This window comes from Natator depressus, chromosome 14, assembly GCF_965152275.1.
Source record: "Natator depressus isolate rNatDep1 chromosome 14, rNatDep2.hap1, whole genome shotgun sequence".
Taxonomy (NCBI): Eukaryota; Metazoa; Chordata; order Testudines; family Cheloniidae; genus Natator; species Natator depressus.
The window spans coordinates 23,119,203-23,262,354 of NC_134247.1; the positions used below are offsets into that span (position 1 = coordinate 23,119,203).

At 49.3% G+C, this 143,152-nt stretch overlaps 2 protein-coding genes and 1 long non-coding RNA gene across 5 annotated transcripts; 2 read left to right on the forward strand and 1 right to left on the reverse strand.

Annotated features, from left to right (window-relative positions):
* The first annotated feature begins 1,980 nt into the window (after positions 1–1,980).
* LOC141998955 (bMERB domain-containing protein 1-like) lies at positions 1,981–60,475 on the forward strand. 3 transcript variants are annotated; one of them, XM_074971961.1, is made up of 7 exons: positions 1,984–2,352; positions 19,676–19,793; positions 45,308–45,381; positions 49,463–49,577; positions 54,589–54,662; positions 55,463–55,621; positions 57,158–60,475. In XM_074971961.1, exons 1-6 carry the CDS (start codon positions 2,274–2,276, stop codon positions 55,579–55,581), a joined length of 579 nt encoding a protein of 192 aa, XP_074828062.1. In that variant the 5' UTR covers positions 1,984–2,273; the 3' UTR covers positions 55,582–55,621; positions 57,158–60,475. The 3 variants fall into 3 exon arrangements, with proteins under 3 accessions (XP_074828060.1, XP_074828062.1, XP_074828061.1); XM_074971960.1 differs by having other exon boundaries at positions 1,986–2,352; positions 57,161–60,474; XM_074971959.1 differs by lacking the exons at positions 19,676–19,793; positions 45,308–45,381; positions 49,463–49,577; ... (1 more) ...; positions 55,463–55,621; positions 57,158–60,475 and adding exons at positions 13,617–14,028; positions 14,611–15,105 and having other exon boundaries at positions 1,981–2,352.
* A 15,832-nt stretch (positions 60,476–76,307) lies between these two features.
* LOC141998409 (uncharacterized) lies at positions 76,308–91,689 on the reverse strand. The gene is made up of 3 exons (XR_012641836.1): positions 91,235–91,689; positions 78,644–78,780; positions 76,308–77,510 (listed from the first exon to the last, which is right to left on the reverse strand). It is a non-coding gene; the product is annotated as an uncharacterized LOC141998409 (long non-coding RNA).
* A 17,781-nt stretch (positions 91,690–109,470) lies between these two features.
* CCDC42 (coiled-coil domain containing 42) lies at positions 109,471–115,563 on the forward strand. Its single transcript, XM_074971484.1, has 7 exons — positions 109,471–109,547; positions 110,570–110,675; positions 110,940–111,044; positions 112,290–112,487; positions 113,045–113,266; positions 114,931–115,089; positions 115,465–115,563. The coding sequence occupies exons 1-7, from the start codon at positions 109,471–109,473 to the stop codon at positions 115,561–115,563; spliced, it is 966 nt and encodes a 321-aa protein (XP_074827585.1).
* Positions 115,564–143,152: the final 27,589 nt, after the last annotated feature.

Sequence of the window (143,152 nt, forward strand, 5' to 3'; positions counted from 1 at the left end):
TAATGCCTACCATGTCCCACAGGACCCAGGCACAGTGAGGTTTAAGGACTTAGAGGAGGTTTATAAAGGTGTTGTGTGCTAAAATCCTAACAGGCTCATAGTTCTATCACACAAAACACATGATGGGCTCAGGGGTGGGTCTGTAAGTGGCACGAGCCTTCCTTGCTGTAAAGGCATGGGGAGGAACTGGGCAGCATGCTCAGTACCTAGAGATCCCATTCGGAACCAGCAGGAAGCCTGGGGCCAGAGAACTCAAATGGGAAATCTGTGGGATATGCTGGGAAACTTACAAGTGTAAGAATCTGGCCTGGGAGCAGCAAGTTAAATAGGAATCTGCAGGGAGGCAGCCAATCTTTAAGTTAGCCTGAGTCTTATGCTCTGCAAACCAGAGAGGCATCAGAAGCTGGTCACCTGCTGAAGGCACTGGATCTCCAGGAGAATGAAGGAGAAAGAGAGGCCCCAAGAGGGAGGTCACAGGCCATGCCGCAGTTTCCGGCCAATGTGAAGTTGGCGCTCGGGGAAGGGGCAGCGTGCGGAGACCCCCTGCTCCCCCCCAGGGGCCGCAGGGATGTGCCATCCACTTCTGGCAGCGGCGCGGAGCCAGAGCAGGTAGGAAGCCTGCCTTAGCCCTGCAGTGCCGCTGGACTTGCTAGGAGGAGTTGATCAGCCGGGCCTGTGGACCCCCTGGAGTACCCTCGGGGACCCCCAGAGGTCCTCTGACCCCAGTTTCAGAAACGCTGGATTGGAAGGATTGTGAGCTGCAGATGGAAGGAGTAGTCAACAGGCATGGGTACAGAAGCCAGCACACTTAGGGTATTCGTTACACAAGGCTTTTGGGGAGCGTACATGAGGGGCACTGGGCACTTAACGGATATACAGGAATTTCACAAATAAAGGGCAGGGACTGTTTTGTGTCGGTATAGCGCCTAGTGCAGTGAGGTTGGTCTGTGGCTGAGGCGCTGATTAATTATTAACAATAAATGAAGGTCGCCATAGTGTGAGGAGCAGTTGGGGTGGGAAGTGTCACAGAGAGACCTCGATGCCATAGGGTGATGGGTGGGGCAAATGAACTCGTTGTCTCTGACTGGAGTGTTACTGTACAGTAACAGAGAACAGATGATTTAGTGGTGGGATTTCTCTGGTTTCCTTCTGCCTTTTACAAAAATCCCTGTTTGTTTGTCAGCCTGACTCTCCACACAGTACTGCCTGGCTTTCCTGCACATCAGCACTAGACTAAGAACCAACTGTGTTTTCTATTGCCTCGTGGGTAGAGCTGGTTGGGAATTCTTGGGCAAAACATTTTTTTTTTTTTGGTTGGAAGGTGCTGATTTGTCATACCAGTTTTGATAAAAGTTTCCTCAAGTTGGGATGGAATTTCTGGTCAGAGAGACAGACAGCTTGAATGACTTTCCCATATTTAGTGTGGTCTTGTCCAGGGAGGAGATAACTCTGGAGTTGATAGCAGAATGGTTACTCCTTCAACTCGGCCTCTGTTGGATGTGTCTTGAGGTGAGTGGTAGAAGTGTAGGAGCACAGGCTGACCCAGTGGTTAGGTTAGCTGGCATATTGGGAGACCTGGGTTCAATTCCTTGCTCTTCTCCAGGGTTCCTATGCTACCTTGAGAAAGCCACATGGGGGGAAGATTTTCAAAGTCATTTAAGCACTAAATTCCCATTGACTTTCAATGGACAGCAAGTGCCATTTGTGCCTTAAAAAATCTCCCTCTTTGTCTCTCTGTGCCTCAATTCCCCCTCTTTAAAGTATGGGATAATACCACTGCCCAACTTCTCAGGGATGTTATGAGGACAGGTATGTTAAAGATTGTGAGGCACAGCATCATAGTAACAGGGGTCCGTCCTGTAAGTATAGAAAGGACTAACGGTGTTCAAGAAAGCTTCTTGTCCCTGCTTCCACCAGAGGGCGCCCCTCTGTCCAATAATGAACACTTACATCTCGCCTCCTGCTGCTTCTGGTCTATTTCATATCCGTGCAGCTTTGCAAAAGCATCTCAAGGGCTAATCATCAGATAGCAGCTGCCAGGCAGGTGTCAGGCTTCTCTTTTCTTTTTGGTTTGATCTCTCTCTCTCTTTTAATACATTTCTTTTCAAAGGGTGGGCTCTGGCTTCCCTCTGGAACCGGCTCCTAAGAAGTGCATCTGCCTGAGGAATTCTGGGCTCAGGAGGATTTGCTTTCTTCTTTCTTTCTTTCTTTTCTTTTTTTTTTTTTTACGACACCTTTCTTAGGGTCTTATTAAAAATAAGAAAGGGACTAGGATGGAAAAGGAGAGCAGGACGCCTACCCGCTATGGATCGTTGGAGTCAACCAAGTGGACAGCTGCAGACCCAGCCAAAGGTGAGAGCGCTTTGCATGCATGTGGAGCAGCCAGGCATCCCCTGAGATCCCAGCCTGATGAGAGAGCTCAGCCACCTCTCCAGGCAACGGACTCAAATCCGCACTCAATGCCTGCAGAGCCTGCTGATGAATAACATGCGGTCTGAGCGGGACCTCAGTTGGACTGGTCTCCTAGCTCCCTTCTCTATGCCCATCCCCACTAGTGACTATGATGGGGGTACATAGCAATCAGAGGGGGATGGGCGTTTAGAAATATTCAGTGCCTCTGATGGTTTTTCTCATCACCTTGAAAGTTTCACAAGGGTAAGTCAGGGGCTTTCCCATCCTCCTCCCCTAGAGCTAGGGGGTTGTTGGTGGCACTGGGGGGGGGTGTCTCTGGGTGCCTGCATAGCTCATTGGCAGGGTGAAGGCAATAGGAATTTTCAAAGCAGTCCTTTTCTGCTCAGCAGTAGGGACGTAATAGTGGCAGGCACTGGAGGAAGCAGGTGATCAGGCTCATGAGTAGGAAAACCTGGCTGGGAACCAAGAGTTCTCTGTTCATTCACAAAATCAACTCACACCAGCTCTTCCAGGCGGGAGTTTGTGCTGCGAGAGCACAGAGGTGGCAAAACTCCAGCGCCTTTGGGGATGCAGATGAGGGAAGGGGTGGATGACTGGGTTAGAGTAAATGAGAAATGTCCTAGCTTGTCTCTCTGGGTGGAGAAAGTATTAAAAGATAGCTTTCAGAGTAGCAGCCGTGTTAGTCTGTATTCGCAAAAAGGAAAGGAGGACTTGTGGCACCTTAGAGACTAACCAATTTATTTGAGCATAAGCCATCCGATGAAGTGAGCTGTAGCTCATGAAAGCTTATGCTCAAATAAATTGGTTAGTCTCTAAGGTGCCACAAGTACTCCTTTTCTTTTTATTAAAAGATAACACATCAATCCCCAGAGCCTCCCGAAGCTGTGACTACCTTTGAAAAATGATCCCCTCCTGGCTCCAATGGCCCATTGTTAATTTGATTCTTGAGACCATCATGGTGAATAATGAAGATGAGGGTAAGATTCAGGAATTTACACATTCACCACGCTACTAAATATTATTAGCTTCTGCTTTACGGTTCCCCAAGTGAGCATCGCAGGGCTGGTGGTTCCGGCAACAGCTGTGGTGGGGAGATTGATGGTTATCCATTTATCCAGACTATTTATGCCAAGTATATGGTGTCTTCAGACACACAGCAGCAGCTGTTTTAGCAGCTGCTACGTAACAGCATGGGGAGTGTGGGCTAGTGGTTAGAGCAGTGAGCCAAGGACTTCAAGGTTCTCTTCCAGATGCAGCTGCTCGTTTGCTCTGTTTTCTCGGGCACCTCATTTCCCCGCTCTGTATCTGTTTCTCCCCCTGTGAAATGGGGATGATCACAGAACTGTAGGGCTGGAAGGGACCTCGAGAGGTCATCAAGTCTGGCCTCTTGCACTGAGGCAGGACCAAGTAAACCCAGACCATCCCTGACAGGTTTTTGTCCGATCTGTTCTTAAAAACCTCCGATGACGGGGATTCTACAATCTCCCTTGGGAGCCTGTTCCAGAACTTAGCTACCCTTAGAGTTAGAAAATTTTTCCTAATATCTAACCTAAATCTGTATGCTACAGATTAAGCCCATTACTGCTTGTCCTACCTTCAGCAGATGTGGAGAACAACGGATCACTGTCCTCTTTATAACAGCCCTTAACATATTTGAAGGCTGTTATGAGCTCTTCCCTTCTCATGACTAAACGTGCCGAGTTGTTTTAACCTTTCCTGAAAGGTCATGTTTTCTAAACATTTTACCGTTGTTGCTCTCCTCTGCACGTTCTCCAGTTTGTCCACATCTTTTCTGAAGTGTGGCAGCCGGAACTGAGACACAGTACTTCAGCTGAGGCCTCACCAGTGCTGAGCTGAGTGGCACAATTACCTCCCAGGTCTTGCACACAACACACCTGTTAATACATCCCACAATGACATTAGCCTCTTTTGCAACAGCATCACATTGACTCATATTCAATGTGTGATCCACTTTGACCCCCAGATCCTTTTCAGCAGTTCTACCACTTAGCCAGTTATTCCCCATTTTGTAGTTGTGTATTTGATTTTTCCTTCCTACGTGAAGTACTTTGCACTTCTCTTTATTGAATTTCAGACCAATTCTCTAATTTGTTGAGATCATTTTGAATGCTAATCCTGTCCTCCAGAGTGCTTGCAACCCCTCCCATCTTGGTGTCCTCTGCAGATTTTAAAAGCATACTCTCCACTCCATCATCCAACTCGTTAATGAAAATATTGAATAGTACCGGACCCAGGATCGACCCCTGCAGGACCCCACTAGATACACCCTCCCAGTTTGATGCAAATCGTTAACTACTCTTTAAGTACAGTCTGTCAGCCCGGTTTGCACCCACTTTATAGTAATTTAATCTGGACAACATTTCCCTAGTTTGCCTATGAGAATGTTGTGTGGGACTGTGTCCGCAATCTTACCTCCCCAGGGGCACAGATGGGCTTGTGAGGCTTAATTAATTCATGCTTTCTTTGTATGGAAGGCAGTGAAATCATACAGAGGTAATGCTGTACTGTTCATATTGTGCTTTCTCCATCTCAGCAATGGGCAGGGAGTGGAGCCCAAATCTAGGGCTGACCAGAAAACAAGAATTCTGATTTGCGGAAAATGTGGAGGTTTTGACATTTGTTTCAGGTCCAATTAGAACAATACAGAGACCTTTTGAAATGTTTCATGAGTCAGAGAAACCCACTCAAGAACAGCCAATAGCCCAGTGCAAGAGCTGTCACCTGGGATGTGGGAGAGCCCGGATCAAGTCCGTGATTTGGAGCAGAGACATGAATCTGGGTTTCCCACATCCCAGATGAGTACCCATGCCACCAGGCTCCTCTGGGGCAGGTGTCTGTCTTGTTTGACCGTAAGTTCCACCCTGGTCCTGAGAAACCTTTCCTGACCAAAGTGGCATCGCAACCAATATATTTCCTTGAACAAGTTTTGGTTTGACGAATCAGCATTTTCCAACAAAAAATGTATCATTCCAAAATTCCTGACGGACTCTAGTTTCATCTTAATGTCCCCTCTCACAAGCCTGACATCATACCTGGCTCACACTTTGCTCCTTTCTCCTGAGCCTTCCATCCAGCCATTCTTTGAGCTTCCGCCTTCTGCCAATTACATATCTTCCCTTATTGCACTAATTACCTCCTTAGCCCAGCCATTGTCCCCAAGTGTCAACAATCTCCACCATAAGAGGTTAATTGCTCCCAATTAAGCCAGTGTATCTTCTCTGTGACACAAGTGACCAGGGTTCTACAGCTAGCACTCTGTCGCAGAGACCGTAGGATCCGGCTGTGCTACGAGTACCCGGAGAAGATCACGTGAATCCAGAGGTTGAGCGGCTTCAAAAAACGCTGTGAAACCTTCTTCCTCAACAAAGCCTTTGCACCGGGAGACCAACACTCACATACAGATATCCCCTTCCACCCCCAAACCTTAACACTGACCTTCCCTTCCACCCCCAACCTTCAACACTGACCCCCCTTCCACCCCACACCCCAACACTGACCCTCTTCTACCCAACACTGACCCCCACGCCCCAACACTGACCCCCCTTCCACCTCACACCCCAACACTGACCCCCTGCCACCCAACACTGACCTTCCCTTCCACCCCCAACCTTCAACACTGACCCCCCTTCTACCCCACACCCCAACACTGACCCCCTTCCACCCAACACTGACCTTCCCTTACACCCCAACCTTAAACACTGACCCCCTTATACCCCAAACCCCAACACTGACCCCCCCCTTTGACCCAATACAGCAGAGCTCTTGCCATGAAAGAGAGAAGAGCCAGAGGGGCCATGAAGTCCATTAGGGACTTTGCTATTGATTTTCTATGGAAGGCACCCAGATACTATGGTGATGGGCAGCAGTACTAAACCCTAAGGTAGATAGGTAGGTAGACAGCCCTTTCCCATTCCCTGGGTCAATGGGAGTTTCAAGGTCAGGCTGCTTATGATTTTATTCATATTCCCTTTGCACACCCCTCTATTTCTACCCACAGCACTCACAAGAAATACTTGAGGAAGAGGGGTGGGGTGGGAGGAACAGGCAGTGGAAAAGGAAGGGGGATGGGATGGGGCAGGGTGAAGAGAAGGGGATGGGGAATGGGGCAGGAGAATGGGGATCGGGGCAGGGGACAGTGGGAGTGGAAGGGGGATGGGATGGGGAAGAGAAGGGGACACAAGAATGGGGGAGGGGGAAACAGGAGCCCGGCATGCAGTGTCCCCTTGGCCGCAGAAGCAGCTGTTAAGTCGGCCCATCCCCTCCTCCCACCACTAGCACTGGCAGCTCAGTTACCACTCCAGGCAGGGGGAGTGAACCAGGGAAATGGCTTCAGTGCACATGTGCGTGTGTGCTGCCCCCCCCCCCCCAATATAGCAGTCAAATTATGCCTATGGTGGAGAGAGGTAAATAGTGGGGATCTGTACTGGGACCAGGGATGCTCAACATATTCATAAATGATCTGGAACAAGGGGTAAACAGTGAGGTGGCAAAGTTTGCAGACTATACAAAATTACTCAAGATAAGTCCAAAGCAGACTGGGAAGAGTTACAAAGCGATCTCACAAAACTGGGTGACTGGGCACCAGTGAAATTTAATGTTGATAAATGCAAAGTAATGCACACTGGAAAACATCACCCCACCACACATACAAAATGATGGGGTCTAAATGAGCTGTTACCCCCCAAGAAAGAGATCTCGGAGTCATCGTGGAGCATTCTCTGAAAACATCTGCTCAATATGCTAACAATGTTAGGACCCATTAGCAAAGGCATAGATAATAAGACACTATGTACAGCCATGATGCGCCCACATCTTGAATACTGTGGGCAATTCTGGGGTTCCTCTAGGGCAAGGCTGTGGCACAACACTGTAGGGGAAGGGGAATATATGCCGCTCATGCTACGTGCACCCTGTGGATGTGGCTAAAGGGCTGATTCCACCAGGTCTCCACTCCCACTGATTGCAGTAGGAATTGAAAGCACTCAGCAACTCCCGGCAGCTCACAGTGTGGAGAGAACCTCAGTCCCTGGGACTGCCAATCAATCAGGCGTCTTTCATCATGACCCCAGTAGCAGTAACAGTCAGAATGGATTTGTCAAGAACAAATCATGTCAAACCAACCTAGTAGTTTTCTTTGACAGAGTAACAGGGCTTGTGGAAGCAGTAGACGTGATGTATCATGACTTTAGTAAGGCTTTTGACAATGTCTCACATGACCTTCTCATAAACAAACTAGGGAAACACAACCTAGTATAAGATGAGTGCATAACTGGTGGGAAAACCATTCCCAGAGAGTAGTTATCATTGATTCACAGTCAAGCTGGAAGGGCACAATGAGAGGGGTCCCGCAGGGATCGGTTCTGGGTCTGGTTCTGTTCAATATCTTCATCAGTGATTTAGATAATGGCATAGAGAGTACACTTATAAAGTTTGTGGACGATACCAAGCTGGGAGGTGTTGCAAGTGCTTTGGAGCACAGGATTAAAATTCAAAATGATCTGGACAAGTTGGAGAAACGGTCTCAAGTAAATAGGAAGAAATTCAATAAGGACAAATGCAAGGTACTCAGAATCAGATACACACATACACAATGGGAAATGACTGCCTAGGAAGGAGTACTGTGGAAAGGGATCTGTGGATCACAAGCTAAATATGAGTTAACAGTGTAATGCTGTTGCAAAAAAAGCAAATGTCATTCTGGGATGTATTAACAGGAGTGTTGTAAGCAAGACACGAGAAGTAATTCTTCCACTCTACTCCATGCTGATTAGGCCTCAGCTAGAGTATTGTGTCCAGTTCTGGGTGCCACATTTCAGGGAAGATGTGAAGAAACTGGAGAAAGTCCAGAGAAGAGCAACAAAAATGATTAAAGGTCTAGAAAACATGACCTATGAGGCAAGATTGAAAAACTGGGTTTGTTTAGTCTGGAGAAGAGAAGACTGAGAGGGGACATAACAGTTTTCAAGTACATAAAAGGTTGTTACAAGCAGGAGGGAGACAAGAAGCAGTGGGCTTAAATTGCAGCAAGGGAGGTTTAGGTTGGACATTAGGAAAAACTTCCTAACTGTCAGGGTGGTTAAGCATTGGAATAAATTGTCTAAGGAGGTTACGGAATCTCCATCATTGGAGATTTTTAAGAGCACGTTTGACAAACACCTGCCAGGATGGGCTAGATATTACTTAGTCTTGCCATGAGTGCAGGGGACTGGACTAGATGACCTCTCGAGGTCCCTTCCAGTCCTATGATTCTATGATGTAGCTCACTAGAAACAGATCTGCTCCAAGCGCTGTTGTGAGTCATACCCAGCTGGCTGATGGCTGTCTAAATGTTTCCACCAAAGCTGTATGCAGTGAAAATCTGTAGCTATTACACTCCTCATTAGTGATGCTCTCTTCCCCAGGACAGTGTGTGATGATCAGATTGCCTCTGGGTTTAAATCAACACTCTGCTCTCTTCTTTGGGTTGCATGGTTGAAATGGGGCCTGTGGAGAGGTCATTTTGCTCCAGTAATACATTATTGATCCTGTTGTCTAGCTCAGTTGTCATGTGCAAAATGCCTTGGGATGCCTGGCTGTCTGAGCAGGACAGTGTGATCATAGGCCTACTCATGGGGCCATCTTTTTTCCAATCAGAAATGGAACACAGGAACTTCCAGGTAGGATCAGACCAGGGTCCCTCCAGTCCAGTGTCCTGGCCTAGACCATGGCCAGTACTTTTAAACCTCCATACATATTCACTGGCTTCTCCTGACTGAATCAGAATTAAATGGCACAAGGAGACTTTTGTGGAATAACAGGGGTGTGTGTCCTCTCATCCACAGCTCTATGCTCCACTCCTCTGGGATGGGTCCCCCCTTCCCATCATTCTGAGCCAAAGGAAATTCTTCGCTTGCAATTCCATGTAACAGACAATCTTGCTGGACAATTATTTTCTCTGTGCCCCTTATTGTCCAAAGAGCACTGGCACAACTCAAAGGCAACTTTCAATCCCTTGGTCCTTATCTAATGCTCACAGGAGCCAGGAGTGACAGGTTGGGGGTTGACTGGAATAATTTTCACTGGAACAAGTGTTTTCAAATGAGGTGAGAAATGGGCTATTCTTGTGTCTGGAGCTCCATGAAGCAGCCCTGTTCCTCCGTATGTCATCGCTAGTGAATGTCACCTCTGTATTTTCCAGGTACAGTGAATAACAAAAAGAAAAGGAGTACTTGTGGCACCTTAGAGACTAAGAAATTTATTTGAGCATAAGCTTTCATGCTCAAATAAATTGGTTAGTCTCTAAGGTGCCACAAGTACTCCTTTTCTTTTTGCGAATACAGACTAACACGGCTGTTACTCTGAAACTAAAAAAACCATGCACCTGCCAGCCATGCTACATTGCTGGATGCAAAATCACTGGTACTCTCAGACCAGTACTGCAGTGTATATATTCTTAAATGCAGTGGAGGTTGCTAAAGGCAAATAATGCCCAACTAAACCACAACAACCAGGAAAAAGCCATACAGCTACATGCATCACCCCACCTCCCTCCGCCGCCCATCCATTACCACAACAGTCAGACAACTGTAACTCTGCAACCAAACCAGAGGGCAGTTTGGAAAAATTGTGGCTAAGAGCCAGATCCTCAAAGCTATTTAGGCATCTGTCTCCCATTGAAATCAGTGGGACTTGCTCAAGGTTACAGAGGGAGTTTTCATCACAGCAGGGGATTCTTTTTCCAGGAGTTTCTGCCATCCAGTGCTCTGCTCAGACCAACAGACCATAGGTAAGATTTTCAAAAGCACCTGGGTGACTTAGAAGCCTAGCTCCCATGGACTTTCATGGACGTTGGAGCTTGAAACTTTACACTCTAGAAGTAGCTCCATTTTCTGGCCATGACGCCTGTGTCCTCAGCTAATGAAACCTGCATTAAGTCCCAGTTGTTACTTATCAGAGCAGCTATAAAACCATCAGCCTAGTCCTTTAAGTCTGGTGCCAGAAGTGAGACGTAAATAAATGCACAATTTCATGGCTGTTTCAGGGCTGCATTTAAAATCTATAATATGAGTGAATGAGGCGCTGAAGTGGATAAGCCGTTCAGACCATTATTTTCATTACTCGCCCCGTTATCTGGCAGTGCAGTGAAACACATTTGGTGAAAGCAGAACAAATCAGCAGCAGGCTCGGCCGGAGCGTCATAATAAGAGTAATTACATTTAGATAGCACATGTCCGGCAAAGAACAAGACCCCAGGGTGACTGGGTGTGCAAGTGTACTGCTTTGTAACAAACCGGTAGTCACTTATCACTTTGCGGTGGTCAGTAATCCTAACTCCATGGGCAGAAGGCCCCTAGCAACTGAGCTAAAGGAAGATCTCCTTTAGGAATTAGTGGTAGAGGGCCCGTTGTACACAGTGGAGCATTTCTGATTCCATCCGGTAGAGGACAACGGCTCACAGACACACTAGCCAATTCCTTTACAGCACATTGGCACATTCGTCTCCAAGCGGAAATGTAGCAGTCATTATACACTAACAGCGCTGAGCAGCACGTTAGGGCAGGAAGTGATGAGGAATCCTGTGCCCAGTTGCTGGTGAAATGTAGCAGGATTAAGATAATCTCCTCTTTGCCCCTGATACTTAGGGCTGATGGGTTTGCCCATTGTCAGGAATCATGCCCAGTAGCAGAGCCAGCCTCTAAGCAACCTAATGAGCACAGCTGGCCTGTAGCAGGCTGCCTGATTGGCCACACAGCCTGATTGGTGGGAAGAGTCAGCAGATCGGCTCTTAAACCCAGCAGCGGTTTGGTGAATTCTCAAAGCGTTTGCTCATGTTTGTGATAGCACCTGCCTTGCCTCACTCCAGGTAACCTGGCTCTGATCCTAGGCTCCTATTCCTGACTTCTGTGCTAACCACTGGGCTTGACTCCTGCACTAACCACTAGGGATGAGCACCCAGATCCCAGTGTCTGACACCCATTGCTGTGGTAATGTGCCTTTCAGAGGCATGCCTAGGGCCAGTACCCTTGAAATACAGTGCAGGGAAAAGCTGTTAAGGCTGTAGCTCATTTTACACTATTAGCAAAGCCAAGACACACTAGAGGAACCAGAGAAATCACCCTGGTTGTGCCCCAATCCCAGGACTGAGCAATCAGCTCCTAGGGAGGTGATGTTAGCAGACAGCTGTGTGACAGACCAGAGCCTGAGGGTGACTAAGGAGGAACAGGGGAACTGGAAACGAGGACTCCTGTTGGTACAGGGGGACTTTAGCCCATGATCTGTCTAACAAACCAGCTCCGTTCCACACTGAATGGGGCTCTCCTGCGGCACTTTGTATTTATGAATCAGGAGTGAGATTAAAGGTGAAACCTCAGCAGATTGTACATGTGCTGGAGGTACCCACACCAAACCCTTTGTTAATTTACACTTGAGGCTGCTCAAGTGTACTTCCCCACAGCCACCCAGGCGGTAAAAGGCCAGGAAATCACTCGCAGCCAACACAATGCCAATCTCCAGGTTTTAGCCCACCCTCATCATGACACTCCAGAATAAGGGCATGACCTGGAGCCCATTGGAGTCCATGGAAAGCCTTCCATGGGGTTGAGCAGATTTTGATTCTGGCGAGGCCCATGTCTAGCACACTCACTCGCAATGCAGCCGTGCTATTGCCCTCCGCGCACACATCGCAGAGCTGAAGAATGAGAGTCGTTCTCAATTAAGACCTTATCCAAAGACCACTGAAGCCAGTAGAAAGATTCCCATTAACATGACTAGGCTTTGGAATGGTCCCAGGGAACAGGGACAACAGCATGTGAGCCACGTGTCCATTCAGACCAATCCAGGCTGATCACATTGCAGATATCAATGTCAGGATGGCTGAGTGGTCTAAGGCGCAAAGCTTAAAGTGCCTTCCTCTCTTGAGGACTGGGTGTTCTGGTCTTCGTATGGAGCCATGGGTTCAAATCCCACTTCTGACCGATTGTGGGGGGAGGGATAGCTCAGTGGTTTAAGCATTGGCCTGCTAAACCCAGGGTTGTGAGTTCAATCCTCGAGGGGGCCATTTAGGGATCGGGGCAAAAATTGGGGATTGCCCCTGCTTTGAGCAGGGGGTTGGACTAGATGACCTCCTGAGGTCCCTTCCAACCCTATAATTCTATGATATCCAGCCCTGCCAGCTGCTGGTCCACACCCCAAGAATTATCCTTGTAGGTTATTCACTGAATAATTGTGAATACACAAGGAGGGCTGAGAAAATCTGCAGCCGAATGGCTGAGAAAGGCACTTCACCCTCCGGGAAATGTGAATAATAAAACGCACATATCCCAGAGGAGCATCGTGAGGCTCAATGAATGTTTATAAAGTGCTCTGAGATCCTTGGATGAACCATATGAAGTATCAGATTATAGGCTCTTCAGGGCAGAGATGGCCTTTCTGTTCTGTTTGTACAACACCGAGCACAATGGTGCTCTGAATGGGGCTGCTAGTCGCTCCTGCAATTCAAATAAGGATTCATTTCAATGATCCCCGAGGGAGAGCTAGCATCATGTTGGTGCCCTTTTGTCCTGGGAGACATCTGTTTCCTAGCCACTCACCAGTCTCATTTAGATTTTCTGATAATGAAGGTGAATTATAATGAGGCAGCTGATATATTAGGGCTGTGAGAAAGATTTGAAGAACCAGGGGACTAGCTGATCTCAGTGGGTCTATCTGCACTGCAATAACATCCCACAGCACTGCATCTCAGAGCCCAGCTCAGCTGACTCAGGCTAAAAATGGCAGTGTAGATGTTTGGGCTCCGAGACCACCCCCTTCACAGGGTTTCAGAGTCTGGACTTCAACATCTACACTGCAATTTTTAGCCCTGCAGCCCAAGCCCTAGACAGCTGATCTAGGCCAGCCACAGCTGTGCCATGATTCTTTTATTACAGAGTGTATATGTACCCAGTGTTGCAGGCAACAGATCTATCACCACAGAGCTCACATACGTGGGGATGTGAGACTAGAACCATTGTCCTGAAGGTCTGACAAATCAAGCCTTTACCATGCCAGCCCTCCTTTACCTGGCTCTACAGACAGGTGCTTTAGCCTGTCTGCCTCAGGCACCAGAGGGAAATGTCCCTCATTCTCACTTATGAAGAGAGGAATCCGTGCTATCAGAACTCCGTTCCAGTTTTCGAAATGCCAAAACCTTTGTCAAAATCTCCCAGGGCATGAAGGACAGAGGCCATAACAGGGACCCGAAGCAGTGCCGCGTGAAACTTAAGGAGCTGAGGCAAGCCTACCAGAAAATCAGAGAGGCGAACGGCCACTCCGGGTCCGAGCCCCAAAAATGCCGCTTCTATGATGAGCTGCATGCCATTTTAGGGGGTTCAGCCACCACTACCCCAGCCGTGTTGTTTGACTTCTTCAATGGAGATGGAGGCAACATGGAAGCAGGTTTTGAGGATGAAGATGATGATGATGATGATGATGAGGTTGTAGACAGCTCACAGCAAGCAAGCGGAGAAACCGGTTGTCCCGACAGCCAGGAACTGTTTCTCACCCTGGACCTGGAGCCAGTACCCCCCGAACCCACCCAAGGCTGCCTCCTGGACCTGGCAGGCGGAGAAGGGACCTCCGGTGAGTGTACCTTTTAAAATACTATACATGGTTTAAAAGCAAGCATGTGAAAGGATTAATTTGCCCTGGCATTCGCGGCTCTCCTGGATGTACTCCCAAAGCCTTTGCAAAAGGTTTCTGGGGAGGGCAGCCTTATTGCGTCCTCCATGGTAGGACACTTTACTACTCCAGGCCAGTAGCACGTATTCGGGAATCATTGTACAACAAAGCATTGCAGTGTATGTTTGCTTGCGTTCAAACAACATCCGTTCTTTATCTCTCTGTGTTATCCTCAGGAGAGTGAGATATCACTCATGGTCACCTGGTTGAAATAGGGTGTTTTTCTTCAGGGGACACTCACAGGTGCCCGTTCCTGCTGGGCTGTTTGCCTACAGCTGAACAGAAATGTTCTCCGCTGTTAGCCACGGGGAGGGTTGAGGGGGTAGCCACACGGTGGGGGGAGGCAAAATGCGACCTTGTAATGAAAGCACATATGCTATGTATGTAATGTTAACAGCAAGGTTTACCCTGAAAGAGTGTAGCCATTGTTTTATAAAATGTGTCTTTTTAAATACTGCTGTCCCTTTTTTTTTCCTCCACCAGCTGCATGTGTTTCAATGATCACAGGATCTTCTCCTTCCCAGAGGCTAGTGAAGATTAGAAAGAAAAAAAAACGCACTCGTGATGAAATGTTCTCTGAGCTCATGCTGTCCTCCCACACTGACAGAGCACAGACAAATGCGTGGAGGCAAATAATGTCAGAGTGCAGGAAAGCACAAAATGACCGGGAGGAGAGGTGGCGGGCTGAAGAGAGTAAGTGACGCGCTGAAGACAGGGCTGAAGCTCAAATGTGGCGGCAGCATGATGAGAGGAGGCAGGATTCAATGCTGAGGCTGCTGGAGGATCAGACCAATATGCTCCAGTGTATGGTTGAGCTGCAGCAAAGGCAGCTGGAGCACAGACTGCCACTACAGCCCCTGTGTAACCAACCACCCTCCTCCCCAAGTTCCATAGCCTCCTCACCCAGACGCCCAAGAACGCGGTGGGGGGGCCTCCGGCCAACCAGCCACTCCACCACAGAGGATTGCCCAAAAAACAGAAGGCAGGCATTCAATAAATGTTAAAGTTGTAAACTTTTAAAGTGCTGTGTGATATTTTCCTTCCCTCCTCCACCACCCCTCCTGGGCTACCTTGGTAGTCATCCCCCTATTTGTGTGATGAATGAATAAAGAATGCATGAATGTGAAGCAACAATGACTTTATTGCCTCTGACAGCGGTGATCGAAGGGAGGAGGGGAGGGTGGTTAGCTTACAGGGAAGTAGAGTGAACCAAGGGGCGGGGGGTTTCATCAAGGAGAAACAAATAGAACTTTCACACCGTAGCCTGGCCAGTCATGAAACTGGTTTTCAAAGCTTCTCTGATGCGTACCGCGCCCTCCTGTGCTCTTCTAACCGCCCTGGTGTCTGGCTGCGCGTAACCAGCAGCCAGGCGATTTGCCTCAACCTCCCACCCCGCCATAAACGTCTCCCCCTTACTCTCACAGATATTGTGGAGCGCACAGCAAGCAGTAATAACAGTGGGAATATTCGTTTCGCTGAGGTCTAAGTGAGTCAGTAAACTGCGCCAGCGCGCCTTTAAACGTCCAAATGCACATTCTACCACCATTCTGCACTTGCTCAGCCTGTAGTTGAACAGCTCCTGACTACTGTCCAGGCTGCCTGTGTACGGCTTCATGAGCCATGGCATTAAGGGGCAGGCTGGGTCCCCAAGGATAACTATAGGCATTTCAACATCCCCAACAGTTATTTTCTGGTCTGGGAATAAAGTCCCTTCCTGCAGCTTTTGAAACAGACCAGAGTTCCTGAAGATGCGAGCGTCATGTACCTTTCCCGGCCATCCCACGTTGATGTTGGTGAAACGTCCCTTGTGATCCACCAGAGCTTGCAGCACTATTGAAAAGTACCCCTTGTGGTTTATTTACTCACCGGCTTGGTGCTTCGGTGCCAAGATAGGGATATGGGTTCCGTCTATGGCCCCACCACAGTTAGGGAATCCCATTGCAGCAAAGCCATCCACTATGACCTGCACATTTCCCAGGGTCACTACCCTTGATATCAGCAGATCTTTGATTGCGTTGGCTACTTGCATCACAGCAGCCCCCACAGTAGATTTGCCCACTCCAAATTGATTCCCAACTGACCGGTAGCTGTCTGGCATTGCAAGCTTCCACAGGGCTATTGCCACTCGCTTCTCAACTGTGAGGGCTGCTCTCATCTTGGTATTCATGCGCTTCAGGGCAGGGGAAAGCAAGTCACAAAGTTCCATGAAAGTGCCCTTACGCATGCGAAAGTTTCGCAGCCACTGGGAATTGTCCCAGACCTGCAACACTATGCGGTCCCACCAGTCTGGGCTTGTTTCCTGAGCCCAGAATCGGCGTTCCATCGCATGAACCTGCCCCATTAGCACCATGATGCATGCATTGGCAGGGCCCATGCTTTCAGAGAAATCTGTGTCCATGTCCTGATCACTCACGTGACCGCGCTGAAATTGCCTCCTCGCCCGGTATCGCTCTGCCATGTTCTGGTGCTGCATATACTGCTGGATAATGCGTGTGGTGTTTAATGTGCTCCTAATTGCCAAAGTGAGCTGAGCGGCCTCCATGCTTGCCTTGGTATGGCGTCCGCACAGAAAAAAGGCGCGGAATGATTGTCTGCCGTTGCTCTGATGGAGGGAGGGGCGACTGACGACATGGCTTACAGGGAATTAAAATCAACAAAGGGGGTGGCTTTACATCAAGGAGTATTTCAGGCAGGACTTCACGGAGGGTTCCAATAAGAAATGGTGCACCTAAGTAATTGTTCTTTTGGAACAAGCAGGTTGGTTTGGCCTCTGATTGATATATGGCTAGATTTACCTTGCTGCATCTTCTCTGTGAGTGACTGCAGTGTGATCTAGAGGAATGAGTCCCCTAGACGGGGTGGGGGGGGGGGAACCAAATGAGTACAAAACAAATCTGGTCTATTTCTTGTTTTGATCCACTCCATCTATCTTTTACATCTTTGGCTGGCAGCAGACAGTGCAGAAGGACTGCAAGCCATCCACATCTCGTGGCTGCTCGGCAGAAGATGGTACAATAGGACTGCTAGCCATCCTCATCTCTTGCCTGCCCAGCAGAAGATGGTACAATAGGACTGCTAGCAATCCGTATCACCTGCCTGCTCACCATAAGATGGTTCAATAGGACTGACTGCAGGACTAAAGAGAATGACCTGGTCAAGTCACTCCAAATTTAGTCCCTGCGCCCATGTCTGCCCAGGCGCTCCTGATCCTGGTCGCCTCTGTGAGGTCGAACACCTCAGACATGACGATGACGGCTACGAGTCCTACTGTACCTTCTGCTGCCACAAGGCAATGGGTTGCTGCTGCTGTGTAGCAATGCAGTACCACGTCTGCCAGCACCCAGCAGACATTCGGTGACGATTATCTGAGCGGGCTCCATGCTTGCCGTGGTATGGCATCTGCACAGGTACCTCAAGAAAAAAGGCGCGAAACGATTGTCTGCTGCTGCTTCACAGAGGGAGGGAGGGAACAGGGGCCTGACAATATGTATCCAGAACCACCCGCGACAATGTTTTAGCCCCATCAGGCACTGGGATCTCAACCCAGAATTCCAATGGGCAGCAGAGACTGCGGAAACTGTGGGATAGCTACCCACAGTGCAACACTCCAGAAGTCGACACTTGCCTCGGTACTGTGGAAGCACTCCGCCGAGTTAATGCACTTAATGCACTTAGAGCATTTTCTGTGGACACACACACACTCGAATATATAAAAACGATTTCTAAAAAACCGACTTCTATAAATTCGACCTAATTTCGTAGTGTAGACATACCCTAAGCAGGATAACTGAAGGCCGGGTATGTCCCTGCTCTTACCATGTTTCATGGCAAAAAACATGGTCTATGTGCCTGCCTCATCTCCAGCAGGCAAAACACAAGCACTTTAGGATTATCAGAAGACTCAGAGATGCAGATTCATTTCCCCCCTCCAGCAGTTTTTATCTCATTAATTGTCTTGCTGCTTTATGGAGGATGAGGTCTCTGGTGTTTTTAGTATTTGCCGTCAGAATAAAGTCTGGTGACTCATTGGCTTTGAAAGAATAATTAGCGAATCTAATGAAAGAAGGGAAAATGACAGAGCTTCCTTAATGCTCGGCCTCTCTGGCTTGCCTGCTTCAGAAGCATGCCGTCACAGTGGGCCCTTCATGCATATTGCATACTAGTTAGGAGGAGAGAATAGCTACCTGAGTCAGCCTTGATGGTAATGTGGGTGCTGAGCAGATCTGTTCCAATGAGGGGCACATCAGGCAAAGTCTAGGAAATAGAAATAAAGGAGAAATCCAGCCCCCCAGCAGCTTTCCATGGCTACGTTGGTCCTGAATCTGATCACGATCTAGAGTGGCACCACGGAAGTAGCACCAGATTTAGGGCTCTGGCTTGCAAGCTGCAGAACCCTCTTGCCCAGCAATGAACCTGAAGCCATGAAGAGCTCCACTGAAAGCAATGGGCTTGTCTACACAGGGGGTTTATTGTGCACTGTGATACACCTTCTTTAGTCCACTTTAAAAGTGTAGAAAATTCATTGTGTGCTGAGTTAGTGCGGACTCATGTTTGTGTGCACACACTGTTTGTTCGTGCTCGCTTGGCAGTCCTCCAACAGCTATCCCACTCTGCTTTGCATGAGGCCAGGACTGGCCAGGCTGTTCACATGTGTGCCTTCCACTGCACTGGGGTCAAGTTGACTGTTGTCACCTCCCCATTTAAATGCTGGTGCGAAGCCAGGGTTAGTCTCCTTTGCAACACCGTGCCAGGGCAAAGGGGGCTTCCCATGGCAATATATTCTATTGACATCACTGCAAGGCCCCTTTATGCTTTCAGAATGTTGCAAAGGGGCCTTAGTGTCAATGAGAATTGGGCCCAATGAGCTTGAAGTAAGCATGTGTGTACGTGTGCTGTGCTGGCTTGGGGAATCCTGCACTTTGCAGGATTGAGTCTGGGTGTCCTGGGATCAGTGTCTGACCCAGTCTCTCCATGAGTTGTTTTCATACATCTATAGGTTCATAGACAATATGGCCAGAAGGGACCATTGTGATCATCTAGTCTGACTTCCTGTGTAGCACAGGCCAGAAAACTTCCCCGAATTAATTCCTGTTTGAACTAGAGCAGATCTTTTAGAAACACAGCCAATCTGGATTTAAAACTTGCAGGTGATGGAGACTCTACCACGACCCTCAGTAAGTTGTTAGAAAGGTTAATTACCCTCACTGTAAAAAAAAATGCACCTCATTTCCAGTTTGAATTTGACTCACTTCAACTTCCCGCCACTGGATCTGGTTATACCTTTGTCTGCGAGATTGAAGAGCCCATTTTCAAATATTTCTTCCCCATGCAGGTACTTACAGACTGTGATCAAGTCGCACCTTAACTTTCTCTTTGTTAAGCTAAACAAAGGTACAGGACCATTCCTGGCCTTTGCACGGGCTTCTCTGGGATTTGAACAAGAAACCTGCTTGTGTCCAAAGCAAGAATCAAACCCCTAGATCAACAAGCCACTTTTATCTCTTGTCTCCTGCTTTCTAACCCAATTCATTTCACGTTTCATTTGCAGAAGAAATTGTTTCCATGGCCGATTCGACTACAACCGTGGATGACATAGAAGGGGAGCTCTTTAAAATCGAGAGGATAAGAGAGGTCCTGGTGAGAAGGGAATCAGAGCTGAGATACATGTGAGTAGGTTGCCAGCTTCCTGTCTCCTCCTTTGGATTTTCCTGTGAGTTCTTCTGGCCCCTGGGTGGTGCATCAGCCATTAGAGTGAAAAGCATCCTTAGGGAACTGCAGAATAAGTCTCAGCTCAGGGGGGTTTCCCCATTTGAAAAGGAGCCCACCTGGGAGCGAATCTGGCTCAACATTCAGGACTTGTGCGCAAAACCAGCCATTTTGTCAAAATTAACAAGATTCCTGCATTGTGAAAAACAGCCAGTGGAGTTGGTGAAAAATGTCACTGAGAAATTCTCCCACCAGTGTCTCGTGTGACTGGTTCAGTACCATAGCCAGTGCCTGATGCAGACTGGGGCAGGAGTGAAAGTAAGTTGTCTGGAGCTCAACCCAGATGTGACTGAGATTTCCTCCTGCATAACACAGGCTGTAGAATTTTACCTAGTAATCCAGGCATCAGGGTCACCACTTCAGGTTGAGGTAGAGCACGTCTTTTAGAAAGAGAAACCCAATCTTGTTTTAAAGACGTCAATTGGTGGAGAAAACACCACATCCCTGGTGAGGTGATGGTGGTGGGTTGGGGGAAAGCAGCCAGAGGAGAAGGCCATAGTCATATCAGCCCTTTGATTGAGGGTGTGCATCCACCATAGGCCATCCAAATTGGCAACTTAGGGGTGAATTTTGGCTTCCGGACACAAACTCTAGGATCCCCATGAGACTAGCCGTTTTGTGTTTTGGATGCTTTTGTTTCTGCCACCACTCATACATCACAGTATTGGCGGCTAGAGCCATTCATTCAGAGCAAGGAGTGTAAAGGGGAGTTTCATCTTTCATTTTTAAGTGTAACCCTTCTGCCAGGTGGAGCCAGCAGCAACAAGGGCTGGGTTCAGTATCTAGGGGTTCCTTTTCAATAATACAACACAAAACCAACTCGAGCCCCCACCTAGTGACCTGGGACAATTACACCCCCTGGGTGCCTCTAAGGCGCAATACTTCCCCTCTCATAAGCACAGAGTCTGTGTGAAGCAAAACCTTTTAATAAAAGGAGGGAAGTAAAACAGCATTAATTTGCTCCAACGAGAGACTGCTGAATTGGAATTAATTTGCAAACTGGATACAATTAACTTAGGCTTGAATAAAGACTGGGAGTGGATGGGTCATTACACAAAGTAAAATTATTTCCCCATGTTTATCCCCGCCCCCTGCTGTTCCTCAGACGTTCTTGTCAACTGCTGGAAATGGTCCACCTTGATTATCACTACAAAAGGTTTTTTCCCCCCCGCTCTCCTGCTGGTAATAGCTCACCTTACCTGATCACTCTTGTTACAGTGTGTATGGTAACACCCATTGTTTCATTTTCTCTGTGTATATAAATCTCCCCACTGTATTTTCCACTGAATGCATCCGATGAAGTGAGCTGTAGCTCACGAAAGCTTATGCTCAAATAAATTTTCAAATTTCTCTAAGGTGCCACAAGTCCTCCTTTTCTTTTAGCATTAATTTGGGGAAACAACACAACTAGGATTCCTAAACATAAACCATGAACACAAGACTCACCCCCAAGTAAGTTGGGCAGTGTCCTTTTCCCTTAGGGTCTTAAGTCCAGCAACCCAAAAGTTCCTTTAACATGCCTGTCCCTTCTCTGCACCCCACTCATAGTTGCTGTCCTTGGCCAGGGCAGCCCCAGAGTTCAGAGGTTCATCTGCAGAGTTCACCTCCCACCCTGGATAGAACAGGGGGTAAGGAGGCACAATACATGCTCTGCTGCTCAGGCACTTGCTCATCGCCCCAATGGCCGATTGCCATACCTCTCTGTGGGGCTTTGCTCTGGCCCTCTCCGCCAGCTGCCCTGATGGCCACTTCTTTCCACCAACCGCCTTGCTGGCCGTGCCTCTCCACCAGCTGGCCACTCACCAAGATGTCTTCAGGGCCCCTCCACTTAAAACAGCTCTCAATGATTTCAGCTGTTAGTGGGGGAGCCTCACTGCTGGTGCATACTGGGCAGTTTCTTGCAATAGAGACACAGTCCCAAAGTAGGCCTAATACTTAGACCTAGATATTAGTGATTTCAGCTCTGCAGCATGTAACAAGGCTCTCAACTCAGCCTAAATTAGCTTTTTTATTTTACTGTAGAAAGAGACAAATGGTGCTTACAGCCACTAAACAAAGCCCCCACCCCCTCTCAACTCATTGGGCTTTGGAACCCATGTCCCCTGCCTAATGACAGCACTTACGTTGAGGGTGAGTCCCTCCATCAGGGTCTGCCAGGTAGAGTTCTGCTGCCCTTGGTTCACAAAACAAGGATAACAACACTGTATTACTCCTGCCTCAATAACAAGGAGACTGGGGATCCAACACCAGCCACAACTGATCATTTGGGCAAGCAATCCCATCATACTGAGCATCTAGGCAGGGTGGGTGTGTCCATGCAAATGAGATCAGCTCCTGAAGTCCTTTTCCACAGCTCACCACTAGATGTCAGGGGAGAGCTCATTCAGACTCTGCTTACATAAGTTTGTAGCCCTTCCTCTTGTGAAGATTCTTCAGTGTGTCATTGACACAAAGCAATGTAGACCAGTCACTAGGACTGAAAGGAATAAGCAGCTGGGATCTATTTCTGCAGCAGGAGGCTGGTGGTGGGAATGAAAGATTCACATACACAGTTCATATGTAAATGGAATCAGCTAAATTTGGGGTGACCAGGCCCAGAATCCTGACACCAGGCCTGTGCAGAGCAGTGTGATCAAGGTGGCCAGGAATCGGTTTTGACTGGTGGAGGTGAAGGATGGTAAACAACACAATTTTTCTGGCCACCTCTCAAAATGCTAAGGCTGCTTCTGCTGAGGGCCCCAAGGCCTTGATACTCAAGGATCCAACCTCCCTTACTGAATGAGGGAGGCAACCTAGTGACAGAGGATGTGGAAAAAGCTAATGTACTCAATGCTTTTTTTGCCTCTGTTTTCACTAACAAGGTCAGCTCCCAGACTGCTGCGCTGGGCATCACAGAATGGGGAAGAGATGGCCAGCCCTCTGTGGAGATAGAGGTGATTAGGGACTATTTAGAAAAGCTGGACGTGCACAAGTCCATGGGGCCGGACGAGTTACATCCGAGAGTGCTGAAGGAATTGGCGGCTGTGATTGCAGAGCCCTTGGCCATTATCTTTGAAAACTCGTGGCGAACGGGGGAAGTCCCGGATGACTGGAAAAAGGCTAATGTAGTGCCAATCTTTAAAAAAGGGAAGAAGGAGGATCCTGGGAACTACAGGCCAGTCAGCCTCACCTCAGTCCCTGGAAAAATCATGGAGCAGGTCCTCAAAGAATCAATCCTGAAGCACTTACATGAGAGGAAAGTGATCAGGAACAGTCAGCATGGATTCACCAAGGGAAGGTCATGCCTGACTAATCTAATCGCCTTTTATGATGAGATTACTGGTTCTGTGGATGAAGGGAAAGCAGTGGATGTATTGTTTCTTGACTTTAGCAAAGCTTTTGACACGGTCTCCCACAGTATTCTTGTCAGCAAGTTAAGGAAGTATGGGCTAGATGAATGCACTATAAGGTGGGTAGAAAGCTGGCTAGATTGTCGGGCTCAACGGGTAGTGATCAATGGCTCCATGTCTAGTTGGCAGCCGGTGTCAAGTGGAGTGCCCCAGGGGTCGGTCCTGGGGCCGGTTTTGTTCAATATCTTCATAAATGATCTGGAGGATGGTGTGGATTGCACTCTCAGCAAATTTGCAGATGATACTAAACTGGGAGGAGTGGTAGATACGCTGGAGGGGAGGGATAGGATACAGAAGGACCTAGACAAATTGGAGGATTGGGCCAAAAGAAATCTGATGAGGTTCAATAAGGATAAGTGCAGGGTCCTGCACTTAGGATGGAAGAATCCAATGCACCGCTACAGACTAGGGACCGAATGGCTAGGCAGCAGTTCTGCAGAAAAGGACCTAGGGGTGACAGTGGACGAGAAGCTGGATATGAGTCAACAGTGTGCCCTTGTTGCCAAGAAGGCCAATGGCATTTTGGGATGTATAAGTAGGGGAATAGAGAGCAGATCGAGGGATGTAATCGTTCCCCTCTATTCGACACTGGTGAGGCCTCATCTGGAGTACTGTGTCCAGTTTTGGGCCCCCCACTACAAGAAGGATGTGGATAAATTGGAGAGAGTCCAGCGAAGGGCAACAAAAATGATTAGGGGTCTATAGCACATGACTTATGAAGAGAGGCTGAGGGAGCTGGGATTATTTAGTCTGCAGAAGAGAAGAATGAGGGGGGATTTGATAGCTGCTTTCAACTACCTGAAAGGGGGTTCCAAAGAGGATGGCTCTAGACTGTTCTCAATGGTAGCAGATGACAGAACGAGGAGTAATGGTCTCAAGTTGCAATGGGGGAGGTTTAGATTGGATATTAGGAAAAACTTTTTCACTAAGAGGGTGGTGAAACACTGGAATGCGTTACCTAGGTAGGTGGTAGAATCTCCTTCCTTAGAGGTTTTTAAGGTCAGGCTTGACAAAGCCCTGGCTGGGATGATTTAACTGGGAATTGGTCCTGCTTTGAGCAGGGGGTTGGACTAGATGACCTTCTGGGGTCCCTTCCAACCCTGATATTCTATGATTCTATGATTCTATGAACCCAGCAGGCTGTGACTAGAGCAACGAGAAGTATTTGTTTGAGAACCTGTAATGACAATGAAGCCATTACCCAGCCCAAGGTCATTGGAAGATTTGCTGAGATTCCCCGCAACTTTATTTGTAACTATGACTCATGCAATCGCTTGCTGTCTGGGGGAATTTAAACTGCCAGTATCAGCGATACAACAGCGGGAAGCTGAGATGTGACTTGGCTAACAGCAAGGATGAGCCTTCCCTTCACTTCAGAACCATGACTCACATGACAGGATCTTAACTACCAAGAAAGTTGCATTGCTATAGCGTGAGTTGAGAATTTAAACCAATATAGTTAAAGCTGTGCAAAAGGCTGAGGAGACATGCTTATTTCTCGAGCTTGTCAGAAGGCAGAATTTCCATCGCATGGGAAATTCCGAAATTTAAAAAATATAATTCCAAATTGGAACAAAAAGCCAAAATCTTGAAATTTCCCATGGAATGAAAATAAATCCAAAAATTTCCATTTAGTATCATTGAAATGTTTTGTTTCAGTAATGTCAGAACACTGAATTTAGACTTTTATGTTGTATTGAAACATTAAATCTAATAGATTACGTGGGGTTTGAAATTTAATATTAAACCAAATGTTTTACTGTAATAAATGCTGAAACAAACCGTTTTCACTTTATCAGAATGACATGGTTGACATCACTGAAACAAAACAAGGAAGTCAAAAGTGTTCCCTTTGAAAATTTCAGTGAAATTTGACATGTTCTTGCAAAATGTTTTGATTTTAACAAACTGCATTTTCAGACTGAAAAAGTTTCCACAAACTCTACCTATTTTGCTGTAAGAGGGGATTCTATTTAGCTTAAGTTCATTTGGAACAAGTTTAATTAAACCAATATAAGCCATTCTTACACCAAAATTAGAGTGTGCATGCAGCTTTTGGTTTAACACTATCAGTTTAAAGGCCAATTCATGTTATTTCGGTATAACTTTCTCATGTAGACAGGCCTTAACCCCTTACTGGGGTGCATGGACCTTTACAGCAGCAAAGGGTCATGGGGACATGTACAAGGGTAGGTAAGTATATTTGGTATTTCCCCCTTCTCCCCCCTCCACTCGTCTCCTCAGTGCTTCAGAGTATAATTTCCCCTTTCTTCAAGTCCTTCCCCAGTGGAGGGAGCTTGCCATGAGGCCCCATGGGATGCAGAAAGATATTCTGAACTGGCTGGTGATGAGGGACAAAATGCCCCCATCCTGTTGGCATGTCCACAGTGACCCTGGCTGCTGTCATTTGGGGAGCATGAACTGGGGCTTGGGATGGGAACCTGAATCTAGCGCAGCACATTAGTGGTCCGCCAAGAAAGAGGCACTCCCAGATATCCGTGTCTGTCTACATGTTGCTGTCATATAGCCGCATGTCTTGGACATACCTGTTTCTGCACTGAACTGTAGCATCACTGTAAAGCCTCTTCCTAAAACTCTCCTATGCTTCCCCTTCCCAGGGCCTCCTTGGGGAATCCTCTCTGATCAAATCAAGACAAAGGGGAAACACTGCACATGAAAGGCTTGATTAGCATCAGTGCCTGATCCCCACCTGCGCCATCGCCTTTTCCTCCCTGATTCAGCACAGTGACTGCTGCAGCCTTTGCAGCCAGAAGCCAAGGAAGGGGATTTTCCCTGGGACTGATTTCACTGCTGGACTCAACAGTCTGTGTTAGAACAAAATCCTGAGTCACTCCATGACTGAGACAGCTGAACTGCAATGCACATAGTTCTGGAGCTGCCCACATCTTTAATAGAGAGGTGTGGCCTATACAAACTGCAGGTCCCAGCATGCAATGCTCCATCTTGAGCTGAGCAGTGTACAGGGGCCTTACAGAGGTCAGAGACAGTTCCCTAAGAAAAAGGCTTCCCCAGCTACTCTAGAGCTGGCATATGGGCTCTGTGTCAGCCCTGCTCCCCACCGCTCACACGGAATGGGTATTGGAGGTGGGAAGTGGGAGGCAGTGAGCAGGGTTAGGGAGGGGTTGTAGTTAGTTTGTGCTGCCCTGCATTTATTCCCCACTCATAGAGGACCATGGAAAATAGACTATATGTTAGAGCAGCCTTTAGGGTGTTCTAACTTATACCAAAGGCTGAGCATGGCCCTGCATGGCCCCAGGATATGGGGAGGACAAAAGTGGTTTGAAGCCACCTTAACCCACCCATCTTAACTCCATCTCTGCCCCAAGCACAGGAACTGAGTAAGCACAATTTGGAGTCACGGAAGGATACCAGCCCCTCAGTCTGAACTACTCAGGTTTTGATGGCTTGTGTCAAAGCTGGTTATTTCACTGTAGTTTAGCTTTATGTTCATTTGCTTTGCTTTTCTGCAGCACATTTCATCCAAGGATCTCAAAGCACTCTACAAACTATATCATTACAAATGATCAATCTAGTTATGCCGTCCTACACTCTTGTGTAGGATAGGTATAATTCTCCCTATTTTACAGATGGGGAAATTGAGTCACAGAGAGGTGATGTGACTTACCCCGGTAACCTGCATGTCAATGACAGTCAGAAATAGAACTCAAGTGAGTCCTAGATCCAAGTCCTCTGCTCTAACCAGTAAATATACTCCCTTCCTCGGTGGGTTTTAAAACTTGAATTAACTCCCCAAGAAACAGTGGCATCTCCTGTGTGGTTTCTCTGCTATCTCAGGGATGTAAATAAGTCTGAGAATTACTCACTATCCAAATTCTAACAGACTGGCTCATCCTGCTGGTGGAAGATTGCAGCATTGGGCCCTAGATCCAGTAGAAAATAACCTTATGTTCATTCAGGAATCACTGAAGTAACAGCTATGAATGGTACATGGCTATGAATGGGAGGAAGGTCAATGCATTTCATGGTGACTTTATTTGCTTATGTGCCGGTGTGAGGCAGAGTTCTAGGGGTGCAGACACCACCCATTTAGCCCTGCAATTTGACTGGACTAAGAGGTGAACTCAGAATCCTCATTGCAAACACCTGCGACTCAGCTCACGAGTGCCCCGTTAATGGTGCGATCTATCAGCCATACGAATCATGTTGCCCAGTGCACCCCATAGCCACTTTGCAGCTCACACTAGTCTCTAGTTGAGTGCTTCAGGCAGGATCAGAGGAGCTGCAGTTTCTTTGGCTACCTGAAATCCACTTGACATGGGATTTGTTCTGTGGACAGATCATTAAACAAAGTGCTGAAGGAGCCTGACAAGCACCTGCCACCAGCAGGATGTGCCAAATGAAGGACATAACCATGCTTGTATTGGCAGCGAGGGAAGGGGTCACAGACCCTGACTTGCATTTTTCCAGGTGGGTGCGCCGCGTCTTCTCACCCCTGCTCCTCCCTCGAGGCAGCCCCTGCCCACCTGCCACTCTCTCCTCTCCGCTCCCCGAGCAGCTGATCGGCCGCCAGTCCTGGGGCTGGAACCATGGGTGCTTGAGCCCCAGAGCACCCATGGAGTTGGTTGCACGAGGCTGCCATTGCAGCCTCCCTCATCTCCACCCTAAGCGAAGAGGCAATGAAACATTTCTTCCACTCAGCCCAGGAGGTTTCCTTTGCACGTATGTCTGTGACCCAAAGCAGAGCTGACAGCCCTCGCTTCACAACAGCCAGGGTGAGTGGGAGCTGGTTATTGCTATGCTAATTGGCCTGTGAGCGAGGAAGGAAGGAAAAGGCAGCCAGAGAATGGGCCTTTCTCCTAGTGCCTCTATTTCTGTTGTTAATTTCAGCACAGACGATTGCTCCTAAAATCAGAGATTACCTGGTAAACAGGGCGTGGCATCTCAGCGTCCTTCATTGGCTACACTCTAAAGCAGCTGGGAAAGTGGGGCTCCAGGGCGTGATTCCTGCTGCCCAGTGGAATTCATAGCCCCAAGTTAGGTCCCCAGGCCTGGGGAGTCAGTCACTAGGAATGGGATTCACAGAAGCTGGCAAGTGGAGGGGTGTGTGTGTGGGGGGGTGTGGGCTAAATTAGCCAGGAGTGAAGTGCCAAGGAAAGAAGAGTGGCCTAAACCCTGCCCCTCAGAGGTAGCTGGGTGCCTACATCTGGGCTGAAGGGAGGTGCCTCCCTCCACTCGGGATTCACAGCCAGGAACCCTCTCCTGGAGTTAGACTAAGGCAGGCCAGAGCCAGTAGCCTGGTGGTTTGGGGACTCAGCTGGGAGGTGGAAGACCTGGGTACAAAGCCCTAGTTTGGAGCAAGGACTTGAACCCTGAACCCAGCTCTCCCCTCTTCTAGGGGAGCACTCAAACCACCAGAGTGCTGGGTATTCCGGGCTGGGCTCCCTCAATCTCTCCTATTGGAGCTGTTCCACTTTGCATAAATAACTATTCAGTGGAGCAGGGACTTGAATCTAGTTCTCCCACCTCCCAGGTGAGTGCCCCGGCCACTGGCTATTGTAGGAGACCCACACCCAGCCTGCCCTCCAAATTCCTGACCTGCGCACCCGCAGCTGTCCTGTATGCTCAGAGCACGCTGATCAGAGCAGGCCCTCCAGGCGAGATAGGCAGAGTGCTAGGGTCTGAATCCCACCCGGGTTTGGCATGAATAAGGGCACTGAACAGCTTTCCCAATTCCATTGTTCCATGGGCATCCTACTACATTACCAGCTGCTTTTCAGCTGAAGTGTGTGTGTGTGTGGGGAGAGTGTGTGACGGGGAGTGTGTGTGTGTATGGAGAGGGGGGGAGACAGTGTGTTTTGGGGGACAGAGCGTGTGTCAGCATGCTGTCTTGTAAGTTCAGACGGTGGCAGGAAGCAACCAGTCTTGAGGCAGGGGGAGGGGGAAACCCCGACAGCATCCCCCACCTCCCTCCCTGGGCTCTCTGCCGGCAATCTCTCTCTCGCTTGCTCTCTATCTCTCTCTCTCACACACACCTGCCTCTGTGTTCAACAGCATGAGCATTCCACATTAATAGTTTGTACACAATGGCTGTCAAAATGGTGCTTTGAAAAGGGAGAGGCACATGTCTCCAGGGCAGCCGAGTTCAAAGCAATGAGCAGAGTGGTCACTCGAGCTGTCATTATGGGACAGCTCTGGAGGCCAATTACAGCACAGAACGCAATCAGGTGTCTACACTGGCAATAGAGCATTGGAGTCTCTGTGCAAATAGCCTTACGACTCTCGCCGAGGTGGGTGTTTTGCAGCGCTGCAACTGAGGAGTTTCTGCGCACAAAGTGGCTGGCAGTGTGTACACGTCTGCAGTTTGAGCACAAAAAGCTGCTTTACTGCACAGAAACTTGCCTGTGTAGACAAGCCCTAAGCTTACTGCTTAAGTGCAGTTTAAGCAGAGCACACATTCCTTTGTTTGAGACAGACCTGTTTGCCAGACGCAGTTAGGAACATGTGTTTACAACACCGTACAGGGGGAATCTTAAAACTTCACATACAATGTTGCCGCATGCATTTTATCAGGACAATAATGACCAGCAAATTATGAGTTTTCAAATGATACCTCACCAGGCCTACTTTGTACAAAGATTATTACAATAGTGTGTAGGGTGTGGACACGGGTACATTCAACTGCATGCATTGGATGTGCTCCTTTTATACGGATGACTGGGGCCTGGCTTCCCCCTCAACCCAAATGTCCATCAACTTCCAGGCAGTTATTCCTGATTTGCACAAGTGTGAGTGAGAGACCAGGTCATGCTCATTGGTCCTTGATTGCAAATCACACTAGAAATCATCAGAAGTTTACACATGGACTTCTTAAGGTGACACATTAAATTCCAGTCACGTTTGCTGGGGGTGGGATGGGAGAACGTTTCCTGGCCATGCCCATTTACATCCTGCAGAACTGAAAGGGTTAAATGCATCACTGATCAGAAAAGAAATTGATAGTCCCTAGAATGACAGAAGAACATTTTTCATAGATGTGTTGAAAAGCACCTTGGGGGTCTGATCTTCCTGCACAGTCTCAGAAACGGTGCCTACAATTACACATTATACACTGAGCCATTCTTTTGTTATTTATTGTACATAAAAGATAAAAGCGCTTTTCCCTTCATTGTGCTCCCAGAGTATCATTAGTTCTTTGGCCTTCATGTTCCTATAAGGGGTCAGCCAATGGTACAAAACAACTTTTGTGAGAAAGTAATTGAATCTCCTTAATGCCACATTATGGACAGAAATAATCTCACTGAGCACTTACCTTCCTGATTCTAAAGGACTAAATACAGCGATGCAGAACACAGGAGAATTTCCATCAATAGTCACCCTCTCTTCGACTTAATTTTGCTATAATAAGATTAAGAGCCCAAGGTCACCTCTACCGGTGTGGCACAGAGACTGGGAACAGCATGTGGGCTACAGGGACCCTGCTTAAATGTAACCGGGGGAATAGTCCCGCTCTTGTGGGGAACTTTCCAGGCTTCTGCACTACCCCGGTGAAGTGGGCTAGCAAAAGGATCTGAGTCCTCGCTCCCACTTCCTTTACCCAGTGGCCTCCCTGCCCTTGAGGACTCCTCTTCCACTCTCCTGTCTGGCAGAGTCCTCGTAACCCCAACAAGGCTGGGCCCAGGATTCCTGGGGGGCTTGACCCCCAACCCTGCTGTGGTCACCTAGGACAGGGGCGAGGGTGTCCCCACTCCAGGTACTCTCTCTGCACTGGGCACTTCTCTGACCCACTGACCATTACATACAAGTTAAAGCAAATGCAAGTTATTTAATCAACAATCAATTTTAAAAAGAATAAGGAAAAATCGGAAAGGTTAAAGGAAACACATCATCCCGCTCTGTGGCCGGGAACATCACAAACAGTGTCTCTGGAATGTCAGGGCAGTTCACAGTCTGTTCCTGGTAAGTCCCAGGCCGCCTTCTCAGGCCCTGGCTGTGCTGCAGGGATGCTGTGGGTTGGACACTTGCTCTGGTGGTGGCCACACGCTCTCAGGCTCTAAGTGGCAGGACCCTTCTTCCCAGTGTCGCCCCTGCCCTGTCGGGGTTACGATCCAAGCCTGGCCTGCAGAGCCTCTTGGCTGAGGCGTCTCCCTGTGCTGGGCCCACTGCCCAGGGTCCCCCTCGCTCTCCCCAGCTGCTCACCGCACCCAGCTCCGGACTGCGCCAGCCCCAGCTCCACCACTCTGTCTCTGCACTGCTGCTGCTGCTCTGCCTCCAGCTCCCTGGGCTGCTTCTTTGGCCCCTCTGGCTCTGGTTGCTGCAGCTCTGCTCCCAGGGCAAGTCTGCTCTCTCTGGGCTGTGCCTCTGGCTTTGGGGCCGCAGCTCTGCTCCCAGGACAGGTCTGCTCCGCAGGCTGCTTCTGTGACTCCGCTCCCAGCACTGACCTGCTTCGTGGGCTGCTTTTCTGGCCCCTCTGGCTCTGGTTGCTGCATCTCTGCTCCCAGGGCAAGTCTGCTCTCTCTGGGCTGTGCCTCTGGCTTTGGGGCTGCACCTCTGCTCCCAGGACAGGGTCTGCTCTCTCTGGATCTGGCACAGCTCAGCGTGGGTCCCTGCTTTCTCCTTAGCTCGGCCCCACTCCGTCTGTCCCAGGCAAATCCAGCTCACACGGAGGACGGGACCCCCCTGGCCTCCTGACTCTCTAATTAGCCTGCCCGGCCTGTCATTCAGGCTGACCTGGAGCATTGGCCTCTCCCCATTGTTCCTGGGGACTGTCAGTTCCAGAGTCCTGATTTCCCATAGACGCTTCCCCTTTTAGTACTGGGAGCTAGCCAACTAAAACACCCCTACTGAATGTTAGTAAGGGGGCAACAGTCCCCTTACATAAAGATCATAAAAAAGCCAGTATGAAATTGGGCCACGTATGCTAGACACAGAATCATAGAAGAAGGAGGAAATAGCGCCAATCTGTTTAGCTCTGCTGAGACTGCCCCTGGGAAATTGTCTTCAGCATCGGACAGATCGTCAAAGATATTTCAGTGCCTTGCCCATTCATTTGAGGATCTGGGTCCTCATCACTAGACATAAATAAACTAATGAAAGAGAACCGAGAAAAGAGCAAGGAAAATGTTTAAAGGGCTGGAAGGATTCATTTATGGGGGACGATAAACGTCTATAATTCCCTCCCACTGTAAATACATGATTCTAAAAATTAAAAAGACTGCACTGAGCGTGCTGCAGCCCCAGAGCCTGCCCCACTTCTTCTTCTTCTTCTTCTTCTGGCTGATGGAGATGTAGAGCAAGAACTATAATTTTACATTTAGGTGGGTAAGCCAGATAATTGCGTCAGGAGTAGTGGAGTGAAATGATCCTTCCTATTTGTGAATTGGGCATTGAGTCGTTATATGTTCCATGGTCTGTTCTGGGTGACCACAGTTGCACACTGGAGAGTTTTTAATTTTCCATTGATGCATCAAGTAGCCACATCTGCCATGGTTTGTGCGGATGCCCTTTAGGGTTTCCTATAAGTTTTGAGGAAGATCAAAGACAGGAATCTGAGCCCCCATGGAGACTCACACATGGTAGGCATAGCATGAGAGCCCCGGATGGGAGCATGTACCAGCAGCAGCCACCACTGTACTGGGATTCAGTAGGGAACCGTGATTTCAAATCGCAGCTCCTCAGCTGGCTGGTATTGATAAATGTGTGCCCGTCCCAGCCCTGAAGGTATCAGTCATCCCGTCTACAAATAAGGTAACTGAGAGGTTCGACAAGGTCACTTCTGACAGAGCTGGGCATTGACCTTAGATCTTACGGGCATTTCTATGCAGGGATGCTCGGGAAAGTTCAAATGAAAGTCTGTGCTGGCACACGGGTGTAATTCATAAAGTCATGCAGCCAAAAATGGTGAAGAACTTAAAAAATTGGTCGGTAAGAGAACATGAATCCCCGTGAGGCCTGAATGTGGTGCTATTATGAACCAAAAGAGCTCTCAGCCGGCTTGCAGCTGTTTCCGTTGCTTCACTCTGACTTAGAGGACTAGGATGGCTACCAAGTAATGTCTGGGGTTACTGTGTCTGCTGGTTGTGTTGTGTGGGTGGTTGTGTTGATTTGTGCGTAGGTTGTGTGTTGCTGGGAGAGTTGTCTTGATTTGTGCAGGTGGCGAATGAGGAATGTGTGCTGTGGTGAGGGGCTACTTGTGTTTGTGGTTATTGTCTACTGGTTGTGTTGCTGTGTGGTAGTTGTGTGGATTTGTGTCTAGGGCGGGTTGTGGTGGGAGATTGTTGATGTATGCAGGTGGCAGTTGGGTGTATGGGCGTGGCAGTTGGGCCAAGTAATCCACCATCTGTGCAGTCTCTCTCTTACAACCAATGAAATTGCTGTGTGCAAATTAGGTGTAAGGTAAGGGTCGTGATTGGTTGACTCACCTATGATATCACAATGGTCCAGGAGTCTTGGCATGTCATAGATACATGCCTTACTGTAGCTGGCCACTTCACCGTAATTCGTAAAGGCAAAATGGCTGGGAACTTAAAAATTGGCTGGTAACAGACAGTGAAACCCAGCGATGGTTCAACCTGGTGATATTTAGAGCTCTCAGCCATGCTTGTAGCTGTTTCCAACACTTCACACTGACTCTTCATACCCAATAGGCTTCAGTGTGACAATCCTGGAATTTTACTATGTAGATTACCTAAGGGTGTGCAGTTAATCTGCGAAAATTAAAGCACATTAAACCCCCCCCCATGTGGAAGCTCTCTCTCAGAAATAAAATGGCCTTACTTTGCTGTGGCTTCATCTTCTGATACTTAAGCTACAGCAAACTAAGGCTACTTTACTGTCACATGGGCGGCGGAGGGAGTTCATGCACTTGAATTTATGTGCATTAACTTCCCAGCTTTAATTCATTCATCTGGGCACCCTCAGAAGGCAAATCTCATCCACCCAGCCACACTGCCTATCAGAACCAATGTGCCAAATCCATGTGATTGGCTTGCTGTGGGTAACCACTGGACACTGCCCTCCGGAGGCAAGAATAGGATAGTAAAGACCCAGGGCTCCTGAGTTGCAACACTGCTCTGCTGTCTAGCAATTAGTTGTGTAAGCCACTGGCAAAGCGTGCGTCATGTCTCCCTCTAGTGACTGGTCCACATGGAGGAAACAACCTATTGCTGCACAAATAAATCCTTTATCTCAACTGATAGAGGGCTTTGCTGTGGATCTAAAGGCTTGGGGTTTTAGCCACGCTGATGGCCTATGCAGGGGGATTGGCACGATTCCACAAAATGGAATTTCAGGATGGGATATTCAAAAGCACCTAAGGAAATTAAGTGTCCAGCTCCCATTGGCTTTCAGTGGAGGACAGATACCTAAATCCTCCAGTGCTTTTGAAAATGCCACCCTCTGGGTTTTGGGTTTTTTTCAGTTTTCTTTTTTTTAAAAACATAGGAAATTACAAACAAAAAACTACATTAAAGCATGTTAAGATTGTAACCTCAAACACTCCAGAATTAGGGAATGCCAGAATTAAGGTTGCCTGTGCAACCTGTTCATTTGACTTATTTGTCCTTGTGCATTATGATATAAGGTTGGATTGTCAAAAGTGCATAAATTACTGAAAAGCACAACTCTCATGGCAAGTCAGTGGAACTTCGGCTCTCGAGTCACTTAAGGTTCTTTTTAATCCTGCCTACAGTCTTTTATTACATGACTGTGTGCTATTTATTCTACAGGAGTCATTATTCATTCATGGCACAGGATGGTCAATGAATGAGTCAGAGGATTGCAAGAAGTCAAAGGCTGTTGTCTGTATTTAAGGCACTGGCCTGGGACCCAGAAAAGCTGAGCTCTATTCCTGCCTCAGACATAGAATATGGGACGTTGAGCAGGACCATACTACAATGCGTGTGTAACTTGAGCTGGTGGGACTTTTCTGATAGAATGATTTTCTGGTGGCGAACGCAACTTCTGCAAAGTCAAAATATTCCACAGAAAAATTTTGATTTTGCTGAAAAATTATGAAATCCAAATGAAAATTTTCATTTTCATGCGTTGGTTTGACCCAAATCAGAATATTTCACTTTTGACCTGACCCAAAATGTTTAGTTTCTAATCAAGTTTAACAAAACTTTAAATTGCATTTTACTGTTCATGGTGCATTGCCTTATGGGAGTTGTAGTTCTGGCCCCCATTCTCTCCTATGGGCCAGGCTCCCTGTAGGACTACAACTCCCATAAGGCTATGTGCTGATTTCATTCTGACAGTGTTGTGTGGTGAATCATTGGTATCACATGACTCTGGGTGCATTATAGGATTTGTAGTCTGACTGGGAGCTGGCCCATAGGGGAAACTGGAGGCATCAGAGTCCTGACAACTCCCATAAGGCTTCAGACTTATGTGACTCCCATGATGCATCACCATACGAAGATGGAGTTTAATGTTGACATGACTGAAAATGAAACATTTCGGGTCGTTTCAACAAACCCAAATGAAAAACCTTGATTCCTGCAATGCCAAAATGTTATGTTTATGTGAAAATGTCAGAACGACACTTTTCAACATTTCTGAATCGAAATACTTCAGAATTTCTGTACCAAGGAAACTTTTGAAATTCAGCTTTTCATCTTGTTTTGCAATGAAAATATAGCATTTAGCAGAGCCCTCACATGCTACCCATCATGGATAAATACCACGCAAATGGTGTATTGGTTGTAGTGAGTTTGTCGGGTCTGAGCCAAGAGTTGCTCGTAAAGAACAGTGAACCCTTTTGCCAGCTGGCACCACAGCTTGCAACCTAAATAAAAGTTACTATGTGACAAGAAGTGGAACGCAAACAATGAGGCTTGGGGAAACATAGGAAAGGAGGGCCAGAGGTAGAGAAATAAGGTTATGAGCTACGTAGGGCTTGTCTACACTTAAAACGCTGCAGTGGTGCCACTGTATCACTTCAGTGAAGATGCTACTTATGCCAACCAGAGGGCTTCTCCCGTTGGCGTAGCTACTCCACCTCCCCGAGAGGCAGAAGCTAGGTTGATGGGGGAATTCTCCTATTGACCTAGTGCTGTCTGCACCGGGGGTTGGGGTTGGTTTAACTGCGTTGCTTGGATTTTTCACACCCCTGAGTGATGCAGTTATACCAACCTAATTTCCTAGTGCAGACCAGGCCTTAGCTTAGCAGGATTCAAACACAGAATTTATATAAATACTGTAGTGTGAACATCCTGGGTTATGGTAGTAAGGAATAATAAAAACAAGAATTTTAGAAGGGGTATAAACACACCAGATTCAGGGCACAAGCTCCTCTCTAATGGGGAATAAATTTTCCCTGGAGGCAGGTTATCACGTGTCTGCCTACTACCTTGCACCTGCCTCTGAAGCATCTGGTACCGGTTTCTGATGGAGACAGGCTGCTGGGCCCAGATCTGATCTATTCTGGCAGTTCCTATGTTAAGGTAGCTCTGCACAATGTCCTCCTTCCCACCCCCACCTCCGGTGGTTTGCTTCTTCGTTTTTCCCTAGTCTAGCAGCAATTATTTTTTGTGCATTTTGATCTGTCTATTGATAGTATTTTGAAGGCACCTGTCATCATTAAGTGGTCATGGCAATGCAAACTTTTTTCATGCAACCCGAACTCTGTGCTTAGCTAGTACATAAATGAGTGGGATGGGATGGAGAGATGATAGAGAGCTGGCTTCCTGCTCAACCTATGCACAATTCTGAAATTAGCACCTCTGCAGCTAGTCAATGGCTAGCACAGCAGCTGGAGAATACTCTTTAAAACAAGCTAAACTTCCCCCTCACACACACACACTCATTATTTTCTTTGAGCTTGTTGCCATCCAAAGAAGTCAACGAGCTGCTGGACTCAGCAGAAGATGACAGAGTCCAGAGGAAATATATATATGTCCTGCAGCTGGTATATTTTGCTTGAGCAGCTCCTGCAGCTGGTATATTTTGCTTGTACAGCAGAGCCATGCAGGTCCCGGTCACTCCAGGAGCACCACTAATGCTCTTCTCCTTTCTATTTATTTATTTTCCCTTCCCTAATTAACATTTTGATGTTCTGCGCTCAGCTGACAATGCTGCAGCTTTAGGCAGCTCTGTCCAAACATGACTCATTCCCAAAGGGGTGAAAGGATGGTGAATCACAGGATTGTTTGAACTGCAGAATGGATGCTTAGCAACCCACACTTTAAAGTGAACTAAAGACATATCAGCTGAAGGCAGCACAAGCTAATAAGTAGCGGAATCTATACAGCTGCTTGTCACTCAGAGCACTGGGCCTGGATACCTAGAAATGTCAACAGCATTCTCACAGATTGAAGGCTTTTCTGGGGGACTTGCAAAACATTTAATGGGCTTGAGCACATTCCAGTGAGTCCGAACCAAGATAGGATTCTACGGCATCAGTAGGGCTTTGCAAAATTTACAATGTTCAAGTTTTGTCTAGACTGGGAAAACGAGCTGTGTTAGTAAACATGTCAGCTCACACCCTTTTATTAGCATTGTTTAACATCACTCAACTTTGTAGTGCATCCAAAGACAGCTATCTGGACTGGATTAACTATCCTAGGTGTTGGGTGGTGGTTAACAGCCTGCTAATTAAAATATTTTAGTTAACATGTTTTCTAACACACATCATCTGCCCAATCTGAGCAAAGCCGTGGAGGAAGGAGCGAGTCTCAGGTTCAGGTTCCTCTGTGTCAAGTTGGGTCCTCAGCTCAGGTGTTTATGAGGTGGGCCCTGGCCCTGACCTGGGTGTAGCTGCAGAAGAGGTGGGCCCTGATCATGATGGTCTCTGAGGTGGGCCCCAGTGCACGGAGACTTTGAGGTAGAGGTGGGCCCAGGCCTCAGGTGTCTCTGAGGCAGAGGTGGGCCCTGGTGAGAAGTTGTATCTGAGATGATGGTGGACTTGTTAAATGAACAAGAATTGCAGGTGCTTAGCACTTCTGAGGATAAGGCCCTTACATTGTATGCTTCTTGGGGCATGAACCTTCCAAGGACTGCTTTGTTACAGACAGGCATGAGACACAAACTTTAGACCTGGATTCATAGATTGCTAGGCCAGAAGGGACCATTGTGATCATCTAGTCTGACCTCTAAAGGTTGCCCAAAGGCTGTGTGTCTTCAGATCATGAGTTTTAGTTTGGGCTCATATCTACTCTTCACGTGTCAGTGAAATGCCGCGCGTACCATCAGCACAGTAGAAACAATGGCAGCAGAAGAGCAGCCACACCATACTGTTACTAGCAATTATTCCAGACGCTGGCCAGGTCAGCAATACCACGTAGTTCATTGTGTCCCCAGGAGCCCCTCAGTACCAACTGGCAGAGGACACACCAGACCATACCTCACATCAGGCCTGACACATTCAGTGCCCCAACTCACTGTTCTCATAATCCGTACGTAAAAGGTGTTGTGTAAAATATCCTATGCACACTGGTAACACACTTGCGTGTCATATGTACGGGGTGTGTACAAAGAGTTATAGATGTTCTTAAAATGTGTTTGGCCGGCAGTGTATAAAGCACAGCCTGGCCTAGACAAAGGCATGTCTGTTTACCTATCTGAGCAGCTTGATCGCAGAGGACATATCGGGTAAACAAAGCCATCAAGCTAGCAAGTGGGGGAGATGAATGCTTAACAGTCTCAACAGGGGATGGAGTCTGCACCCCCAGGAAGCCTTCCAGGCTCTTGAAACAGAAACAGTGAACTTTGGGGTAATATTAAGGGGGAGCAAAGAGACATTTGGGTCATCCATCACTACGGTACAAAGGGGAGCAGCCCCCTTTGAGTTCGTGAAAAGTGGATCCTCTTGGACAGGGAGGCAAAAGTAGTTGTAAACTGACTATAAGGGAGAAACCTGCTTAGACAGAGATTGTAACTTGCTGAAATGGTTTTAGTCACTAGAAAGCTTGTTTTGTTTTCTCTTACTTGGAACCATATCTCTTTCACCTGTACCTATTATCCCTGTCTCTGTGTATATAATGTCTTCTGCAGTTTCCACCGTATGCATCCGATGAAGTGAGCTATAGCTCACGAAAGCTTATGCTCAAATAAATTGGTTAGTCTCTAAGGTGCCACAAGTCCTCCTTTTCTTTTTGCGAATACAGACTAACACGGCTGCTACTCTGAAACTTTGCTAATAGACTGATTCTTGTTTTATTATAAAGTGTATAAAGTGGAGAGTGAGTTCTCAGCTAACCTAATAGGCTGGTGAGTGTACTATAATAACTGCTGTGTGCAGCAAAGCTCTCCCTTGCTGAGGCCGAGAGGTGGAAGACAGTGGCACACAGTTCTGAGTACCCCGAGAGAAGCATCACCATTATACTTGGATATGTTCATTTCCTGTCCTGCATGAAGCGAGGATGTAGTGCGGGGACATGGATACAATTTTTAAAAATACTCCAAACAGCTGAAAACTCCCAACCCCAATGCAGAGGCAGCTAGGCTCCATTCACCTCCCCAGCCCCAGGTGAATGTCTGAGTCAGCTCTTCTGCTAATCAAACTGGCCATCTGGCCATAGTGATAGATTGTGATAGATTGTGGCTATGAGTAACTGCCTGGCTGGCGAGGCTGGGAGCCCTGGGGGAATATACAGTGATGGCTTCTGTTAGAGTAGAACCATATCTGGTCCTGGGGTCGCCCAGGACTGCATTCCTTCTGCCGACGGACTTGTTCTCTGCTCAGGGTTTGAGCAACCCCTCCCTGCCTGTAGTGGGCTTTCTAGTCCCTTTATCAGCTCAGGACTACTCAGGCCACATACATCAAGAGCACAAGAACCAAGTTATGCAGTGGCCTGTGGGGGAAGGGACCTACTCCTTGAGGCACTCCAGGAACAAGACGCACAATCCAGTCCCTGGTGTGCATGTGTGTTGTGACATCTGTCACACCAGAATGCCACCCCTCCCTCTTCCACAGCTCTCCCATTCCCCTGCAATCACCTTCTCTGATGCTGAACCCAGTCTGGCCTCAGAGAAAGAACTGATAATATGGCAGATGGAGCCATGCAAGAAAAAACCTGACAGTTGCTCTGATGGGAAATCAGGCCTGAAGGTCTGTGAATATGGAACTAACCAACCCTGGGGAATTCCACTGTCATTCAGCAAGAGTTCAGTGTGGAATTAGAACTAACCCTCTAATTGTCAAAGTCCATCAACTAGTTCTTAATTAAAGGAAAATGTCTTTGGAAGCACATCTTCACATTGGCGTGGAAACCCAGCCAAATCTATAAGCAGTCGGCATCACTGCTGCTTGGCCAAGGAAATTCCCAGGGGAGCTGGGCTCCAAATGAACTGTAACTTGTTATTCCTTAATTTGTTATCATAAAAATGAAAAACACAGTGTACCGTTTGGGACAGCACTTTACATGCAAAACATGGAGGAAATTAGATGCTGCTCGGGTTTGACGCCTCATTTGTGGAAACTGAGGTACAGAGAAGCTAAGTGATTGGGCCAAGGTAACAAACGGCCAGTCACAGACCTAGGAAACAAAGCCAAGACACCTGGCTCTCAGGCCTGCGTGCCGATCCTGAACCATGAGTTACATGCCGATCAGAAGAGTCACTGCCCTGTAATTTGGAAGCACTGTAAGAAGGATTCACATTTTCCAGTATAGATCTATATTTGCAAATTTGAAAAATCCATACAAATAAATGTACAGTGAAAGTCTCCAACTCATGGACTTAGATGCCATGGAGCTCAGATGCCAAGAAAGAAATTTTGCCTTAGAAATACCATTGGGACAGATAGGGCCTGATGCAAAGGCCAATTGAAATCAACAAAAAGACTCCCGTTGATTTCTGTGGGCTGTGGATCAGGCAATGAAGAGATGTAGTCTTGAGAAAGCAGAAGCTGGGGGCACTGGAAAAGCGCTGTTCTGATTATTGGACTTTAAAATTCACCCCAATTGTAAGCTTCAATGTAATAAATATGTGCAAGTTCATAAGATGTCCCAATAATCTAAAACTTTTTGATTTGGAAATCAACCATGGAAAATATGGTCAGGCTGTTTTTAATAAATGGATATTATGAACAAGGACACGAGACAGACAGAGAAGCTGGATTAGTGCAAACAAAAAGGACCTGCTGATATCGTTCAAGAACTGTTGAAATCATGCTTGGTAAAAGCAGAAGACATGGAACCAGAAGTTAATGGACCAAAATTGGCATGATGGACAAAATACTGAGGGGCTGAACTATGCTGTCCACGTTTTCCCTTTCTGGTTTTCTTAAAAAGAGACTTTGAAAAAAAAATACATCTTTATCTCCCATCTCCCGTCCCAGCTGGCATCTCTGCTCATCTTTTCTCATTTTCTCTGACCCCAGAATAGAAGGAACAGACCAGACTGAAAGGCTTTCTTCCTCTGACAGGGAAGTCATTAAGCCTTGCTCTTGTTCAAAGAACTTTGTTTTTCATTCATAAGTTCTGAAAATCATCACATCATCATGACATCCTGTCCTCAGCCCATCAGTGGGGTTACCTAATTGCCAGCACTGCAGAGTTCTGTTCCCTTCCTTTTGGGCTGCTTTTCATGCTCTTTCCTTCCTCCTATCCTGTCTCTCATTCTCTCGACTTTCCATCCAATCCTGAAATCAGCTGCATTGCATCAGCACAGCAAGATGAGAGTACTACAATCCCGCCCTAAGGAGAAAAAAACCCAATGGGATGACATCCCTGGCCTGAAGGGGAACCAGGGTCTAAGCAACAGGTGCAGCGGTTGACCTGCTAGCCAAAGCATCCATTTGTAACCGACCTGCTGTCCAGTGTTCCAAAGACATCAACAAAAGCTGTATTTCCGCCACATTTTCTATCCTATCTCTCCTTCACCTTTTGTGTGAGTGTCTCTATTAGAAACAGGAGAAGTAAATACCTTTCACCCATCAGGACTGAAACTAAAATTAACCCACTTTCCTTTTCATCCAATGAAGGTTGTTCTGAAAATAAAAGACTCTGATATTTTGCCTCCAAAAGGAGAAACACCTGACAGATTTTGATTGTGCAAAACAAACAATCATTCAGTATCAGTTTCAATATAAATGCTTGTTTTAATTTCTTGTTCTTTCTTGTGTTTGATCCATAAATTTTCAGCTTCACAATGAAAATTTGGGTGTTTGCCAAGGAACTGAGAAAAACCAAAACCTGTGTAGAAAGCCCCACCCCACACAAGAGCCAATGCCTGGAAGTTGAAACTAGACAAATTTAGACTAGAAATAAAGAGTACATGTTTACCGGTAACCATAACTAACCACTGGAACAACTTACCAGGGGGTGTGGCGAATTCTCCATCAGGGGACATTTTAAAAACAAGATGGGTTGTTTTTCTAAAAGATCTGCTCTAGTTGAAACTGGAATTAATTCAGGGAAGTTCTCTGGCCTGTGTGATACAGGAGGTCAGACTAGATGATCACAATGGTCCCTTCTGGCTGCATAATCTATGGATCTGTGTGTGAGAAAAATCATTGAAACTATAAGCAATTGATTCGATCATTTGGCCCTCGGGCTGGACAGCATGAAATATCCCAGTGCTGTTTCAGTGAAAAGGAGGGTGATTCTAAACAAAAAACTGGAAATCAAGTAATCAGCAAAAACCTCAGGCTGTTGGTGTTACGGATGGCATGGGGAGAACTGGCATTGTATCTGGGATGAGGGATCTAAGTTTGATCCAGTTTTGAAGGTGCACAAGGTCTATCAGGTACGTAGCAAGGGGCTTAGGGAAACCCCCATCTATTCAATCCCTCAGAAGGAGCACTCATTCATGGGTAGACTTTACTCATGTGAGTAGCCCTACTGAAGTTAAGTGACTAAGGATTTGCTGGATTGGGCCCTTAAATGAAGATACCAACATCTCTCCAGGGTTTTGTCAAACAATTGTTATTTCTTTTGTTTTCTTTGGTGATCGTACAATTGGATTGTAGCAAACGCATGGGCTAACGAGCTCCCTTTTCATTTAGATAAATGAATGCTCATTTCTACACTGCTCCTTTCCAGATAGCAAACCCAGGTGAGAAGCCAGCAGCTAATGATGCTCCAGCTGAAATGCTCACAAGTTGGGGCTCAAGCTGCTGAGAAACTTCATCTTCGGGAGCTATCATTAACTAAAGACTATTCCTTTTAACTAGAAACAATTCCCAAGCTAAGCGCTAGTGGCAGGCACCCCCAAGCACTGGGGCACTTTGAATCTGGATCCCAACTTGGCGCTTCAGGTACATTTGGATTGGAATCTTGATATCATTCCATTGGTTTGTGCCTGATTCTTGGCTATCTTATCACCATCACCCTCGCTGATTAACGGTGTACTGGTCATTTTAGCAGGGCATTGAAATGGAATTCTGCAGACAGGATTAGGTTGTGACATTATATTGTGTGCAGACTGGATGATTTTTCTTTTTTCTTGCTTAAACCTGCAGGCTTCTTATTAGAAACCTACAAATGTCCTGTTTTTCAAAATATGAATTCTGTTACATTTTTTAATTCCGCAAGGATTCTACTGTCTTACTTTCTATTTTGAACGCTTTAAAATTTCTAAATAAGTACAAAGAAAAAGGAATCCCTTTGACACGATGTTTTGGAAGCTGTCCACAACTGTCAGGACAGAGAGAATAAGCCAGGCTTTAATAAAGCTCCATTGTTAGGTCCCATTAGAATGATGCAATGATTGCTTTGACATGACCAATGATGCAAACCATTTAATACTCACAAAAGCTATAATAGGTCAACTTACAATCACTGCAGTAATTATTGTGGCGGTGCATGTCCACACTACCCTTCTTGGGTCGGCAGTGCGCATCCTCACCAGCAGTTCTTCCACCTACTTAAGAGGAGCAGTGTGGGGAGCAGGGGAAGCTGCCTGGGGTGTCTCATCCCCGGGCAGCAGGGTCCAACTGCCCCAGATTCTCCCACACACCCCTGCCTTCTCCCTTCCGGGAGCTGGGCAGCCTTGTCAAATTGACGGGGAGCAGGGTCTGAAGCCATCAGGGCTTCTCGCTCTGGCTCCCAGCTGGAAGCGGGGTCCATTCTCCTCCCAGCCAGGAGTGGGGTCCAGCTGCCCAGCTCTCCAAGGGCGGGGCGGGGTGGGAGGGGGAAGCAGGACTCTAGCTGCCCAGTTTTCTTGTTAATTTCAGGGTGCCTTCAGTGAAATTGACAAGACAGCCAACAGCTGATATAAGGGACTTGGTGTCTTCGCAGACACTGGGTTGCCCTAACTACACCAACATAAGCCTTATGCCTCCGTGGAGGTGGAGTTATTGTGTTGGTGTTGTAGGGCACTTACATCGGCAGGAGGAAGGCTGTAGTTTAGACACTGACAAATAGGCGCGGGAACTAGGGGTTTGGGGGGGGAGCTCCAGCACCCCCAGATTTTATGCAGGGCTCCACTCCTGGCCCTGCATGCGGGCTCCCAGCCCCATGCCTGGGGCTCTGCTTCTGGCCCCCAACATAGGGTCCCAGCTGCCACCCCGGCTCTGCTCCCAGCCCCACATGCGGGGTCCAGGCCCTTTGCCTGGGGTTCTGCTTCTGGCCCAACACAAGCAGGGTCCCGTCCCATGCCCAGGGTTTTGCTCCAGGCCCTGCACATAGGATCCCAGCTGCTGGCCCCGTGCCCCAGGCTCTGCTCCCAGACCCACACACGGGGTCCCAGCTGCTGGCCCTGAACCCAAAGCTCTGCTTCTGGCCCCACATGCAGGGTCCTGGCTTCTGCCCTGCACATGGAGCTCTGCTCCCAGCCGCACACACAGGGTCCCAGCCCCGTGCCCAGGGCTCCGCTCCCAGCCCCGCACATGCGGTCCTGGCTGCTGGCCCTACACTCACCCCCAGCCTCGGCCCCCTTGCCCTATCCAGGCCCCTCCCCCCTCCCGTAGACACGGCCCTGCTTCTGGCCCCAGATCAGGGGGGACAGGGTAGGACAGGGGTAGGAGGGCTGGCTTTCAGCACCCCCACTAGTAAAAGTGTTCCAGCGTCATTGCACTGACATAATTAGATCGACATAAGCTGCCTTACGTTGGCCTGTGTAGTGTAGACCAGCCCTAAGTGGTTTTGTTTGTGTCTCTGCAGGATGGATGACATTCAGCTTTGCAAAGAAATCAGTCGGCTGAAAAAGGAGCTCCAGAAACTCATCGCACTCCCAGGTAAGGCCCAGATACTTTGGAAAGCTTCTGTGGCTTGATCCCAAAGCCCTTGAAGTTGATGGGAGTGCTTTTGATCAGGCCCTTTATTCCTGGATGTGCTCACACAAGGTAACAGGCAGGACTCCAGAAGTTCAGGCGATCAAGTCAGATGAGCAACCAGACATTTGGATCCAACTCTGAACCTCTCGAGTCTGCAAAGTTGGCCTGGGGCTCTTTCACAAAAGCAGCTCTTCTTGCAATATTGCTGGGACTTTCTTTTCCTGGCTAGGCTGGAATTGTCACTAGATCATCTCTTTCTGTGGTTGTTTGCCTCTTCCACTGCTTGTCCTGGTCCAAACAAGGAAGCGTCAAGAAACAAGAAAAGGAAAAGAAATAAAAATTGTTACCCAAATCTTTTTGTAAGCCATTGGTGAGTGTATGTTACAGGATCCTCTTCTGTGCCCTATCCACAGAGGACACAAGTCTGTTACAGGCCCAGCTACCCTCTCACATTGTGCAGGGTTTCTAGTTAACCCCAACCACTCCAAATGGCACCCCAGGAGCAGAAGGAGGAGAATTCTTGGAATCCCTTGGTAGAGGGCCCCTTTGGAAGTTTTCTATTGGTGGTGGGAGGGGAGTGAGGCCTTTAAAGGCAGGACCAAGCATCTAGAGTCATCAGATGTCGGTGTTGCTGGGGAAAACTCTCCTCTTCTTCATGTGTTACCACAAAACACAGCAGAAATTTAACACCAGCCTTTTGACAGCGAGGAGATGGGGCAGATGGCAGGCTGGCCTTGAGTTCATAGGAAATGCTGCAGGCCCTGGTGGAGGAAGCCTGCCAGAAATCACAGGGGGCTAGAGACAGCGAGCAGCTTGGCACGTGCGAGGAGCATCATACACCCTTCTGTCCTGGGGAGGGCTGTGCATTTCAGCACCTAAAAGCTCTTGTCCAGCCCGAGTTCAGAGAGGCGGAGATAGCGGAACCACCAGAGCCCACATTGTGGCAGGTATGTACTGGGAATGTAGCTAGTCTCTTTGTAAATAAGGGTTACGGCTAATGGATTCATAGTCATAGCCTGACAATTTCAGAAAGCCTCTCACTGGGTAACTGGACTAAGTACGTCCACTGAAAGGAGAGGGCCTCATATTCCTTTACACCAAGGCCTGTTTACACTGGCAGAGTGCAGTACCGGGGCCTTAACGTGTGTGAGGATCCAGTCCAGACAGTGTGGAGAGATCCCCGATATGGACATACCCAACATTCAGGTGCCCTTTGGAGAGAGAAAAACCAGCCAAACAGAAAATCAAAACATCCTCAGAAAGGAAATTCTGCCCTTTCCTCCCTATATCATGCAGCACCTTAAAACGGTGTCCTCTCCCTGCCCCCATCACTCTGCCGAGTTGCACTCCACCTCTTCCTTCACCTCTTCTCTCACTCTGGTCTTCAAGCTTTCTGCCGTGCCGTCTGGAACTCCTTATCCAACCCCTGGGTGCCCAGATTTCCCCCTTTCAAATCTTTCCTTCAAATGTTGACTTCTGGCAGATGCACCATCCTTCCACAGAGGGAAAAAGAGCATTGGGGGAGAAACAAAGCAAGACAAAGCCACACCCCACTCTCTAAAGGGTGTCTCCAAAGCCCATTGAAGTAAACGGGAAAAAGGTCCAAAGGCAGGACCTTCCCTTGCGTCTCCCAGTGTGTTGTGTGTGTTGCCCATCTCTTTCGACTGAATCCTCTTTGGACAGCAGCCAGGTCTTCTAGGCTACAAACAGCAGCAGCTCACTGTCAGTGCTTAAATAATCATGAGTAAAAATAACTTCATCGCAGAGCTGGTCACGTCAGTGTCATTAAGGAAATGGCTCCTGTCAGGCATTCCTAATTCAGGTCCCAATTAAGGAAACCACTTAATCATACGCTTTCCTGGATGGGAATGAGCCTAATACGTGCTGAAGTGTTTCCCTGTATTGGGGCCATAAACAGTAGGGTCTGGGCTTAAGTTTGTTCCAGCCACAAGTCTCACTCTGCAGATCTGACAGGTCCCAGGAGCTGCAATGAAGCATTAGAGAGCGCAGTGCTGTGCTGTTTGAATCCCTGAAGCAGGAAGGGTCTATACATTCGTCTCCTAGAACAGCATCTCAGCTCATTTACAAGACTCTGTTTGTTCTCTGCCTGGAGGGCATCTCGAGATCTGGGATGACTTGAAGCCTGAGTCTTTCTTGAGCCATATCACTGCTGTTTCAGGTATGGCTATAAACCAGGAACGTGCAGATTGATTCAGGTTAGAGATGGGCTCCATCCACAAAATGTAGGTCCCGATTCAGATTTTGAACCTGATCCTATAACTGAGGGATGTTCCGACTGGGGCAGGGGGATAGCAGGTCTGCCCATTATAAAGGCCGGAGCCATTTGTAAAATTTGGATCCAGCGAGTCAACTCAGGACATGCTGCAAATCTCATGAGAAACACTGAACTTGTGAGACTCGCAGTAGCGCTTCAAAAGATAGATCCAGCAGAGGTTAGGTTCAGATAAGAACCCCAAACATATGGGTGCTTGCCCAGGGCTTAGCCAAACCTCTCTAGGCTAGAAAGCTCACATGGCCGGGATATCTTTGACATACAAAGGCATATCAAGGTCGAGATGGAATCTGAAGCCAGCAAAGTTCAAACTACAAACGAGAAGCATATTTTTAAAAGTGAATATGCCTCACTAGAGCTTTTAACTCAAGTTAATTGACTGTCAATTAACCCAGATTAACTAACATGTTTGGACATCTATCTATGGTACTAATATGGCCCCCATTACTGGAGTATCTGAGCATCTTACGAACTTGAATTATTTATATGCACAACATCCCTGTGAAGTAGGGCAGTGCTATTAACTCCACTGTACAGATGGGGAACTAAGGCTCAGAGACTAAATGACTTGCCCAAGGCCACACAAGAAGTCTGTGGCGGAGCAGAGAGTTGACTGGAGACCTCCCAACAACCAGGCTAGTGCCCTACTCACTGGACAACCCTTTTTCTGTAGAGACATGCTAATCTGGAAACCCCACATATGTTTCCTCCAGGACACACATTTGTGGTTTACCCTTTGAACTGAAGTAGGATGTAAGAGAGGCCTGTGCTGATGGGTAAATTTCACCCGAGAAGTAGGAGAAACTTCTGTGGCCTACGGAGGCTGCTAACACTGTAGAATAATGATGACAATTCCTCCCATTCAGCCCCTAGCAGCGGTGTCTCGGGTCGATATATAGAAGGCTTTAAACTGCAAGTCAATACCCAGTTTAGGCACCGCTGAGATCCAGCCTACAGGTTTGTTCCACATCGCAGATTGCACTGTGTATTTACTTAGCTGGAGGAGGACTGCCGATGGAAAGCCACGTGGTGCTGGATTGAGTTTGGAAGTGGTTGCCTGAACTCTGGGGTGGTTTTAAAAAACACAGCTGCATACACAGCCAATCTCAGTCTTTCAGTAATTTATCTTTAATGCTGCTTAAATCATCTCCACATTTCTGTGTATTTACCAGAGTTTTATGTACATGGGACTTGAAGGTTGCCCAGATTTTGTGCACAGTGGAAAGGGACGCAGGAGGTTATCCAGGGTGCTGAGGGTTAGGCCACCCCTTGGGATTTCAGTGAGGATTTTAGCTAAAACTTTCAAAACTGCCTCGGAAATGGACATACCCAGTCCCTGTTGATTCTAATGGGAGATGGGGCATCCAGATCCCTTTAGCACCACTGAAAATCTGGGATCACTGAGAGAGATTCGATGGCCTGCATTATGCAGGACGGAGACCAGACTAATTATAATGGATCATTCTGGCCTTAGTATCTTTGAATCTGTGGATTTTCACGGAAAGTCAGTGGGACTTGTTCAGTGTGGGAGGCAGCCCAGGCTGAACAATGCTGTGCTGCTATTGTTCGTCAAGCTAGCTAGACCAAAGCCAGCTTGGGCAGGTCTACATCATGTGTTGCAGTCACACCTCCGCCTGCAGGGCAGACGTACGCTAAGAAGCCAGCCCTGCCTGCAGCACAGTTAGGATCGCAGGTTTCTATGTTTCGGTGCATTAGAACAAACAGTGGTTTGTGTTCTCCGTGCTGCAGAGAAAGAAAAGTCCAACGAGGAGAAGCAGAGGGAGGAGGAGCTGGTGCAGCAGATACACAAGCTGGTGGAAACCCGGGATTTCCTGGTGGATGACGTTGAATTTGAAAGACTGAGGTACCTGGATGAGCCAACTCAAGTGTGTTTGAAACTTGCAGGGGCTGGCAGAGCTCCAGCATGTCAGACTCCCAGCGTCTGCACTGGGGGCAGGAAATGCACAGAACAGCTCAGCGGCTAGGGAGCTGTGCAGGGTCGGATTAAGGCAGCCCGGGACACTAGACACATCATAACACTGCCCCCCAGGGCACTACCTTCGCAGCCCCGCCTCCGCACACTGTGGCTCCATCCCCCACATGGAGTGGCTGTGTCAAGGGGACACCTTCCAGAGAGGTAGGGACAGTGGCATACCCTTATCCTTCCCCAGAGTGGCAGGGGGGCAGTAAAGCGGCTCCCCTGCACTCACTCCAGCAGCCAGGTGTATCTGTTTGGGTGGGCCAGCCCCACTGCACTCTTCTCCTCTTGCCACGTGCTGAGTCTTCTGTTGGCAAGGTTTTGGCAGGGGATCCCCAAAGCGGTGGGTCCTGGAGTCAATACCCCATTGAGCTGGTATGGGGCAGTTCACACCTCTCAGAGCTATTGTTTCAGGCTGTCTGCAGACTCAGGCAGACCATGCAGCATCGATTACACTCGGGTCACATTTTTGAGCTTTTCTTCAGACTCCTTATTAAAATGAAAGCTGAGATTCCGATGTAATCGCATGACTAGGAACTGGGACCACAGGTATACGGTCTGCAGTGCTTATGCCATAAGCCGGCCTAGAGGTGTAGAATGGGGCAGAAGCAGAGGAAAGGCAATGTGCACTGGTGGTGATAGAATGAACATAAGAGCGGCCATACTGGGTCAGACCAAAGGCCCATCTCGCCCAGAGTCCTGTCTTCCGACAGTGGCCAACGCCAGGTGCCGCAGAGGGACTGAACAGAACAGGTAATCGTCCAATGATCCAGCCCCTGTTGCCCATTCCCAGCTTCTGGCAAACAGGCTGAGCAGGACGTGGCTTTAAGCAAAGGGGCAGCTGCTAGCTATGGGAGTTGAGCAGGGGGTTGGACTAGATGACCTCCTGAGGTCTCTTCCAACCCATAGCTTCTATGATTCTATGACATGCCAAGTCTGTGCAAGAAGATGTCCTGAAATGCAAAGGGTGGGGTAACTCCAAGCCAGGTCTGTCTGCACGAGGGGTTCGTAAGTTGCTGCAGAGCCCTCAGTCATGCCGCAGCAGGCAGGAAGCAAGGGCAGTCAGGGCCCAGTCAGCCGCTGCAGAACGAAACCATTCAGGCCTGTTCAAAGCTGAGGCAGCATGTGCCTCTGGCTTTCCCCAGGGCTCTGTGTTCTCCTCAGCAAGCACGGCACCCCTGCAAGCCTTCGCTGAGGATTCAAGCGGAATGTAATACGGTTTTTGGAACACGTCTCTGCTTGCAGACACCAGTCACCTGAGCTCTGCCGTCGCACGCAGTCGCCCATGGGTGTTGTGCTGGGGGCCTGGGGCATTCCTGTTCGTCATGCCATCTGGACAGCACATTGCAGCCCCTCGCTTGCACGCTGCTGAGCCGTGCTCTGCCACCTGTTGGGCAAACTGAGATGTCTCCTTAATTCTGCCACCTACGGTGCATGCCTCCTCGGGCTGGCGCCTCCACCCCGCTGGATCTGTTCGCCGGGGCTTGGGGGGCTGTGGTCGCTCGTTGTTACTGCTGGCCCCAGTTAACCCGGGGGGACGTGAGAAATGAAGGGAGGGCCAGACTGTTGCTCAGGTGTGTGTGCGATGTGGCGAGGTGCTGCAGGTAACTCCTGGGGACAGACAGCGCTGGAGGTGGCTTCCGCAGGAGTTACGCTGCGGGTGGTGGGACTGCCTCCTTCGCTGTGGGGTGCAGTAACTGCAGAGTGATAGTCAGGGACAGGGGAACCAATTAGGAGATGACCCCATGCCCGGCCCCACCCTGCCCTGCCCTGCCAAGCAACCATTTTTAAAGATCCTGAAATGTTCAACTAACTGACACCCGCCCCCCCATCTCCCTCCATGGAGATTTAGATCACAAAATGGCCTCTATGCCTTCTGCTTTCACCGCACCGTGCTTCTGCGAGGCAGTGTATCTCTGTCTGTCTGTCTACCACATGTATAGTGCTGGGCACTGTATCTTGGCATCAAATTCATTTTCCAAGCTAACCATCACCATGTAATCTGACATGGCCTCGGCTGATGCCATCATAGGGGCTGGGGCTTTTTGCTTGGAGAAATATTTGTGGGGAGGAGGGGAGTTATTTTGTTTTGCTGGTTCCCCTTCCCGCATTGTCATTCTTCAGCTTCAGTTACTGCAAGCAGGCTTCTGTGGAAAGATGAGGTCTGCACTGAACACTTAACTAAAACCCAGGCTGATTTCTTCCCGTAGGAGCCAGATTGCTGGGCTAATTTTCCCAGAGTCTTTGTGGAGTGGCCAGTTTCCTATAAACCCTTTACTGGCTGGATTTTAGGGGCAGCCTATCTGTCCCTTCCCCCAGAACACCCTTCTAGCCTCCCTGCCAGTTAGCAGTTAAAGAGCTCTAAAGCTACCATGTCCCAGAGTGTACAGGGCCAGTGGAAATCCACAGGCTCATGCACTAAGTCTGGTAAACCAGGATGACTGGTACTGTGCTGACATCATTGTGGCAGGACTGTGGCGTGCTCTCAGCCCAGAGCTCACCAGCTCCAGCTCTGCCTAGCTTGTGAAATCTGACCAGATCACAATGCATAGCACGGGCCTGTGACCTGGTCAGATTTCACTGGTGACCTGCCACAAGAGGTGAGCTGATGGGTAGACTCTGAGAGGAAGGTGTTTCCTTTTACTGCAGGTGGTATGCACGAGGGTTGGTTTATTATTTGTATAACGTAGAACGGAGGTGCCCTAACCAAACTCAGGGCCCCCTTGGTGCTAGGACCTATACAAACATAGTGAGAGACAGGCCCCGCCCCAAGAGCCGACAATCTAACTAGACGAAACAAAGAGTGGGAAGGGAAATAGACACAAGGAGAGGTGAAGTGACTTCTTTACATTCATACAGCTGGTCAGCCAGGAACAGAGCCCAGGTCTTCTGAGTCCCAACCCAGTGCTCTATCCACCAGTACTATACACAGACATGAACACTGGGCTCAGCTTTGGAGAGCTCCCTGCCAAGTGGAAAACGTTTAAGAGGTCCAGGGCTGGGACATTGTTGGATTATTGTGGGAGCGGGCGGATGGCTAGGAAGTGGGGTGAGGGAGAATGACACCCCAAGAGTCCAGAGGGGTTATGCTGCAGGCTGGTTTTCAGTGTCTGAGACGTCAGCTAGGAAACATTAGAGGTTGGGGAATGTGGAGGTTTCTTGGCACTAGGCAGAAATGAAGGATTGCAAGACAGGGAAGCACAAGACAAGACACCCCCTCCACACAAGGACCTTGCTTTTGAGGTTTAGCGGACAAAGCTAACCCACGTTGGTGCAGGGAGAGTTCTGAGCTTTAGCATCCGATTCTCTCCTCTGTGCGCTGTTAGGTGTATTGCTGATCTATCATAGCTAAGTGGAGATCCAGTCACTAACCCCCATCCCTGCATGGAGAGGCAAGTCCTAAAGCTGTCTGATCAGGCGGTCCAGCTGACATCCAGTTCTGCTGGGCCAGGCCCCACCCCGAAATGCCAGACAGGCAGAGAGCCCTGCACTATTGAACACACTGTGTGTGCAGAAAGGAAACCAACTGAAGATGTGAAAGTAACGTGGCTAATTCTAATGTGTTGACACCAATATCTCACATGAGAAGGGGGGGGTCACCTGGAGAGAACAGAGGCTAGATGGCTTACCACTTAGGTCCATGCTGGGTCAACAGGAAAGGGTTTTATGATACACTGGGGAAACAATAGCTCTTAGCACTTGGAGGTCAGTCGCCATCTTCAAAGTGTATCCACTGGTCGTGTGAGTCACAGGTGCCCCTCTGAGCTGATCCACACAGGCTTTAGCTCAAGCTATGTAGCAGCTCCTGCTTTTTGCTCTGGAGGCCCCCGGTTCGATCCCCAGTGCATTGGCCAAGATGGCAGCTGTCACAAAAGCTGGGATTTTCAAAGGTGCCAGTCCCCACTGAATGTCCCAGACAGTAGCACACTGGCTGGTGCCACTGGTACAAGTTGAAATCTGCCCCCTTCTCCCATACACTCACTCCACAGAGAAGTGAAGAGACTTGCCTGTGATTGCAAAGGAAATCAGATGGTGAGATGGGATCAAAACTCAAGATCTCCTGGCTCCCAGTCCTGTGCTCCAATCAGACAATGCCTCTCTGGCTCAAAACTGGGTGACTATATTTTAAGCCCTGTCCTGTCCCATCCCGACTTCTTTGGCAAAAATGGGTATTTGTCCTGTTTGCTCTTGTCCACTTGATCAGTTGGCAAGAACAAATGGGACAAATGCCCACTTTTGTCAAAAAAGTGGAATGTGGAGTGGGGGGGGGCGAGTGGTGATGCCAGCCCTCTGCAGGGGGGGGAGTCAGGGCTCGGGCAGGGGACAGGCAGGGCTTGGGCAATCAGCGACCCCAGCCTCATGCGGCGGGGGGGGCGGGGAGAGGAGGCAGAGCTCAGGCTAGTGGCTCAGACCAGTCCTGTGCGGGGAGGGGAGGCGGGGGCTCGGGAAAGCGGCTTGGGCCAGCCCTGTGCAGGGGCGGAGGGTTGGGGGCGGACTAGCCCCACGTAGTGTCCCGTTTTCCCTTTGAGAAATATGGTCACCCTACCCAAAACGAGCATCTGTGGGTACGTCTACATGGGAAAAAACACACCCAAGGCAGTGAATCTCAGAGCCAGGGTCAATTGACTTGGACTTGCACTAAAAACAGCAGTGTAGACATTCCCGTGCAGGCTGGACCCCGGGCTCTGAAACCCAGCTAGGGGAGGAGCTCAGAGCTAGGCTCCAGTCTGAGGGGGAACGGCTACACTGCCACTTCCAGCCCAGAAGCGCAAACACCTCAAGCCCATGTCAGTTGACCTGGTGTCTGAGACTGGCTGCCGTGGGGTTATTTTGCTGTGTACCCTGAGTGGTTCACTGGCCCATTTATTAAGCAAGAACCAATTTCCTCCTGTCGCAGGGAAAGAGAAGAAGACAAAGAAATGGCTGAATTCCTGCAAACGAAGCTCTCCAAAAGCTGCCTCCAGAAAGCAAGTAGGTGCCTGATTCATATTATTCATCACACAGACATCTCTTTGGCACTTTATCCTGTTTACAAAGCTGGCTAGTCCCAAGAATTAATTGCTATAAACAGACCAGCGATTTTTACACTGGGACCATATGCCACCAGAAGAAAGAGGGGGAGGGGAGTTGCAACTCAACAGAGGGGCTATTGCCCGTCTCTGATGCCTAAGTGTCATATCCCAGGAAGATGACAGGTTGATATACATGTCACGGTTCTGCTTCTTGCCTGGATTTTCCACAAAGATGCTTTGGGGGCTGGTTGGGGTGGCTGTCCCCTCTGTGGTTCAGATATTTAACGTGTCTGCTATTCTACCCAGCTACTTATGTGGCCCCCATCACCCTGTTGTCTGAGCACTCCCAGATCCTCAAAAATAAAAATAGTGATAGTCTGTCTCCCATGTTCCATCTAGGGTCATTCAGAGCAGATCTCCTTCTTCTGGGACTCTTCCTTATCCACAGAGGAGGCAGATCATTGGCCAAGTGAGATGTGCACATCCTTGGCAATAATAGAGGCATTTTCCATCCATGACTGTTTGGGAGGCAAGTCCAGTCTGGGCCCACTCGATCGCATCTGAGATCACATGGGACATGTCTCATGACTCCTAAGGACATATGTCTCAGCCCTGGTCATTTGGGAGGTACATCCCAGCCCTGACCTCTTGGGACCCAGGTCCCATCCAGTGAGGGAAGCCCTACGAGGTGACACTGACACTAGCCCTCCTTCTGGTCTTTTGCTGTTGACCATTACGATAACAAGATCTTTTTAACAGCCTCTGTCAAAGAGAAGAAGATGATGTCCAGAGGACAGCAAACCTCCACACCATACATGACCAAAACAGGCCTCACCCTGCTCAAGGAATGCTGCGGTTTCACCTGTTCCATTATGTAGACTCACTCCCTGGTCTCCTCTGCACAGGACAAGATCATGGGTAACGTAGACCTCCCTGCTCTCAGAGAAGCCAACCCTGAAGCCAGCAAAATTTCCTCATGGTCCCGCCCTTACCGTCGTTCTTTGGGGAGCCCCGTGGAGCAGGAAATGGGTTTCCTGCCTGTTGAAATATTTTGAGAGATCAACAAATATTCCTGAATCGGGAACCAAAATGCAAAATCTCTAAATCTTTGCAAACTTGACTTGATGGAAACATTTCTATGTTTTAAAAAACTTTTTAAAACTATAATTAGCTTAAAATTTGAGAATGAAAAAATTTTTTTTCACTTAAATTAGCTTGCATTTCTAAACACCAACCAGAGTTTTACAGTTTTGACATGAAACGTTTCAACAATTTCCAAAAAATATTTCCCCCCCCAAAATTTGAAAAACTTCATCAAAACCACCTCATGAAAAGTTGTGGTGTTGACGACTTGGCAGTTTCTGATGGAAAAATCCCCGACCCAGCTAAACAAGGGAAGGCCTGGGCTGTCCTGACCTTTCCTCTTCAGTACACTCCCACCTCCACCTGCTTAGATGCCACTGGACTTATTTGTGTTTAAAGAAAGCTTGGGTGCTGGAACAATTTGTATACTGGGGGTGCTGAGAGCCACTGAACCAAACTGTAAACTCTAGATATAATGGAAAACCATTTCAAGCCAGGAGGTGCTGCTGCACCCCTATTTCCAGCACCTATGAAAGGAAGGATCCCTGGGTCAAACTGATCTCGCGCGTGGTGTAACTGACGTCGGTGGCATTACAGCACAGATGTAACTGGCCCTCTGTCTTTTTCACCTAACAAGCTGAAAGCTTGAGAAATCAGCCGGTCTTTCTGTCCAGTAGGTCTGTCTGTCCAGCCCAAAAACTACTCTAGCCTGTCCCTCCCATCTTCCTCTCATTAGCAGGTTACCTATAAGCCACCAAGATCTACAGGAGTTACCTAGCATTGGCAACAACAGAGCGCACAACCGTAAGACCTTATTTTACAAACAGAGTTTCTTAAGGACAGAATAAAAGCAATGCTCTGTAACACTACTCTACCCCAGGGAATGTATATGCATAACTCCTACTGATGCTGTCAAGAGACTGATATGCTAAGGAGACTAGCAAACTAGCTGTCCAAACACCATACTTTCAAACTGTGATTATTTTGTTTAGGAAGTGCCCAGAAGCTTTGATCAGGATTGGGGCCCTTGGGCTAGCCACCAGAGCTCAGACGCAGGGGTAGCTAGCTTGAGCCGAGACTCGGGTAGCTAGCCTGAGCCACTCCCATGCCACATCGATCCCTAGACACCAGGCTGTCCTGTCATTCTCGCTCGCGTTCTCTGGCCCAATGACTAGTTGCTGTCATTATGAATGTCTACGAATTGCCGCTGTGAATGATGAATAGTCACTGAGCCAGGGAAAGTGCATGAGGACAACTCTAGAGCCTGGTGGGGAGGGCACTGCCCACGTGGGATCAGCCCTTCAGTCGTGTGTGTGGGGGGTGGTTTGACTCCTGTGTCACATCCATTTGCTCTCTCTGCTCCTTTCCCAGCAGGCCTGCAGGCAGAGACTGTGGCTCCTGACAGCTTCAACCTCCCTTCATTCCTCATGCTTCCCACAGCAGCACAAAGACGGAAAGACATTTCCAAGAGGGCTGGTGCAAGCTTGGACGTTGGCTTGTTTTCTTGATGCCACTTAAGTGGGAGTCGCCTTCATGACATTAAAATCAAATTCCGTCTGATCTCAGCATGGACGGGGCTTATCCAGCAGCAGATCAGGTGCAATTGAAGTGGGTTTGCTTCTTGTTCTTAACTGAACAGGATCAAAAAAGACCTTGGAAAGTTTACATTCAGTGACCGTCGGCCCCGCCCCTCCCCACCCACCTGAAATACTGTGATGCTGCAGCTGGGTGTCAAGCACGCCTCTAGCTTCATACCATTTCATGGCTCTTTTGCTCTATGGGCTGCCTCCAAAGGACACGTTCTAGGAAAGCCTTGATTTTAGACATAGCTGCACTCTGCTTGATTGTCATGGGCTTTGTGGTTATGGGTAGGGCTGCAGATTTGTCACTGCATCTTGTATCAGAAGTCACAAATCAGGTATGGTCAATTTATAAAAGTCAGTGGTTTGGGATTGTGGATAAAAATTGCCATGACAAACGAGGAGGAGGGGTCCCAGGTGGAGTGTGAGTCCACCCCACCTTTATCCCTCAGTCAGTGGTGACTCCTGTCATAGAATCATAGGGTTGGAAGGGACCTCAGAAGGTCATTGAGTCCAACCCCCTGCTCAAAGCAGGACCAAGCCCTAATTTTTGCCCCAGATCCCTAAAGGGCCCCCTCAAGGATTGAACTCACAATCCTGGGTTTAGCACAACAACTGAGCCATCCCTCCCTGTCCCATGGGGCTGGGCCCTGCTCCCCACACTGCTACTTGGTACATGTGGTCTCAGTGTTGCTCAGGTTGGACTCGGCCATGCCTCCATCATGATAATGGAGGGGCAGCCCGGCCAAACCTGAGCAGTGCTGTGACCCATGCACCTGGTCACAATGCCCCGAGCGGAGAGCCAGGCCCAGCCCCATGGGGCAGGAGCTGCTGCTGTGGGGTGAGTTTATTAAAACCACAGACAAAAAGATAAGTCACGACAAGGAAGATCTTGGTATCTGGGACATTTTTCTCACCATGCCAAACCTGTAGTCCTGGTTTTGGGTAATGCTCGGAGAAAGGTCAGAGTTCAAGTCCAGGAGGGATGTCCGTATGGGTTTGAATGATAATATAATAATACCTAGCTTTTATACAGAGCTTTTCCTCAGCAGCTCTCAGTGATTTCCAAAGGAGTTCAGTACTATTCACCCCATTTTAGGGGTGGGGAAACTGAGGCAGGAAGTGACTTTGGCAAGGAGACCCAGCAGTAGAGCTGGGAATAGAAATCAGGTGTCCGGACTCCCAGTGCACTGCTCTGTCTACTATGCCACACCACCCACGTTCTCAACAGCTTACGTCCTGAGTACGGCCCTGCTGTGTTCAAACTGGGGTGGGGCAAACTGGTTTTAAACTCAGTGGAGCACTGTGGGTTCTGTCCCAACCCCAGTGTTACTGGGTCCGTGATCCGGAGAGGAGAACAGGTGACGGAGCAGAGAGGAAGGAGAGAAAAACAGGGCAAATAGCAGAATGAAAAACACATAGAAAGCGATGGTGGGGAGAGAGGGATGGGAAAGGCACAGCAAGAAACTCCTACTGACAGCCTCGGTACAGTGGCTCAGCTGCTGCCCTTGGCTACACCAGCACAGCCCTATGGGAATCAGTGGGGTGACTGAAAGGAGAATATCTGGCCTAGTTGTAGCACCCACTTGTGCCAGTCTAGCCTTGGGATTCTTCTGCCTGGTAGCTGGCTGCCCTAGCTGCCCTGTGGCTAGAAACCCGTGTTGATTCTTTTCATTGACTCACCCTTTGGACAAAGAACTTAGATGACCTGGAAACATCATCTGAGAGGGTCAGAAAGGCCAGAGCTGCACCGGGTTAATCCAGGCCTCATTTTAACCCTTCCTATCCCACGCCAGTATGCTGCCATCACAGCCAGAGCCATTATTGCAGTAGCTCAGCAGGACAGATGCCTTCCTCCTTTTCTGGCCATGTGTCCTGCAGGGCTGGGGCTGCATTGCTCTGTCCATCATTGCTAGTGGAGGTTGAGGTCACTGCCATTTGAGCTTCATTCAGAGCGTTTCTACCCTGCCTGTGTTCTGCCGTTCGTACTGGCAAAGGTTTTCTCTGGCAGACATTTTGGAGCATCCTCTCCCATGCACACGGTGGCCTACGAGCTCTTTGCCTGACAGGCTGGCCCTGCAGCTCTGCAGCAAAGCCTTCCCAGCAATGCGCTGAAGCTCCTGTCTGCTTTTGCCTGTCAGTGTGTCAATTGCGGGCTGGCTGGTGGCGTGTCTTACACTGAGCTGATGAACCTGCGTGGTCACATACCGCTTCAAGCCTCCATGCATTTCCTGCTCCATGCACTTGGTGCCATTTTTATCCCAACTATGCCCCGCCCAGACAGTAATCCCCCCTCCATCCCGTCCGGAACCAGCTCTGAGTCCCTTGCATGTCAGTTAATCAGCACTGCCAAAACACAGAGCGTATCAGCCTGGCTTCCTCACCTTGCCAGCGGGCATCCCGTTGGCTTTTCCGTCTTGCTTAAATTCCTCTCCAGCTGGTTTATTCAGTGCTTTGCCTGTGTTTGCAGCCAGACAATACAGGCTCACCTAAGGGATGAGTTCAGTGGTCTCAGCCTAGTGCCTGCATTAATTACTTATTGGCTGGTTCATTCCCATAGATTAGTGCCTGCTACAATGGCAGCTTGGCACTTCCTAGAGTATGCAACACTCTGTCGCCGAGCTGCCGTGTCTCTGGGCTCGCTGAGCTGTGGCCCAGGCCGTAGCAAAGTAGGATAACGTCTCAGGCCATGAGCTACGGTATCCAGGCCTGATCTGGCTGCTTCCCAGCTGCTCTGTGACCCCTGGAGTGCTGTGGCCAAAGGGCCCCGGGCTGCTCTCCTGTCATACACCTTCTTGAATTTAGGTGTTGGTCGTCACCTGTAAAGCCCTAAATGATTGGGACCTGAGAGACCGCCCCGCTCCCCATGCCACAGTGCTGCAGTTGGGCTCAGTAGAGCTGCTTGAGCCATTGGCCCTTGGTCGCCAAGGGAGGGCGGTCTCTGTAAGAGACATTCAACTTGCTGCTCACGCCCAAACCTGGTCTGAAATGCCCCAAATGTGTGGTCCTTCAGGGCCCCCCAGTGCTGTCTGGCTCTTTGGGCAGGCATCTGAGGAGGGCTGAGGTGGCTGGATTGGGTGGAGGCTGGGGGGATTTTGATCGGTTTTGTAATCAGTGTTTTCTTCCTGTGGTTTTACTATGTTTGGGGGTGGGGAGGAGGGCAATATGTTGCTGGTTTGGCTGTGTAGTGTAATTTGAACTAACGGTGCAGTATGATCTAGCATAAAGGAGCACCCTGCTTTTCTGTGGCTCTATTTATACCCAAACAAATACACATATCTGGGAAGCCTGGTGCCAAAATCTGACAGCCCTACCCACAGCGATGCCGGGGACGTGGCTGTGTAGGAGCAGGGATTTGAGATGGCAGCTAAGGCTGGGCTCCCAACATCCATACAGACAGGCCAGTGGGGAACCTGCTCTGGTGTCATCCACTGGCTTGCATGACTCTGGGGCACATTTGCTGATAGCACAGGAGGACAGAGAAAGCCTCCAGCAGTCACAGTTCAATATCAGCTCAAGTCCCTTTGTTCACTTTCCTTTGCATAATTTTTTCTTTTGAAATAGTCTGGAAATGGCTTCAAACGCAGGAAATTGCCTCCAGGGTTTACATTTTTTTCCAGGGCAAGAAGTCCCAGAGTCTCCATTTTGATTTGTTGATCTTGCATTCTCTGTCCTCAGCATGTCTAAATGGTGCCGTTTATAGGTGAGGGGGTGGAGATGCTGGGGATGCCCCCCCCCAACCCTGCACAGGGCACTTACCCTTTTGCTTGGGAGGGGTGTGGGGGGAAGCGGGGACTGAGCTCCCCCTTCTCTTGTTCTTGCTCCTGCCCATCATCAGCTGATAACACAGCCCCCTCCATACAGAGGGTGGCAGCCACCAGCACCAATGAGCCCTGCCTCCTATTTCAATCTGCTTTAACCCCTTCCTGGGGGGCAAAACATTTTTTAAGAGCAATGGGAGCTGCTGGGTTTCTGAACCCGAGTTTCAGGGCGTGAGCCAGGGTGCTCGAGCTCAGACTGAGCCCTTTGGCAGAGCTGTATGACGGATCATTAATGCAGTGGCTGGGGTTGCTGTGAGTCAGGCTTGAGGTGCATTGGCAGAGCTATGTGGCAGCCTGCATTAGGGTAGCATGAGGGTCACTGAGGTGTATTGGCAGAGCTGTGCGGATGCCATGCCCAGGACGGGCTAGCAGGGAGGCCATTGGTCAAGCCTGAAGGGCAATGGTGGAGAGGTGCAGGGGCATGGACTGGCAAAGCAGAGGGTGCTGAGGCACCAAAGCATGATGCTCATGGAACTAGCATGAGTATGCATCTGCGAGTATGGAGACACACGCACAGCTAGTGCAGACATAACCTGGAGCACTGCCCGATCCCGCACTCCCCGTCTGCCAGTGCGGGGTGCTGCTCAGTAGCCAGCTGGGAAATCAGCGATGGCCTACTCTGCCCCACCTTCAAGCTGTCTAATATTTTAGAGGGGCTGGAGACCCTGCCCGGCCCACTGTAAGCCTTCTGTGCAGCCTCCAAACGATAGCTACATCATGCACTTGCAGGGCCTGGATCAAGCTGTGCAAAGGGACAGAGAACAGGGTGGTAACACCTAACCCATAACCCTGCCCTACCTTACTGGGCACTTGTAGGAAGTACTGTAAAGGTCTTCAGTGTTAGGGTTTAAAGGTGATGATCTTTGACTACTATTGTCAAACAAGCGAACACTGCACAGGATGTGACGGCCCAGCACACAGCTAGGCCTCAGAAATGCGAGCGTGGAGAGCAGGAATCACCGTCTCAGCATTGATACCGATGGCGGGAGCGCTAGGAACATGCAGGCACCTCTGAGTTCTGGAGCACCTTGGGCAGGGCACATAGAATCATAGAATCATAGAATATCAGGGTTGGAAGGGACCTCAGGAGGTCATCTAGTCCAACCCCCTGCTCAAAGCAGGACCAATCCCCAATCCCATCCCAGCCAGGGCTTTGTCAAGCCTGACCTTAAAAACTTCCAAGGAAGGAGATTCCACCACCTCCCTAGGTAACGCATTCCAGTGTTTCACCACCCTCCTAGTGAAAAAGTTTTTCCTAATATCCAACCTAAACCTCCCCCACTGCAACTTGAGACCATTACTCCTTGTCCTGTCCTCTTCTACCACTGAGAATAGTCTAGAACCATCCTCTCTGGAACCACCTCTCAGGTAGTTGAAAGCAGCTATCAAATCCTCCCTCATTCTTCTCTTCCGTAGACTAAACATTCCCAGTTCCCTCAGCCTCTCCTCATAAGTCATGTGTTCCAGACACCTAATCATTTTTGTTGCCCTTCGCTGGACTCTCTCCAATTTATCCACATCCTTCTTGTAGTGTGGGGCCCAAAACTGGACACAGTACTCCAGATGAGGCCTCACCAATGTCGAATAGAGGGGAACGATCACGTCCCTCGATCTGCTCTCTATTCCCCTACTTATACATCCCAAAATGCCATTGGCCTTCTTGGCAACAAGGGCACACTGCTGACTCATATCCAGCTTCTTGTCCACTGTAACCCCTAGGTCCTTTTCCACAGAACTGCTGCCTAGCCATTCGGTCCCTAGTCTGTAGCGGTGCATTGGGTTCTTCCGTCCTAAGTGCAGGACCCTGCACTTATCCTTATTGAACCTCATCAGGTTTCTTTTGGCCCAATCCTCCAATTTGTCTAGGTCCCTCTGTATCCTATCCCTGCCCTCCAGCATATCTACCACTCCTCCCAGTTTAGTATCATCCGCAAATTTGCTGAGAGTGCAATCCACACCATCCTCCAGATCATTTATGAAGATATTGAACAAAACCAGCCCCAGGACCGACCCCATATCTGGCTCAGCAGCTGATCGGAACTGTTAGCATACAGCAGAAAGCTACCGCCAAGTGCCAGTCACTCACTATGTGTCCCCAAATTCCCACGCAAGATCAATTGGTTGCCAAGTTCAGTTGGACCTATTCCTGGAGGTTTCACCATATGACTTAATCTTTCATTAAAGATTGAGCTTTAATGCCTGGAGACTCCAGGACAATCCTGGAGGGTTGGCAACCCTAACTGCATTAGGAGTGATCTACTATTCAGACCCTACAGGAACCAAGGTCATTTGAATACCTCTTGTGCTATGTCAGTGGTTCCCAATCTGGGGCTCGCGGCACATCACTGCTCCCTGTGTGCTTGCTAGTGGGCCCTGGAGAGCTGGCTGGTCCTGCAGTGGGGGTGCCTCCCTCTTGTTCCAGCTGCATGGCATGAAAGACAGCAATGAATACATTAAACACTCCCCTAAGACTACTGTGCCATGTGTGCAATGGCTGAAGGTGTCCAAGGGATCGTATACAAAAGCCAATGGGTGGGGACGTGGTCCCTTCAGTGTGAAATAGGAAGGTAGGTGGTCCCTGTGATAGCTAATGAGAGAGGAGGTGGTCTTCATGATAGCGAATGAGAGGCAAGGTGTTCTTTATGATAGCAAATGGGAAGGGATGTGGTCCCTGCATTGGTCAATAGGAAGGCAAGTAATCCCTGTGGTAGCCGGTGGGAGGGGAGATGGCCCCATGATAGTGAATGAGAGGACAGCTGTTCTTTCTGATAGTGAATGGGAGGGGAGTTTTGCAAGAGACAATGTCTCTAGTTAGATGTGGGTCCCACCATAGGCAGGCGTGAGATCCTCCTGCATTAAGTGTCACAAAGGCTAGGTTTTTTTTCTCTGGGGGACTGGGAATATTTCCCAGTGCTCTAAGGAATGGAGCTGTCACCCTGGGTCCTGATACTGAGCCGTTCACTGAAGTGCCTGTGGCCAAACACTCCATCTGCTATCCAGAATCCAATTGCACTTCACACCAAAATTGCTCGTCAAAAGCTCTGTGTTATGCTGGGGCCTGATGACATGGTCTCAGAATTCTGACCAACATCTTGGCCCACCACCCCACCATTGTGCCCAAGCAGCTCCCAAGCAGGGTGGAGAATCCAGCCCTCTATGATAATTTGCTCTGGGTATAATCATTTTGCCACTGCATATGTGTTGCTGGGAGCTGCAATGATAAACGCGGGGGGTTGTTTATTACAGAGCCAACGACTTCAAACATACGAAAAACGTTTGGGACTAAACTGAGAGCAGATATCGTCTCAACATTCAGCATTCCATGCAGGGCTTCTATGTCTGATATCAGTAAAAATCAAGTAGCTGTTCTTGGGCTTTCCAGTGGTCTCTGCAATTATTTCAACTTAAAACACTGGACCATGTCCTTAACTGACATAAATCAGTGTAGCGCCATTGACGTCAGTGAGGCTACACTACTATACTCCAGCTGAGGATCTGTCCCTTCCACTTAAAGATGATTGTATCCAAGAAAACAGAGATGGAGAATGCACTCTCCACCATGTCCATTCTCCACCAAGTCTAGAGCTCATTTCACTTTGTTGCAAATGCAGATTCGTGATAGACTTTACTCTCTCTCCAGATCACACATTGGACTCTGCTCCCAAAAGCTGTAAATAAATAATCTAATGGGGACAATTTATTGATGTCAAAATAAAAAGCAAACGTTCAGTGAAGTGTGAAAGTTTCTTCTTCAATGGCAATACACTGATTTTAGGGAGCAGATGGCTCAGGTCATTGATAACGGGATAGAGAACTTTGTATCTATAGTTTATGCAATCCAGCCCAGGCTAGTAGACAGAGAAAGTCATTGCCAACTGACAGCCCATGATTCCAGGTCAATGAATGGGTAGGTTCTCAGCTCATTCCATAGTGGAGAGGTATCTGCAGCATGAAGGCCACCTGACTGGGACCAGCTGGCGACATTGGTAGCAGTTGTAGCAGAGACGCCAGAAACAGAATGAGAAGCTTAATTCTGGTCCCTCCAGGTTGGAGTTGAGACACATTGAGGGCAAGAAGAATGGAGGGCGGGGGACGTAAATTGCTCCTGCCCGTGCTATCTCCATTGTGCAGATCAACAGAGGACTTCAAACTGTAGGGCTGTCAAGCCAGCACCTGCCACCGGCAGGAAATTCAGCTTAACACTGTAAAAATAATTTTTGATCCTCCGCCCCCAGCCCAGAACCTCCATATTCTACTTCCTAGGAAGAGGTCTAATGTGGGACAGAGGGACCTCCTGAATCCCAAATGAGAGCCAGTCCCAGAGCTCGGACACATGTAGGCCAGGCCAGGTAGAGTGATTGGTAGCAGACACAGTATTGTCATTGGGCTGCTGTATTTCTTCACCAACCTCGCTGTTGTCCGCACAAGCAACCAGATGGCCTGCTCCCTCTCCCCCAGCTGATAGTAGTGTCATGGACTTGTGGCTCGTCAGCATAGCTCCGTACCATCAGATGGTTATAAACGCAGGTGTCTGAACTCTTCTGTACATCTGTTTACCAATAAACATGTAGCATATAGCAAACGCTCAGTGCAGCTAGTCTTTCAAATGGACCTCTAATCCTCACAATAGATGCTGCAGCAAATCCAGCCATCAGTGCTTTATGGTTTATGTTTCCCATCGTGGCCACGCAGCATTTGATGGTGTCACCAGAGATAGAATCCACACCCTGCTGCTCTATCAGCACAAGCCTCTGTCTACCACATGAGCTAGAGGAGAGTCACGGCCTGTGTCACAGGGGCTAGGACACACAATCAAGCAATTCTGATTCACTCAGTAGAGGGTGAGGGTGCACCACATATTCCCTAGCTAGTTCATGACACTATAGACTAATACACAAAAACATTGCTGTGAAACACGTCAGGTCACTTCACTAGCTCTCAGCAGCAATCCTAGATAATAACAGAGGTGAGAATTGTGTAGACTGTATTGGATGAGTTAAAGCCCACAGCTGATGGAATAATAGGACCCTTCAGAATAGATGTTGACAGATTCCAGCTTTAACCAATATGCAACACTTCAAAATATTGGGGATTTTTTGTTAACATTAAGACAAAACAAACTGTAGGTTTATTCCAGTTCTTTAACCATCTCGTCTCACTGCCAAAAGAAAGAAATCTGTAAAAACCCTACAATTTCCCAAGGAGGGGGCAGGCAATTAAAACACACAGCTATTTATTATATGCAGCAGCATAGATCCTTAACCTAGGTGCCTGATTAAGTAATCTAAGCCCACAGTTCATTTCTCATGGCTAAATGAATCATGCTGCTGAAAGCCTTTGTTTTCACTCAGCACCAGAAATAGGAATCACTGGTAGGAAACATTACAGGAAATTACATCTTCATGACAATCAACAATCAGATCTTGCTTGAGGGGCATCAATCCTGCTGCATCCTCTGGGGGTCTCCCAGGCAGCAGACCTGGGTTGTCTCTGCTGAGCAAGGGAGTGGGCGGTAGGAGTTGGGGGTACAAACCCCTTCATGGCAGGCTTCACAGCTCCATGAGGTTCCCTCAGGCCTGTGCATGGGGGAGGAGGGAAGTGGGGCTGGACGGGGCATATTGGGTGAGAGATGGAGGGGGACTTTAGGGTCAGAGAAGCTCCCCAACTAGCTGCTTTCCGTATCACAGGGGAGGGATGAGAGAGCATCCTCTGCTTCCCTGCTCAACTGGCTCTGCCTGAGCCTAGGGCCATCCCTGGCACAGGACGGCTCCCCTCCCCTACAGCCACCGCAGGCAGCCCCGGAGAGGGGAAAAGGGGAAGCCATGAGAACTAACAGCTTTTTATGGCTCCCTGATTCCCTGCCCCAGCCCAGGTTGGAGCAGCCAGCGAGTGCCCTCCCTCATGCCCCAGGCAATTCAATTCAGGCAAAGGTCACTGACAGCCATGCCAGATGAGTGAGTCCTCAGAGCCCTATCAGAGGCAGGTCCTCGTTTTCCCAAGGGAAGTATTTCTTCCCCTCTCTTTTGGGGAGGAAAGTAGTGATAAAGGTAAGGAAATCCTAGAGGTGCTAAACAGCTCAGTCCCTTTATTAAAGCCAGAACTAATCCACAGCCAGACAAATCCATCCTGTCCACTCTGGAGATCCGAGAAGCAAGTAAAATGGTCAGGCAGAAATCCCTCCTAGGTTGGTCAGAGCCGAAGGTGGTCCTGTGCAGATGACAAAGCAGAGTGAAGGATTCAAAGCAAATAATTTATTCCCTGACTTACTTTCTCCTCTTTTCCTCCTTCAGCTGCTCATGAGCAATTTGCAGGTCCTGCTCATTTATTTGCTGCATTTGTCAAGTCGTTCTCGGCCTCCAAGTCAGTCGTGGGCTGCTCACTGCAAGGATTCAGCCTCCAGAAGCTGCAGTATAAGTCAAGTTGGCTTGCAATAGTCATAGCATTGTTTATGGCCCAGATCCTCAAAGGGATTTAGTCGCCTTTGACAGTCTGGGCCTCTGATCCATGAGTGCATGAGGGTAAATCAGAATCAGGTGCCACAATTTGGGGAAATATTCTCCTATATTTGTATTGATTATATGGGGATAGCCAATTGTTTGACTACACTCACAACTTGGTCTTAGAACTTGTCAAGAGACCAAATAACCAAACGTAGCCAAATTTAAAGACAAAACAGTACAAGATGAAAAGGAAACATGCACAGCTTCCTTCAGGGAAGCCAGTTCTCACAGCGTGGTCACCTTATGCAGGTGTGCTTCAGAGATATGCATTTCAGCCAGGAGTATTTATAGCATGATTTTACAAGTTACAAAACTCTTTATACGTGACTAAAATCCAAACCACCAGTTCCCACCACTTCCTTAACATACTGTTCTGGATCTTCCTTATCTTTGTTTTGGATACCAGCATTCCAGATACCGGTGAGTGAAGGTAACACCCCAGCTTGTATCAGGGCAGAATATTCATGTATTTTGCCTTTGACAAGTTTCCCAGTTTCTACTGCCAAAGCTGACTTCAGCTTTGCAAAGTGTTGTGGGATACTTGACGAGGGTGAACAGAACTGTGTGGAGAGCATAATACATTCAGTTACTGTCACTTCCCAACACTAATATATAATGTATTTTATATTAACACCATGCACGGAGTACCTATTATTGTGGTGGATTCTATGCCTAGCATATATCTATTGGCAAACATTTGCTTAAAATGTCCCACAAGCATTCCTGTGTGTAGACTTTTTCCCTAGAACACCCGTGGAAAGTGGAGCTGGAAGGGATGGCTTCTGACCCAGCCCTTCAATGTCACAGTGATCTGCCCAGGTTCCTCAGGCAGGTACCTCCATTAGTGGAAATGGGGAAATTCCTAGTTTTCAGTGGAATCCAAAAGTGCCACCGAACACCATACCAGAGGCTAACTACACAACCACTCAGAAAAATCTAGTGTAAAGGGTTCCCTGCAGCCAGAGGGAGGAAAAAGGGAAAACCAAGCAGAAGATTCCCCCAAGAATTGCCTCAAGGCAATATCAAAAACAAGGACAGCCATTAATGTCAGACCCTTGCAGTCACTCCTTTCTCTCCTCTCACTCGCTGATGTCAGCTGCAAATCACCACCCAGATTTCTTTCTGCAAGGCATACAAAACAAAAGGGAAAGTTCTTGACAAAGAGAAAGATGGCAGCAGGCTGGGTGAACTGATGGGTGCCTACCAGTGCGGGAGACTCATCCAACTTCAGAGGCTGCCGTTGCTATGGGCAACCACACTGCCCAGCCTCCTTCAAATGTGCTCTTGAATTTGAGACCAGACGACAAAAATCCAGAGTACAAGCTCTTCTGCAAGCTTCCATACCAAGCCGTGTGATGAGACTAGGGCTAACGGATAGAAAAGCTAGAAGGAAACGCCTTCTGATTGACAGCTCTCCCAGCATAGCACTAAGGGTATGTCTACACTGCAGGCGGAGGTGCAATGGGAGCTTGGGTAGGCTGACCTGTGCTAGCTTTAATCTGGCTACTCTAGCTAGTTTACAGTACCTAGCTCGCTCAAAAGAGCAGTGACGATGCAGCGGCACATGCTGTACAAGCCCACCCAGAACCCTAGCCCATGCCAGGTCTGTGCTACTACATCTTCACTGCTCTTTTGAGCTGTGCTAGCTAGATTAAAGCTAGCGAAGGTATGCTAACCGGAGCTGTAATCCCATCTCTGATTGCAGTGTAGACATGCTCTAAGACAGGAGCAACGATCAGTATGGAGGTCTTCTTTAGGATCTGCCTTCTTTTCTAATGCAAATCCAGTTTGCCAATGGCCCTTTCCTCTGTCATGTTCTGACTGGAAAGAACAAGCCGTTTGGACAACTAAAATGGATTCCATATTGAAACGAGCCGCACCACCATCTTGTTTCCCCTTCCCCTCACTGAAGGTCCCATCTAGTGTTCTCAAGTATGCACCAGGGCCAGTCCTAGAAGCAGGTAGGCAGGGACCTTACTGCTGCACTGCTCGGCCTTTTTTTTTTTTTGCTCTGTTCTCATTGGCGGGCCATTATTTGTTGTGCTGCTTGGCCAGCCTTTTGCTTGGCCCCTTGTGGGGGAGTGGGGTGTGTGTGCGTGCATGTGTAACGCACACACCTCCTGGGTGTGGTGCTCTGTCCCATCTAGTGGCACCGAGACCACTTAGAGAGAGAAATGAGTCTGCTCCAGAGCCTTAGCTAAGAGCCATGTGGCTTTTAGCTCATGCAGTAGAGGCCCATGTGTTTAGCTCCAGAGGTCCCAGATTCGATCCTGCCCGCCAACAACCAGGGTCTGTTGGCATTACAAGTGGGCACTCGTCCAGGATATCAACTGGGAAGTCTCTGAAGCTCGGGACGCGCTTCCTCAGCTGAGGGAAGTATATAACGCACATGCCTCCTGGGTGTGGTGTTCTGTCCCGTTAAGTGGCACCAAGACCAGTTAGAGAGAGTTAATGAGTCTACTCTACAGCCTTAGCTAAGAGCCATATGGCATTAAGTAGAGGCTCATGCATTTGGCTCCCCAGGTTTGATCCCACCCGCCGATGACCAGGGTCTGTTGGCGTTACACATGCAAAAACATTTTCCACCCTGACCACTCCTGGTATCTTGGCATGCACTGCATTAACGCACCCCGCTAAGGTCAGTTAACTTTAGCTGCAGCACAGGGCCTTCCATCTCAGCTTGCCTAGGGCCTTCCTGAGTCCCTTTCCCACCTGGCTTCCTTCTACACTGTTAAAGAAACAGTATACGTGCTCTTGTGGTATGCAGGGCTCAGAAAGCTGCAGAGGACACACACACAGCCCATGGGAAGGGGATGGGGGAATGATGTTGCATCACAGCCGAAAGGCTGAATGCCTGAGACAGCATATTATACAGAAACGAGGAGAACGGTTTGCTCTGACACATCACATGCTTGTCATCAGCTTCTAAATTACCCTGCAGCAACTCCACTGCGCATTAGTCTTTGGGAGAGCCCTTCCAGCGGCTGACAAGAATCCAGGCGCTAACGAGAACAGACACAATTGCTGTCTAGTGCACACACACAGAAGCTAGCACTCAAATGCTGGTCGTTAGGTCCCAAACCACAGGCTTTTTCCACTACACCTTAAGAAGAGCTCTCTTCGGTCATAGTGACAGCCAGGAGCCAGCTTTCCAAAAGAGCTCAGGGGAGATTTTCAAGCACTCAACACCGGTAATCAGGGTCAGAATTTCAAAAGAGCTCAGGCTTTAGGCATGGAAACAACTGCCAGCCTCCAAAACAGAGCAGCAGCACCCAACATGCTGAGGGGCCTTTTGAAAATCTGGCCTATGCTCTGTCCCTTTCTCTAGGCCCGGTCCCTGGAGGACAGCCTCACTCGCTGACTCAGACACGTCAGACATTGAGCCACGAGCTCAGGGGCTCAGAATCATTCCCGTTCTGCTATTTGCTGATCAGAATCCATCCTTTCCCTGTTATCTGTAGCAGTGTGCTCTTGGAGTCTCCAAGCGAACACAGGCAGTGGGGAATGGCTGAATCCCCTGTCTGTCTTTCCCCTGCTGAATGCAAATGTGCCTGGCCCCTTTGGAAATGTCAGTGCCCTGACAGGATGTAGGGACACGGGCAGTGCCAAAATGCCCGATGCCATCTCCAGCAGCTCGGATGAGCCAGGAGGCAGGCGGGCGGACATCAGATTGGCGCTCCATTGCTGTTGTTGCTAATTCTGCAATGCTACATTTCTGAGCCAACAGCACCCCCAGAACACCTGGCCCAGAGAGACCCAGTCATGGCCATTGCTCTTGTTTCTGTGTGTTTGGCTCTAGCGGAACAAGAAACCAGGGATGCTCCATGGTCTTTAAAGCAGCTCTGCCAGTTTGCACCTGCTGTTGTCTCCCTAGGAAACTCTCAAGCCAGCGAGCATTTCCAGACTCACCATGAAGGCCAGTCCCGTGGCTGCTTGTCTCTGGGCCAATAAGTGAGTCACTCCATCAAAATGAAAACAAACGCTGCTCAGTGAATCTCATTACAAAGGGAATCAGATTTCCTTGGCTTAAAGTGCTTCACAGCTACTGAGTCTCTCATCACCGCCCTGCCCTACCCACCTCCTCAGGAGACAGCAGTGCAGGGCGGGGGTGTGTGCGTCTGTGTGTGTGGGGCGGTTGCACAGAAAATGAGGCCTGCAATCTACTGAGGAGACGTGCTAGAAAAGAGCTGGGGATGAGTACTATGGCATGGCCACAGCACATTATTTCCTGTGCCTACATGGCCCCTTATGACCTATGAGGCCATACACAGCTCTGCCTTCACAGCTCCAGCCTAGGGCCCAATCCAAATCCTGCTGAAGTCGACAGACAGCCTCCCATTTACTGCCCTAGTATGTCGGGTCTCCGCTCACACCTTCCACCACACCCTCCTCGGTGCCCAGGTCGTCTGCTGTACTCACCTCTGTCTCCCCTCCCCAGATGTGAGATACCCCCTGCCTACAGCCTGACTTCATTAAAACCCCTCCTAACCACTCACTTCTAGGCTGTCTGCGGTGCAGAGGGAGGCTGTGTGCTCCAGTAGATAGGGAACCAGGCTAGGAGTCGGGAGACCAGGCCTTTGCTGCCTCTGCCTTTACCTGCTATGTGTCCTTGGGGCAGGTCTGCATCCCCTCTTCGTGCCTGTGTCCCCCGCTACTCCTCTCACCACTTGTATGTTTAGCTTGTAGGTTCCTTGGGGCAGGGACTGGCTTTTCCTAGGAGTAGCTGCAGCACCTAGAATGGTGAGTCCCTGATTTCTATTGGGGCTGCCCTAACACATTATAATAAGTGAGTCAACAATAACATGAATAATAATTTTTAGAATAGAAATCATAGTGCTATGCTTCCACACAGGAACACAGCAACTGCCAGACTGGATCAGACCCCTGGTCCATCTAGCCCAGTGTCCTGTGTCAGACGGTGGCCAGTGCCAGATGCTTCAGAAGAAAATGTAAGATTCCTGCAGTAACACATGTGGGATAATCTATCCCTGCATAGGTCTCATCCTGGCCTCTAAAAGAGATCGGATCAAGCCTTGAAGGGCAAGGTTTACTATCCCTTCCAAAATTTGTGTTGTCATTAATTATGGTAACTCTGGATCTTCTTGATAAAGATCCAGCCCCTTTTTTCAATTTTGTTAGATTCTTGGTCTCGATGATTTCCTGTGGCAATGAGTTCCACAGTCTAAAGTAATTATTGCACTGTGTGAAAAAGTATCTCCTTTTAGTTGCTTTGAATTCCTCACTTTTGCATTTAATCAAATGCCCCTTTCTTCTTGTATCCTCTAAACTGCCTACCTACTCTGTGTCTGTCTTGTTTAGACTGAGTAAGCTCTTTCAGGTGGGGGTCTATCTGTTCTTTGTGTCTTAAGGTAGCACTTCCCTTGAAGCATCTCAAGGCTCTTTACAACCATTAATGAATGAAGGTTCCCAAGCCCAGGTGAAGTAGGTGTTATTATCCCCACTTTACAGAAGAGAGAACCAACTGAAGCAGAGCTAACTTAATGATGGAAAATGTGCGTGTGCACATATGTATAAAGCTTCGCTTCCTTTTTCTTTTACGAGCCAGCTCAATTGAAAACTGCCATTCACCTCCCAGAACAATGGTAATGTAGCAGAACGAGTACAGGGCCTCTCAGACATTAAGTTTTCAGAGGACAGGGTATTCTCCTTCCACATGCAGTAGCCGAGGAGTAATTATTGCCCTTATGCTGATGGCTGAAGAGGAGTTGGACTTCTGGGATGAGTTATTGCTTTGTAGGGAGGTACCAAACCGCACTTGGGATACCGTATTCCTAGTCGAGTTTATTCACATATTTACAGTCTCAGATATGGCAAGAGCAAACATTCACAATGATCATTGTATTTTCAAATACCATACAGGGTTCCACCCCAGCTCTTTCGCCCTTTGCTCTCCAAGCACCTAGTCTGTCTCCAGCCCTGGTGTGTGGGCTCCACCCCAAAAACTCTGTACAGTCTTTTGGATTTTGGCCTGTCTCTCAGACTCACTCCCTGCCACTGCCCCAACAGGGTGCCAGACCGACTGAGGTAACCTCTGCATGATGACAGTGAGCCATTATAGTGGATTCTCCATCTCTTGTAGTCTTCACATCCAGGCTGGAAGAGATGCTTTCATAGAATATCAGGGTTGGAAGGGACCTCAGGTCATCTAGTCCAACCCCCTGCTCAAAGCAGGACCAATCCCCAATTTTTGCCCTAGACCCCTAAATGGCCCCATCAAGGATTGAACTCACAACCCTGGGTTTAACAGGCCAATGCTCAAACTACTGAGCTATCCCTCCCCCTTTAGTCAGACACAAGTTATTGGTCTCAACACAAGAGTAAACGGGTTAAATTTTCAGGCCTGTGTTAGGCAGGCGGTCAGACTGGGTGATTTAACGGTCCCTTCTGGCCTTAGAATCTATTGATTATACGTCTGCTTCTTTGGCCAGCGTGACGGTGCTCCATCCAAGAGCTGTGAGTGACCCATTAAGCCAGCCTATTGGGAGACGCCATGGCGACGTCAACACCTGACTTTTTAGTCACGTTGTGATACACGGTAGTTAACACTGGTGGCAGAATGGGGGAGCATTAGGTTCATTTACCTTAACCAGTTCACCCTTCTTAGTCCCATGCACTTTTCATTAGGATGGGGGGAGGTAAGGAGGTTGGGTGTACAGGGCGGGATTCTGTTCAAAGAAAACCAAAGGCACCAGTGAGTAGAGTTATACACATTGGCTGTACACTGTGTAGACAACTTCTGAAGGGTTCATTCCCTCACCCACTATGCTGTACATTTTCCCCTGGCATTCATCAAACCTCCAAATTCACAGGCGGTGAAAAATGACGACAAATCTCTGGATAATGAGACAAATCCATGCTGCACACAAACATGTGAAACACAAAAGCCTGAGTCTGATTTTTCATTCTCATTAAATGTGCTCTGCAGACATCAACCCAAATCCTCCTGACTTTAACCACCACAGAATGGTGAATATTTGCTGTGTACTGAAATTCTCAAATGAGGATTCCCCAGGACACAATGCCTGGGAGGGAAGTTGAGTCTTCCCAAAGTTCTGGTGCAAGGGGATTTTTGGACAATTTACGTTTGGGAAGCATGGGCAGTTCAGCTATTTCATTATACAGCTCTGGCTTTTGATCTCCAGTCTCCAGATACATGTAATCAGCAGACAAATCCCCTCTAATAAGGGCATAGCTTCAAATGACTGGGTTTTTGCCTAATCAGCAGTGGGAATTTCCACTAGGGATTCCCCAAGAAATCCACTTCACACTTACTGTCCCAAAACTCCATTCTCATATGGCACAATTTCAATACAGTTCTTTGAATTCTCAGGCCTCACATCACATCTCCCCCCACCAGCCCCGGACAGCTTACATACAATCCTTGCCCACAATAATACATAAACTTTGCATTTAATGCAATGGACTGCAAAAATACTTAATCTTCATTCAATAAGGTCTCCCAAGAATCTGCAGGAAATTGCCATCTCTGTCACAGGCATGACTTTAAATTCTCTTTCATATGGGTTGCAGTATGGAAAGATCAGGGTGCAGTATCAGACAACCTGGGTTCCTTATAACCACTGCAGGAAAGACCTAACAACCACCAGAATGGTGATGTTGCTTTTGTACTCCACTTAGAAAAGAGCTCCTTGATCACTGCACACAAAAAGCTACAGTGAGAAAACTCACCAGTCTATTCATGATGTACAACATTCACTATCAATTTAGCCCCTTTCCCTGTAAGTGAATCTTTTGCAAACCATCCTGATTTTCATTTAACACAGACTTATAGAAATGTAGGCCTGGAAGTGACCTCAAGAGGTCATCAAGTCCAGCCCCCTGCGCTAGACCAACAGGCAGGACCAACATGCTCATTGGTTGTAAGCATTCACTGAATGGGGGAGAGATGAACCATTTCCAGATTCTGGGCATGGGCGGCAGGTATAAGAGGCTGGAGAGGCTAAGCCTCCCCAAACAGGATGCAGCACACCTGGGAAACCAGGAAAGGGCACCTGAGCCGTGGTCCTGCCCCAAGGCCCTGCTCCTGCTCATCCTCTTCCCCGTAGCCCCACTTGCGCTGCTCCTCTTCCCATCCCTGCTCCGCCTCTTCCCCCGAGAACCCCCCGCCCGCCACTCGCTCCTTTCCACCCCCTCCCCGAGGAGCGAGCAGTGGATGGGGGGGACCTCAGAGGAAGGGATGGAGAGGACGGTTTGGGGGGGGCTCGGAGGAGGGGGCGGAGCAGGGCCAGGGGTGGAGTGTGCGTGGGGTCTCGGGGGACAGGAGGCTGAGCAGGGGCAGGTCTCAGGACAGAGCAGGGGGGAAGGGCTACTGTCTGTGCACCTGTGGGCCGTCCCCACGTCTAGGGAGCTTCCGGCACTTGCTTCCAGCCTCCCCAAATCCAGGAGTCACGCACTGCCCATGACTCTGGGTTGCTTGTTAAGTCTTCACTGATTGACCTTCAGTGACTATTCATTATTCCCATTGGTCACCTATGACACATGCTGTTGTTTCTGCTCCCTGATTGGATGGATGAAACATTTAAGGAATAGCAAACAACAAGCTTTCATCTTCAAAGTTTTTGATGAAACATTTGTGCGAGAATTCATGAAACATTGAAGACTTGTGAATTTTGTCATGTACACCTCTCCCTGGCTGTCTGTAGGTTCTTGAATAAAGACCTTAGCAGGAGCAGTCAATAAACTTGAGTGCTCTTATTCCTGAAGACATCTGTGAATCATTTTTTGTACTAGTCAATCAGCTCTGTTAACAAACAAAGCAATGGCATTAGATTCTATTTCTATCATTATTCCTTTTTGACCCAAGCGGTTAGCCAATTTTCAGGGAATGTGGGTAGGAGAAATTGATGATGGAGTCAGGCATTTCTTTGAGGCAATCCTGTTAATTTGCAAAGAAATAATGTACAAAGTCCAGTTTCCCTGGACACAGTAGGAATCAAACAACAGGAGATTGTTTCTTTGCTCACAGTTCTAAGTCTCTTCTCAGCCAGCACTTTACCCAAAATCTCTCTCAACTTTTTTTCCCAGAGTCACACTGCAGTACTTGCCTGGCTGTGTCTGGGGCTTCTCTCCTCATTCTCTGTATCCTTCTGCTGCTTCTCACCCATACACAGATACACACAGCTCCACCAACCAATGTCCCAGCCCCAGTGTTTGCTATGCCATTCTCCAGGGAAATCCTTTGGGCCACATGATCCAGCTTCTATTCAAGTCTTGCCATGTACCTGTGTTTTAGGAGGAGGCTCCTATTGTTTCAGCTACCTGATTCCATAAAAGAGCTTGATTGCGTCTTACAAATATCCTGTATAAAGGGCAGTCTTAGAATTCAGAGCCAGAGCCAGTTTAGCTTTTAAAGTTTGACTTTGTTCAACATCCAAAGTTTTGATTCAGTTTCACCCTTAATAAACTACATCAGCCATCTTCCTGTTTCTCTAAGCAGAGCTGAATCTATTGTCTGTCTAGGTGAAAACGTGCATATAAATTCTAATATATTCCAAGGATTATTTCTGCCGTCAGGATCTCTGGGTGCCGATTGTCCTTTGCTTTTGGTCCCTGCTGTTTTTTCTTATCCTTTTGTTCCACATACCACTCTAAGCTTGTGCATGAACAAACTGTACATTACGTCCTCTAACTTATTTGTTACAATACATTTGTTACACTTATTTGTTCAATAAAAAAGGTTTTAAAAAGGGAAAGCTATCTGTAGTCAATGGTCAATGAATATTCTCTGATGTCTTCATAGGAAAGTTTCAGCTCTTCCTTTCATCAGACTCCATTTATCTTCCTGTTTATAGATGTGGTATATAGAAAACTGTGTTAAAAATGTGATTTATCACTTTAAATTCTCAGTGGTTTTCCTGGTCCTGCTTGAAGGCAGGGCATTCTGTAGGGAAGCATGCAATCAAAGTCAGTCTGCAGACAGACAGCCTAGAGTTAGGCGAGGTGGGTTGTGCTCATAGGTGCTGACTGCTGCTGGCACCAGTGGGTGCTTGACCCACTGCTGCCCCCAGCCCCGCCCTGACTCCATTCCCTACCCCGCCCCCTCCCACCCCTGCCTCGCTCCCATTCCAACCCCTTCCCCAAAGTCCCCGCCCCCACTCCACCCCCTCCCTGCCCCTATTCTACTCCTTCCCCAAATCCCTGCCCCAGCCCCGCCTCCTTCCCTGAGCGCGCTGTGATCCCGCTCCTCCCCAGTCCCTCCCGGGGCTTGTTACACTGCAAAACAGCTATTTTGCAGTGGCAAGTGCTGAGAGGTAGGCAGAGGAGTGGGGATGCAGCACGCTCAGGGGAGGAGGTGGAGGTGAGGTGAGGTGGGGCGGGGAGGGGAGGGGATCTTGGTTGCCAGTGGGTGCAGAGCACCCATTAATTTTTCCCCAGGGGTGCTCATGGAGCACCCATGGATTTGGCACCTACGGTTGTTCCTTGTTGTCTCGGGGAGCAGCCTGCTTTGTCCGTTTTGTGTATTTTCTTATTCTGAATTCTATGAAATGAAGTTATGTTGCAACCTTCCAGCAAGAATATTTTACATTTCTAACTAACATCTCTGGTTGTATAGGGTGGGGACACATGCCAACCCCCCCGCCCCTCCAGTGCATGCTGGGAATGTGTGATCCCTCTGGGCACCCAGTATCTGTACTGGCTCAGATGCATTATTTGAGTGGAAACTAGCTGTGAGCTAGTAGAAATTCTCAAACAGCCTCGCTAGGCCTGAGGCCAGGGCTCTGAACTGGGCCTGTGCCTGCAAACCCTGAATCGTGTGAGCAGTCAGAGGGAATCCTCGCAGGTGTGCAGCTTTGCAGGATCCCTCCCCTGACAGGGATAGTAGCTGTAACCCAGTGGGCTAGGAATTGAGCCATAAATCTACCCAGTCCATTCCAGGGGTGCCTTTCCAACCCCCTCCAGCCCAGGCACTCTGACCTCTTAGTGTCACCTGCTCGAATGGATCCAGACAGCTCCAGACTGACACAGCTCCAGAGTTCAGGATTGCTCCAGAGGTGATCCTGGCAATTAGAGGCTGGTAAGCCTGACTTCAGTACCAGGCAAACTGGTTGAAACTATAGTAAAGAACAACATTGTCAGACACATAGATGAACATAATTTGTTGGGGAAGAGTCAACATGGTTTTTGTAAAGGGAAATCATGCCTCACCAATCTACTAGAATTCTCTGACGGGATCAACAAGAATGTGGACAAAGGGGACCCAGTGGATATAGTGTACTTAGATTTTCAGAAAGCCTTTGACAAGGTCCCTCACCAAAGGCTTTTAAGCAAAGTAAGCTGTCATGGGATAAAAGGGTAGGTCCTCTCATGAATCAGTAACTGGTTAAACGATAGGAAACAAAGGGTAGGAATAAATGGTCAGTTTTCAGAATGGAGAGAGGTAAACAGTGCTGTCCACCAGGGGTCTGTACTGAGACCAGTCCTAGTCAACATATTCATAAATGATCTGGAAAAAGGAGTACACAGTGAGATGGCAAAATTTGCAGATGATACAAAACTATTCAAGATAGTCAAGTCCCAGGTGGGTTTAACTCCAGATTGAATCAATGGGGTTACAGCTGCTCCATCAGAGCTGAATCTGGCTCAGCATATGTGTGGCCAGCATCTCGGTCATTTGTCACAAGGCCTCCAAGAGTTAGAGTTAGAGAGGTACAAGTCCTACTGGACTGCATGTACTCCATCTCCCTGGCTGAGCACAACTGGCCCCACTGAATAGTTGCTATGGGCTTGGTTCTCAGTAGGTGTAGCTCCATTGACTCCACACACCAGGTGAGGGTCTGTCACTATTAATTATTATTAATAATGTATTAATTATTTGTATTGTGGTAGCTCTTAGGAGTCCCATTCATGGGCCAGGCCCCCAGTGTGCTAGGTGCTGTACAAACACAGAACACAATGCAAGACCCTGCCTCAAAGAGTTTAAATTTCAAGTATAAAACCAGAGACAACAGAGGGCTATGGACAGAGAGATGGGGAGCACAAGGAAATAATGAGATAATACTGCCTAGTGTGATAGCCAGTGGTGTCAGCACGCCAGCGGTCAGTTTTATAGATATTATCTACAGCAGACTATGGAAGGAAGGAAGTCATGGCAAAATCAGCTTCCTCCATGATTCTGTCTGCAATGATAGGAACTTCGCAAGGAAAACCCTCCTTCCTCCCTTACAAACGCTAGGGGAACTGCAAGCCATCACAGCTTGGACTGGCTGGGGAATTGCTGCAGTGCAATGGTCACATTTATTACAGCTGGTTGAAAGATTTTTCAAAAATTCTGGGTAACATGTGGCTGAAACTTTTTGTCAAGACTGAAATTTTGAAAATGTTTGGCCCCACATTAGTGTACATAAAGGCTAACAGTTGGCAGTGATGCTCTGCAAAGGAGTGAGGTGGGGCTTGACAGACTGGGAATAGCAAAGGAACTGGTAGTATCGGGTGTACTCTGTCTTTAATCCTGTCCTAGGGATGATAGGCCTGGGGAAGGCTCTAGACAAAGTCTCTGCAGTGCAGCTGAGAGACAGAAGCTTTAGGGATCCCCAATGTTGCTAACCCAAAGATCATAAGATTGCCCCAAATTCATGTGATTATGGAAAAAAAGATTATATTGTATATGTTGGGCTGTCTTTGATGATTGAGCTCCACCACCTTCCTGTGCGTGTGTGTAGGAGAGGGTACCCTGCCTTTCTGAGCTCACTTTTCACACCTAACTCTGCTGACTTTAACGGAGCTGCATCTGATTTACTGTGGTAAATGGGAGGAGGGGAATCAGCCTAAGGACCCCCACCCCCTAGGAAATGGAAGAGAATTGATGGGGTTAGTTACGAGGCCATTAGTGAACACTGTATCTGCTCTATCACTCAGCGCTGACCTCAAATCTGAGCCCTGAGTGCCATTTGGGCCTGATTCTCCTATCTCATTGGGTTAAAGCAGGAATAACTCCAGTTAACACCTGTGTAAAGCCAAATACTTGGCTCTGGCTAGACAGCCTTGGCGACTGAAGTCTGTGAATAGCTACAGCACAGAACAGGAATATCTGCTGGACTATCAGTTCTGTGCTTTTACATTTGTGTACATTAGTGCCAAAGAATGGCTGGCATATTTTCAAGGTAAATGCTATTCAGCGTTGTGGCGTCTCTGAACGTCAGCCCTGCCTCTTTGTGTTGCTGTCACATGTTTTCTTGTTATCTGGATGCAAAGGGGAACAACAGGCTCCACGGTTGCACTAATAACTTCATTCGACCACACACTTGCAATAAGTTACCTGCTTGCTTTTTGGTGCTGCAAAAAATGAAATATAATTCTGAGCAATCAGCTGTATGACATACAGAAACCTGCAGGGTAAGGCAGAACGCCCAGTGTCAGACCAGGCGTGAGTCTGTGGAGTTGCACCAAATGTGGCCCTGGGTGGCTGAAGTTGAATGGACTGCGTAATACTGAGAGTTAACAGAGGAGGAGATGGAGTTATGTCACTATGGCTTTTGCCTGATGAAAAGCATGTCACAGTTCAGGGCAATTGCACCTGTACTTCCCCATAGTGGTTCGGCAAGTGCACCCACTCCCAGCTTCCAGCTCCCCAGACCTTGCCTTTCTGGGTGGAGATCTGCCTTTCTTTTCTTTCTTACTAGGGTATTTCCAGGCTGAACAGTTCCCTGCCTTCACTGTGTTATTCCCAGCAAAGACAATCTGCCTAAACAGACCTGCCTGCTTTCGCTTCCGAGACTGATACCAGAGAGATTGCTACAGCTGTAAGTTATCACACAGCTCTTTCTAACCAAGCCTACTTTATTCTTACGGTGACAAGCATTCCAGAGGAAACCTGTTAGAAATAGTAAAAGAACCTACACATGTGGTAACAAGCTCACTAGAGTTCATTCCAACTCTCACATGGGCTCTGGCAGGAGCCATCTTTCAACACCCCACCCTAAGGGGTTTCCTTGTGGTTACAAGCTCATCACTTCAGCTCAGAACAAACACCCTGTCTCATGGGGCCTCAGTGGGCCCAGTCCTTCCAATCCTCCCCTAAGGACTGGGGCCCTCTGTGGACCAGGGTCCAGTCCACTGGCTGGATTAAGAAGAAGGTCCCAAATCAGCTTAAACTCAGGCTATTTATCCAAAAGACTTTTCACTGTCTGTTGGTCTCTGCTGGAGAATCCAGTTTGAACTAGTATATGCATATCTCTCCCAGGAGATGGGTAGCTTCAGAGGCTGAAAATGGAGGAAGTTCATCAGCATCCCCCTTTCCCTACTAGAGAACTATGCCACATACACATGTTCCCCAAAGGTATTACCGCTAATTCAGTAAGGTTTAACTTAATTCCATAAGGTTTGTTTAGGATATTACAGGTCTGTTGCAAAGCATGATGCTGATCTTGAAACCAGAAGTCTGGTAGCTTTGTTCCGATTGTTACGTTTCCTGGCATGAAGAGGGATTCTGTTATCTGGTTTGGAAGCACATGCCCCACACACTCAAGGTGGGGGGGAGGCGGCTCTGTCCCCGTCTAGTGGTGGCTGGGCCATACAGACATTAATAAGCTTGTTACAGCTGTGGCTAATGGAACCAGATTGGTTAGTTCAGGCACTAGAGGTGCCAGGTTCGATCCCTGCTCATGACTCACCCAGGGCATTGGCATTACCGAGGGAGGAGGAGCGGCAAGTCTTGCCCTTCCTCCTTTGTCAGAGAACTCCCTTGGAGGCCTTCAAGATGTGGACTGGGAGCTTTCTCAGCTGGAGAGAGTGAGCATCTCTGCCAGCTCTCCGAGCACCCTTGGCCCCCGAGCGGCTATGGGCCCTGCTTGTGAAGTGATGCTCCCTCCTTTAACAGAGACCCTGAGGGAGGGTAGCGCATTCCCTCCATGGGGGTCGTTTCCTCTTAGGCACAGGGCTCCTGCCTGGCAGAGCAAGGCCTGTAATGAACCTGCTGGAGCATTCCTGGGTACCGTCCCCCTCCCCAAATGAGCTGGAGGGATGGATCTAGCCAGCAGGGGGATTGCGTTACCCAGCTCCACACCCAACCAGTGGAGGGCTCCATGGTGCCCACCACATGGCAAGAACATGCTGAGCCCAGAGGGCTCAGGGGAGGGAGCCAGAGGCAGCATGAGAGCAGCAGGGCAGGAGCCAGGGAGCTGAGCAGACGCACCCTGCTGCTGGCAGGGCTGCAGTAGCTGAAGTGGAAGGACCGAGGGCAGTGGCTGCTGGCAGGAGGACAATGCAGAGACACAGGGACCCCCGTACCCTCTGCTGGGCTCCCCAGGGGCTGGGCAGGTACATTTTGCTGTAACCGGTGAAACTGCTGTGTTGAGTGTCTTTGATCCTTTGTTGCTGGCAGCCCTGGTGAAGCAGCCGGGTGTTACCCAGAGTGTGCGAGTGCTAATGGGGCCCCCCAAGGGCCGGAGCCCATAGAGACTTGGGCTGGGGGTGCCCACAGCGCTGGCCTCTGAGCTTGTGGTGCAGAGAGCAGCTCTTCCCCCCGCCCCTGCCCCCAGGGGGTTCCCTCTAGGCACCTCATGTAAGAGCTGGGTTTCCCATTGTGCTCAGCCCTCAACGTGCACATGGCAAGCTGGAACTGCAGCTCCATGTGTGGGCACTGAGCCCCTCTGGACATCCAATGGCCACGGCCTGAAGTGGGGTCAGTTACAGGTGCCACTGACAAACCTCCCTGCAGCATCTTGGCTGAACTTAGCCCACACTATTCAGCTGCTGTGGCCCACCCCTGCTCCCACGCTTGCCAAGCGGGAGCATTGCCGTTGTCTTTGAGGGCAGCAGGCTCGGACCCACTAGGGTATTCAGAAAATAAAATACCCGTTCCCTGCCTCGCTCATTACCCGGCACAGCAGCTGCTGCTGCCCGAATAACTGACCCATTGTAAAGCAGATCCTTGAGCCTCTGCAGTCAGCTCCAAAAGAAACTAACAATCAAGCTACTCTGTCCCTGCTTGTGCTCATGCTGCATTGAACCAAGTGTCCCTTCAGGAAATGCCTCCTGAAGGAGACACTCAGCGCCAGGCATGCGGTGCAGAGGTGCCTGCTGTTGTGGGAGCGTTGCCTAGCGCTCGTGAGTTTCCTATCAGACGCTCGATTATCTCCAGCACGGCTCCAATTTGTGATCCTTCTGACTGGAGCAAGGAGGCGGGGGCAAGGGTCTTCTTTGTACTTTAAAAATAAAATGTTCTTGAACTGGCTGCTCACCCCAATTATAACAAGAAAGAGATTCCATGGTGCTGCTGGAGGAGGATGTGAGAAAGACAGGCCATGGAGGTCAGCGGCTGGCATTAATGGCAGGAAATTCACAAGAGATGAAAGCCAGGTGGGAAAATGAGCTGCCAAATTGAAAATTAAAACAGTTTTATAGAAGATCCCCTGGCTCTGCATCACCTGTGCAGTCTGGATGCCTCAGGCTGTTTCTGCAGGCTCGGCTGGGCCTGGATTACCTCCCGTGCTGTCTTGGCAGAGCCGATCAAAGATCTTCCTATTGTTATTACAATTTCCATTGTATTAACCATTCAGCTTTGCTTTCACTCCCATGCTATGACCAGTGCGGTGACAATTTCACACGAGTTAACGCAGCAGCTATGCAGGGCAGTGCAGGGATGGGGGAACTGGTGGGGTACAATCACGCAACCAAAGCAAAGCTCCAAATCTTGGAGGTTCAGGAAAGTGAATGGGTTGGGGCGGGGTGTGTGTTTGAAAAATATTAACAATGTCTAATGCCCTGAGTGGGATTCTGGGTCTAACAGTGACTACGTAAATTGACATCTTCTGGCACAGCAGATCTGCTCCTTCTGTGCATTCAGATACTTATCCCCTGACTTTAGGGAGGATTAAAAGCCTTGGTTCAATAGCTCTGTTAAGTCCAGGATCTATTGCCTTCTTTTGGGAGAGGGCAGCGAGGCTAGAAATGGTGCCAGCATAGTTTAAGACGTACAACCTTCTAGTGTAGACAAAGCCGAATACAGGAATGCTTGTAAACCACTTTGCAATACTCTCAGGCTATAGGCTCCGTCTACACTGTCCACTTTACAACGGCACAGCTGCTCCACTGCAACTGCACCATTGTAAGGTGTGCTGTGTGGTCACTCCTTGTCGCCGGGAGAGAGCTCTCCTAGTGACAAAATAAAACCACCTCCAACAAGGGGAGGTAGCTTCATCCCCGGGAGCGCAGGTCCCACCAACAAAGTGCTGTCCACGCTGGTGCTTTTTGCTGCTAAAATTTGTGTCATTTGGGATGTGTTTTTTCACACCCATGAGTGACAAAAGTTTTAGTGATGAAAGTGCCAGTGTAGACAAAGACAGGCTCCGGAGCATAGACTGTTGGCACAGCTAGGGCAGCATAGCCCCCTAAGTTAGATACAGTCTATGCTGCCAGGAGTGTTTCTGCCGGTGTAGGACCACCACCCCTCTGACTGACATTAGCTATGCCCAAGGAAGCGCTCTTCTGTCAGCATAGCTCAAGGGGTTTGTCAGCATAGCTCTGTCAGCTGGGGGGCTGGCTTTTTCATGCCCCTGACTGACAAAACCGGTATTAGCATACCTAGAAGTGTAGCTCAAGCCTCTAGTGGAAACTCCCAAAAACATTTAGGGCATTGTCCCAGTGGCAAGTTGGATGGGAAGCCATCAGAGATGCAAACAGCCATTTTACCCATGCCTATAACTAATTGGCTAATGTAGTAATAGTTCCGAAGTCTCCTAGGGTGACAGCCCAAACTCTGCACCCGGATGGCAACTTTTCACTCAGACTCGGCTGCTTCAGCATTAAAAGGAACTGAGCCCACGTCTACATAGGGTCACTCAGGAAAGTTACGGTGAATCAGCTAAAGATGTGAAGCTGCTGTGCATAAGTTAAACCATGTTAAACCCCCATGTGGACGACCTCACTCAGGGCCTTCCTCTGCAGCATGGGGCATGGACCACTTGCAGCTTTAAACTAGTGTAAATGGAGGAGTCTTTAAATCAGGATTTGAGGACTTCAGTAACTCAGGCAGAGGTTAGGGGGTCTGACAGGAGTGGGTGGGTGAGGTTCTGTGGCCTGCGATGTGCAGGACATCAGACTAGATAATCATGATGGTCCCATGATAGTCTGAGTCTAATTAACTAATGAATTAATTAACGTTAAAGAAATGGTTACCAAACTATTGAAAAATATTATTCAATAAACTATAAATTAGTATCAGATTCCAAAAACCTACTGCTTTTCATCTGTAGATCTCAGAGTGGTTTGCGAAGGTTGTCAGTTTTATTATTTCCATTTAACAGATAGGGAAACTGAGGTGCAGAGAGGGGAAAATGACTTGCCCAAGGTCACTTAGCAGGCCAGTGGCAGAGCCAGAAAGACAACCCAGGTCTCCTGGGTCCAAGTCCAGTGTGCTGTCCACTGGTCCTCACCATCTCCCGTGGGATAGTGGTTGTTGTTTGGGGTCATGTTAAAATATATGAATGGCTGTTTGTAGCCAGACAGCCAGCCCCCCCCCTCAGACCAGCATTGCTGGAAACACACGGGAGCCAAAACACCAGGGCACTCCAGCACAGCCTTTGAAGCTGAGAGAAGCACAGGTGTGCTGCGACAATGTGCCTCTGGGAACGTATACAACAATTGGGCTCACAGCAGGCAGAGGCGCTGTGACAGACATGGCTCTTAGCCCCTACTAAAACAGCATGATGCACACACACCAACATCCTAGGTGGGAAAATATTTACCCTGATAAAAGAAGTGTCCAGTAGTCGAAACTTATTGTTTCTCCCTTGCAAGTGTGAACTACTCTTGCGAGAGCTGGCGTCACCCCGACAGACCAGCCCCAATTTAGCATAGAAAGGAGAAAGAGAATAAAGGAGTACAGAGGTATAAGTAGGGGACCTACAGCACCATGATTTTTGAGTGCTTTTCACTATCTATCTGCTGGTCAGATAAGTGACAGCCTCCCAAGGCTTCTGCAGCTAAGAGGGTCCCTAAGCCTTGTCCCTTATTCGTCTTTCCGCGGAATTGAGTGACCGATCCTGGCTTGGCACCGCTGGAATCGAGAGATGCAAGGAGGGTAAGAAGCACCCACACCTGATCTCCTATCTTTAGTGTACACATATTTTGAAATAGAGCTCTATACTTTGTTTTCTTTCTTTGGGATTGTAGCTTCAGTTTTGTAACTTGTTTGTGTGTGTAACATCTCTACATTTAAATAAGTAGGCACTAGCAATTTTGTAACCACATGATTAGAATCTAGTTTAATAAATTTTGGTAACCATTTATGCATAAGCCTGACTTGTTTCTCTGGTTTACTGTAAAGCAGCCAACACAATTAAAAGAACCTCAGCCGTTTTGGCTATAAAGCCTGGCCATTAGGTGAGAGTACTAAGAGCCTAGCGTTGAGTTGTGCCGCCTCCACGGGGCAAACTCTTGGGGCACCTGTCAGTCAATCCTGACTGCCCGCTGCGAAGGAGCTCTGAGCTCTAGCAGTTAAAGTCACGGGTGTGGAGAGGCTCTTAGTGCTGCCATTGGGGCACCTGTCAGTCAGTGTTGACTGCCCGCTGCGAAGGAGCTCTGAGCTCTAGCAGTTAAAGTCACGGGTGGTTAGGACCTTGGGGCATCCGTCAGCCTAGCCCGGGCTGCCCGCCGCGAAGGGACAGTGCGTCCTAGCGGTTAAAGTCACGGATGGTATAAACGGGCATAGCTGGCACCTCACCAAACATCCCTGGCCATCGGCTAACACTGTTCATTCAAGTAAAAACCATAGATTCTCTCTGTTTGCAGCCCCTCTTCTTTTCTTTTTGGTGAATGCTTGTCTGAGCATTGTTTCGTTTGTCTGAATATTCATCGAAAGCAGGCCCTGGAACTTATTTTGCCAAGAAACACAAGTTGTTTTGTTTGGGGCGGAAGGGAAGGCTGTAAAGGGTAGTTCAGCCATGCAGGGAATGCACTGTTTAGTGAACACTCATGAATCAGGCTCACCAGGAAGCCCAGCTCTTTTCATAGAGTTTAAGGCCATCAGCTCATTTGTTCTAATCTCCTGTAACCTCCTCTAACCACTGGCCAGGGGATTTCACTTAGAGACCTCTGTATTACACCCAAAGCCTTTAGTTAGACCTGAACATTTCAGTCTTCAGGAAGCTACAGCGTTGTGTGCCACTTGCAGAGAGTGAGGTGACCCATGTACCCCTGTAAAGGCATGGAACTGATCAGATGAGCCATACCCAGCTGATGCCAGCAAGCACCCCATGCCCAATGCTACAGAGGAAGATGAAAAAATCCCAAGGTCCCTGTCAGTCTGACCTGGGGGAGAAATTCCTTCCTCACGCTAAGTCTGGTGACCCTGAGCACGTGAGCAAGACCCACTAGCCGGGCATGTAGAAAGGATTCCTTGTATCACCTCAGAACACCACTCCATCCCATCTGACAGCCCGTCTCCATCCATGGCCAATGGAAGGTGAAACACACCCTTGTGCCCAGAATATATCTGACCAATTGTGCACTGGTGTGGTGGGTCCTTCCTGACCCCTGCAGCTGAAGTCCTGAAGCATGAGATTTGATAAGTCATCATTAGCTTAATGCAGAGAGGCAGGTGTTAGGAGCATGCTGAGGGAAATGCAGGTGATCCCTTGCTCCCCCTGGCCCATGAAGGAAGGGGATGAACAAAGCCAGAAGGGACCACCACAACGACCCAACACAACCACAGAATTTCCCCCTGAAGCTGGATAAAAGGCTTACCTTCAGAAAGATATTTGGGGCTGGTCTACACGACAAAGCTAGGTCGCCCTAACTTTTCTGCTCAGGGCTGTGAAAAATGTCAAGCCTTGAGCAACATAGTTAAGCCAACCGAAGCGCTGCTGTAGACACTGCTAGGTCAATGGAAGAATTCTTCCCACAGCCTAGCTACCACCGCTCGGAGAGGTGGATTAACTACAGCGACAGAAGAACCCTTTCTGTTGCTGTATTGCGTGTCTGCGCTATTGTTCTACAGCGGCAAAGTGAAATGAAAGCGATACGATCTTGCAGAGCTGGAGAGCAAGGCCGGCCCTGCGTCACCACTAATCTGTACAACGTCTCCCTCCCCAAGCTCTGATGCGCTCACTGTGCTCCCCTGACATGTACAACACTGAGCCATTGGAGCACTGCGGAATTTTCCTTTAACCCTTAAAACTCCTGAGAACAAGAATATTCAGCCTGAAGATTCCCAGGCAAGGGATGGCAGCCAAGTCACTCAGCTCCCATCTTCCTAATCCTCTTCCTCCACCCCATCCCCAGTGGCTCCCCGTCAAAGTTTCGGGGGTTAGAGTCAGTGTTCTGGGTTGGCCCATCACAGATACAGGGGTTTGCCAGGACATTCGTAACCAGATCCTGACCCAAAGTTTGAGTTGAGGCTGCTCAAACTTGGGGGTTTGTTTCAGGCTCATCTCCAGACTGAAGCAGGAGACTGGGGTGTGGGGAGCTGGTCTGGAGAAAACCAAACTCATCACCCACTTACACTGGATCTGAGGCAGGAAGACATCCCTTTAACTTTTTAATTCATTGCCCTGCACCAGAGAGGCAGGTGCAGTGTGGCCTAGTGGCTCAGATACAGGCTGGGGATCAGGAGTGCTGGGTTCCGTTCCCAGTCCTGTTACTGGTCAACTCTGTGACCCTGGAAAAGTCACTTCCCCACTTTCCCCTCCACCCTTGGTTTGGTCTACTGAGACTGAAAGCTCTTTGAGGCTGGGGCTACCTTCTACAGCTAGAGAGCCCACCACTACGGGATCCTGGCCTCAGCTAGGCCAACTGTGCTACCAGAACGTACATAATAGTAATACTGCACCGGTGACTTCCAAGGTCAGGCTGGGACATGAACAGAAGTGACGACACAGGCTTGTCTGCACTGCAACAGCGAGCTCAGCTTAGTCCCCTTAAGTCAGAGCATCCACACAGCGAAACAGCACTTGAGCTGCCCAGAGGCACTGCATTAGCAGCTGACGAGTTACGCTAACGGGAGCTGCGGTCTGTAGCCGCATCCCCGCTGCATTACTAGCTGGAGCATCAGCAGCATGCAAGTCTAACCCATGGTGCCGCTGGGCCAGCTAGCTTGAGTTTAAAAGAGCACTTAACTGGAGCCAGAGATTTGGGCAGGGATCTGAGTTAGGGCAACACTCAAGTTACACTCGAGCTAACACTGCAGTGAAGACCAGAAGTATCCCAGGATTTTCAGAGTCTGAGGAATTTTCAAATAACTCCCAGAAAACCAGCAGAACTTTTAGATCCTTAACCCTAGCAGCTAGGTTAAGAGGCTGCTCTCCTTCCCCCCCACTGACCCACAAACCTGCAACAAACTGTCTGAGCCCCTCCCTTTTTCAGGGGGGAAATGACTTCAATTAACTGTCTCACCCTCCAGCCCAGTATGCTCCACTTCCACAGCGGACTGTGCATGGCCTGCTTCAGGCCAAGAGTTGAACAGGCTGATCCTGTGATACTTACTTGCCTGGCACAGCAACAGGAAGTATCAGAAATGCAAGGAGAGAGCATGTTATCATCAGAGTCCAACTGAATGTTGCAGGCCCAAGGAGTGTAGATAGTTTGGAGAAGCACCCAAAAGTCTAGGGGCCAGATTCTAAACGGATTCAAATTGCCATAGCTCCATTGGAGTCAATGGACCTATGCCAATTGACCCCAGCTGAGGATCTGGCTTTAGGTGCTTTTCCAAACCCATCCAAAGCTCTGGACCTCCTGCGGCTGGCCCATCGTTCCCTTGCAATCACCAAGTCGTGGAGCTCCAAGGAGTTCTAGATTTCCATGGATGGCCACAGGGTGGGAAAGATCCCTTTCAGCCTGTGCGTGACAATAGAGAACTCAGCAAACTCAAGGCTTTGCAAACAAGCTCTTCAGTCAAATAGAAATGTTCAAATGGCTCAGACCAAACCTTTATCTTGAACTTTCCAGAAATGCAGCAATTTGGATACAGTGGAACCAGTGTTCAACTGCCCCAGGCTTTGGGACGGGTTTGGTTCTGAGGAGGTTCTGCGAAACCCACACCCAGCTTTCTAAGCTCATCTTGAATCAAAATGAGAGATGGATCTAAAGTGAAAGCCCAGATGTGAACCCCCTGATCCAAAGCTGCCCCGGTGCCTTGGAGGCTGGGTCAGATCCCAAGCAACAGAGGCCCTGTCATAGGGCTCGCCCCACCAGAACCCCCTCAAGTGGCCATCCACAGAGCAATAGATACATCTTGTCTCAGTTTCCCCTTCAGTCCCCTGAGGCATCCAGGCCAGCAGTCATCTGACTAGTCCAGGAAAGGAACAATGTCCCTCCCAGAGTTTAATAAAAGTCCTGTTTACAGGTTAACACAAGTGCCTCTATTCACAGGTACCTCAGAGTGGAACAGGTCACCAACCCCAAAGTTAAAAAGGCAGCACTTCTCCAGTTCTGCTTTCCCTTTTGCAGGACACACACTCTGCAAGTTACCTCCCTGAGAGAGGGTAATCCCTGTGCCCCCTCCCATTCCAGGGCCCCCACCCTGCTGGCCATTCTCCAAGCTCTTTACAACTCTTCCCCCACAACCCTCACCTCAGGGCTGTCTACCTGCAAGTCCTACACTCCTGGCAGCTCCTCCAGACGACTTCTTCTCTTGGGATCAGCCAGCCTCTGGCTGATCTGCATCTTCCCCATTGCTCAGGGGCTACCACATGAGCCTTCTGCTCAGTAGGGTCCCCCAGCTCCAGACAGTCCTGTCTCACCAGCTCTTGACAGCTCTTCCTCTGTGCCAGCTCTTCCCCACAGCAGCTCCTGCTCCCTGGGGGGAGGGGGATTTCACACAGTTCCCTCCCTCATCTTGCCTTGTCTTCCTCCCCACTGCCTGGGGTTTTATATATAACCTGCCTTTGACCTGGCCGCATTGGGAGGTGGCTAATTAGTTACAGGTGAACTGGACTTATGCCCCCTTAAAGGGACCAGGCCCTGTTATCCTGATCTGCTTTGGGTGCAGGTTATAGAAGCAGTCTCCTGCAAGAACAGCTGATCTCGGGAGAACAGCTGATCTCGGGAGAGGTGCAGGGCAGGAGACGTGCAGTGTTTGGGATCCAAGCTTGCAAGACTTCAGCACTTGCTTGGGTTGAGCTGCAAACCTGAAGCCCATCTGTACCCAACTCATTACACCCCGCACCTCATTCGAACGGCACAGCCTTAACATCCGAGCTATGACTGTGGCATTAGAGACACCAGTTCATTTGAAAGAAAGTGAATGTTGATTTCCCCACTGGAAACTATCTGAATTGAAATAAACAGATACCAAAGGGCCAAATCTCATTCTCATCCACGCTGGGGTAAATCCAGAGTCAAAGGGCTACAGCCAACGTAAAGGTGAGAAGAATTCGTCCCACGTCCTTTCAACTTGCAGCAGCCAAGACAGCGAATGTGGAGGGGAGGCTGGTAACTGAAAAAATACATAAAACAACAGTGCGAAGAGGAGATGCCAGGACAACAGACTTCAAGGTTAATGCCAATGCTGAGCCCTAGCTCCGCTGTTCTGACAAGCTATCCACCTACATAGATGTTCTCCGGTGCTCCAGCAGCCCCCGAAGGCCAGGAAAGGAAACTTTACCCTGCCTTTTAATCAGCCCTTGGCAGCTTCAGCCTGCAGAGGGGATTTAAAAATGCAATTTTCTTTAGAAAGAGAGAGGGGAGGCCGGGTTGGATGGGGGGAGGGTGAACTGAAAATGTTCCCACTAGAAAGATCTGACTCAGAAATGATATTTTCGATATTCTAATAAGCCACGTCACGTCAGAGGTAATTTATTCATGGCAAGCTGATGCAGTTGCTATGGAGAGCATGATAGAAACCCTTTTAAAAAGAAATCTTCAGTCTATTGAGGAGGAAAGCGCTTGACAAAGGAGCAGAGCGAAAGCCACAGTGTGCGGATGAAAGAAGCAAATGGTGACTAGGGACAGTCCAAGAAAACCCTCCTCTCCCTCACAGCAGCGGAGCAGAAATCAGGGGCCTGATCTTACTTACACTCTTGACTTACTCCTGACTGGGGAGCCCAGGATCAGGCTGGATTCAGAGGGCTTTCCATTCCTGCCCCGTTCCTGCCCACCAAACAGAACATCAGCAGAGTCAGTAAAGCCCTGTGCTCAGTTTGCATCACGTATGGAGGGCAGCATGAGCCGCAGCTCCACGAAATAAATCGTTGAAGGGAATCTCTTCCCTACCAGGCAGCAAAACTCTCAGCATCACCGTCTGTTGCGTCTGCATCTTGGGAACTTAAGAGCTATTTTACAGGGGATTTTAAACCTAGCGCACACCAGACAAGCACCTGGCATGATTAGCGGTGCCTTACAGGGGCCAGCATCACTGTCTCAATCAGATCCAGCCAAGTGTGGTGCTGGAGACGGGGTTATCAAGATGGAGGCTCTGTGGCACATGGCATACCTGGAGCATAGCAGTTTTCTTCACTTTCGCTTTTCCTTTTTACCAAGTCTAGCTCTTTCTTTCCTTCTTCCTTCACGGCAACTGTAAAAAACACCAAAACTGCCCCCACCAGCAGCCTCTTCCTCCCCTTGCAAGTGCTGCCTGCTGCCTTGGCTCTCCCATCCGCTGTAACTCCACTGATTTGTGTCACCGTAAGTGAGATCCCAGTCTGGCCCGTCATACTGCAGAGCCATACCTTGAGGCCTTCTTGGTGTCCACCCATTCAAAGTGCCCCCAAGCTCAGTTCTGAGCTCAGTTACCCTGTATATATTCAGAGCGACTCTGCGCTTCCGCTGGGGTAGTTGAATAAGGACTGCAGGATTTCAGGGGTGGGGTTTGGAGTCATTGGGGGGGGGGTTGTGGGGGCCTGGGAGGAGATATGGGGCAGAGGGGTCCAAGGGAGGGATGGGAAGTTGATAGCTCCCCAAAAGCACTCCCACCCACACACATCCCATGGGGTGTAAAGGGTAAAGAGGTGGGGGGATTTGGGAGAAGGCACTGGGGGGCAGAAGGGGCAGGGATGTAGTGGGGGAAGATCTGGGAGGCTGGGGACCAGGATGCAAGATATGGTAGAGGGGCTGTCACCTGGCTGTGGGAAAGGAGAACGTCAGGGGGCCTGTTCTGGGAAGTGGGGGCCAGGACAGGAGGGTATGGAAGATGGGTGTCTGCTGGCAGTGGGGGCAGGGAAAGACAAAAGGCTGAAGCATGTTGGTGGGGCATAGGAAGCTCCCATGGCTGCTGCCCCTGCCCTGTAGATAAAGAGTTCAGCAATCCCAGCCCTGCCTGTCTAGCACCTTTCACCAGCTCCGATGTCACATGAACAGAATGTTATAAGGGACAGCGAGAGCTATTTCTTAGTAGCCCCCAAGAGCCGAAGGAGACCAGTCCTAAGCTGTGCTTCAACACACCCAGGAAAGGCCGCAGAGAACCCCATCTCCGTGTGTTTGCTGCCAGTGCTGCATCTCAGACATTTAAATAGAGTATGAAATACCCAGACGATTGCTACTTGCATTGGAGGTGACGCTCCTCAGTCCGTCAGCTCGGAAGGCTAGTGCCCATAGGTTCTCCCTCAGGGCCTCTAGCCCTCAATGCTCTGACGGAGAGAGGGACTCTTCACATGTCTATGGCATTGTACATCCAAGGGTCTCAAGGACCTTTAGGGATATGGTGAATTAAACCTCACAACAACCTCCCTGTGAAATGTAAATGGGGAAGGAGCTGGGGGACAGTAGGGGGTTGGGAGGCAGTTAAGTATCACTAGATTCATTTTCCACAAGGAGAAACTGATGCACAGAGAACTGAAGTGCTGTTCCTGATCTCACACACAACACACCGGTGGCAGAGCCAGGGATAGCAACATCCTTAGAGCCTGGATCTCAAACAGGCTAAAAAAGCAGGTACCCTCATTTTACAGATGGGGAAACTGAGGCACGGGGCCAGGACTAGAATGCAAGTGTCCTGAGTCACTACTTGGTAACCTTACCACTGTATCACATTCTCACTCAAACAGACCTGTGAAAGAGCAAACCAGGATGCCAGTAACCATGGCCCTGGGGCAACTTACTTTGATCAGTATGGATAAAATCCACTACAATGAATTTTCATTCATTCATAAATTTGCAGTGAGCAAGAACATCGCTGAAAATATTCAGCATGGACTGAGCTGAACGTGAACACTGAGCTAACAGCTCCCGGAGGGTATTTTAGCAAGAAATGGAAACAGCTGGCATTCCATTACAGGCCGTGCTTGCAATGCTCAGGTTGGCATGAACAAATCCTAGGGACCAGCAGAACTACAGCAAAGCCAAATGCAACAGGAGATGAAGTTTCTTCAATGGGTTTTTGTTAAAGAGTATGCAGTGTGGCTGTAGGTGTGTCGGTTCCAGTGACTAAGAACAAACATACAGTCAGTGATCTAAGAGGCTGTAAAGTTCAGGCATCCTCTGTCCTTTAGACTGTGTCTGACATTTATATTACAAGTTCTTACTATTCTTACTGTCATTATAGGTGGGGCTGCTAAAAATTGCCTGTTATTAAGGTTGTCCTCTGCTTCCCATTATAAGACCCTGTTTTCAGTTGTGTAAAACTTTGACAAACTATCTGTTCAGGCTGAAATTTTTCATGCCCACAGAGCTGTGCACACTCCCTCACACTCATACACACCCAGAAGAAGGTACAGCAATCTCTCCTTCATCCGTTCCAGGTGAGTGTCTCTGCTCTGTGTGCTGGGTACAGACAGGGGTGCAAGTAGGACGGTACCCTCCAGTACGCAGTACCGGCAAGAGATTTTTAGCGGGTATGGGGTACCGGAAAGACTTGGGGCTAACCCCTCCCCTCCGGGGGTGGGGGCTGTACTCTGCTCCTTAAAGGAGCAGAATGTGGCGAGGGAGGACATTCATTCTTTATATGGCTTTAACAGCACAATACATATGCTAACAAATTTAAACAAAGGCTTTGTTTAAGTTTGTTAGCATATGTATTATGCTGTTACATTGGTCAGGAGTCCTCAAGAGAGATAGGGTGTGGGGGGTGTGTGTGTGGGGGGGGGGGACGACGGGACAGAAGGTGTCTAAACAGTGTTTTTGATTCTGTTTTTCCCCACTGGTCTGAATTATCCATGACATCCATACTGCAGCACATCAAGTCCAAATCATTAGAAGAATGCCTCTGCTTGCACTGACCAGAGGATGTTTGGATTCTGATGTCAGCCCAGTTCTGCAGCCTGATGGGAATCAGGTATTGTCCCCAGTGTACCTAGAATTCTTCTTCGAGCCAAACTAGTCTAACATGCATTTTGTTAACTGGAACTGGAGCAGCAAAACAAAGAAAACAATTGTCTCATTTTCCAGCTTCGTCGGTGAGAGAACTATAAGCGAAGATTATAATGCCGGACACTGACAGCCTTAAACCAGCTGCCTCAGGAATCTGTCAAGAACTTTGCTGAAAATATGTTCCTCATCTTAGCAATGGAGCTAAGACTTATCTCACATTTGCCCACCTTTATTTGAATGAAGCTCCTTCTGATCTGACAGCTCAGGCATTGTCAGTTTAATCCAGAACAATTTACAAACTTGGAACCTAATTCTGTAAACCCTTAATCATTTGATCAATCCCATTGAAGACAATGGGACTATTTGCAAGAGTATGGACCACCTTTTTGGGCTGGTAAGAGTTTCAGGAGTTTGTTCCTGGAAAGCAAGTTGAATCCCCCATTGCAATGCAATGTTTGGGTACAATACCGTAAAGCAGTTTAGGATACAGTTCTACTTAAAATTTGTCTTTTAATAAGTCATACATATGCTGAAATGGCTCCTCACCCAACTCCCATATTCCATATAAACAGACTGAATACTACTACATATTTGGGGGGAAAGTGAGTAGTTAAGCATGTTGATGTTTGTATATACAAAGAGGGGTATCAGAGGGGACAGGCAGACCGTGGAGTCCCGGGCTGGGGGTGGGGCAGTAAGGAGTCACATGGAGGGTCACATGGGGAGGTCACATGCCTCCCCTCGTGTCCCTCCCATGAGTGCAGTATTAGCAAGAAATGATTTCTACTTGCACCACTGGGTACAGATACCCCTGTCCTAAAGAGACATCCTTTCCCCATTTCCCAGAACACAGGGAACCAGGCCTCTACACCAATGGCTCTCACCCTTTCCAGATTACTGAACCTCTTTCAGGAGTCTGATTTGTCTTGTGTACCCCCAAGTTTCACCTCACTTAAAAACTTACAGAATCAGACATAATAATACAAAAGTGTCCCAGCTGACTGTGACAAATTGCTGACTTTCTCATTTTTACCATATAATTAGAAAATAAATCAACTGGAATATAAATATTGTACTTACATTTTGGTGTATAGTATATAGAGCAGTATAAACACGTCATTGTCTGTATGAACTTTTAATTTGTACTGACTTTGCTAGTGCTTTTTATGTAGCCTATTGTAAAACTAGGCAAATATCTAGATGAGTTGATGTATCCCCTGGAAGACCTCGGAGAACCTCTAGGGGTACACGTACCCCTGCTTGAGAACCACTGCTCTACAACAAACCCGTATTTGTGAATATCCTCCTGAGTACAATGCACAGCCCACTTCCCTGAGTTTCCTGGCCCCTGGTATTCACAAACATTCAGTGAACATTTATTTATGAGAGTGGAAGCACAAATCCCAGGGCTAATCAATGTTATAAAATAAAAGAATATAAAATTCAGACTGGTCTAGAGAAGGGCGATCAGTAGCTTCTGTTCACCCTGACTCATTGCACATGAACAAGGGCGCTTTCCATGAAACTGAAGGGTGGCAAATTCAAAACTGAGAAAGGAAATTAATTACACACCATGTGGGAAAAGTGACTGTGGAACTTGCTGCCAGGTGAAGTCATCACAGCCAAGTATCTAGCAAGATTCAATGAGGCATTGAATGATTATATGGATAACAGGAATTTCCAGAGTCACAACAGTTCATGCTAAAAGAAGTGTTTTGGAAGGAACATAAAGCCTCATGCTTCAGAGCATTAACCAATCTCCAACCTCTAGGGATTTGGATGAGACTTTACAGGGGAAGATTATCCCATATCTGTCTGTTGTGGGGTTTACTGGACCCTTTGCTGAAGCATCTGGTGCTGGCTATTGTCAGAGACAGGATACGGTAGCAGCTGGACCTCGGTTCTGATCCAGCCTGGCTATTCCTGTGCTGTAGCAGATGCTGATGGGTGCCCAGCAGACAGCGAGAGGGATTTGCCCATGAGCTGCCACCCGGGCTCATTCCCTCGGAGGTGCGGGGAGAGCTTTCTTTTGGCTGCTACGATTGCTGTTTGTATTTTCCTCTGCAGTGCTGGGAAAGCAATAGAAGATGCCCATATCCTCAGTAATGAGAAAGGTCCAGGAGCCCAGCATGGAGAAGCAGAGACAGATGAAGCCTTGATAGGAGGTGACACGCTGGCAGCTGCAGGACTCCGGCTGTGATTAGCTGGAAGTAGGGAGCCTTGTCTCAACGGGATCCATAAAACCCTCTGGCTCAGTAATGAATTGGAGACTGGCCAGGTGGCCTGAGAGAGATGTGCACACTCATTTACATGGGGATGCTTCCCCCTCACTCTTAAGGGGGAGGCAGCCGGGCTGGGGGCTTTCTTGTCAGATGTGCTCCAGGATCCGTCCTGTGCTTCCTCCGCAGAGGCCTGGCTCTCTGTGCTGCACTTTCACCTGTTGTTCTGGGAAAAGGGGAAAGGGTGTATCTCTAGGGCACCAGTATCTGTACCCAGCGCTCCGGGCAGAGGCGCTCGCCTGGGGAAGGGGCTAAGGATGCAACAGGTGAAGGAGAAATTGCAGTATCTTCCCCCGGGTGTGTATGAGTGTGAGGGAGTGTGTCTGAGCATGTCTACCATGCACAGGCCCTGACCCAAAGCCCACTGAGAACGGGAGTCTTTGTATTGGCTGCAGCAGGTTTGGATCAGGCTCACAGAGAGTAAAACACTTGTCCAGTCTGGGGAAATAAAGGAAAACAACCAAGTAAGAACAAATGTAAAGTCTCAATGAGAAAGAGCACAGACTGTGACACTCATCTTGGACTGACTCAGACAGCACTTCTCCCTCTGGGCTCCCCAGGAGGGGCAGGGAGATTCTTTGTGCCTGAGTCACAAAAGCCCTGCACCTCACGCAGCCATTTACCCCAGTGCACGTTGCAGGGAAAGCAGCACTCCCACTTCGGTCTAGCCACGCTGGACATGCTCACTGTGCATTGTTCTAACTGATGGCACAAGGCGCAGGGCAGCGGAGCATCCATCCCTCTATAGTTACAGGTGCTGGATGGACACAGAGAGCAGAATGGGAACATCTCCCCCACATTTACATAGCTACAAACATCACCACGGACCTATGGGAGCTTCCTTGCTGTTTCCTCCGGTCTTTGTTCCTGGGATGAATCTCTGTGCTCTTTCAGGTGGCATCACTGGGAAAAGTCCTGCCCCCGAAGGGTGTGAGGGTCCCATGCTGCTGAACATGCCCCCCCCCCCCACCCCTCAACACACACACACTGCTCCGGCAGGGACCTAACTCCTAGCTGTCACTCTTGGAAAGCAATTCTTTTTGCACCCTGATTACTCCTGAGCACTACCTCCCAGTGGGACAGGACGCTTTGCAGGGCATTTCTAAAGGGGACCTGGACCCCTGAGGCCACCAAACCCACTTCAGGTGGGTTATAAAGACAGACACGAGCCAAGGCCCCTGAGCTAAAAGAAACCCTGTTGCTGCCAAACACCCCCCTAGGAATATCTCAGGTGCTCTTCTTCTGCTTGGACCCCCGGAGCCTGCAAGGACTAGACAGCAGTTTCTGCTGCCCCTGAAGCAAAGGGCTGTTTGCTGACATGACTAGTCTGAATGCCAGTGATAAAAGCCAGGCACTTCTTCTGCTTTGCTTGGGTCGCTTGTCTCTAAATGAGCCATCTCATAATAACAAACGAGCCCATCAGTCTGCTCTCGGTTTGGAATGCCTGGCCGGTTCTCCCATCTCACTCCCGTTTACAGTGAAAGAGGGTCGCAAGGATGTGACTATAAAAGATTTCCTAACGAAAGCTGGACTCGTGTCAAAAATGAAAATGAAATTTTCCAAGAACTGGGCCCATTCGCCCCCCCCTTCCCCCCCTGCCCCGGCTGTCTTGGCTTTTGTTACTCATGGACAGGACTTTGCAAATGAGGAACCATCTCAGAGTTTAAAGCATCCCTGGATTTTCAAAACAGACTTAGTCATTGGAAAGGAACTATGAATCCCCAACCTCCAGACGCTCCAGAATCACCTGTGCCAACCATGGGCATTGGCCATGCAAAGCTACTTGTTCGGTTGCTCTGATGGTATTTTTCTGACAAAATTAAAAGTCCACTAACTTTCACCTCCCCCACCAGCGCTTCTAACCCGAGACGTTTTTACGTCTCTTCTAGCACCAAGCACAGTCAGGGCTTAATTAGTCCAGCTAGGGCTCCCAGTGTGCTGTTGACAGTAGATTGTTTTTGATATCTCCCCCCCCCCCCCACACACACACACGTTAGCTGTCATCTCAGACAGCTGGCAGCAGGGAACGGAGCTGAATTAGGACAGGAAAGAAGACATGCTCTGCTTAAGCTTGAATGATTTTCATTAATAGCTTGTTGCTAAGTGTCAATTTTCCAGCAACTGTACGTTGCACTGCTCGTCAGAGCTTACGTGCTAGTGTAGGTGCAAACACCCCTAGTTGGACAATTTGTAAGGACTAGCAGGGTTGTCCTTAGGCATACGCAGCATACGCGGCTGCGTAGGGCACCCGAAAATTTGGGGCACCCCTGGTTCTTAGTTAGCAGAGTAGCAGCTTCAGAGTAGCAGCCGTGTTAGTCTGTATTCGCAAAAAGAAAAGGAGTACTTGTGGTACCTTAGAGACTAACAAATTTATTTGAGCATAAGCTTTCGTGAGCTACAGCTCGCTTCATCGGATGCATTCAGTGGAAAATACAGTGGGGAGATTTATATACATAGAGAACATGAAACAATGGGTGTTACCATACACACTGTAACCAGAGTGATCACTTAAGGTGAGCTATTACCAGCAGGAGAGCTGGGGGGAAAAAAACCTTTTGCAGTGATAATCAAGGTGGGCCATTTCCAGCAGTTGACAAGAACGTCTGAGGAACAGTGAGGGGTGGGGGATAGGGGATAAACATGGGGAAATAGTTTTACTTTGTGTAATGACCCATCCACTCCCAGTCTCTATTCAAGCCTAAGTTAATTGTATCCAGTTTGCAAATTAATTCCAATTCAGCAGTCTCTCGTTGGAGTCTGTTTTTGAAGTTTTTTTGTTGAAGTATTGCCACTTTTAGATCTGTAATCAAGTGATCAGAGAGATTGAAGTGTTCTCTGACTGGTTTTTGAATGTTATAATTCTTGATATCTGATTTGTGTCCATTTATTCTTTTACGTAGAGACTGTCCAGTTTGACCAATGTACATGGCAGAGGGGCATTGCTGGCACATAGAATCATAGAATCATAGCATATCAGGGTTGGAAGGGCCCTCAGGAGGTCATCTAGTTCAACCCCCTGCTCAAAGCAGGACCAATCCCCAACTAAATCATCCCAGCCAGAGCTTTGTCAAGCCTGACCTTAAAAACTTCAAAGGAAGGAAATTCCACCACCTACCAAGGTAACCCATTCCAGGGCTTCACCACCCTCCTAGCGAAAAAGTTTTTCCTAATATCCAACCTAAACCTCCCCCACTGCAACTTGAGACCATTACTCCTTGTTCTGTCATCCGCTAACACTGAGAACAGTCTAGATCCATCCTCTTTGGAACCCCCTTTCAGGTAGTTGAAAGCAGCTATCAAATCCCCCCTCATTCTTCTCTTCCGCAGACTAAACAATCCCAGTTCCCTCAGCCGCTCGTCATAAGACATATGTTCCATCCCCAAATCATTTTTGTTGCCCTCCGCTGGACTTTTCCAATTTTTCTTAATTAGTTTACACCCAGCAAAATTAATTATACAGCAGACAGAAACAATCACAGAACCAGACAGAGATTATACAGACAAACAATAGGGAAATAGGGACTACAATGATAGAACAACACAGAAATGGGGATTTCACATCCCAGCTATTGATAAGTGAGTTCTTGCCAGACAGGATGCTATCAAACTAAGTTTCCTTTTACATTTTCTAGGCACTTCCCTTTCTCTGGAGGCGATAGGCATTATCAGGACAGGATTGTATTCCTAACAGCCCAATAGCACCTTCTTTCAATGTGACTAGGTTGGAATGTAAGGATGTGACCGTTCGCTTCCCAGCTTATGGCATGATGGCATATATCACATTGGTAGATGTGCAGATGAACGAGCCTCTGATGGTGTGGCTGATGTGATTAGGCCCTATGATGGTGTCCCCTGAATAGATATGTGGACACAGTTGGCAATGGGCTTTGTTGCAAGGATAGGTTCCTGGGTTAGTGGTTCTGTTGTGTGGTGTGTGGTTGCTGGTGAGTATTTGCTTCAGGCTGGGGGGCTGTTTGTAAGCAAGGACTGGCCTGTCTCCCAAGATCTGTGAGAGTGATGGGTCGTCCTTCAGGATAGGTTGTAGATCCTTGATGATGCGTTGGAGAGGTTTTAGTTGGGGGCTGAAGGTGATGGCTAGTGGTGTTCTGTTATTTTCCTTGTTGGGCCTGTCCTGTAGTAGGTGACTTCTGTGTACTTTTCTGGCTCTGTCAATCTGTTTCTTCACTTCATCAGGTGGGTATTGTAGTTGTAAGAATGCTCAATAGAGATCTTGTAGGTGTTTGTCTCTGTCTGAGGGGTTGGAGCAAATGCGGTTGTATCGTAGAGCTTGGCTGTAGACAATGGATCGTGTGGTGTGGTCCGGATGAAAGCTGGAGGCATGTAGGTAGGAATAGCGGTCAGTAGGTTTCCAGTATAGGGTGGTGTTTATGTGACCATCGCTTATTAGCACTGTAGTGTCCAGGAAGGATCTCTTGTGTTGACTGGTCCAGGCTGAGGTTGATGGTGGGATGGAAATTGTTGAAATCATGGTGGAATTCCTCAAGGGCTTCTTTTCCATGGGTCCAGATGATGAAGATGTCATCAATATAGCGCAAGTAGAGTAGGGGCGTTAGGGGACGAGAGCTGAGGAAGCGTTGTTCTAAGTCAGCCATAAAAATGTTTGCATACTGTGGGGCCATGCGGGTACCCATAGCAGTGCCACTGATTTGAAGGTATACATTGTCCCCAAATGTGAAATAGTTATGGGTGAGGACAAAGTCACAAAGTTCAGCCACCAGGTTTGCCGTGACATTATCGGGGATACTGTTCCTGAGGGCTTGTAGTCCATCTTTGTGTGGAATGTTGGTGTAGAGGGCTTCTACATCCATAGTGGCCAGGATGGTGTTTTCAGGAAGATCACCGATGGATTGTAGTTTCCTCAGGAAGTCAGTGGTGTCTCGAAGATAGCTGGGAGTGCTGGTAGCGTAGGGCCTGAGGAGGGAGTCTACATAGCCAGACAATCCTGCTGTCAGGGTGCCAATGCCTGAGATGATGGGGCGTCCAGGATTTCCAGGTTTATGGATCTTGGGTAGCAGATAGAATACCCCAGGTCAGGGTTCCAGGGGTGTGTCTGTGCGGATTTGTTCTTGTGCTTTTTCAGGGAGTTTCTTGAGCAAATGCTATAGTCTCTTTTGGTAACCCTCAGTGGGATCAGAGGGTAATGGCTTGTAGAAAGTGGTGTTGGAGAGCTGCCTAGCAGCCTCTTGTTCATATTCCGATCTATTCATGATGATGACAGCACCTCCTTTGTCAGCCTTTTTATTATGATGTCAGAGTTGTTTCTGGGGCTGTGGGTGGCATTGTGTTCTGCATGGCTGAGGTTATGCGGCAAGTGATGCTGCTTTTCCACAATTTCAGCCCGTGCACGTCGGCGGAAGCACTCTATGTAGAAGTCCAGTCTGTTGTTTCGACCTTCAGGAGGAGTCCACCCAAAATCCTTCTTTTTGTAGTGTTGGTAGGAAGGTCTCTGTGGATTAGTATGTTGTTCAGAGGTGTGTTGGAAATATTCCTTGAGTCGGAGACGTCGAAAATAGGATTCTAGGTCACCACAGAACTGTATCATGTTCATGGGGGGTGGAGGGGCAGAAGGAGAGGACCAAAGATAGGACAGATTCTTCTGCTGGGCTAAGAGTATAGTTGGATAGATTAACAATATTACTGGGTGGGTTAAGGGAACCACTGCTGTGGCCCCTTGTGGCATGTAGTAGTTTAGAGAGTTTAGTGTCCTTTTTCTTTTGTAGAGAAGCAAAGTGTGTGTTGTAAATGGCTTGTCTAGTTTTAGTAAAATCCAGCCACGAGGAAGTTTGTGTGGAAGGTTGGTTTTTTATGAGAGTATCCAGTTTTGAGAGCTCATTCTTAATCTTTCCCTGTTTGCTGTAGAGGATGTTTATCAGGTGGTTCCGCAGTTTCTTTGAGAGCGTGTGGCACAAGCTGTCAGCATAGTCTGTGTGGTATGTAGATTGTCATAGATTTTTTACCTTCAGTCCTTTTGGTATGATGTCCATCTGTTTGCATTTGGAAAGGAAGATGATGTCTGTCTATATCTGTATGAGTTTTTTCATGAAGTCAATAGATTTCCACTCCATACGGCTAAATTCAATGCCTTGCATAATGACAGGTTTCAGAGTAGCAGCCGTGTTAGTCTGTATTCGCAAAAAGAACAGGAGTACTTGTGGCACCTTAGAGACTAACAAATTTATTTGAGCATAAGCTTTCGTGAGCTACAGCTCACTTCATCGGATGCATTCAGTGGAAAATACAGTGGGGAGATTTATATACATAGAGAACATGAAACAATGGGTGTTACCATACACACTGTAACCAGAGTGATCACTTAAGGTGAGCTATTACCAGCAGGAGAGCGGGGGAAGGGGAGGGAGGGGGAAACTTTTGTAGTGATAATCAAGGTGAGCCATTTCCAGCAGTTGACAAGAATGTCTGAGGAACAGTGTGGGGTTGGGGGTGGGGGATAAACATGGGGAAATAGTTTTACTTTGTGTAATGACCCATCCACTCCCACTTCAAGCCTAAGTTAATTGTATCCAGTTTGCAAATTAATTCCAATTCAGCAGTCTCTCGTTGGAGTCTGTTTTTGAAGTTTTTTTGTTGAAGAATTGCCACTTTTAGGTCTGTAATCGAGTGACCAGAGAGACTGAAGTGTTCTCCAACTGGTTCTTAGTGTCCACCCTCCCACCTCTTCCTATCCCTGTTCTGACCCTTCCTGCAGGCTCCCACAGCTAGCTGCTGCAGCCTGGGGAGTCTTCCTCAGGAGGGGATCTAGTAACTTAAAAGTGAAAAAGCCTTCCAGCCCGCCAGACCTATTAGCACAACATTGAAACTGTTAAAGAGCCTTTCAAGTGGTAATGAAGCCATTTCACAGGCATTTGCCAACTCCTAGGTATATACTGAATGAATCTGATGAAGTGAGCTGTAGCTCACGAAAGCTTATGCGCAAATAAATTTGTTAGTCTCTAAGGTGCCACAAGTCCTCCTTTTTTTTTTTTGCGAATACAGACTAACACGGCTGCTACTCTGAAACCTAGGTATATACTGTCAGTTTCTGAATTTACTGACAAAACCAATTGTGCATTACTGTAATATTTACTCAGAACATGTTAGTCTACAGGACCTTAGTTTAAAATTTGCTTTAAAATGTTTCATTAGTGTGTTGCTGAAGAATATAAAATCACATCGCTAAAAAATCCTTGCATATTTTAGATGCACAATTTGAGTATTCATCTTTAGCCTTAAATGCTTGGATCTTCAGACATATAATTTTTTAAACAAATCCTTCAAAAGACCACCCGTATCTAAAATACACATTTTAATTTTAATTACTGTAGTGCAAAAAACTTGCTTCCAAAGTCTTCCTGTCCTTTCTGTCCATCCCTTTCTCCCTTCAGCCCCCTGTTGAAGAGAGTTCTTAAAGGGACACCCCTTTCATTCCAGATAGCTGGACAAACGAGTTTCCCTTTCTTTACTTCTGAATATTTGATTAACTAGTTTTAAGAGAACCCTCTAGCAAAATCAGTACCTTAGTAAGATGTAAAATCCTTTGTTATGCCTAAAATCTTTGGAAACATTTTTTTAAAGTTGATGAAATTTCATAAACATGTCTATTGTTGTGGAGATCACACAAAGTAAATTAAGATTCCCTTTTTCTAAAAGCAATGAATATTGTTATGAACGCACTAAACCTCTGTGACTTATTACAATAATGTCTTTGTTTCAGTGAGTTACATATGTAGTAATCTGGAATGATTACTTTATGAAGGCTTAAGAGTACATTTAAAATATAAAATCAGCGTAGAAATACTGATTAAGAAAATGTAAAACAGAGAAGAGCTGCATCATGTATTTCATAATATTTAATGTTGTATTCAGCAGGACAGCTGACTTGCCCTTACTACAAAGTTTTTGCACATAAATTTCTGACAAACTTCAGGGTATATCAAAATCCCCGTGACTGACATTTTTTATTCCCAAGTTTAGTGCTTTTAATTAGGTACCTTAGAATCATAGAATCATAGAATATCAGGGTTGGAAGGGACCTCAGGAGGTCATCTAGTCCAACCCCCTGCTCAAAGCAGGACCGATCCCCAATTAAATCATCCCAGCCAGGGCTTTGTCAAGCCTGACCTTAAAAACTTCTAAGGAAGGAGATTCCACCACCTCCCTAGGTAACACATTCCAGTGTTTCACCACCCTCCTAGTGAAAAAGTTTTTCCTAATATCCAACCTAAATCTCCCCCACTGCAACTTGAGACCATTACTCCTTACCTTCTGCATGTCCAGTCTTTACCATCTGGCATGGAGTGTAAAACATGCTCCATTTTTTTTTAAAAAAAAACCACTCTTCTGCAATTTCTTTCTAATATCATTTGCTTCATTTGGGTTCAGGGATTTGGCTGGAAGGGGGTGAGCAGGGACTAGGGAGTGGGAGGGAAGAGGAGGGAGACCGTGGGGAGAGGGTGGGGCCTGGGCAGACTAGGGGTGGAATATGGGCGGGGCCACAGGCGGAAGAGGTTGGCTGGGGAGCTAGCCTCCTAGGGTCACCAGCTGTCCTGATTTTATAGGGACAGTCCCAATTTTGGGGCTTTTTCTTATATAGGCACCTATTACGCCCCACCCCCCGTCACGATTTTTTATACTTGCTATCTGGTCACCCTATAGCCTCCCCAAACGGCAGCTTCACCCACCGCCCATGACAGCAGGTAAGAGCAGGTCGGCTTCCACACACCCAGCGTGTGCTGCAGTCTCCTTAGGCAGGGGCCGTATTCACAGAACCAAATGCGCTGGTGTGGCGCATTCTGCATGAGGCAGAAGGTACGGGGATCTCTGCGGGGAACTGTGACTCTCCGCCACCGTGAGGTGGGCCGGGTGACTCGGTATCCTTGCTGCCTCGTCCCTTCCCGCCCCGGGCTGCGAGCCCAGGCTACTGTCGGGCATAGGGGCACCAGTTTAATAATACTGTGTAGGGCCCCATAAATCCTAAGGACGGCCCTGAGGACTGGCCTCAGTTCCTCTGGCTGTACAAGCAGAGATCTCTACTGTTTCAGCTGAATGGCCTGGCCTGGTAGATGAGTGGCAATAGCAGGTTCACAACCCGCTACCCGACCTCTAGCCACTAGAGGGGGACAAAGAGCTCTCAGGTGGCAAAGACTAGAGCTGGGCAAAGAATGGATTTTTTGGTTCACAGACAATTCTGAACAATTGAAAGAAATCATTTTGGGTTTCAACATTTTTGGCAAATCAAAAAGTAAAAAACCAACATTTCGGGTCAATTGAAGTGTTTGGTTCGACCCCAAATTAATCATTTTGTTTTGACTTTGAACATTTTTTAACGTTTAAAAAAACGTAAATAAAATTAAAGGACATTTTGAAACAAAAAGTCATTTTGAAAATGTCAAAATGAAATGTGTCATTTTTTTCAGAATTTTAGTTGGGGGATTTTTTTTCAGTTGAAACAATTTGGCAAAATTGACACAAATTTGCAAGAGATTTCAGTGTCACTGAATCTGCATTTTTTTGCTGAACAAACGTTTTAGTCAAAACTTTTTGCCGAGCTCTAGTAAAGATGCCTGAGCCATGTGAACACTGGCACTTAAACTGCACTGCTGCGCCACTGGCTGGGAAGGGGTACAATAGTTTTCAGTGTAGACAAGGCCAAAGTGCAACAGACTGTCAGGGAGAGACGTCCATCTCCAACCTGTATCAGAGAGAACCAAACCTCGGAGAGCCTGAGGCCTGAAATCCAGCCCTAAGGACTGTTTATCCAAGCCAGTTCTCTGTTCATTCACTAGGAATAAGCCTGAGCCTGCCTCTTTCCTTTGGGCAGCATGTGAAGGGCAGGAAACCTCCCTAGTTGATATAAGGGATCAGGTCACTCAAGCTGCACTGAGAAGGGCACAAATGTAACTAACTGCAGCTTAGCTGCTGTAAATACATCTTGCAAGGCAAACTCAGTGTATACCCCAGATTAATGATCTGGAGGATGGCGTGGATTGTACCCTCAGCAAGTTTGCAGATGACACTAAACTGGGAGGAGGGGTAGATACGCTGGTGGGTAGGGATAGGATATAGAGGGACCTTGACAAATTAGAGGATTGGGCCAAAAGAAATCTGAGGAGGTTCAACAAGGACAAGTGCAGAGTCCTGCACTTAGGACGGAAGAATCCCATGCACTGCTACAGGCTGGGGACTGACTGGCTAAGCAGCAGTTCTGCAGAAAAGGACCTGGGGATTACAGTTCTCCGGTCAGGGAGTAGAATGCACCGTTTGCATGGCTCGGATCTCATTGGGATGTTATTATTTATCACAGCATGAGTCTTCACAGGGCTTCTCTATGTTTTGTTCTGAGCAAATATCGTAGATCTACTGTGTGTGTGTGATTGCCCCCATGTTGGCCAACACAGATTGAACTGGGAACCTCCAGAACTAAAAGACTGAGGTGCTATGGCTTGTAACTGTGACTAACATACACATACATATATCGAATTTTATAACGATCTGATGCTCACCTCCTCCTGGACACACCTGCCTACACGCAGGAGCTGCCTTTCCTGCTGGGAATACTGCAATGGTTGCGAAGGGCACAGAGAGAGGTGACCCTGGAGAATTGTCCCCTGTGCAGCATGAGGGAACCCCCTGCTGTCCCCCGAACCCTGGCAGCAATAATGCTCCATCTTTACAAAGATGCCATGTATGTTATGGCTAAACCTTTGACAGCTTTCCCTCTTCCTCCCCTTTCTCATGTCATGGCCACTGCCAACTCAATCGGCTTAGCGGCATGGTGCACGGGGGCCAGCAGGAGGAGCACAAGCTGTGCACCGGGCTTTCAGCCCTGCTGACCTGGACCTCCCGAGGGGCTCATCCAATTCCTCCCTTCCCAAAGGGGACGTGGAAGGGAAGGGGAGGATGCAGCAGTGGAGCTGGGGACTGGGGCGATGGCTCCCTGCAGCCCAGCCAGATAGGAACAAATTTCCCCTTAAGGGACAGGAGCTTTAAGGTTGCTAAGTAACCACCTGGCATTGTCCAACCCTGGCTGCTGGGGTTCTATGGATTCCAACGGTACATGGAGCCAGCCACCAAGCCTCTGTCTGCTGGGGGCTCTGACAAGGAGGGAGGGAAGAGAGGGCCTTGGGAAGAGCAGGAGGGAGGTGCTCAGGGATTGTGGGTGCGTCCCACGCCAGCCCGCTAACTCCTACATAGGGCAGCTGAGCTGAGCCCCAGGGAAAGGCTGCACAGGTGGGGCCAGAGCAGGGCTCGCCGGGGGGAGCAGACACAATGGCCACCATGGAGGAAGAGGACCTATTGGAGTATTTCCGCATGCAATATGGGCAGAAGCTCCTGAAACTGCTGATGTGAGTAACACGCTCCCCTCCCCATCCCATCCATCCCCCGCCTTCTATGGCCTTCCACTGTTTCACCCTCCTCTGTCCCATACACCCACCTCCTTCTCTCCTTTCCCCCACATCCAGTCCTTCTCCCACATCCCTTCTGCCTTCTTGTCTCTCCACCATCTCTCCCTCTCCCACCTTCCCTTGCCCTCCCTCCACCTTTCCCCTCATAGAATATCATAGACTATCAGGGTTGGAAGGGACCTCAGGAGGTCATCTAGTCCAGCCCCCTGCTCAAAGCAGAACCAATGCACAACTAAATCATCCCAGCCAGGGCTTTGTCAAGCCTGACCTTAAAAACCAATAAGGAAGGAGATTCCACCACCTCCCTAGGTAACCCATTCCAGTGCTTCACCACCCTCCTAGTGAAAAAGTTTTTCCTAATATCCAACCTAAACCTCCTCCACTGCAACTTGAGACTATTACTCCTTGTTCTGTCATCTGCTATCACTGAAAACAGCCTAGATCCATTGTCTTCAGAACCCCCTTTCAGGTAGTTGAAAGCAGCTATCAAATCCCCCCTCATTCTTCCCTTCTACAGACTAAACAATCCCAGTTCCCTCAGTCTCTCCTCCTAAGTCATGTACTCCAGCCCCCTAATAATTTTTGTTGCCCTCTGCTGGACTCTTTCCAATTTTTCCACATCCTTCTTGTAGTGTGGGGCCCAAAGCTGGACACAGTACTCCAGATGAGGCCTCACCAATGCCGAATAGAGGGGAATGATCACATCCCTCGATCTCCCTCCCATCCTGCCTTTCTCCCTGGGCACAAGTAGAATTCAGTCTCCATGCTCATGGGGCCCTGGGCTTCATCCACACGTGGTGCTCTGCCATGGGATCCCAGCCCTAGCCCTGTAGCTCAGAGCCTCCAGGGCACAGGCCGACCGAACGGCGAGGCGGTCTCCCTTGCGATGGGCAGGCAGCACTGAGCTCATGGGCGCAGCCACAGGCAGCCCCACAGGGAACGCTTTTGTATCTTTGCGGCAGGAAATTCCCAGCGACAGAGGAGCAATCCCCATCACCATCCATTCGGCTGCTGGAGAAGAAGAAAGAGGCCACGCTGGTGCACAGGGCTATGGAGGCTCAGAAGGAGGTGAAAGAGGCGTGCGTGAGGGAGCCCCGCCATGACTGCTATGACCCACAACACCAGCTAGGCTTCTTGCACACCCTCCACCTCCTGCTGGGTCCAGTCTCCTCAGGCACCCCCTGAGAGGCACAGTGCAAAATCTGTCCCACTGGCCTCTGGCCCTGCTTTGGAGGGTCAGGGTGGGGGAGCACCGACTATTGGCACCGGAAGGGGGGCTCACTGAGTCAGAACAGCTGGCTCACCTTTTGCCTTTCTCCATGATCCCTGTAGGCTTTCCGGACGAGGATGGAAGCCCTGAATAACCGATGGGAGGAGCTCGGGGCCAAGGAGATTCAGCTGAAGGCTTATATAAAGAAATTTGAGCAGTTCATACAGGTACAACCAGTCCAGCGGCACTCACATAACACACCCCTGAGCTGTAACACAGCCGCCTGTTCCCATTCCATGTGAACGTCTCCTGTGTGGTACACCCGCACACACCCCTGAGCTGTAACACTGCCGCCTGTTCCCATTCCATGTGAACGTCTCCTGTGTGGTACACCCGCACACACCCCTGAGCTGTAACACAGCCGCCTGTTCCCATTCCATGTGAACGTCTCCTGTGTGGTACACCCGCACACACCCCTAAGCTGTAACACAGCCGCCTGTTCCCATTCCATGTGAATGTCTCCTGTGTGGTACACCCGCACACACCCCTGAGCTGTAACACAGCCGCCTGTTCCCATTCCATGTGAACGTCTCCTGTGTGGTACACCCGCACACACCCCTGAGCTGTAACACAGCCGCCTGTTCCCATTCCATGTGAACGTCTCCTGTGTGGTACACCCGCACACACCCCTGAGCTGTAACACAGCCGCCTGTTCCCATTCCATGTGAACGTCTCCTGTGTGGTACACCTGCACACACCCCTGAGCTGTAACACAGCCGCCTGTTCCCATTCCATGTGAACGTCTCCTGTGTGGTACACCCGCACACACCCCTGAGCTGTAACACAGCCACCTGTTCCCATTATATGTAGAGGGCTCCTCCATGATACACCTGCACACACCCATGACTCCCTCCCTCTCAACTCTCTTCTCAGCATAGAACAGGAATGAACATTGCAGGGCAGTAGCCATGATGTTATCTGCCAGGGCTCCTCCCCCAGAGCCTCTTCTCTCTGTATCTCTGCCAGAGAAGGTCTCAGGAGGGGCTGGCCAGGGGTGAGTTGCTCTATGTTGCCATGAGCCTTCAACACCAGCTTTGTCATGCCCAGCTTAAGTGGCATCCATCCCAAAGTCTCAGCCAACATCTTCCCTTAGTGCTGGTAGCAGGGTGTTCTCTGCAGTCCTCCTTAGGACCAGGTGCCAATGGCTGTGGAAGCTATGGGACCCCATGCCAGCTGCTGGTGACTGTCTAGCTCGATTGCTGTCCATTGGCATGATCATGGCTCATTCAGGGTTCTTCTCCCCTCCCCTCCTCCACGCCGCCATAGTCTCTCTCCTTTTCCAAGTACTGTTGATGTTGGAGGGGCATGGGGCTGGATAGGAGGCATCTCCTTATGATGTGGTCACATCGCTAACCTCCCACATCTCTTGTCTGGGGTTTCCTTTCTGGGGTGGTGGCGGGGGGGATTGCTAGGAAAATGACCTGAAGCGAATCAGGGCCCTGAAGAAAGCCAACAAGGAGAAAGAGCTGAAGAAACAGAGGGTGAAGGAGCTGGCCAAGGCCAAGCTGGACATGGCGGTCCTAAAACAGGAGCACCAGCAGCTCTCCAACAAGCTGCAGCAGTACTCCATCTTCAACAAGTACCTGGAGACGGTGGTCGAGGTGTCGGAGGTGAGCCTGGACCCTAGGGGCTCCCACATGCTGAGATGGGGAGCTGAGATGGGACAATGGGCAGGGGCAAAAGTCTCAGAGAGAGATGAGGCAGGGCCCAGGGTTCCCTGCAGCTGGGTGCAGAGAGTGTAGAGGAGGTGAGATGGGTTTCCCTTGTGCTAGAAAGGACCCAGAGAAAGGAGCAGGGCTGTGTGGCAGGGACCTAGGGAAGGGACTGGAGGTTTTAGCAGAGTGGAGGTGGGACCCCAGGGATTTGGCCAAGGGAACAGAGGGTGAGGCTGGGATGAGCATGGCCCTCCCATGCGTGCGTGGGAGGCTCAGGCCAGGGGGAGGTGTGATATTTTCCTGGGGTAGGGGTGATGACGAAGCTGGGACACAGGAGAGTGCTGGTGTGGTAAGGATACTCTGGGGCAGATGTGCTATTCTCCCCTGTTAGAGGGGAGGGGATGTCCTTCCCTGCCTGGGCTGGGTATCAGTGCCACCAAGTGGCAGTGTGACAGGCTCCCGTGCGCCGTGCAGGGCTACGGGGCAGTAACGCCCAGTGCACTGTGCTGCAGTTTGAGGAGATACGGGAAGTCATTGGCCGGTACAAGACGCTGGTGGGCATGCACCAGGACCTCATGCAGTCGGCGCAGGAGGGGTTGGAGATGATCGAGCAGGCGAAGATGCGCCTGTCGCACTACACGGAGGAGAAGGACGACGAGATCCTGCAGCACAACAACCAGCTGGCGCGCCTGCAGACGCGCTTTGACCACGCCCGCAGTGATGTCATCGTCTGGGTAAGGGGGGTCCCCATACACGTGCCCCAAGGAAGCCCTCTTCCTCCCCGCAGACACAGGCGGGGGACTCTCCCAGCTTGCTGGGCAGTGGTGGGACAGGAGGCTGGCAAGGCAGCAGGATACTGCCACCCTGTTTGCTGAGTGGGTGCCTCACCCCTGACCCAGTGGGTCATCCCAGGGTTCAATCTGTGACTGCACTGGGCCAGGAGGACAGACCCTGGGTTTCAGGGCACTGGTGGGTCACAGACTCATAGACGTTAGCCCTTGTGCATAGCAGGAGAGTTCCATTCGGTCTATTTCAAATCTGTCTGTCTACACCAGGGAAAACCCCAAATGCCGCTGCCCTTGCCACAATTTAAGTCTCGCCTGAGTTGGTTCTGCATGGCGACCGAAGCTAGACTGATTTAAGAAAGGCCTAACCCAGCGTAAGGCCCTGATTCATCGGAGTACTGAACCGGGGACCAGTGGGACTCTGCCCATGCGTCATGTTAGGCACAGGTGTGAATAGCTTGCTGAGTCAGGGTCACCCTGCATCTACGCTAGGAGGTGCCTGGGGGTGACAATAAAGCAATGGCATGACGTGGGTGCATTTTTTCTCATTTAGACCAGACTGTTGGGATACAAGAGACCTATTTGGTAATATCCAATCTATCCCCCAGGGCCAGGGCTGGATTGTTCCCCACAGGAGGGCCTCCATGGCTTTGTCTAATGTCGCTGTATAGGCCTCAAGTCTTGGGGCTTTCACCAGACCCTGGGATGAGGATCCCAGGGGTTCAGAAACCTCAGCATGGCTATGGTTTTGCAGCTATTCAGCCTTTGCTTTGTCCAATTGTAATCCATGACTCCAAATTATACCCCTTATATCCCTTGATTCACCCCTCTTTTCTGTTTATACCCTTCAGAGATTTGCAGATAGTTGTCATGGTCCTCCTGGTTCATGGTTGGTAGCCAGGGCCCTGTGAATGATGGGATGACACGACTGTGTAAATAGCTGCATAATTCCCCCTGTTTTAGAAGTGGCCACAGAATTGTGCTCTGCAATCCAAGCTTTCGTTTAAAATCACAAGAAAAGTGAAGAAAACCTTCCAAATGCGACGCATCCTGTCTTATTGTTTGGTTCTGGTTCCTTCCCCATTTCTAGTACTGTTATACAGTATTTATATCATTACCTCTTTGAACATTCCCTGATGAAGGCATGCTGGCTGCTGCTGCTGGTGTGAATTGTTTTTCTTTCCCAGCGGCATTACATTGTGCTGCCCCTTTAGCAGGGTGTTTTTTAAGTTTCCCCCCGACTTTTCCAGTGCTCCCGGACTGTCCATACCTCTTCCCTCTGCACCATGCTCACTAGACTTAGCTCTCCAAACCAGCTCTTGTGAACTCTGACCTGCTTGTGCAGGTGCATTCTGGGAACTTGCCATTACTCTGCTGATTTCTCGTAATGATGATCACCAGCTATGGCTCATGATCCCGAGCCGAGCCGAGACTTTTCCAGGTGTGAATGGAAGTGAAAGGACAGATCCATGCTGTGTAGTGTCCAGGGGGAGGGTGGGTACTGCCCAGGTGGCAGATGGGCCGCTATCAAGTTGGTATCTCCAGTGCTTTGCCACCCTCTCTGCTGAGCAGCGTATTTCCATGCTCTCTGCTGTCCTCTCCTCTCTCTGCAGGAGTCTCGCTGGGCCCACATTCAGAACACAGCCGCCAAGAAAACCCTCATGCTGGGCACCATCAAGATGGCCACCCTGAACCTCTTCCAGAGTGTGAGCAAGCAACTGAAGGAGACCTTGAGCGTGCCCGTGGAGGACACCCACAAGCAGCTGGACATGGTACAGCCAGGCTGATGCCCACCCCTCACCCCCAGAAGGAGAAGGGAAGGAGAGGGAGGATCTATTTGTGGAGGTAGAAGGCTGGATGAATTGGGACCGCGGGTGACTGAACTGGCTACAAATCCCTTGTGTATCTGGGCCATCACTCCACGCTTCCATTAGCTGGCTCCCTGCCCTCAAAGACTGGCCCCCAAAGAGCCATCCCACTTGCTCTGAGCTGGGGATGCAAATGTCCAGTCCTCCTCCTCTGCAGACCAATTTAAAGCCATGGGAAACGTGCCTTTCAGAGGAGCCAAACACCTGCTATTCACGCTGCAAAAGCCATTCCAAGCAGTCCTAAACCTCCAGCCCTGCCATCTCTCTTCTCTATCCCAGATCCAGCAGTTCATCCAGGACCTCTCCGATATCTGGGCAGAGGTGAGAAAGAAGGACATCCAAAGCCGATCAATGACAGTTGTGGTCAAGGACGTGTAAGGGAAACACCAGCTGCCCCTGTTCTGCCAAGGGAAGGCTTGGCCAGCTGAGACAGGAAAGGAAAGGGTCTCCCATGGATGCTGCAGACTGTACTTCGGTGCTCTCCGTCCTCCTGGCTCTGAGCTCCTGGGCAAACGGAGACTGTCTGTGTTATAAAGACAATGTATTCTAAGACGCCACATCATTTTCATGGAGTTTGTTCCTCACATTACATTAAAAACCACCCCACAGCGCCCTGACATAGAGCTGGGAGCATTTCTCCACTTACACGTTGTTGCTGAAAACTATAGATTTGGCTCAACCAAGATATTTCGCAAACTCTTCCTGAATTCCCCCAAAATCCCCCAAAACTCCAAACGTTGCATTTCAACATTTTCTGACCAAAGCATTTCTTTTGATTCAAAACATGCTGTTTCCATGAGACGTTTCCTTCCATTTTATTATTTTTTTTAAATGTTAAAGAAAAAAAAAAAAGCTCAAAACCAAAGTTAAATGTTCCATTTTGGGTCAGACAAAACGCTTAGTTCGACACCAAGTGAACTCTTTGATTTGTGGAAAATTTTGGGAATTTAGTTATCAACTTGACCCAAAACTAATATGTGATCTGATTTTTCAGAATTGGTAGACGACTAAAGAAACCAGTTATTTGCCCAGCTCTCCCAGGGGGGGATGATCGCTCCCCCAGTATCACAGCCACGAATCCTCTTCGGTACTGAGGGAGTGGGATGTTCTGCATGGGGAAAGAACATCCCGGCGAACCCAACCCCAGAAAGGCACTAATGAGGAGGCTGGGCCAGAGACTGGTCAACCCACTGGGTTTGTCTGTGTCTCATTCCCAGCAACACCTCATTCTGGCTAGGGCAGAGACTGCTCTGACTGTTATGCATCCCCCTCTATCTGATTCCCTGAACCTCCCCCTGCACCCAGGGACTGGTTACAGCGTTTTCACTTCACTCAGGGATAGGTCACTTTCCTGAGGTAAAAATTCCCCCAGGCTGATATGGAGGGAATGGAGCAGCTCTCCCAGTCTGGCAGGAGGCCTGGGGAGGAGAGCGGGTGCCCTGGGTTGGTGTGAGAGATTGAGAGGGGGGAGCATGTGCCTGGGCTGGTTTGAGGGGCTGAGGGAGGGGCGCAGGTCCCCCAGCTGGGGTGAGGAATTCAGGGAGGGGAGTGGGTGCAGGGGCAGATTTGAGGGGCTGGGGGAGGAGAGCGTCTCCCAGGTTGGGGGGATGTTTGGGGGAGTTGGTGTCCCAGGCTGGTGTGAGGGGTTGGGGGGAAGAGAGAGAGTCTTCTGGGATAGCAGGAGGGATTGCGGGAGGAGCAGGTCTCTGTGATGCTGCCCAGGAGTACCCATCTTTGTGAGGCACCTCGCTACCACCTGCCCTTAGCATGAGGGAGCCTTGTCTGTAGCTGCCCGGGCTCAGTTCCATGACACCACCAGTTACTGGCAACACAAACATTCCCCCTTGGCTGCTGTGGGCTCGGCTTTCTCTGTACAGGTTAGCGATAGGCACACATTAGCCTCTGGGTCCTCCACGTGTCCCCTGTAGTGTCGCAGGCCCCTATCCCCAGGATTACCCAGCCCACCGTTCCCAAAGGAACGGTGCACCACAGCTTACAAGTTTTACCTTTCCACAGATCCGCTCAGCACACAGCACTTAGCCATATTTCTAGTGAAAGCAAGAGTAAGTTTGTTATCAAAGGACAGAGATTCAAATGATACCAAGTAAGACTATTGGAAACAAATGGTTACATAGAAAATAAAATCACCACTTGCTTACTAGACCTAAACTTACCCCCCAAGTTATCCTCATACCTAGAGAAGTTTCTCTCACCCAACTTTCTTCCCAGCATGTTCAGCCAAACCTGGCTATCCCTCTGTCCTGAAGCAAATCCCACTGTCAGGTCACTTCCTCAGGGAATCCTTGGGGATTCCTCTGTTCCCCAGATATAGTTTCAAACGTTCATCATCTTAACTCCTAAACAGGCTACCCCCTGCTGGTTTAATATTTTCCTGCAGCTCCAGCAATTGACTGATTCGCATTTGGCTCCGACTGTAGATGGGCATCTGTTGAGAACTATACAATATTCCGTTTGCCCGTGGCCAGCCAAAGAGAGAAGCGTCTCTGCCCCCTGCCTGGGAGAAGCATGTATATCACCCTTTGGTGACCTGCCTTAAAACACAGTCCTACCGAGCACCGTTTTTACACTATACACATAACTCCTCACATAGTTTTCCTGTATACGTCTTGCAATAATGGTGATGATCAGTGTGACACAAGCTTTCAGTAGACATGACATTCATGAGTGAACTAGTACGCAGATCCCAGACCCAGGGGATCCCTCTAACCCTTAGGCACTCCATGCCCTCTGCCAGGTGGCACCAAGAGATCGCTGGGTCACAATCTCCCGGGCTGGCATGGAGGTTTTGGGGGAGCGGGGCTGCTGGGCTGGTGTGGGGTCTTTCTTGACAAATACCCACCATCGTCCAATCTAAATAAAGGAGGGGGATTATTCCAAGCCTCTGGAGAGGGCAAAGTAAGGAACAATGGCTTGAGGCTGTTGCCCTATTTCAGTTTGAGTTGGCATCTTAATAGTTCTGTGTTAAAGTGCACGTCCCTAGAGAGCAAGTCTGTCCCCAGGCTGCTCCAGTTTTACAATCAGCGGGGTGAGACTTACCCTGGAGGTTCTAGGAGCAGATGAAGAACGAACACAGCAACCACAAACACAGCTACAAGTGAGCTATTGTGTCTTTACTACAAGTTAAACTCCACAGACAATCAATGTCACAATCACAAACAACACCAAGCGAACCCGTGCAATACCCAGCAGCGTGTTCATACTCACATACCCAGCGATATCAGAGAGCTTCACGGCTCTCTCAACAGGTGGCCATCCTTTGGTGTGGGGACGGTCTCCTAATGGGGCCTTCCCACCTTATCCATACCAGGGCAGGAAACCCTTTTATCCTGGGTTATAACCAAACCCACCACCTTATGCATATGTACAAGAATTCCAACCCCCTTTTCCTTATCTGTACTTCTGCACCCCATAAAGGATGGGGTGCCCTGCTTTCCACAGGTTACCCTCTTAGTTCCCCTTATTCTAGGGTTGCCAATTTTGGTTGGATGTATTCCTGGAGATTTCATCACATGACATAATCTTTAATTAAAGATTAATTCTAATTCTTGGAGACCCTAGGCCAACCCTGGAGGCTTGGCAACCCTACTTTATTTCCATTATGCGTCTGTGTAAACACATCCCCATGGTGACCTGAGGTTCCTGCAAAAGTTCCCATGATGTTACATTAATATCTTGCAGTCTAGACATTGTGGCATATTTTCCTGAACATCACCCATGGGCACATTCTTTACAGGAATCTTGTACCTTTACTGATCCACAGTTATTCCTGGGTCACTTATGTCAACCCTCCATAGGCCTGAGACCTAACATGGCTAAACTGAAATTTGACAGGCTTCATCCTCTAGGCCTTGCAGTACTTACTGATATACCTAATGTTATACTCCTACAATACTATCCTACGTAAACCTCTCCATCACACCTGACTTAATTATACTTAACCACAACAACACCTCTATTAAATGAAATAATTGGCTACAAGACCTGAGGCTGGAGCTGGATAGGAGACACCAGGGAAAGTGTTAATATGGGACATGGTGAGTGAAAGAGACAAGGGAAGGAGGTGGGAGCAGGGACCATAATTGCCAAGGTACGGGCAGACCAATCTAGGTCAAAGGGGGCAGGGGGCGCTCCAGGCAAGGCAGACATGTGACAGGAAAGAGAACATAGGGACTTGGCTCCCCATCAGCTGTGAAACATTGCCAAGGATTAACGAGTTGTTTATCATTCGCACTTTCCATTCAGACTTCACTGGCCTCAGACGATGATCTCTTCAGAGCAACAGCCTGCGGGCTTGTCTACACATGAACATTTTACTAGTTACACTGAAGTTAAACCAATCTAGCTGTGCCAGTATAGCCTCCGTGTGGACACCTTATTCTGGTATAAGATTGGCTTTTTTTCAGTTTAGCTTACACTCCTTCCCAAGTGACATCAGCTAAAGTGGATAAAGGCCTCTGATACCATTGAGCAGGGTGCACACCTTAGCTTATACTCGTATAATGTTCCTGTGTAGGCAAGCCTGGCTCTTCACTCCCTGTTCTAGGCATTGGTAACCATTATGCTGAGGCCCTGGAATTCAGATCAGTCTGCCAGGAGTAAGGGAGACGGAGGTGTGTGGGATCCAATCAACTGAAATCAGCCTGAGCTGAAATCAGTACTGGTTTAGCTCTCGTAATGGGAGTGCTTTAAACTCAAGTCCTAGCAGTAACAGGGGGAATTAAATGAATCTTTATTTTCGAGAGAAGCTTTTAGAAAGGCGGCGAGCCTACTCTTTGGATAATGTCAGAGAATCGATCGGAGATGGCAAACCACCACAGTGAAAGGAAAGCACCTCGTGTGTTCTTCCTTTTTGGTTTTTAAGGTGGAATACTAACAAACAGCTCACTGTGTGAGCCCTGGGCTGGTGGGCTGGGGAGGGGCTGCATTGTGTGTGTGATCCATGCCTGCCTTGCAACAACAGCACATGAACCGGTGATAAAACAAGCCCTGTGGCCTCATTTACACCACTCGGAAACAGTTATTAAAATCGGGGTGGGGGTAGGGCGCGTGGGTGTGTGGACAGTGAGACACGAGGGCAGTATCTATGTACCTGGGTTACTGCCTCCAGATTCCTGTCCAGGGCTTTGGGCCAACCAAGGTACAGACCAGCCTCAGAGGATCCATGCTAAGCCCTGAGCCTGCAGATACTAACACGTGAGTACCTTTCAGCACGTGAGGAGCGTTACTGCAGGCTGCCTGATTGCTCGGATGCTTAAAAATATTTGCATGCATAAGTGTTTGCAGGATCGGGGCCCTAGTTTTTACACAGAACCCATGCAAGCTGGGAGAGGACTTTAGGAGTTTAATGAGCACTGTGTGGCTACTCCTACAGTGCAGACATGATGACTGAGGCTTAGTCATGCAGCTAACTACGGACTAGTCTCGAGTTCGGGAGCTCCCCTGTGCCCTGAGATAGCCAGTAACAGATGAGTTAAGGTCCTGCAGACACTAGGGATGGGCACATTTCAAAGTGTTTGTAACTGCAGAAGGGCTGAGCACTGGAATGAGTTTTTATAAACAAACGCCAAATAATCACTTGATCCAGTTATAAAAATCAGCCGACCCTCAGGAGATCGAACTGTTTGCTGAAGTAATGAGCTGGATCATGCCTTCTTCTAATTCAAAGGCATCTGGTTTCAAATAGTCCCTGATAAGCTCTTGCCTTCCCTTTCCAGGGTTTGCCTGCTGCCCCTGCTACACACCAGCATCATTACAAAGCTGTAGAATGGGACACTTATTGGAGATGCTTTCAGCTCCCAGCCCATGCAGGTGGTAACCAAGAGAAACTCAGACACAACCCCAAATCATTCATTCACTTCTCAGTCCCGGGGCTCCTTTTTCATCTACTCCATTCTGCGTCACTTTTCTGCACCCCTTGATATTTGCCAGTCTCCTCATCCCTTCCCTTTGTTTCTGCATTTCTTTCTTTCCTAGTCTCTGCTCTTCTTCTTAATAGGGCAGGATCACCCCACTTCCCTTCTTCTGCTGTTCCCCTAGTTAAACACAGGTCCTGGCATCACATTGGCGGCTGAGGGCAAGGGTTCTTCTGTCCAGTCAATGGCGCTTCCTGAGTCAGGCACAGGGTGGCACTGAAGAGCAATCCAGTTCTTGCTCTCCCTGCCTGCCTCATCTCAGACTTTGGGGGGTTTCAGGTCACCTCAGGACTGTCCCCCGAAATCTCTGGAGTTTTGACTGGGGATGCCACATTCACAGGCACCACAGCTGTGATAAAGACCCTGACTAGAAAAGAGGAGCAATAGACGCAAGTCCAAGCAGACCAAAGTAAAGATCCTCCTCGAGCCCCAGCATTGTTCTGATTTCATTCAAAAGCTTGGGACACAGGACTGGCCTAATTACAAATGATCCGATGCCATTTTCCTCTCTGAACGCCCCCAAGCTGCTGGCCGGACAATGGGGGCTGGGGCCCAGCGACAGTCAAGAAAAGCCTCCCAGGGCCTTTTCAGTATTGCTCCTCTTCTCCCCCGCCCCGGTGCACAGAGCTGCTTCGCCCTCCACAGCCAGCTTGGGCCAGCCCAGCACATGGCATAGCAAGTTTGGTCCCAAACGGGGATGCGTGGCCACTAGAGCCGGCTGTGGGGCAAGCCTGGTTTTGTGGCACCGTTCGAGGTTTCCAAACTTGTTTTTGTTCGGATGGGAACAAACCAAAGCCTTTTGAACATGTTCACCCAAATGGGATTGTGTCAAAATGTCTGGGGTGGGTTTTTTTTATATCAAAACCTGAGCTTTTCAATTTGGGGCAGGTGGCCGGGACACCGGACTGGGATGTAGGAGACCCAGGTTTAAATCCCTGCTCCATAGCAGAGTTTTTCCATCCCAGATCAGCATGATTCAGACAAAGCAGGGACTTTGGAACATCCCAGTCCACTGCACCAACAACCAGGCTATGGAGTACGAGAAGAGCATGCCCTCTTCCTAACAAAACGGTCATTGCAACTGCTGTGTCTCCACGAAACATGGTGGCGTCGGCAAAATGTCATTTCATCTAAAATGTTCCCAGCAGCTGTAGTGGACAACAAATTCCAGTCGATCTCTTGTCTCTTCTATTTGTGTCTCCTCACTACCTCCATCCCATGTCTTTCCTATGTGTGTCTCCCCACCACATCCATCCCTTGTCTCTTTGGACCTGGCGTCTCATAGGTAGAGAGCCCAGGGAGCTTGGGCTGGTGAAAGACACTAATGCTGCTAGTGTGCAAAGGGGGGCAGAGTGTTCCAAGGTGGTTGGGGAACCAGGACGATGATGGAGGGAGCAGGCCCTTGGGTGCAGGGTGACTGCCCTGAGATTGTTGGAGCTGTGAGGTTTTAAGTTCAACAGGATTCACATAGTGCAAGGGGAGGGGAGAACATGGGACTTCCCCAACTGCTTCTAACAATGCTTTGCCCACAACACTTCTGCCTTCATGCATACATCCACCCACAAGGGATTGTTAGTGTAGGGTTGTCTGTTAGGACTGTTACATGTCCTGGGAGTCTGATCTTGGAATCTGGCCCCTGTCTTTGGGTTTAATGTAGTTAAATCAATGTCTGTATGTTGCTATCCGTGCGCATGTATAGTCCATATTTTCTCTTTTCACCTGCCGAGGCCCCGATTCAGATCACACTTGTGTGGGATTTGCACTGGTGTGACACCCTTGGAGATTTACCTCGGTGCAAGCGAGATCACAACCTGGCCCTTGGCTTGTACCATGTCCCCAGAATCAACATCAATAGGTCCTTGGTTTAAAACACAACATCAAGCTGTTCTCTTGCAGTTCCTGGTGTAGCGATTGCAGGGAAGGGAGAGTGGGGGGAGGGAAGGGTCTATCTCTGCAAGTGGAATCGGCCTGCTCAGGAGAAGAAGAGCATTGCTAGTGAAATGAAGGCAACGATCGGTGCATTTGACAGTGTGCATTAGCCCAAGATGAAAAGGTTGCTGGGCCCAGCGTGCTCCTGGCGATGTTCAGCAGTAGCATTTACTGTTGATATGACTCTAGGAAGAGTGAATCTGAGCTCCAGGGTGAAGTGAGTTGCCAGCGATGCTCTTTCTGCAGCGCTACCTTATTGGTAACTCAGGCTTGACAAAGATCATATGCCAGGAGGCCACGCAAGGTGTGGGCCTAGCAGAGGTCAGAGGCCCAAGCTCCAGCAGTGAGGTAGCAGCTACTCAGGAGCCTGGGTATTTTTATTATTAAGAATGCCGCTTATGGAGTGGCTCCAGGAGGCCAGCAATAGGGACCTCACTGTAACAGGGTAGCCCCCACCTCAAGCACCCCAGCTGCAGCAGGCCGTGGCACAACCAGTATGCCTGCCTCAGTTTCCCTAGAAAAGGGAACACAGTCTCTCCCAGGGTCCATTCAAAGCCCCATTTTTGGGGATAATTTATTCACGAGCATGTGAAATAATATGCAGAGCCCTCGTGATAAAAATGTTCTTCCCCACACCCTAAAGTGCCACAGATCACAGCAATTCCCATCCCGCTCCAGGGACCTCATCTCCACTCATTCTCCCCACAGGCCATCTCCTGCCTGCTCCCCGCCTCTTTTTGCCTTTGTTCAAGGGCTCTGCCCTCCAGGCCATCTGCCCAAGAGATCCCAGATTCGCTTCTCTATCACAGCACTTCTCTGGGAGCCCCAAGTCAGGTCTCCCATGAGAGGGGGCCCCCACAGTGTTCCACTCCATAGGCCTCCTCGCCTGTGAGTCCTCCCCTGCTCGGGGAACATCCCACCACAACCACCCCACGGGCCCTGGGCTCAGCTTCTCACAGTCCTCCTCCGCCACAAGGCCTCTCCCCACAGTGTTCTATTCCACAGGACCCCTGCCCGTGACTCTGACCCCTGCTCCTGGGATCCACCCTCCAGCATCAACCCTCTTGTTCTGGGCTCCGCTTCCCCACCCCAGGCTGGTTCTCCCGGCTCCTCAGGGCCTCTGCACCAGCTCTCCTGTATCTCAGCCGCTCTGGCCATTCCTCGCCAACAAGTATCTTCACCGTGTGCTCTTCCCAACAGCTCCCTGGTCCAGCCCAGCTCTGCTGCTGCTACTGCTGCTGTTTCTCTCTGAGTCTCTCCCTTCTTCCTCAGGCAGCTCTCACCTGCCCTTTTCCTGCCTCCCTTTTCCTGTGGCCCAGGTGCCTTCCCTTAAGCCCAGTTGGGAGGCAGCTGAGAAGTCCCAGCCATGCTGCGACTCTCTCTTACAGGAGCTAGTCCCCCTGTGACTCTCAGCATTCACCCCTACATGATCATGGGCCCAATCCTCAATAGTATTTACTCACTCCTTACTTGGGCAAAAATCTCATTGACAGCAACGGGGGATTTGCTGGAGGAAACGCTGAGCATGAACTTTGGGGTGAGGCTCAGTAATCTTACAGGTGGGTAAACTGAAGGACAGAGGGGACTTACTAATGGACCAAACCCTGAGTTCCTGATGCAGGTGAGGTCCCGCTGCAGTAGTTTGGGAGGCAAGGGGGGGTCGGAAGCAGAGTGTAAGGGGCCCAGGAGGGGATCTGAAGGGTAGGAGGGATTCAGGTGCTGAAATGTGTGGTAGGGATGAGGCTTGATAGGAATTACCGTAAGTGAAGGCCAGCAAACCTATTTTCACTTGTCACTCACCCTGGTGCGATCATGGCTCCCACTCACAAGTTGGATGCATTATTCACTCCTCCAGAGGTTGATCCAGAGCCCTCAGGACCTGATCCTGAGGAGATGAACTCCCACAGCTCCCAGGAACTCCCAGGAACTGTATGTTGTTGGTGCTCAGCACCCTTCAGGATCAGGCCCTGAATGTGCTGGCTGTACATTAACATGTATGTTATTGCAGGGAACCGTGTTGGCCAATACATACATGTTGGGGTTGTATACACCACATGAATGGGTGCTGTGGGCATGGAATTAACATCATAAAATGCATTATAGGTAGATAAAGTGTTGGGATTGTCACCTGCATGTATTAGGCTCTCCCCACTAGTCCGTTCACCCACGCCAAGTATCCCACAACATTTTGGCAGTAGAAAACAGAAGCCTGTCAAAGCCAAGATACATAACTGGTGAGGCCTCGCACAGGCTGGGAATGGCCTGAACATAGAGAAACCTACGGTAAAAAAGGTACAGAACAAAACAACCAGTTACAGAACTGTAACGAACTGGGGGGTTGGACTTTAGTGATGGGTGAAGAGTTTTGTATCTTGTAAAATCATCCTGCAAATATGGCTGGATGAAACGCGTGTCTTTGAAGCACACCTTCTGTGCCAGGTGACCATGCTGTGTGCTAAGCATTGCTTCCCAGAAGGGGGAAATGTGTGTCTCCTTTTCATATTGTCCTGCTTTCTCTTTAAACAATAAATTTGGCTACATTTGGTTATATGAGCTCTTGAACACTTCTGAGAACGAGCCGCGAGTGGAGTCAAACAACAACTGGCTACAAGTTTTTGTCAATAACAGTGTCCCACTCACCATGTGACTAGCGCACAACCACTCCTGTTCAAAGCCCTCCTTTGGCTACACTTCCCCCAGCAAACCCGTTGCATGGGCCTCCACTCTGATTAAGGTGAAATTTTCTTCAAACCAGGCATGGGCGCAAGCCACAAACTCTGGATCCAGTTTTCAAGCACCACAAAGTTCTGGGCAGTTCGGATCCGGAGTTTGGTTCGGTCCCTTTATAAAATGGGGGGTTTGAGCTGTGAATACCCTGAATTTCAACTCAGGGAGTTGGGATCAGACACTGAACTGTTGCCTCGTGTGCCATGTGTGTCTGAGTTACACTGTGATTATTTGCAGGGTGAGGGCCATGGGCTGGTTCTGGGTTTTATAAAGCAATTATCTGCTACTCTGAACAGAATGACTAATAATAAACAGATCTGAATGGGACCCTGCGAGCCATACATCCCTGTATTGCATCAAAAAAGCCATCAGGATATTCAGCTGAAAACAGCACCCTCAGTTTTGTGAGCTTCTGCGTGTTCAGTGGGTTCCTAGCCCCAAAGCCACATAAATGGGGCAGTAATGCCATCCTCAGCCTCCAGGGAAAATAGCAAAAGGTTTGAAAGCACGGGAAGGAGAATACAGGCAGCAGCGTCCTGCAGTGCTGCTAGTGGCCGGCAGCTGGGGAGAGAAGCAGCAGATTGGCTGCATACGAAAGTGTTTTCAGACCATGTTTTTCCGCTGTAAGTAATGAGGGAGAAAGTCCTAAAGCAGTGCATCCACTCCGCATTGTTTCTGCCGGTTAAAGCTACTTCCCTTGGCAATCATTGCCGAGCAGCATTCTGCGCAGCTATCCCATGGTGCATGGTTCCACCATGAGGCCCTATGCATTCTGGGGCTTTCTCACAGTACATGGTGGGATGCCTACTGGAACCTACTGGAATTTTGGGAATTTGGGTCAAACTAAACAAGTCCCATGACTCCTCTCCAGCCACCCCAGCTGGTTTTTGAGAGCTGGCGCCATTGTCCAATCATTGTCAGGCAGCCTGGCGGGCACACTGCTAAGCACCCCGATCCTGACCATCCTTCATATGAGCAGGCTGATCCGTCTGTATTGGTGATCACGCAGCCGGATGGCTTTGGATGGGTTGGGAGACTAGTGATTCTCTTCTAGCAGACAGAGGCTGATGCTGGGCACAGCTATGGAGAGTAAAGCAACCTGTCTCCCCCACCCCCACCCCCACCCCCACCCCATCTTCTCCCAGGACTGCAACGCCATGCTTATATAGTGTGTGTGAGCTTGTATGTGTATGCAGGCATATGTGAGCATGGGTATGTGTGCGCTGTGTTTGTGTGCATAAGCGTGAGTGTGCGTGTGTGCTCAGTGTGTGAGTGTGTGAGCATGTGTGCTCAGTGTGTGTGTGCATAATGTGTGTGTGTGCGTGTGCGTGCGCATACAGGTGAACATGGGGGGTGTTCCCTATGCTCTTATGGGTGAGCATGTGGATGTATGTGCCCTGCATGTGTACTGTGATGGGGCATTCACCCCACACAAGGCTTGGACGGGTGAAGATGGCTAAGTGGGCCAATTAACTGCCCAGACTACACCTGGAGAAGGAGACAGGGAGCAGGGATTTCCATTGAACAGGCTCAGCACAGCAGGAACAGGTGAAGCCTATATAAGCCAGGAAGCTGTCAACAGAGGGGGCTGCAGGGAAGAAGTCTGCAGTCACTCCCTGGGTGCAGGGAGGTGTGTTTGGGAGCCATCCAGCTCCCCCCCTCCCATGGTGCAGAGAATCAGGGACCCAAGCGGGCCAGGCAGCTCCCACCAGCTTCTGATCTGCCGACTCCTGGCAGGAAGCAATGGTTTTCAAACTGTGGGGTGCATTTCCCTAGGGAGGTGTGCCCCACAGTTTGAAAACCTCTGTGCTAAATGGGATGCAGAAATCTGGAGGGGCATGTGACTTTTTCCACCCCCACGTCATCTCTAGGGGGCACAAATATGATTGCTCACCCCGGGCACTAAGATGCTTAGTCACGGCTCTGTGGGGAGGAGCTGGGTGGTAACATAACTGTGGGTAATGACGCTGTTCAGAGTCTTGGAGAGAAAACAAAGTGCAGATGCTGGCCAGGTAAGGCCATCTGCCTTGCTGGGGAATAACACAGCGTAGGCAGGAAAAACACCAGTCAGGAGAGAGATGCAGGTCTCCACCCAGAAGACGTGACGGCTGAGCTGCTGGGACCCTAGAGTGGGTGCCCTTGCCGGGCTACACAGGGGGATGCGGGGCAGGTGCCCTGAACTGTGACAAGGCTGATGGAGGCTCATCAGTCAGGTTCACGGGCACAGCCGGAGCACAGATCCAGAGAATGCCTGTCAAAAATGTATAAAGAGAAACCAGACAACAACTGCATAGGAAGTGCAGGGTCACTGACGGAGCCACTGGTGGGGAATTTCCTTGGTTTCTAAAGAGCTAAGGAAAGCAGAAAATGAGAATGCAAGTGAGAATGTAGGAACTGCCAGCCTGGAGCAGACCTGTGCTCCATCTAGTCCAGTAGCCAGCTTTAAAGGACAGTGCAGGAAACGCCATAAGAGGCTGTTGTAGGATAACTTGCTCCAAGGGACAGTTTGAGGGCTTAGATCCCTTCTAAATCCTTGAAGAAGGCTACATTAGTTGTCAAGGAAGCATCCTTGGGCTAGATTTCAGTCTCCTGCCCCTTTCAGTGGTGAGCGAAGCAGGCCCTGCATAAGGGCTTGCAAAGTTCATTGGGGTCCCTGGGGCGCATGGTGCTGTAGCAATGGGAAAGATTTCCCTCCCGTTCCCCACAGCCTGACTGCAGACTCAGAATTCAGCCCCGTTCAGCAGCTGCCACTGTGTATTTCCCTCCCCATGAGCAGTGCCAAGAGTGCAGAGCCCCTGCATCTCCCGATCCAACGCGGCAGGCTGGGATGACTCATTGCAGCCTCCAGAGAGCAGACATTTTTATTGCTCCGCTGGTCCTCAATGAACCTGCGTCAGCAGCTCCCCCTGATCGCACTGCAGTCATGCAATTACGGCAGCTCTTCAAAACCAGTCACTGGCACAAGCTTTGATGTTTCTTGCGCTCCGCAGTTGTGAGCTGACTTCTGGGGACCATGCTGCTAAACTAATTGCTGCAGTGTTTATTTTTAAATTAAAGACTTTGGGGGAGCCGGAATGCTAATCCTCATTACAGCCTAAATGACAGGAGTAGCTGTGTTCAGTTTATCTGATCTCTTTCACATGTCTCTGCCAGATGCCCCAATATCTCAGCAGCCCTGAGCCCACGGTGCCCATCCTAAATGGACAATGATACGGCGAGTAAAGTAGAGATGGGCCCGAGGTGCAACTCTCCCATCCAGCTCCTGACCCTGATTCTTCCCAAGTCTGAGGGCGTTTGGATCTGGAAGTTTGGCTCAAACCCATCTCTACGGTGAACAGAGTTCAGGTGCTGAGTATGGTGCCAGGTTCTCTAATGCATTCTGGTCTCTCGGCACTGCTCTGGCAGTGCATTCCCTTGGCAGGGAATAAAGCCAGTGTAGGCAGCTTCCACACCACTTCCCGCCACGCTCCCCCACCTAAAGGGGCATGTGCGGATTGTGTTGGGAGCTGCTGGAGTATTACTATGCACTGGCAATTTCTAGCTGGCAGACAGACCATTGGGGGCTGTTACCAGCTGGCACAAGGTAGAGCAGCCTCAAGGTTGCTCTAATCTACTTGGGGCTGGCATAGCACCAGGCCCACAATCAGGGAGCTGCATTAACTTCAATGGAGCGACAGTCATTCATATCAGCGGGTCTGTCTCAGAGTGAGTGAGTAGAAGGCAAAGAGATTAGGTTTACCTAGAGAAAACTAGGGCTAGTGTAAATGGATGTAGTGCCATTGGAATCAAACTCCGGTTTACATCAGCTGAGGATAGGCTAAATTCCCTGTTCACTAACAGAATCTGTTCTGACTTGAGAAATTGCAGACAGTCATATTTTAAATGAGAGTTCGATGTGTACCCCAGTCTCTCCTTTGCTCTGCCTGCCCAGCTCTGCATTCTGGGCCCTGTGCACGAACTGATCGCTTTACCAGCACTTCAGCAAATGTTTTTCTGCCCCTCCTTGGTGTTTTAGGACATGTGACTACAGCTGGTTGGGAATATTCTGGTGAAACTGGCTTCTTCACAGGGATGTGCGCAAGAGGGGCAAGCTGGGGCTTGGTCTCCTCCGGCCCCAGGGCCACAGAGGGAGAGCCATCTCCTCGGGGCGCCAAGGGAGAGCGATCTCCACCGGCTCTGGGGAAGGGGGTCAGGGAGCCAGCTCCTCTGGCCCTGGGGCAGGACCGGGGGGGTGGGGTGGGGGGAAGAGAAGATGACAGCTCCTCTGACCCTGGAGCTGTGGGGGGAGATCCAGCTCCTCCAGCTGCTGGGGGAGAGCCAGCTCCGCTGGGGCTGCAGTGGGGAGAGGCAGCTACTCCAGCCAGGGGGAGTCGGGGAAGGGGAGAGGCAGCTCCTCTGGCTGCGGTTGAGGGGAGGGGAGAGGCAGCACCTCCGGCTGCAGGGGGCCACAGAAAGTGCCCCTCCAAAAGCAGCCAAATTTGTATTCCTGTGCACACCCCTGCTTCTTCAGTAAACACTGATTCATGTGCATGCAAATCCACAGGTGATCCTCCATATGCACTTACCCAGTGCACGCTCATGCACACATGCTCACCCCTGCGTGCTCACACACATGCCTTCATATGTGCAGGCTCACATGTATGTGCCCACACAACGTGCCTGTACCTAGGCTCAGCACTACAAGCTCATGCTGTGCATGTGCGCACCTGTACAACTCGCTCAGCTGCACATGGTCATGCAGGGTGTGTGCACACGTGCTCACCTGTACCGGCTCACAGTACACACATGCTCACACACACACACACACTCACTCACAGGTATGCACTCACAGTGCACATACACCAATGCTCACACAGTGTGCACGCACACGTTCAGATAGTGCAAACTCACCCAGTGCACACACACACACCTTTGCATGCACAGAGCAAACACGCACATATACTCAGCTGGCTGTACGTACATGTCATGGGGTTCACCCCACTGGTGGTGCCTCCTGCTGGCCATCCTGGGCATTAGCTCTGGCCAGGCACTGTGCCCTCCCTGCATCTCTCCCGTCACCCTCTTGCCCTGCTGATCTCACTCCAGGAACCACAGCCTCCTCTTTATGACTCGGTCTCTGGCCAGGTCACCATAGCTGTGCCCCCCTTCCAGGGTATCAAAGTCCCTCTTGACAAATGGGCTCTGGCAGTCTGCCTGCTCACTGCCTTGCCGGTGCTACTTCGCCAGTGACTGGCAGGGGACCTGGGCCCACCCTCTACTCCAAGTCCCGGCTCAGGGGCCCTCTCATCGGCAACCAAGGTTTGGCCTACTGCACACCTCGCTGCTTTCCGCCTGAGCCTTGGCCTATGTTCCTGGCTCCCCCGCTCTCTGGGTTTGCCAGCCTCCCAACAACAATACAGAAATATTTGCATTTTTAATACAGTGAACTCCCAAGATCCTTACACTTAATTCAATAAGGCTTGTCCAGGATACTGCAGGAAATTGCAGGAAATCTGTCACAAGTCTGATTGATGCCAGTTACATGCAAACCTGATTGATTGGGGCTAGGTGCACAGAAACCTGATGGATGGGGGAGGGGGCTGGGTGCACACAAAACTAACTGATGGGGCTGGATGTACAGGTGCATAATTGATTGGACGTGTGTGTAATTGATGGGGGTGGGCAGGTGCAAACACTCTGGCCCCTAAGGGTACCATCCTTCCATCATGGCCTTAAGCTACCCTATCCAGTGCCTGAGCTAATAAGGGGGCTGCGGGGGCTAGTGCCTCCCTTGCACCCAGCCATTAGGTCTCTGTGTGGTGTCTGTTCTAGCATATTATGCAGCTGACCCTAGGAGGTGCATGACATGAGTTTTCCCATGGGGCTGGAAAGCGAGCCCACCCCGCTGTTACCTGCCAGTGGTGACTGGGCCCGGCGCCCTGCTCCAGGCCTTGTGACCTGGCACACAGGGTCATGTGGCACTGTGACCCCATGTGCCAGGTCGCAGTACCACTCAGGTTTGACTCAGCTGCCCCTCTGTCATGATGGAGGGGCAGCTGGGCCAAATGTGAATGGTGCTGCGACACCCCCCCCCCCCCCCCGTGCCAGGTTGAAATGCCTGAAGCAGGGAGCCGGCCCAGCCCCAGGGGACAGGGAGCCACTGCTGCCTGCCACCAATGACCCATCACCCTCCCAGTGGCAAAACCTGGCTCCACCATTGACCCTCTCCCAGCACAATCCACTACTGCTCCAAACATCCACAACGGCTAGCGGTGGGGGGAAGTCACCTGGTACAGGGGTGTGTGCGGATGGGTGAGATGGGGGCAGCGTTGAGAATGTGGTGCATGGCGTGCAGTGTACGGTATCTGAGGGGATGGTAAGGTGTGTGTCTCAGTGGAGACGAGGGTATGTACAGTTAGGTGCCTTAATTTTACCTTCCTTTTGCGGTTCGGCATCTGGCATGCTGTGTGCATAGCAGCCCGCGCTGCGTCCCCGCCGTGTGGTTCTGTGGATTCAGAATACAGGATGCGATTTTTAAAAGCCCCATTTCCACAAGTGAGTCAGGCGCTTAGGGCTGGATTTTGAAAGGTGGGCACCCAGTGGGATGGTCAGATGTGCCCAGGTGCCTCACCCAGCTGAAATCGATAGGGGCTAGTGTCTGGGCACGTCTGACCATCCCACTGGGCCCCTCTCTGAGTCTCCAGGTGCCTCGCTACCTTTGGAAATCTGGCCCTTCGACACTGCTGACAGCACGGCCCATCGCCTTCATGTCATCACACACTTGTTCCTTGGCTACATCATGTTGCATCTTGTACTGCTGTGTGTACTAGCGAGTGTGCCTGTGAGCCAGAGAGTGAAATCACTTGCTGTTCACAAAAGATACACATGGAAGATGCACTTACATCAGTTCCCCTCCGCCCCCCCCACGCACACTGGCATACTCATGAGTTCTTGCGTAGCATGTCCGTACTGGGGACCTGTTAAGAGCACTGGACCGTTAATCAAATGGTGCTCATGTCCCTTCCCGTAGCTGCAGCACTATAGCCCGGTGCAATTAGTATAAATTGACGTCGCTCTGTTGATGTCAGTGGATACACACGAATTTACACCAGCTGAGAATCGGGGTCTATTGTCTCCAGCTCCTCTCTACGGACCAAATGCTCAGCTGACGTGGCTTGTATCAGCTTAGACGAGAAATCAGTATCCTTCAGCTGCAGATGTGATCCTGGATACGTGCGGCTGAGTTCAGATCAGTAGTGTAGAGCCAATAATTCCCAACATGACTTAATTTTACTGAATATTAAAGGAACAATTTAAACATCTTTACGGAGTAAAAACCTCCACCCCCGTGTGCTGTGTGCGAGATGTTTTCCTCTCTCGCTAAAGACATTACAACGGTTTCTTTAGCAGTGTGAGCATGAGCTCTAACTCCATTAATGCGGCTCTACGGGCGCTCATGCTGAGAGCTGAAATTTAATTAAATAGCAGCATCGCTCTTGCGCTACAGTACAATGAGACAGTTCCAATCCATAAAACTCAAAAGGAGGCCGTCAGCGGAGAGGTCCAGAGCTTCAGGGGCTGATCTAGGGCCTGTCAAAGTCAAGGGGAATCTTCTCTTTCCACTGATTTCAATAGGATTGGGATTAGAGGCTGATAACACAGGGTTACCTCATGTGGGGCAGACACAGCTCTGCATGGGGCGGAGAAGACAAGCCATACAGACCTCTGCTGAGTTCCCTACTGCACAATGGAGGTACGCTGGTGTGGGGGGGTGCTCTCTGCTGACTGGGGCCATGGCCCTTCCTCGTAAAACGGTAGCGTGGAGACTGCAGCTGCGGCTGGCTGACCAGCCCAGAGATCTGCCTGTATGCTGAGCTAATGTAGGAAAGTCAGAGGTTGTGTTGGACCACTGGGGCATCACCGTCACTGGATTTTAAGAACCGGTTGGACAAACACCCATCAGGGATGGTCTAGGTTGTCTTGGTCCTGCCTCAGTGCAGGGGTCTGGACCAGATGACCTCCTGAGGTCCCTTCCAGCCCTACATTTGTATGACATTTTACACTCATTTACACCATTATAAATCCAAAGTCAGCCAGTCGGAAGCAATGGACCAGATCCTTGGCCCAGGGTCAGTCCCTTTTGTGCTGCTGGAGAATCCCTGAGGGGCACAGTCAGGTTTACACTATCTGCCCACCCCCCCATTCTGGGGCTGGCTGGGGGCAGGGAGGGAGTGTGATGGGGTTGGGCCTAGAGCATGCTGTGTTCTGGGGACATGCTGCCAAGGGGATCATTCCACCTATTGTAAGTTAGAGCAGCCCTGTGGCTACTCTAACGTATGCCAGGGACCAGTTAGGCTCCCAGCAGAAAGGTGCCTAAGACCCACCTTTGCCTCCTGCCCCTTGTGATCAGTGCAGCTGGAGTTCAAGCCCACTCTACTTACTCCAGATTTACATCATTTTAACAGCGAAATTTGGCTCAGTAGCCTCATTTGCAGAGGGGGAAGGCATGGTGCAGGCAGAGGAAGAAACATGCCTGAGGCAGAGGGAAGGTTAGAACGGGGGAGTCCCAGCGCTGATTCTGTGCTCATGCCCTGTGCTTGAATCCCCACTGCTGTTCTTCAGCTTTAGACCCTGCAGCCCCAGTGATCTCAACACCCAGCAGCATTTCAGCAGCGTCACACTGGAGAAACGCAGCAAGGCGTCTGGCCCTCAGTGCAGGCATTTTAGCTGGGATCACTGGGACAGTCTCAGCTGGGCCCGACTCACAACGGCATGATGGCACAAAGTAGCACTGACAAGCGCCAGTCAGTTTCAGAGCCAGCCTGACACCCCCAGGGCAGATGCCATGTCTGTTTCCTCAGGGCAGAGAGGAAAGCTGCAGAAATCCTTTTCCTTACAGCCAGTGACGTGAACTTGTCAATCCCCTCTCCCACCCCAGGCCGCAGCCCCAGGGCCGGCTGCACAAAGGAGCCGTGTACTTTGGACCCGTCCAAGCAGCTCCCATGGAACATCTGGCTCCTCTGCAGTGAGAACGCAGGAGCCTTTCATCACCCCTCCGGCTCTGATGTCAAAATCTGTATTTGTCTAATCTCTAAACAGATTAAACGGAGACTCTGCTTCAATCCTCAGTGTTCTGGCCTCAGCTACCCTCGAGAGGTTTCCCAATTTGGAGACTTGAATTATCTGTGAGATGGGCGAGTGGGAAATTCTTTCCCAAAAGTAGAATGTTCCCATGACAGGAAGCCAAAAGGGCCCGATCCACCAGCCCTCGCCTGCTGGAAGCAGCCAGAGCTGTTTTTCTGACCTGAGCACGGCAGGATCAGGGTGAAAAATGACCCCGATCAGGCAGAGAGGAGAATAAGAAACTGGAAGAAGAAACTGATGCATTGCTGGTCCATTTCCCCCGCTGGTCTGTTGGTGCAGAGAAATCAATGTGATCTCACTGTGCAAGGGGAGAGGACATGCGCTGCCTACAGGGGGCACCCCATCTGTCTGCTCTCACATAAAGGAGGGGTGGGGGCAGAGGGTGCCGCACACATCTCCTTGGAGATGTGGCAGCTCATTGAGGGGGGAGCTCTTCCTTTCCTGCCCCCCAGAGCTAACCCCAAGCATCACTGTCTCTTTCTGTGCACACAGACGGAGCTGGCCAGGCAATGACTTCGATCTCCATGAAAACTTCTGACCAAAACCAAAAGGAAAAAAGTTCATTTTCAATGACACTTTTCATAAAAACCTTCTTTTTTCAACAAATTCCAAAGGAAAAGATCGTCAGTTTTTTGGACAAAAAACCCGACCATTTTTAATGAGAAGGGCAGTTTCTCACAAAAAAAAAATGTCCATTTTGTCTAAAAAGCCATTTAAGAAACAAATAAATGAATGAAATAAAACTCGTTTGGGTCGCTGTTTGTCCAGCGCCTAGCGCAAGGGCCGTAATATGAATAATACTGTGTAATAATAATAAAGGCAAGAGCCTCATTCTCACAGCAGTTGGGTATAACTAACAAATCTGGGGTCACGGTGCGGGGCCCTGGCAAGGGGGCACCTGACATTCACGCACATCGCAATGGAGACCCACGTGGTGAGGAAACAGACATGGCCGCAATGGAGTCTGAGCAGGGTGATGCAGGCTGACTGTCATCAGCAGGCCAGATTCCCCAAAAAGTGCCATCAGCTTGGTGATGCTCTGGCTGTGCAAAGCGGCTGCATGCAGAGCTGACGCAGCCGACTGGTGACTCTGTCCATACCCACCTCAGAAAGTGGGGGTTCAGGGGAGGTGCTGCTCTAGCCATTGGCCTGTGTGCCCAGGGTCTCAAGGTTTGTGCCGGGTTCGGCCTGTCCCCTGCATCACAGGGAGGAAATGCAAACGATACACTGGGTTTAGGAGCACAGCAGGAATCCAAGTCCCCAGCCTGTTGGTAAAGTCAGGCCAAGACAAGGCAAGAAAATCACTTCAGCAAGTGACGAACCCCAAGGAAGAGCTTGATGCTCATGCAGAACGTTGGCTCGCTCCAGCCATCACCATGGCAAGCCACCCAGGCCTGCACTCTCACCACCAGCTCCGGCTCTGCTCCCCCTTCTTGGCACTGCACACCCAGTCACGTCTGTCCTCTTAAATCCCCAGAACCCACGCTTTCCTCACTGTGCCCCTGCTCAAACTTCACCCTGCTGGGAATGGGAGACGGGATGGATCACTTGATTAACCTGTTCTGTTCATTCCCTCTGGGGCACCTGGCATTGGCCACTGTCGGAAGACAGGACACTGGGCTAGCTGGACCTTTGGTGTGGACCCAGGACAGGCGTTGTTATGCTCCCCAGACCCTCTTCTGCCTGCATTGCTACCTCCTGTTCTGGCCCTGGCTTCCTGCTTCACAACTCCCCATCCCCCCACCCCAAAACTGTCCGAAATGCTGGGGTCAAAGTCAACTCCCTCTGCCCCCCTCGCCGCCTTGGAAAGTTCCCGCCAGCCACATGCTGGAGCTGGTTGAAAAACAAGTCCAAATTTTCATGAACGTTCTCGTAAAAGTTCATCCTGTGCTTTCCATCGAAATGTCAGATTTTGAAATGTTGCGACCAGCTCCGTTGTCGGCCATGCGTGGTTGATCACACGGCCTTTTACCTCGTTCCTGATTTGATGACGGGAACTATGTAAAACAGCAACATCAGAAAGCGCAAAGAGTGAACAAGGCCCTTCCGAATGGAATGGCTGATGGTCGCTGGGGAGCTTTCCATGCATTCGGATGCCCGCCCCGTCCTCGTGACTGATGTATGGCTCCGTACTCACAGGAGCAGGGTGCTGAAATGGAGAAGTTTATGTGTGGATCTGGTTTTCTTTTCCACTGTCTGTTCCCAGCTGGAGCACACATGTGCAGAGACCGTGATCAAAACCAGGGAAGGAAAAGTGACTCAATGGACTTTGCACTTCAGTAGAGAAACTCACGGTTCCGGCTGGCTCAGGCTGTACCCAGGCTGCTTCTTCCATCCTTAGCCGAAAGAAGGGTGATTTCCCCAAGGTTTGACCTCCCCATCCCCACACGCTCCCCTTGTTCTGCCACTTTCTTAGGTTACGCCTTCACTGCAAAAAAGAGGTGTGTTCTTACCTCAAGATAGCTAGGACAATGTACAACCCCCGAGGAGGCCTGGTGCAGGTAATATGACCTTGATCTAGCTAGTCGAGGTCAACCCTATCCCCCCAGCTGGGGCTGACCTCAGCTAGCTCCCTTGGGGTAAATTCTCCAGAGCCGTGTCTCCACTAGGATTGTAACTTGCAATAGCTATCGTGATATGAAACACCCCTATTGTTACAGCCATAGGTACGGGGCTCTGCCGCCTGCAATACCATGCATGTGCTGCCCTCTGCTGGGCACTAGAGGGAAATGGATTTTTATTGTTTCAAAACAAATCAGCTGCTGCAAACTAAAAAAGGGGTGTGAAGCGATGAGTTGTCCTGTTTTTAGCCCTCCCCTCTCCTACTGCCGCTGGATTGCTATGGAGCCCCATGGTTCCAAGGAGGGAAAATATGCTAAGAAAAAACGAGAACAGTGTGCACCCAGGACATGACCCATCAATCCCTTCCCTCTGCCACATGGGGGTGCCCAACCTGCCAGGGCAGAGGCACCAGCAGGTGCAGCGTGTGAAGGTCGATGGCCAGCTAGAGGCTCTTGCAAAACCACAACCTCAGGAATCAGCCAAGCAGTGATCAGTGGGGGATGGAGCCATGCCACAGGGCCGGGCAGGAGGAAATGGAAACAGGCAGGGAAAGTTCATTGGGGATGGGCTAGGTAGGATAGAGATCATCAACCTAACTCACCATGCAGGTGACCCAGTGGGAAGCAGCAGGGAATACAACTGTGGTTGGCAGACATCCCAGCGGTGCTGAGCTGATGTCTGGAATCAAAAACCTATGTTTCTCTCTCTCACTGCAGGCTGGTGTTTGCTTCCCCCTGGCCCACAGGTGCCCGCTGTTGGCAACTGGGATTCACGGTGCATCCATCCATCACCTTCTGTCTTGGCTAGTCCCTTGGCCATCCAGACCCCCCAAACCTGCAATGTAACGAGTTTTGGCCAGATGGATGTCTGTCTTGTGCTAGGCAGGTAGCACTGTGGCGGTTTAATGATAAGACAGAACACAGTTTTTAGCAAGCAAGCGGCTGGTTTCTCCTAACAGGCTTTTCTCTGTCAGCTTTCCACCTTCCCCTTTATTTTTTTTTTTTGTGCATTATATTTTTTAATAGATAAAAGGAATACACTGGCTTTGTTTAACATTTTTATTTACCAATTTTTATTTACCGCATTTTTTGCTTTTGGGCCTTGAGCCCAGTCCTGAGAGGCTTCCCACGGTTCACGTCATTTGGGCGAGATTCTAAGGTTGATGCCCTTGAGAGGAGCTGTGTGTGCACAGGTCCAGCACAACACTTTGGGTGTGCCCTGAATGTTGCCAAGCGCATGAACCTTGTATGAATTCTACATAGCACATCCCTTTTGCGCACTGTTTTCCTAGTGTTGCTTTGCCACACACACAAAGAGCAAACAGGTACTTCAATCTGAATTTTGGATGAAGGACAAACAACAAGAAAGAACAAAAGTAAAGCCTCCAAGAGAGCACGCCCGAGAGCAAGCGCAAAATGTGCATGGCCTCTGTGACAATCTGCAGAAGCTCTGAGGTCACACTGGTCATTAGACCAGGGGTAGTCAATTATTTTTTGTCAAGGTCCAAATTTCTCGGTCAAAGTATAGTCAAGGTCCAGACACCAGAGTAAATAATAATAAAAAATAATAACAATAATGATAATAAGTAAATTAAAAGATTTCAGGGTTGTGACAGACTTCCCCAGGGTGCAACCTGGAACTGGGATACCACTGAGCCCTCTGGCATACCAGTCTGGGTCCTCTCTCACACTGTGAGGCTGTGACAAACTGCAGTCCTCTCCAGGACTTGCACTCACACAGCCGAACACAAACATGGACATGTCCAGTTGCAGTTACATGAATGCTTCTTTTAGCCACTCGTGAACTAACAATAGAGAGGCTCCAGCCAATTCCCCCCCAGCTTCCCAGCCTAGGACCCCGGAACTGTACCGTCTCGCCCTGGTCAAAAGCCTGACCAGTGTATGTTTATTACCCAGTCCACCCCTCCCTCAATGTGGAGAGGACATGCACCAGTTTTTGTTCACTGAGTAGATTTCTCATGCATTTCAAACAGCACACTGTTTTAGGGAAAAAATATATAACAAATTTATTAACTACAGAAAGATAGATTTTAAGTGATTATAAGTGACAGCATACAGACCAAAGTTGGGTAACCTAAGAAATAAACAAAATTGCAATCTAAATTCTATAAACCAGACAGGATTTGAACCAAGCAGTGTCTCACCCTGATGGTACAAACAGTCCACCAATCTTCCATAAACAGGCTGGGCTTCCTTTTTTCCCACCTGGGACCACCTCCCCCAGTTCAGTCTTTGTTCCTAAGGTGTTCCTAGGTGTTGTGTTGGAGGAGGAGTGAGGCCCTGTGGTGATGTCACTTTCCCCTTTTATAGCTTCTTGTATGTGGTGGGAACTTCATTGTTCCAAGCAAAGTCCCCAGCACTGTTTGTAGAAAAAGTACAGGAGTCCAGTATCACATGACTTAGTCACATGCCCTTGCATGCTTCAATGAGTCATGGCAGGGGCCATTACCTATTTTCTGGCTAGAATGTTCATGTGAAAGACCATTAGATGAGGATAAGCTGTTCCCATGGCCCACTGTTTTCTCTGATGGGTCATTATCTTGAATAGTTCATTCATAATGTGCTTGCTTGACTGTACTTTGTGGGAGTTATCCAGGAGCAAACACATTTGAAATACAGATGCAAAGTCAATATTCATAACTCCAGATACAAAAATGATACATGCACACAAATAGGATAATCGTATTCAGCAATCTACAACTTTCCCATTGACACCTCACATGACAAGGGGGGAGGGATAGCTCAGTGGTTTGAGCATTGGCCTGCTAAACCCAGGGTTGTGAGTTCAATCCTTGAGGGGGCCATTTAGGGGTCTAGGCCAAAAATTGGGGATTGGTCCTGCTTTGAGCAGGGGGTTGGACTAGATGACCTCCTGAGGTCCCTTCCAACACTGCTATTCTATTCTATGACATATTTTGTACAAGATGCATCATAATCATATCATACTCATATCACTATGGTGAATATGGGGTGCAGTGTGTCACTTTGGGGTACAGAATGTCATAGGGATCTGTTCAAAAGCATCTGGCAGTCCAGATTCGGCCCACCATCCACCTATTGACTACCCCTGCCTTAGACATTCAAAGATGCAGCCCCCAGACAACAAAAGGCTTTGTAGCGGTCATACAAGACAGTTTCATAGCTACACACAGCACAGGTAAAATGCTCCCTCCTTTAACCATCTACAATGATGGAGTCGGCCCTAGTTTGGCCCTGGGGGGTATTTCTGGCTAGTGTTCCCCTCCCCTTGTCCCTGGATGGTCCCCTTGCCTAGGGATAGTTGGGGATCCCTGCCGGTCCCACTGGCCACAGTTCAGTTCCACGGTATGCCTCATCGGGGCCCCCCTGCATTGTCTTCCTGCCCGGAGGCAGTGGCTGCCATTAGCAGCTGATCCAGCTGTGCGTGCGTAACCCACTCCGGGTCACGCTCTGTGCCCTGGAGGTGGCTGGGCCACAGACACAGGCTGACGAGCCTGCTACAGCCTCAGCTGACAGAGGTGGGTCGTTTAGCTCAGGCAGAAGAGGCTCAGCCATTCATAGAGGCCATGGGTTCAACCCTCCTGTGGGCCCAGTGTTACAACGTCACCCCAGGGCAGCTGTTCTGTTGTCACGCCAGCTCGTGCAACCCAGCAACCTCCAAATGCCTGCTCCCTGAAGGTGGCCCGACACTCTCGAACCCCAGCATCCTCCCAAGTGCCACAGAGCCCTCCCCGCTGCTGCCCTATGGCGCAGGAACCCCCACCCACTCCGGGTGGCGCTCTGACTCCCTCTAAATGCTGCCAAAACCCTAGGCTGCCTGGACCCAGGAGTTTCTTTCGACCCATCATGGGGAGGGGGCCAAGAGTTACATTGAGAACTCGGTGGCTGGGCCACGTATAGAGGTGGATGAGCCACTACAGTCTAAGCTAACAGAGCTGGGCCTTTTATTTCAGGCAGCAGATGGCCCCACAGTAAGATCAAGAGGTCCCAGGTTCAGTCCCAGCTGGTGACAACCCACCTAGGGTGTGACATTATAACTGCTCAGCAGGCTTGTCAAACCCCCTTTCTCCTTGGGAAGCTAAGCCCCACTCCCCTTTGGATCGACCAGATAGCTGCCCACTCCCCTCCAGGCCAGCCAGACCGTGCAATGGCACAGAAAAAGGCACCTAAATCACGCCATTTTTGCCAGCCAGCTGCTGGTGCGATTGCCAGAGCCTTGTTCTCCTGGACATCAGCACAAACCCCTGCCTTTCACAATCCCAGGTGAGGGGGGTGATCTCCAAGCTGTCATGCAACCCAACTTTGTGCGCACTTATTGAGTTACAGCCACATTTAACAAACAAGCTCCCAGGGCTGGAAGCCCCTGGGTGTATTTACAGCTGGAAAACGTTGTTAATTATACAAGAAAATAGTCCCTGGAACAGCAGCGCTCTCCACCAAGCGGCTAAGAAAATGAACCTTTGAGCGCCCTGGGGATTGTGCCTCCCAAATGTGCATACCAGGGAGAGACTAGCCCAGGCAAAGGAAGAAAATTGCACCCTCACCTTGCTGGGTGCTAACGTACATCCAGGAATTCAGCAGCATAAAGGGGCCAGGAATTTAGGAGAATAAAGAAGGTGATTGTGTTTCCAGTAATAAACTCCAGGCTACTTCTAAATCCTGGTTCTAGCATCGCTGATCCTGTCGCAAGAGCCATGTGTATGATCCAGCACTGCCGCCTCCGGGTATGTATGGGGGCAGGGCAAAAAGCCAGGGATGGGCTAGAGTCCGAGGACGCCCTCCCACTTCTCCCCCAGTCTCCCAATGGGGTCAGAACAAGGGAGCACGGCTGTTGCTCCCCACTGTGCCGTCTCCAATAGGCTGTCGTTCCTGTCATGGCCCTCCAATAGGCCCTAGTGCCCCTGTCCTGGCTCCTCACATATTGTTAAATCTGGTGATTGATTCCATATATTGTGCCCCCTAAGAGCGGTAGAGACTTTGCAGACAGGCCACTCCCAAAGCAAAACTGTTCTGTTCCAAAAGAGTCCAGGGCCCCGCTTGTGCCGGCCCAATGTGGCACTTCCTCTAGATAATTCCACACATCTCAAAGAGCCGAAGGTAGAGAGTCTGGAACGAACAGTGCAGGGACCCAGCCAGGCCCGACTGCCGGCTAACTCCACATCCTTTACTCTCATCCCACCAGCCTGCCCCCCGACGACACATTCCTTTGTCCCCAAAATGCGCTGGTCTTGCAGTTTGCAGGGCAGACCTACACAGGACTAGGGGGATGGCCCTCAGTGACAACATAGCAGAGCACTGCTCATCAGAACAAGACTCCGAACGGGGGAGGGAGGGGCACATGGACCGAGATGAGCTTATGTTTGGCCTCTTAAATCTGAACATGCCCAAGGTTCCCAACGCTGCGCCTTCTGCATCATGCCGCTCAGAACAGCGCGTCGCATTCTCTCGCGCCTTTCACAGGAGGGTCTCAAAGCACTTTACGAACTTAGGCACAGAGCAGGGCCTTGCCCAAGATAGCATGACGAGGAGCAGAGCTGGGAACCAAGCCCATGAGTCCTAAGGCCCAGTCCCCACTTCAGAGTCACAGACGCTCTCGCCGTTACTCGTAGGAACGAGTGAAGCAGTTTGAACAAGAGAAGACGCTACCCAAAAGCTCTCCCCACAACCTGGGTCCCGCTTTGTTCTGGGGTTAGA

Excerpts from the sequence above, each read along its gene's own strand:
- LOC141998955 (XM_074971959.1), top strand. The coding sequence starts at position 2,305 with ATGGATCGTTGGAGTCAACCAAGTGGACAGCTGCAGACCCAGCCAAAG. Across the intron at positions 2,353-13,616 it reads AGCTGCAGACCCAGCCAAAG|GGCATGAAGGACAGAGGCCA; the intron begins GTGAGAGCGCTT and ends AAAATCTCCCAG. Across the intron at positions 14,029-14,610 it reads AGGCGGAGAAGGGACCTCCG|CTGCATGTGTTTCAATGATC; the intron begins GTGAGTGTACCT and ends TTCCTCCACCAG.
- CCDC42 (XM_074971484.1), top strand. The coding sequence starts at position 109,471 with ATGGCCACCATGGAGGAAGAGGACCTATTGGAGTATTTCCGCATGCAA. Across the intron at positions 109,548-110,569 it reads AAGCTCCTGAAACTGCTGAT|GAAATTCCCAGCGACAGAGG; the intron begins GTGAGTAACACG and ends TCTTTGCGGCAG. Across the intron at positions 112,488-113,044 it reads CGGTGGTCGAGGTGTCGGAG|TTTGAGGAGATACGGGAAGT; the intron begins GTGAGCCTGGAC and ends ACTGTGCTGCAG.